The sequence below is a fragment of the Ursus arctos genome, unplaced genomic scaffold (genome assembly GCF_023065955.2).
Source record: "Ursus arctos isolate Adak ecotype North America unplaced genomic scaffold, UrsArc2.0 scaffold_13, whole genome shotgun sequence".
Lineage (NCBI taxonomy): Eukaryota > Metazoa > Chordata > Mammalia > Carnivora > Ursidae > Ursus > Ursus arctos.
In genome coordinates, this window is record NW_026622797.1 from 8,992,781 (window position 1) to 9,103,398 (window position 110,618).

Below are 110,618 nucleotides of genomic sequence, written 5' to 3' on the forward strand. Positions count from 1 at the left end.
TGTTGAACAAGTGGGCAGTTTGGAAGATAAATAGACCAATTTATCCATTTCTGGGGGCAGACGCAATAGTCCATATGCCAAGATCATTTACTGAATGTTCTTTGATAGTTAAAATTGGAGAGCAATGCCCAACGCGTAGAAGCTAAAGTCATGTAAAATTTTTAAAAAATTCACATTCACATGTTTTCTGTTGATTTATACACATGCTGGTGAGTTTCTGTTACAACAAAGTCTACGCATTACTAATGCACTATCCCAGCCCCCATTGGGAACACTCATTTGAATTAGGAAGTTCCTAAAAGGCTGTGGAGCAATTTCTAAAAGATATCTCAAACCTCACAACATTCAAATGCAGATTGTCCCTCAGAACCTGCTCACTATTGCTTTGCACATAATTTTAAGACACTTACCTAGTGGGCTTCCAGGTCCACAGCAGAGTAGCAAGAGAAAACTGGGAGACAGTGAAAAGACCCTTTTGGCTCAGGAGCATGGTACTGCTGGGGTCCAGAACCAGGCAGGCAGGAGAAGGACACCTAAAATGGGATCTCAGGTGAAGCTGGGAATGTCAGAAAGCCAAGACAAAGAAATGTCAGAATTAGAATCACGTGTGAGGCACAAGGCTGAAACGCTGAAACAGGTGAGCTGAAGCCAGATCTAGAACGATAAACAAAACTGAAAAGGAAAATACGGTTCAGAAAGGCTGCTTAGGTGAAGTGCCCAGGGCAGAGCAGCCCTGTGTCTGTCACCGCTGGGCCCCATGCTCACCTGCCCTCTGCTTCCCACAGGGCGACAGGCGATTGTGTCTTTCTCCACTGTCCAGCTTTCTGCAGTTGGGTACGAGGCAGAACTGACCACTGTGGGGAAATCATTCATTCATTCAATCAATTTTAATTATACACCTAGTTTTGGTGCCAGGCATAACTGAAGGGGTAGGTGACACATCAGCAAATAAAATGGTTCTGCCTGCATGAAACTTAGATTCATAGGGTAGAAACAACAAGTGTTTCCAATGGATTGAAAGTGAGCTCTGTAGCTTAATTCTACCACATCTCAAGGGCTTGTGGTCATCTCTTCCTGGGGGGATGGGAAGTAGATTTTTAGCCCCTGGGCTTTGGAGAGGTAAGAAGTGACAGTTTGATTTCAAGGACGTAGTAAAACCAGAAAAAGCAGCCCCCAAAGTCAAAGATCTTAGCCTCAGAGTACCTGCAAACATATGCCCATAGTCTAGCCCTTCTTGGAAAGTGCTGTGCCATTACTAATTTTCAGAATGACCCCTGTATCCGAGTGTCTGTTTAGCTCAGTTTGGTGAAAGCTGCCAGGAAGTGTGTAGCATTTCACAAAATTTTCCACCCAGAATGTGTTTTTTATAATGGTCATTAAAGAAAAAAAAATCTCATTTATATGGAAAGTTTACCTCCCCAAAGGAAGGTTTCGTTCTGAGCTCAGGTTTCCTAACCCTGGATCTCCAGAAAGACTGAAAGCAGTTTCTCGCGCTTCTCATCATATTCAGAAATCCATTTCCAATTTGTTACTAGATGTCCGAACCCGTTTGAATGTTCAAATTAATCCACACAGTACAAGCTGGAGGGAAGGGCCGGACAGGAGAACGGCTTTTGTACATTTGTTTTGTTTTAGTTGCTGCGGTCCAGTGAGCTGCCGGGACAACGCGGGTTCCCACGGAAACCCCCGCCGGGAGGACGGGAGGAGGGGCGAATCCGGAGTCCCCAGCCCCGCTTGCCGGGCGTGGGAGGGGCCCTAGAGCGGGGCGGGTCCGGAGAGGGGACAGGGCGAGGCGCGGGCACGAGGGGCGGAGCCTAAGTGCGCCTGCGCGGTGCGCGCTACTCTGGGAGGCGGAGGCAACGCGCAGGAGGAAAGATGGAAGACTACCAGGCAGCCGAGGAGGTAACCGCCGGGTTGGCTCTCGAAAGGGTGGAGGCCAAGAGTCCCTGGCGCTGGTGGGCGGCGGCAGTCAAGGGCGTGTGTGGGCTCCCTGGTCGCCTCCGGATGTGGGTGGCGGCAGTCCCCGGGGCAGACTGACGGTACCGGCGCCCTGCCCAGCGGGGCGCGGTGACCCCCGGCCGGCCTGGTCGGGGCGTCGGCGCCCTGCCCGCGGGGCGGGGCTCGGGGAGGGGCAGGGGCTCCCCGCGCGGCGGCGTGCGCCCCGTCGTTCTTCGGGGAGGGGCGCCGCAGTCCTGGGACTTATTCCTGGGGCAGGACAGCTCGCGTGCCCGGTGCCCCGCCCCAGCCCCGCCGCGCCTCGTGTCCGCCCGGTGCCCCGACTCTGCCGGTGCCGGCCGCGCCTCTGGCCCTGCCGAGCCCTGAGCCTGGTTCCGCGCCGGCCTGCCACGCCCCCGACCCGCTCCACAGCCGCCGCCCTGCTGCCCCTCCGGGACCCCGCTTCGCGCAGGCGGGGCCGCCGGGAGAGTGCTATCACTCCCTTTATTCGGCGGTGCAGACCCTCACCCTGGACTAGGTGCTTCGCGTCCACGGGTGGGGAAGGCTGAAGGCCGCGTGTGCGTCTGCTGACCGATGTTTTAACGCAAGACTCAAAAGTGACATTCACGCGTGACACGCACATGTAGTCACATCTTTCAGGTCTCAGGCTGTCTGCAAAATGCAGAAGGGCACAGGAGAGCCTGCCTTTGTCTGCCGGTCCACATCTTGTTCTTCAGTGTGGTGCTTACGTCCACCACGGCCACTGTCTTTTAAGCATTTAAGTTTCATTTTCAATTTGAGTTTGAGATGTCAGTATGAGAACTCCTATTTGTGGGGGAAAATAATCTCATTGCTTCAATGAAGAAGCAGGGTAAAGCATACAATTATTTGCCAAGCAGAAGACATTTATTCTAACGGTGTGCTGTTAAAATGGCTTTCCTTCAATTTAACATGCATTCAGGGACTATAGCTGATGGATGCTATTATAGAAAAATAGTTGCCCATTTTCTTCTTGCTGAGTAATAATTCTTGTTGAAATTGGAATAAATTGAGTCCTGCATATTATGCGGCCTGTCAAAAATAAAAACTAGATGAATTTGGTAAGGTTTGATATTTTACCATTTTTGAAACTTAGTTTAAGCAGGAATGGAGAGGAAACAAAAAATCTAAGGCTTAAGGACTGATGCTAGAGTTTGAGTTTTGATCTGATTTCCTAAGTACCACACGAATGTCAGTGCCATTATCAGTGTTTGAATGCTGGGAACAACCGACTGGATGACTAGAAGACGTGGTTCAGGAGCACCTAGCAAGGGAAAAGCTTTTCCCTGTAACAAATGGCTTGTATTATAGCAATATCCGTAAAACTTTAAAAAAAGGAAATGACACTGTAAGAGAATTAATACTGGCATTCTACTTCTGGCTTTCGCCAGCGAGATGGCTAAAGGACTTCATCATTGTGATCTCACTTGCAGATCTGTGAATTGAAAGGGCTGAGCAGAGAGCGTCTGTTTACAGGAGATAAAGCCCTAGGCCCTTACGAGGATGAGACCTTGACTTCTTTCTAATCCACACCAGTCCCTTCTGAACTAACTAAGCCTTTTCTGCATACCCTCTAACTTCATGTAAATACCTGGACCTTTGTAAGACTACTCTCAGCTTATTGTTCATATTTCATGTAGAAGCTGAAACTGCCCAGTGGATTCTGTACAACTCTACTTTTCCACTAAAAGTCCACTGAAATGCCCCTCAACCTTTTTCATAGTTTAGCCACGTGGCAAGTTAGGGACTTTTCCAAATGGTTTAGGATCACAGAAGTCCCCTGGAAGGATCCTTTAAGCCTCAAGAAATCATTTAATCTGTAATATACTGCAAATTTTCATTCATTTGGTGAGTTGGCTTTGTCTCCAAGCATGCCGCCTTCTGACTACAGCAAGTGGAGGGCTTCAGACAGTCTGCTCTTGATCCGCCTAGAAAGAAAGGGGGCATCGCTTAGGCCATGGTAGTCCGCATCCAGCAGGGGGGAAGCTCACTGCCAAAAGCAGGACGCTTCGACTTTATTCCACCAGGATTCACAATGACTGAGGGCCTGGGGCTGCCCTCTAGAAGGAGTGTCCAGAGCCAATTACTGTTCGCAGGATTCAGACAGAACCTTGTACGCATTCAAATGTACCCTATGTAAAAAGAAAACCATGTTAAACTCCCGCCATTAGAGTACTGGTGGCTGCCCACCTCCCTGCTCATTGGGAGGCACTGGTGGAGAAGAGCTGTGCCAGCAGCCGGGTCTGTAGTCCTGAAGCAGGACAGCATTAAGAAGGAAACATCATTCTCGGGAAATAGTATAATCATTGGATACTTTATCACTAATGGTGGATGAAAACAAAAACAGAAACGTCTTAAGTTTCAAACCTCCTCATCAGTTCACATCGGGAGAAGTGTCAGCTAATTTAAGCAAAAGTCACGTGACTCGTTTAACTTCTGTGTTGGTTAATGCTCCTGGTAGCCAGTTCAAACGGATAGAGAGACTGAATCTAAGTCAGCCTTTTGGAGCATGGCACGATTAAAACAAACCAAAAACCTTGAAATCATATACATATTCTGGACTCCTTCCTGCCTCTCACCAGCTCTGTGATCCTAAAAAAGCCACTCAGCATTTCTGAGTCTCTAGTGTTTTCCTTGGTAAAATGAAAAATTTAGTTCGGTTATTTCTAAGTCTTCATTTCTAAATTATGTTCATTACCTAAATTTGCATTAATCAGTGCAGTGGAAGCCAATGTTTTAAAGCCATCACACTTAACTATTTTCTCGCTTACAGACCGCTTTTGTCGTTGACGAAGTGAGCAACATTGTAAAAGAGGTAAGAGGAAGAATGCTTATTTTTAAAATGTTGATTAATGGCTTGATGAGTGAAAATAATGTGTTTTAAATACTGTCTTGGAATTGTTTCAATTGAGCCTGTGTGTTTTGGCATTTCAAATAACAGTTTTCTTCAGTGAATATGTAGATAAGAATTACTTCCATATTATGTAAATTATATATTTTAAATCAGACAAGAAATGTTATATACTAGCATTATTATTGAATATTTCTAAGGCTTGATTCTATAACCTTTTAACATAAAAGACTCAGGGTCATGGTATACAAGTAAATGTTTCTGGTGTTGAATAAAAAGTGAATATAAAAATATTAAATAACTTCCAGTTACTTAAGACCTGATGATCCAGTTGGGGCTTACCTGTATATTTTTCTTATGTTCCTAAACTACCTCTTTTATCACTATTGACCATGGTACCTCCCTTAGATGATGGCAGTGGAAGACAAAATAAGGTATTTGTCCTTCATTCATTGGAAAAATACAGATCAAGGGGGCATTAGGGACTAACCATCAAGGGGTTCACGGTATGGGGCAGGAGCAGGCAGGCACTTACCAAATCATCACACTGGAAGATGTAAACGTGGATCCCCCGTGTGGTGACTGCCACGGGACATGGTGCTGTGAGGGATTTGACTCACCTGGGGAGTTCACAGCTAGAATCTGGAGAATGAGGAGGAGTAGTGTTAACTCAGCAAAAAGAGGGGGCAAACATTCCAGGAAATGCACATGTGCAAAGGCCCTGTGGTGGGACTGTGTATGGTGTGTCTGAGGGACTGAAATGAGGCAGATGGGGCTGGAGTAGTACAGAGTGCTGGGGGAGCCTGGGGCAGGAATGAGGCCAGAAAGATTTTCCCAAGTCCCTTCTCTTCCTGTGTAAGTTGAACACAGACTGTGAAGCCATTGGCCAGAGGAAAGCCATTAGATGCTCTGAGTTTAAAGTACCAGTTGAGATGATGTAATTTGGAATTGCTTCGAATGCCAATTATTGTCTAATGCCAGAGTGTTCAACCATAACCTATTTCTGTGACCAACACCAAAAAGCAAAATGATTTTGTTCTACCGGATACGTTATTCACCATCTCACATGATTTTCTAGTGGTCGTGCAGCATCTGTACCAGTTTGCTTTTGTTTTTACACGTGGCGTTTCTTACGGAACACAGAGGCGGGGGGAGCAGGAAGGTGGTGGAGCCGCAAACAGAAGTGAGGACGGCTTGTCGCGAAGTCCTGTGATCGCACTTGTTTTTAGCATCATCTTTGGCTCAGTTGCCAGGCCACAAGTACAGTCGAAAGTAGACTCTCCCTCGGGGCGCCTGGGTGGCGCACTTGTTAAGCGTCTGCCTTCGGCTCAGGGCGTGATCCCGGCGTTCTGGGATCGAGCCCCACATCAGGCTCCTCCGCTGGGAGCCTGCTTCTTCCTCTCCCACTCCCCCTGCTTGTGTTCCCTCTCTCGCTGGCTGTCTCTCTGTCAAATAAATAAAATCTTTGAGGGAAAAAAAATAAAAGTAGACTCTCCCAGTCTCCGCGAAAGCATGAAGTAATACTGCCGTGGTACTCTCACGTGGTCACTGGCCTCAACAGCTTTTTTGCCCCTGGCAGTGGTTTAATTCTGCCCTCGAGCTCTTTAAGGACTGGGTAGTAATAAATTTGGGTGAGTCCAGAATTGGAGGAGGGGAGTTTTCCTCTTTCCCTGAAAAACAGTGAATTCCAAAGTGTATGTGGAGAGAGTTGCCCAAGTTAGAGGTTTAGCTTGAGAGATGCCCACCCCCCCTTTGACCAATATCCAGATCTAGTATAACCGGGTCCTGTTAAACCAGGAGTGCCTGTGTCCCCACAACCTCATTTTATGCTCTGAGCTGGGGAGGGGGCAGAACATGTCAGAGGATGAGAAGGAGCAATGACAAAGGGGGAAGGGGGTGTGCAGGGGGAAGGCCGGAAGCTACACGAGGTGTGTTCAATGTGACTGCTCAGAGTCCCAGGATAAACAGGTAGGAATCAGGGTGCAATTATAGGTAGCTTTTTGTTCCTCCAAAGCAAGATCCCTGGGCTTATGTCCCAGACAGTAGACCCCAGTCCATCTCCAGTGTGCACAACTCTGATCCTGGGACGGTTTTCTCTGCATGTCTGAGGACAGAACTGGCCTCTCACCAAATTACTGTAGGTCATAACTGTCATCAGAACTCAGGTTTCTGGTTTCCAGCTAGAAAAGGGGTAGAGAAGAAAGCCGCTTAGAGGCAGGCACACTGGCATCAGCATAAAGAGGCCCAGAAAAGCATAAAATGGTAATAGCCTAACTACAGACTTAAGCAAGAGTAGGGGGCAAGCGGCCGTACATATTCCTGAGTAACCTCAGACGTACACAGCACGAACCCTCTCCAGGATGCAGCACAGACAATTTCAGACAGAAAAATCCATCATAACCTTAAACGTTTTGTAATATATAGGGCTTGTTTTTTTGTTATCTGAAAAATGCACTTATGTGTTAACATATTCCCAGAAAATGCTGGATAAAGGAAGTATTTTTGAATACATGATTATTTGGATAGGTTTGTGTACTGTTGGTTGTACAAACAACCAGTAAAGATTCTTCTGTCTGCTATACTTTTAAGAAAGGAATGGGCAAAGGAAAATATTTTCTAGCCTCAGGGAAAAAAATTATTATCTCCAGGTACCAACTCCAACGTCAACAGTAAATTCAGTCAACATGTTGTTAAAATTCGACAGATCCTATATATAAGTGTGGATTTTAAAAAATGAATATTAAACTTACTTAATGAACTAGGACCCTGTTAAAGGTGTATTTGCAAAGGAGCGCTCATGGCTTATGCTCACGTTTTATGCAGATATTTCCGCAGTCTTAGGGTGAGGAACCCCGGTACTAGCTGGAAGGCGCTGGGTGTGTTCTGCTAGCAGTGACCTCTGCTCTGTGTTCCAGGCGATAGAAAGTGCCATCGGCGGCAATGCCTATCAGCACAGCAAAGTGAATCAGTGGACCACAAATGTCGTAGAACAAACTTTAAGCCAACTCACCAAGCTGGGAAAGCCATTTAAATACATCGGTAATGCACCTTTGCTTCTCGTATATACTGCAGGTGGTTCTTGAAATACTGCTGAGAGGCGTGTCTGGTGTTAGAAGAGCGGCGAGTCTGGCGTCCGACCCCAAAGCCAGTGCCCAGTAGGGGCAGGTCACCGTGCTGCGTGCGTTACCACCCAGCTGGCCTGCTGGGCGGCTGGAACGGTTGCAGGGCGCACATCACAGGATTCCCCAGCACTTCACACCAGACGCTTTTCGAACAGCCGTGGGGGGAGGGCAAGGGAAGGTGGTGGCGTGTCACTGTCACAGGGCCAGTCTGCGCCGGTAACTGTTACCATGAACACCTGCCACGGGACCCGCATCCGAATGCTGAAAGTAGGCTGAAAGCAAGGTGTGTTGCCAAGTGGGTTTCTCTAATAAACGTCTGTTTTCGTTGAAGTGACCTGTGTGATTATGCAGAAGAACGGAGCGGGCTTACACACAGCAAGTTCCTGCTTCTGGGACAGCTCTACTGACGGTATGGTTTTCCCTTTGTTCGCTGAGGGCTTGTTGTGGGCCTTTCCTGAAGGCTCTGCGGCGCCTCCTCGACCCTGCCGAGATCTAGATTTTCCCAGGCAGAGTTTTCTGGAACACGAGCTCGGATGTTTCAGGTCTCTGAATGCATGCTTATCAGTCATCCGTTGACACATTTTGTAGAGCAGAGTCGAGCGGCCTTCTCTGTCCGCGTGCCGTAAAGCAGCGTGAGAAGTCAGGATGGCGAGCCCCCGTGTCCCCGAGCTGAGCGCCGTGTCTTCTCCCCGCAGGCAGCTGCACCGTGCGGTGGGAGAACAAGACCATGTACTGCATCGTCAGCGCCTTCGGGCTGTCCATCTGAGCCTCGCCGGCCCGCCGCCTCCATCTCCGCGCTCCTCCTCCCCCAGCGGCCGGCGGGGGGCCAGCGAACACCTTTCTCCTCCTGTTTCCTGTGGCACTCACGACGGCGAGAACAGCCAGGTGACTGCCCTGTTCTGTGAACGGCACACCCACGTCTGAGGACAGTCATCCTAGGGGGTCAGGCCTGTGCTGCCACTCGTCTTAACTCTGAATATTTCTTTTCAAAGGTGCTAAAAACTGAAATCTGCTAGTTTGAAACTTTCTCTACTCTCTGAATGACTCAGATACACTAATTTTCCATACTTTGTACTTTGGTTAGAATAATAAATTATTCCACTTTAAAGTTTTTGTGTTTTTCTTCATAGTATAAACAATATCATAAACGAATTCTTCAGATTTCACTAGAGACTTTACAATCTATACAACTGCAAAAACAAAAAGGAAAAGTTACGATTTGGCGCTGGTCTTCTCCCATGCAGGACGTGCTGCTTTGATCCGCAGGCCTGGGATCCTGCAGCTTCTGGAAGCGGGCCAGCTGGCCCCTGCTGCAGCCAGAGCTCCCAGTCCCACACGCTGCCCAGTGTGCGGTGCAGAGGCTTCTTCCGGTGTCCTCCACTTGTTAGTAGCAGTGGTCCAAAAACAATGTGTTAGGGGCTCCTGGGTGGCGCAGTCGTTAAGCGTCTGCCTGTGGCTCAGGGCGTGATCCCGGCGTTCTGGGATCGAGCCCCACATCAGGCTCTTCCGCTGGGAGCCTGCTTCTCCCTCTCCCACTCCCCCTGCTTGTGTTCCCTCTCTCGCTGGCTGTCTCTGTCAAATAAATAAATAAAATCTTTAAAAACAAACAAAAAAAACAAACGTGTTAGTACTGCAGGGCTTCCAACATGCTTTCATGATCATTCATTTTGTGTCCACAATTAGGCCCTTATTTATAAATCCACAAACACAGTGGGAGGTCATCTGATTGATTTAAAGGTGTATCTAGGGGAAGGTGGGCCCCAAGCCCCAGTCTATGACCTCACCGTCAGCGCTCATCCATGGGCCATGTTCACACATGAATAATAAAGACACGCTTCCGTGTCCATGTGCTGAAATCAAAAAAGCTGTACTTCTGTCCCTAAAGCACTCATGCCTGAATGGCCATCTGGACTCCACACGCAGGAGCAAATAAATCACATAAGGATCGAATATGTAAAATTTATTCACATTTATCAGAAAGGTTTCAGGATGAAGCCATTCCCAAAGTAAGTTTGCCATAAATAAACATTTATTCGCTTTTGATTGGTATCAGTGATCGTTCTATGATCAGGGGTTACTGTGCTCATGGACACAGTTCCAAGATCTACTCCGTAGTTCTTTCCTTTTGAACTTAAAGGTTAAAGTTGTTTTTATTTTACAAATATTTACAGTCTTTTTGTAAAAAGGCAGTTTTCAGTAGCAGAAAATTCTGTTTCACTGTGTGGTATTATAGTTACCAGTATATCTAAAACATATCAACATGAACAGAATAACAATATGTCACAGACTGAAGCGACTTCCCTTGGGCCTGGGGAAAAGATTTGTAGCTTTTTTTCCCCCGAAAGTCTAACCTCTAAGGCAATTGGTTTCTAAAATCCTCAAAATACATAAATATTCTTTAGTGACTTATTGTATTCACAAGATGTCCCTTTTCACCGTCCCGTCTATGAGCTCCCATGGTTTTCCCTGTGAGGAGGATTCCAGGAAACAAGTCACCGACCATAATGTGACCGACTTAACACAACTGTACCTTCAGTAAATAGTTCATGGAATGCTTGAGGCTGGTGACATTTGTCTGGTAACCTGCCCATTTACTGGGCTGGGTTTACGTAATGTATCTAGACTTTTATTGCAATCTGTAATTATGTACAGGAACAATCTCACAAACCTTGAATATATTTTATATATCCCCTTCTCTAGCCTTTCAAATGGGGCTTAAGAGAGAGAAAATGCATCACTTCCTGCTGTAATGATTTAATAATAAATCAAGCAGACCTATTACCCACACGGATAATGATGCTCTCCCTAGGGAAGCTGAAATACGTACGGTCATCTTCCAGGTTCCCCTAGACTGGACCAGTGTAAAAAATTATCCCAAAGATGATGTTATTCAAGCCATTACCATGGAAGAACTAAAGTCAGCCCTTCGAATTTACAACTGAAGTTTGCAAAACTGATACTCTCCAAGAAAAAAAAATTTTCTTGCTACTGTCTAAAGTTTCTGGCAGACTTTAGTGTTTTAACCTAATACCTATGGTATATATACTACATGCTAAATGCTATATAGTTTAATAAGCAAATTTTTACATGGAGTATGTAATATGTTGATATATGTGATACACAGAGACAAGATTGAAAATGCACAATTTAACAAAGAATCATTTTCCCCTTACGTACTTCCTTTTATAATTTCTTTGTTTCCAACTTAGTTACAAAAAGTAAATAAATACTCCCCTATTTTCGTTTCAGTGACTTGATGCCATGAAGAATCAAGTATGAAGATATCAGTCATCAGTTTATAATATAATTACACTACAGGACAAAGACAAGTTTTAAAAAGTTCTAATGTATATGGCTAAATGCCTCAAATAGCTTACATTTACTGATAAATAACAGCATTCCAAATTATGGACATTTAATAATGATTAAAACTTGTAAACAATATCACATATTAGAATACATTAATCAGCACAAGTTTTCATCAATTTACATAAAATTATAGTTAGTAAAAGCTGAAAAATCTGGTAACAGAAAAAATTTTCCAATACCCTGGAGTACACAGAATCAAAAAAAGTAATCACACCATTGAAAATGTAAAAACCATGTAAACTTCAATTACCCTTGCAATAATACAGTTGTTTTAATTCAAACTTTCATATTTACAAGGTTTTAAAAACAAATGGAATCCATATTAAAGGTACGTTATCACTAAAGTTTAAACAGAAAGATGCGAAGTCATAATGAAAAGTCTCTCGTGAACCTCTATAAGGGCCCAGCATAACCTAAAGTGGAATGCAACTGCTAGCAACTTGAGAGTTAATGCATAGATGAAGAGAACGTAGGTGCTGCTTGCAGAGCGGACAGTCCTGTCCAACGCGCTGCACCTGCCCACTCGCCGTCCACCAGGTGTTAACGGTTCAAGAGAGACGTTATTGTCAGAGGAAAAGGAAAGGCGCTATCTATACCAGACTTCCACACTGAGTCTTTGACAAAAAGGAACTGGCAACTCTCCAGGGCCTTCTGTGATGCCACAGATTCAGCAGCTCGAGACAACTTTTCTCTTCCAGAGCAGGCCTTCCTCTTCCCTGGCCACTGGAGGGCAGGGCATGCTTCCCAGCAAGTGACCTTCTACCCAAAGACGTGCTTCCACGAGTCATCGAAAATGTTTTACTTTCTTTCATCTAGGCTTCCAATGTGAAACTGAAAAACTTTTTCACAATAATCTATAATATATCAATCCTCTGTTTAGCTTTTATAAGAAAAATAATAAAGTTCCATGGGGTGTTATCTCTAAAGGAGCTGTAGAAATGACGGCTTATAGGAACCATAGCGGATAACTTCTTCCCCATCCCAACCACAGCGACATCCGTTCACGTCCAGATATGCACCGCTGGCATGCACACACGTGTGTTCACAGGCTCTTGGGAAACTGTGGCAGCAGGACCTCTCCCCTGGAGCCGGCACTTGTCAGTTATCTTACCCTTTCCTTCTGAATCTCAGCCAGTCCTCCTCCGACGCCACAACACGAGTCCTGCCCGGCGGCGGCGAAGGGCTAGAACCTGCTGGCCCACCATTTCCCTAACGAGCCATTATGTAGGCATTTCACGCAAGAGACAGGAGTTACTAGTCACTCGGGATGCTTGGTTATCCAGAACACTCAATGGGGAAGGACTGCCCTCGTGAGACAGGCACAAAAATAGGCTTCCCTTTGAGTTTAAGGGGCTGAAACTGGTACAGGGCAGGGAAGAAAGGAAGAAAGAGAATGCTACCACGCTGACGACCTCATTCATAAGGGCTTTCTATGGACTCAGAATTAGCAGATTACTTAAAAAAAAATGACTAAAAACAGGAGTAATTACCTCCTCGCCACTAAAAAATGAACTCTTTCTCACCTGAAATCTTTGAAAAAGGATTTGGCTGTTCACACTTACCAGCGCCTCTCTTCCCAAATGCAGCCACTCTAACAATATATTTGGCCCAATGTTTAAATTTCTCCTTGGTTTTGGTTTTCCTTTCAGAATACGTAAACAAATAAGGAAATCTCTGCTTAGGAGACAAGCCTGAACACCAGCAGGAGCGGGAAGGCCAGGAAGCGGCGCTGCAGGAAGGCGTTGGCCCGCCGGTGGCCCGGGGCTCAGTCGCTCTCAGAGCCCTCCTTGTACTGTGCCCGGATGGCCTGGCCGTTCTGCAGGGGCATTTCTTCGTAGTCACTCCTGTCACAAAAGAGACCCTTGATGCCATTCGGCTTTTGACAGCTCCTCATCTGTTCTCTTCCACACTGACGTGCCATTCTAGCAAGAAGGCATTTCACAGCTCCGCGTTCCCCATTTCTGTCGCCCACTGCTCCTGCCCACCCCTTACTCCCCACCAAGCACCAGGGCCCATGGCCAGGAAGAACTGTTCCTCCTGAGGTCACCACCTCTGCTAAGTGTTCAAAAAAAAGGGAATACCACTCAATCTAGTCAGAACAACGTGAAATCAGAACCCCATGGGATCACAGGACACTCCCAGGGAAAAGAAATGTCATAATGTCTCGAAAATCATTTTAGAATGATTAACAGCCTGTTCAGTAAATGCACAGAACCAGGCCGAATGCTCACAACAGGACAGCCTTCAGAGAGGCAGTGACTTACCCATAGATCACGTCATCGTCAGAGTCATTCAGCATGGAGAATGCAGGGTTGTCTTTCAGCTGGGACTCTGAAAGCCAACAAAAGCACTTTCACGTGATTAGCCTGGGGAGGCAGGATGCTATAGAAAAAGGACAGAAGCCTGAAAGAGCAGGATTCAAATCCCAGCTTCCACCATTTATTGTCTGCGTGACCAGAACAAATCTTGCCTCCCAAGCCTGTTTCTCACGTACAAGCCAGGGCAGCATCACTACCTGGCAGGCTGCTGGGCAGACCGAGTGTGGAAGCCCCTGGAGGAGAGGCTTCAGGAGGAGCCCTCAAATGGCCACTGCGATCCGGCTACGTTCTCCTACGTCCACGTGGGCAGCGGGGGCGGAAAACGCCCGGGAGACCAGAGGCACCTGCCCTGCTCCCTCCCACCCCTGGGCAGGAAGCGAGCCACTCTGGTTTCTTCATCTCAGAAGGGCCCAACTGCACCTTGACAGCAGGGCTGCTGTGGGGCTCGAGTAAGGCATCTTCACGAAGGTGCTTTGAGAGCCCCCAGAACACGGAAGTCGGGTGGTGGGCCTGAAATGCTACACCCCTGCCCGAGTTCCAGGGCGTTCCCGTCCTTTTCAGCCCGTGTGACAGTCTGGCTCTGCTTTGGTGAGGGGAGCTGTACATTCTGGCTTTCTCTGAATGGCCACGGCACTAGTGTTCAGCAGACCTGGCTTCACTCGGCTGAGGGATGTGCTTGTGCCGGGACCCACTAACAGAACCCCTGTTCCCATCTCGTGCTGTAATGCCATGGCACACGTGTTCTAACGACAACTCAGGGCTACCCTGCAGCTTACCCCGTCTCCCTCTGCTAGAGTTATGGGGCGCAGCACTAACAGGGAACCCGGGACGTGGGTCCGGAACCGCTGTGAAGTGATCTGGCAGCAACCCGGCCCCAGGGTGGCTTACCATACAGGGCGTTCCTCGATGGAGAATACACAAAGGCCAAAGTGTAGAGGTAAAAGTTCAACAAGCCATAGAAGGATAAGAATTCTGCTGGTGATACTGGTCAAGGGAAATCAGCAGCCCCGGAACACTACGTATTTGGACATTTCAGTTGGGGTCTTTGCTTTCAGTCTAGCTGCTCCTTCTAACCACCAACAGTCCTTTCTATTGCTCACCACCAGTGAGGACCTCGGGGTTCCACAGCCCAGACAGCAGGATGCCACAGGCCAAGCCCACAGCCAAAGGTTACAATAACCTTTCAAGGTCACCTGTAAATAACACGTGCACCATGCTCTTTTCTATCCATGGAAACCTCTGGAGGTGGCAGGACCTGGTGTGATCAACTTACTCACAAAGGGCAGGAGGGCCATGCATGCATACAGGTAAATCAAGAATGAAATGAAGAACCGGAAGTCTCTCCAACCAGTCGTTCTCCATCTTTTCTGCACTACAGATCCCTCTGAGAAGCTGATAAGAGGTTAGTGTGAAATTCAGCCACTAAAATTTGAAAAATCCCACATTAATTCTAAGGATGTAAGAAGCCCCAAGGAAAGAAGCGAAGATGTAAGGGATTAACTCTAAAGCGCCCCCTGATGGACGCCATCACCGAAACGGGGAGTGGCAGCTCCATAAGCCGCCAAGCAACTGCAGAGTTGAGCGCGGAGACAAGGAGACTGTCCCACGGACCTCAGGCACACTCAGGACTCGAAGGACGTCCTACTATCTTATGAGCCCTTCCTGGGGACACAGGTTTGAACTGCCCTAATCACCACAACCTGCGGACACTGCAGCTGGATACACCTGCGTGATGGGGTGAGAGGACTCTCAAATCGGGCTCAGCCTCCCCTCAGTGCTCTGTGGGGAGAAGCAGGCACCCCAGACTGATGCGAAGTTCTGCACGGAGCTTGGGTTCCTGAAGAATCCCCAGGGACAGGACAGCAGGGTGGTGGGGAGAGCAGCTGGGGAGTGTGACTCCCTCGGGACCGCTCCACCCTGCCGAGCCTGCGCCGCCGCCCACGGGGGTGAGCCGTGGTGGGGCCCGTGGCACACATGGCACCACAGTGCGGTGACCTGCCTCTTCCTCACGTCTGCAGCCCCGACACGCTAACCACTCCATGCAGAGCATGGTCCTGAAGCGGAAGGCTTCCCATTGAAAGGATATAATTCTGGTAGTGAGTTGACAGTTCAGCTACAAAATTGTCTTGTAATACTTGGGCTCCAAACCTTAAATAAAGGATGACGATGCTGGAAAAAAAGGGGGGAGGGACAATAAGTAAACATAGATGAGGACATGGCACTGGCTTCACAGAACTCATTCCATTCACCCCGTGCACGCGGTCCATTCACTATGATTTCTGCACGGACCCATGTGTGCACACGCGCCTGCGCACGCACACGCACACACTGCCTGTGCCTCACGTGTTTGGCCTCAGACCCACGAGGGCAGCTGCTGGGGCAGAAGTAGCCAACCATGACACAGACCATGTCGCAGCCCTGCATCAGGGGCCTTCAAGCACCCCATCGGCACGTTCTCCTTCCCTTCTCGCACTGCCTTAGACCTCATTTCCCAGACCAACTCCTACCACAAATGACAAGGCCCTGAGGAAAATCTGCTTCTCCCTAGTCACACTTCCCTCCTCAGGCTCAGCCACTCTCGCAGTGAGGAAGCATGGCACCTCTGTTCAGACACCTGCCTGCAGATACACATGACAGAAGGTTCTGAGGACAGGGAGCTCCACAGCTGACGCAGCTCTCCCCTGAACAACTCCACAGCCTCCAAACCGGCACCCTGTGCTCATCTCCCCTCCCTGTGGTCCACTGTCCACAAGGATCAAGACCAATTGCTAACAAAAATGTAAACTGGAGCCCTTCACCTCCTGGCTTTGATCTCTCCCAAGGGTTCCCATCCCCGAAAATAGACTGGGACTCCTGGCGGCGTGCAGGGCCCGACCTCACCTCTCCCCCTCCCTTCACATCCTCACCTCCCGGGACATTGCTGCTCCCCCTACTCACCAAGCCTCCTGCTGTCCCCATGAGTCTCCAGGGCTCCTCCCTCAGGCCCCAGGCCAAGAGTCCCCTCCTCAGAGAGACGTCCCCTCCACTCCCTGTCTAAAGCAGAACGTCTCCTGCCCCCATCACATTTGTTTTCATTATAGGACTTACGCTATTTATCTACTTGTTTATCTCCGTCTTCCTCCATAAATCCCATGATAGGGAGGAAGCTGTTGGCCTGCTGACCAGAGCAGACACTCCATACACGCTTGTTGGACAAATAAATGAGTCCCCTTGAAACTTATATGAAGAAAGACCATAAAGGCAGAATGACTTCTAAGTCAGACTCTATGGAGCTCACTACTGGTATCCTGCTCCCAACCTGTGGACTCAGCATGAGGGTGAGGATATGTGAGGGGACGTGAAGGGTGTGTGTAGGGGGGGTGGGGGGGTGGGTGTGGGTGTGTGTGTGAGGGGGTGTGAGAGAGTATTGTGTAAGGGGGTGTTGAGAGTGTGAGGATGAGGGGGTGTTGGGTGTATGAGAGTGCTGTGAGGTGTGGTATGAGTGTGTGTGTGAGAGGGTGTGTGTGTGAAGGGGTATGTGAGTGTGTGAGAGAATTATGAGGGGGGTGAGTGTGTGAGAGAATTATGAGGGGGGTGAGTGTGTGTCAGGGGGTGTGAAAGTAAGTGTGTATATGAGGGGTGCGGGTGTTGGGAGGCGGGGTGTGTGTGGGGGGGTGTGAGAGTGTGAGGGAGTGTATGTGTGTGTGAGAGAGTGTGAAAGTGTGTGACTGGGTACGAGGGTGTGTGTGTGTGTGAGGCGAGATGTGAGAGGTGTGTGTGAGGGCTGTGTGTGTGTGTGAGGGGGGCTGTGAGAGGGTGTGTGAGGAGTGTATGTGTAAAAGGGCACAAGGGCACATGAGGGAGCACGTGTGAGACGTGAGACCGCCTGTGCACCAAGCGCTGAGGAAGGGCTGCCCACACGACATGGGCACTGCTGTTTGCAGCTGAACGCAGATGCTGAACGAAGCGCAAGCTCACGGAAGTCCACGCTGAGTTCACGTGGTGTGGTGAGCGATGAGCACGACCCGGAGGGGAAGGGACACGGGTGCCCACAGAAGGCCGCAGCTCGGGCAGCCGGGGAACCCAGAGCCACCCTGCAAAGCCGGCCTCTCAGAGTCTCCATGCGGCTCCCGCCAAGGAAAAGGGCTGGCAGCCATGTATTTGCCATCTAAACCGCCAAGAAAGAAAAGCAAGTGACTAGATTTTTCCCCTCTGGACTTGGATTTTAGCAGAAAGAGACAAACCACCACCAACCCAACAACGATCTGGCACGCATTCACAGAAACAACGTCATCCGCTAGGCCTCGGCCTCCACAGACTCCCGCCGAAGCGACCCCTCCCCTCAGGGCCACTCGCTGCAGTTCAAGGACACCCCCGGTACCGAAGTCAAATGCACAGTCCTCTCCTTGGAGCACCAAAAGGATGCCAGGTGCCAAGTACACACGCATGGCATTCTAGCTCTTGACCCCGCGCTGGGCTGTGGCCGCTCCACCTCCTGGCGCCGGCGAGCAAGCGGGAGCTCCCCCAGCGCGGGGCCGGCGGGCTCCTCACCCCCTGGTCATTCCCACAACGTGAGCTCCCCCAGCCACTGTGCACACTCAGTGCCCGCCCTGCGCAAGAGGCCCTCTGCCCTAATGAACAGATCTGGCTAGAAATGCCCTAAAATTAACTCTGTAGAAGGGGAGAAAAGATATTCATGACAGGAAAACACAAACTGTTGTTTTGCTTCTTTCAAGAAATAAAGTCTTCTTACCTAATGACGAGCACTACAAAAGTCAATGCAGTCAAAAATTTTAACCTGAGATCTGAAAGAGAAATAAATACCCCATTACACCACTTTGGAAGTAAATTACATTCTCATCTCAGGGAGCTTAAAAATAAAGACAAAAGTAAACAAAGCTTCTTGAACAAAACCCCTCCTCTGTCTGGACTTTAAGCCTGTGTGCACCTGAAGCCCAGAAGAAATGCTGTCCCACCTCCCCAGAGTCGAGGAGGGTCCCCAGAGAGACCGTGGCCATTATTACTTGGTTGTGACAGACTGAGGGAAAGGATGCTAGGAGATCAGGTGAGTTGCCCTGACTCAGGACTAGGAAAATGGCCCTTGCCACCTCCTCCACAAGATACGATTCTGGAAGGATCCAGGCACCTCCATAAGCCACACTGGCACCCAGGGCCCCAGGTGGCTTCCACCCCACAGGCCTCCCTTCAGTGCTGGCCCGAGGCACTGTCTAAAAGGCCCAGAGCACCCACTCAGCCCTGTTGTGGCTCTCCAGAGACCGAAGGCACCGGTCCCCCCTGCATGAGGGAGTGACAGGTCCCCATCCAGGTCAGGCCTCTTGCTGGGTGGACTCCAGCCACCCCTCCCACTGTGTGAGGTCAACTCCTGGCCCCCTTGCCTTGGGCAGTTGTGACGTGGCACTTACCTACATAAGGCATGTGACGTAGCTCGGAACAGGCCCGCACTATCAAGAACAGAAGGTATAAGATATACACAGCTGCCACCACCATGAAGAAAATCTTCATCCCCTAGAGCGACACAAGACGGGCAACCGAGTGAGAACGGGGCTCGATGCTCCTCCTCCCACCACCACAAGCAGGAAAGCCGCACATTTTTAACAGGAGCCTAGAATCCTGAAGGTCACTCCGTAACACAGACAAGAATGTGTTCACACCGCTGTGACTTCCTTATCTAGACTCGGCCTCTCACCCTGTCTGTGAGCACAGGTGGCGCACCTGGGGACAGCCCCAGCCCTCTCCAGTCAGATGAGCCGGAACCCAAGCTCCTTCCGTGATGCACAGAAAGCTCCTAGCACAGGGCCTGGGACGTGGCAGGTGCTCAATATACCAGTGATGGGTCTTCAGCTTTTTTCAGTTTTCTGGAGGTCTGGTTTCCAGTGTTTCCTCTAGTAACAGACCTAGGCCACTGACTGAGAAGGGGAGAGGTGACCATAACCATGGTGACGGCTGCCTTGCTCAAGTATTTCCAAATGCTGGCCAAGCGCTTTGTGTTCCTGGTCAATTCAACCTGCACAACTCTTCGGGAGAGACTGCAGTGTTACCCCTTTTGCAGAGGGAAAACAGAGGACTAGGGATGGTGGGAGGTGGGCCCCAGGAGCACAGGTGTGACCCACAGGCTGTCCAGGCAGCTGGTGCACTCGCCCAGGTACTGGCCCCATGTGACCTCAGACAAGACCACTGAACACCCCTTAGTTTCCCCACATGAAAAATGAGGACCAGACAAAAGCTCTAGTAACAGATTAGCGTGAACCTATATTATTTTACCTAAATCTGGGGAGTTATACTCAACCAACAGCCCTGTATATGATCTGTCACTGGGGTCTGCAGAATCTTCCCTGACAATGTGTCAAAGTAGCTCTTCCCTGTCCCTTCCTTTAGTGTCACGTTTTCAAGGACAAAAGGCTTCTCTGAGGCCCAGCCCGTCACACACATGGCCTCAAACCTTTCAGGGGTGTCCGGTGCCCCTCTCAGGCGCAGCCCCCATTGAGCCTGCCCTGACTCAGGTCTCCTGCATGGCTTCCTCGGCCCACTGCCCCACACAACTCTGCAGCAGTGCCTCCCTTCCCCCAGAATGCCTCCCCTCCTCTCCAGCTCCAGGTGCAGCCCCTCCCCCCAAAAGAACTTATTAAAGCATAATAAGACTAAGAAAAGAACAGAACACAAATAAAGACACCCCCTCCCCCTAGTAACTCAGGCCCACTGTCCGTAAGGGCACAGCTGGCAGGACACTGCACACTGGTCTGTACTTTCTGCTAAGCTTTTTCGCCCTCAAGAGGTCCTATATGCTTTGAGGACAAAGCTCATGGCACACTGCTCATAAGGCATACACTGAGCAACCTTCAAAACTCCTCAAACTTCTAAAGAATGGAATGGAAAGGCTACCAGTACTCCCCTGCTGAAATCTGGTTAAGAATCAGGTGCTCACACTACTTGCTAGGACATGTGTCGTTTCAACACAAGTTACATCTTTTAAGATATCATCATTCACTAAACCTCCCTCTTTCCCATAAAGAACCGCAGATTTTACCACCTCACGGGAAGCTCTGAAAGCACCCAGAGAAATGCTGGATATCACCCAAGCTCAGGATTCAACTCTGTGCCTCTGGCATTGCCCTGTTGGGAGCATGCCTCCTAGACACCTTGCAGGGCTCCCTCTGGCCCCCGGCCCCTTGCACATCCAAGCCCGGGCCCAGCAGCCAGCCCAGGAGGGGCTGCCCTGTAAGACGCCAAGGGATGCCTATAAACCTGGAGACTCGAGGGAAAGCCACACTCAGGGCTGACAGTCATTTGCGGACCTCTGTGTAAAATAAAAACACTGGACCCCTTGTTTGCAAGTACAAAGTATTCTACGTTGGTGAGAGCAGAGCATCACCCAGAGTGCTGGGCCCTGTGGCTGCCAGGCCTGCAGGCCCACACAAGCCGGCCTGGCCACTCCATTCATTTGCATGGAAACCTTTCTTGACTTTAGACAATTAAATGAACAAACATGTTTTCTTAATTGCTCAACAATACTCGTAAAATCTGACACACCTTCTGTGCCTCAACCATAAACCAAGGAATGGGAGCGACAACTTTTTTTTTTAAGTTTTTTATTTATTCATTTGAGAGAGACCCAGTGAGACCAGGAGCGGGGGGAGGGTCAGAGGGAGAGGGAGAGACAGACTCCCCGCCGAGCAGGGAGCCCTACAGTTGCGGGGCTCAATCCCAGGACCCTGGGATCACGACCCAAGCCGAAACCAAGAGTTGGATGCTTAACTGACTGTGCCACTCAGGCACCCCAAGACCTCCTTCTTTTAAAAAGAATTTTAGTGTTTATAAACAAATATACCTCTAGTCCTGGAAAACTAAGTCTGGACATTCAGCGAAATGACGTATCAGGTGAAGAATGTTCATTTCACACTAAACCACCGTCTTCTAAGCAAGGGCGATTTCTGCTGAATATTCTTTCAAACTTTTTTTTTTTAAGATTTTATTTATTTCAGCACCTAGGTGGCTCAGTCCGTGAAGCGTCTGCCTTCGGCTCAGGTCATGATGACGGAGTCCCAGGATGAAGCCCCACATCAGACTCCCTGCTCTGTGGGGAGCCTGCTTCTCCCTCTCCTTCTGCCCTTCCCCCTGCTCCTTCTCTCATTCTCTCTCTCTCTCTCTCAAATAAATAAATAAAATCTTTTTTGTTTTAGAGACAGAGAGAGCACCAGCAGGGGGGTCTGCAGAGGGAGAGGGAGAAGCAGACCCCCCACCGAGCGGTGAGCCTGATGGGGCCTCCGTCCCAGGACCCCGGGATCGTGACCTGAGCTGAAGACACACTCTTAACTGACTGAGCCACCCCAGCGCCCTGACAACTTCATTTTTAAAAGCTAATTTTCAATACTACTCACACATTTTTCCAAATTTTGCACTCATGAACCTCCTCTAGTCTCCCCTAAATAGCCAGTTACCAAGCTCATATCAGCAGCACAATTAAGTCACAAAATTCAATAAGTTTTAAAAACAGCACTTAAACCCTCAGGCATCATTAATAATCCTTACCTGAAAATTTCCTGTGTCAACTCGATACTGGTACATTGGATCGTGTAATTCATTAACTCTGAAAATACAGTATTATAAAAAAAAATCATAGATCAATAACTAGCTCACTTTTCATTGTATACTTTCATTTGGCTTTTTATAAAAACTTATTAACAGAGATGCCTGGCTGGCTCAGCCGTAGAGCGTGCAACTCTTCACCTCGGGGTCGTGAGTTCAAGCCCCACGTTGGGTGTAGAAATGAAAATAAATAAATAAACTTAAATAAAAAAATAAATAAAACTTACTAACATAAACTACTTGCTAACCAACAGTAAGATTTTTTAAAAGGAATCCTAAATTTCACATTGGAAATGCATCCAGTGCTACTAAACTGTTGGCCCACAGTTGTCTATACTGGGAAGCTGCAGTATTTTTTTGTTCCAAAAAATCCCTACACTACCTCCCCTGCAATGTCAAGAATTGTTTTCAGGCACCTTTTCAATAGCATGAATGGGCACTGCGAATAGACAAGTACACAAAGAAAGCTATGAAAGTAAATGCCAGCTTCCATGCAACTCATTTTCAAGTGAAGCTGAGGGGCTGAGGAGGCAGGGACCGGGCAGGGAGACGAGGCGGGCTGAGTGCTGTCACTGCTGGGCTGTGGAGTCAGACGTGCTGAGGGCCAAAACCACACCCCTAGAATGGAAGTCGTTTCTGCAGAAAATCCTACTCGGGTGCATTGGGCTGTGGCCACATCAAGCTTCTGCTGTGGTCCCATTTTACACAAGGACAAAACCACTAAACACCATAAGCCTTGGGAGCCAGTGCAGGGATGGGGATGCAGAGATGGGGAGTTCACGGATGCTAGCCCAAGGAGAAACTAAAGCTTCCGGTGGGGAGGGGCGAGCCAGGACCCCTGAGCGTCATTCCTACAGACAATGACGTCTTTGCCACTTTGAAAGGGAAACCTAAAACAACGTGGTCTTTTTCATTTGCGGCTGAGACCAGAACTGTGTTACCTACATGCCAGTCAGGCTAAAATAAATCCTCAGTTCAAGTCACGCTATCAAGTCTTGAAACCCTGGTGACAAATTCCTTTCCGGATGGGTTCACAAAATACAGTGACTTTGGTCTGTCCACCTTTGTCAAATGCTTTCCGTGCCTGAGGTTTCACACATAACAAAATTACTCACGTCTGCCATATTCCCAGTGTGACAGAAGCCAACCACAATAGACCCACGATGAAGAATTTAGGCAAATAGAAAGTCAAACACTTCCTTTCTCCCTAAAAATCAAAAAACGTAAGAAATAAGTTAGTAATTCTAGCAAACCATTAACCCTAGTAGATCACAGACACCCCGATCACTTCTACATCGCATGCAATCTTCTGTTGACAGAGGCTGAAGACAGATTCTCAAGGAGAAGGTGATCATAAGGACTGTCGCCAGAGCGTGGGCCGGAAGGACAGGGTCTCTGACACCCTCTACAGGGCCGAGGGTGGGTGCTCACCTGGACGCGTACCCCGTGATACACACACAGCCAGAAGAGCAGCAGGGCACACAGGAACACGGACTGAAAGAGATCGTCCAGCATGCCCGGGAACCAGCTGTTCACCAGAAAGGAGAGCGGGAAGAAGGGATCTGGAAGGCAGCAGACGGAAGGTCCTGATGGGGGCAGGCTCACCCCACCCAGCACAGGGCATCCGTCCTCTCGGGGAGGGCAGAACTCACCCTCGCCTTCTCCTCAGTCAGAGCCAAAGGGAGCTAGTGAACTAAAGGCTGTTTTGTTTTTCAAAAAACCTAAAAGCCAATGAACAGATTGCCCCAGCGATGATTACAGAGCGCCGTCTGCTCCCGCCATCCACTCCTCCCCACAGGCCTGGGAATCCCGGCGCCGCAGCTCCACAAGCAAACGCATTCTGGAGCAGGGGAAGAGGAACAGACGGCAGCGTTGGCCGCCTTCAGCCAAGTTCCAAGGTGGCTGTGTGCGCAGCCCTTCCAGGTTTTAACTACCAAAGCAATTGCTTATTCGTGGGAGCGGCCAGGCACCTGCCGCGTCCCGGCGCAGCGCGGCTCACGTGCTCTGCCGGATGCTGCTACCTGTTCCTCCAGCGGCCACCTGGTGCTTCTGGAGGCTCTGCGGCCAGAGTAGCTCTGGCACACCTTCCAGCTCGAAGCTTTCAAGGGGGAAAGCTCCAAAATGAAAATGGGCACCTACCATTGTAAAGCAGCAGCAGCGGCAAAAGAATGGACATCCACTTCTGCTCCATCCCCCAGTCTCGCATGGAAAACTTCCGGAGGGAATGTGCAAACAGGCACTGCAAGCCAAATCAGGAACTCAAGTTACTGCGTGTGCTTCCCTTGCTTAGTTACCACGTGAAGTCTTCCCAGAAGGATGGTCAGCCAAACCTCTGAGTTAACCCCTTGTGGCACTGACTGAGCCTGAGATTAGATGGTGAATCACTGGCAAGGAGCTGCTGGTAAGAGGGTCACAAGCTGTTCACCCAGAGGCAGGCAGCGGCAGGGAACACACCAGCCATAACCCCTCTGCCCCCACCCCTCCTAGCTCCCCCGGGAAAGGCAACTTCTATCAGGCCGGCCCCACGGAGCCACACAGAGGACCTCCCTGGGGACAGGGCACACGCTCCCAGCCATGTGACATCTGCAGATGGCACCAGCTTCTAAGGAGGGCACCAGGGCTCCCCAAACGAAAGGGAGTGAGGCTGATAACCATGGTCAGAGGATGCGTTTGTTTTCAAACACTCCCTCAAGCAGCTGTGTTGAGCCATGGGAGCTTCTTTAAATACTTTAAAACATTACACAATCTGTATAGAAAGACCTGGAGAGGTTGTTTTTTTTTTTTTTCTGTAATCTAACATAAGCCAATGATTTCCTAGGGAATTTAGATTTCCTAGGCTGATGGGCCATTTCTCCCAGGCTGTGAGGCTCAGGCTCATTTCTCTTAAGAACATCGTGCCCTGGGTGCCTGCCCTTTGGGTCCCAGAATGGGGCAGTAGACCCTCAGACAACAGAGACGCTTCAGGAAATGGCAAGGATTTCTGCGGGGCAACCACAAACTGCAGTTCCCCACTCAGCTTTAGTAAGTTCGTGAGGGGAAGTCCTGGGCATGGCTGGGACCGAGATCCCCAGCTCTCTGCCGATTCCACTGTCTGCCAGCGGCTGTATCCCCCCCTCCACACCCAGATCCCATGTCACCACCAACTGGCACTTTCCTCACATATCTGTCCACGACGAGCCTAGGTCCTTCTGTGTGGGTTACACTGTGAAGCACCAAGTGATCCTTGCTTGGGTGGCAGGTGGAGTGACCCCACTGCAAAGAGGGGACGTATCTTCCGAATGGCGGACCCTCCGCGTCAGCAAGGGGCAAGCAGCTGAGGGGTGGGATACCACCCCAAGGCAGGCCCCGTCTTCCTCCAGTATGTATGTGTGTATGTATTGATTCTCCTCCAGTTTTAAATTCCCATCTTCACTGACTGGGCCTCTGGGGGGTTGCTTGTGCTTCAAGGGTAAGCAAGCATCTCCCCCAAAGTCACAGGGTGCTTGCAGACACTGAACTCAGACCCCAAAGGAGCCAAAAGCTTGCACCGTCAAACCCACTCATTTGAGGCCTTCCTCCTGAAAAAGCCCAAAGACTGAAAGGTCTGGTACGATTTTCCAAATGTAAAAACTCCAGCATGTGCTGTATCTGCCTGCACAGAAAGAAGGTCGCTCAAGCAAGGCACTGTCACTGCACCGTGATGAGCATTTACTTAGAGGTCAGGGGTCTGTCATCACTATGACACCGCACAGAGGGCCTTGCTAACAGACACCACGCACTCTTTGCACTGCAGCACCCTAGCAGACATTCGGAGTATCTGGTAATATCAGGTCGGCCCAGTGGATGGAGCATCTCATCTCCCACGTGGTTCACACTTTTTTTTTTAAATTTAAATTCAGGTTAGTTAACGTGTAGTGTGATACTGGTTTTGGGAGTAGAAGTTGGTGATTCATCACTTACATACAGGACCCGTGCTCATCCCAACACGTGTCCTCCTTAATCCCCATCACCCATTCAGCCCCCCCCCCCCCACTCCTGCCTTCCCTCCAGTAAGCCTGTTTGTTCTCTAGAGTTAAGAGTCTCTTACGGTTTGCCTTCATAGTTCACACTTTGATAATCATAATTCATAAATTAACTCTGCCCTTGTTAGGATTCTGACATGGTCTGTCAGGCAAATGGGACTTACAGTGACAATGAAGGTAAGCACCACAAAGACGAATCGGAACCAAATTTCCAACTGGGAAAATGCAGGGTCATAAGTCTTCCACTAAAATGTAAAATAGGAAAATAATCTGAAAAAAAAATGCATCTAAAAGGAAATACACCAAATTATTAATAATAGTTATCTCTAGATACGATACTACAGGTAATTTTATTTTTTAATAATAATTTTTTATTATGTTATGTTAGTCATCATACAGTACATCCTTAGTTTTTGATGTAGTGTTCCATGATTCATTGTTTGCGTATAACACCCAGTGCTCCATGCAATACGTGCCCTTGTTAATACCCATCACCGGCCTATCCCAATCCTCCACCTCCCCTCCCCTCTGAAACCCTCAGTTTGTTTCCCAGAGTCCATAATCTCTCATGAGAGACTACAGGTAATTTTAAATGTTCTCTTTCCTTATGCCTTCTTACATGTTCCAAAAATTTTAACACTTAGTACATTTTATTTTTATATTAAAGAACACAGACTTTGAAAATCTTAATTACAAAAGTTGGAAATAGTTTTAAATGGTCATACTAATGATAAATGTGACAAATTATTCTGTAATCACAAGAAGAGCATTTGGCTTTTAAATCTCATATCAAAAAATCAATGCTGTCAGGGTGCCTGAGTGGCCCAGTCAGTTAAGTATCTGACTTCTGATTTTGGCTCAGGTCATGATCTCAGGGTTGTGAGACTGTGCTGAACACGGAGCCTGCTTAAGATTCCCTCTCTCCTTTTTCCTCTGCCCACCCCCACCCTCACATGTACTCTCTAAAAAAGAAAAATCAATACTGTCAATCCCTTTATTAGAAAAAGCCATGCTTTCCATTAAAAGAAACAGATTTTTAAAAGATGCAAAAATATGAGTAGGTAGGATGTTCTAAAAAAGATTAAGTGAAACATATAAATATGAATCTGACACCATAAAGTACAACGGAATTACAGGTGTCGGCTCCCATGCTGACTGTGCAGCTTCACTCCTACCAAGTATGCGCCTAACAGAGCCGAGGGTGCATGGACCACACACCGGCGGCAGGCAGAAGGCAGCCCTTCAACCTTGCTCACAAGCCACATTTCTCACCAGACCCCAGAACACTGCACTGCACTGGGCCAATGAGCCCCACTGTTTTAATGCATTCAAATCATTTGAGCAATTTGAAAAATCTACTTCAGAATAGAGTTATGGACATGAAATTTACCTAACTTACCTGAAACATTTAAAATACACACACAGGTACACATTCACACAGTGTAAGACACTACACAGGAGGCAACAAGCGACAGTAATTTCTGGCTGATGAGAGAGGTGAACCCTCTAGCTGCCCCAAGCCATGGTGGGGAGGGAGCCCAAGCAGAGAATGATGGACACACTGCTGGGAGTCCGGGGAGACAATCTACTGGCTGTGATTCAAAGGACAGAGTACTGAGAGGAGAACTGTAAGAGAGCGCTCTGGACACCTGCCAAAGGCGGTCCCCCTCATGTCTCTACCTGAACATTGATCAGGGCATGACTGTGAGTAAACCACCTGTGGCTGGGGAAAAATCCCTGGAAAGGATCACTGGCCCTCACGGAGGGCCAAGAATAGTGTGTCTGCTCCCATGGGCAGAGAGAAAAAAATGCACAAAGGGGCACTGGGTAGCATAACCCAAATGCTTTTGCCCAGTGGTGAGAAAAAAAATAGCTTTAGATTTCATGCTGCTTTGGTCCCACCTAGCAAAGGTTAAAAAGCAAGGCCTAAAAAAATCAAGCCATTTCCAAGTACCTTGAGAACATCCCAGAACGAAGTTCAAAGACATTTATAAGAATACAAAATCTAACAGCAGTAATGCCTGGCATTAAATAAAAAATACCAGACATGTAACACTGTGTGTGTCAACTACACTCAGAAAAGAAAGAAAGAAAAAAGAAAAATACCTAACATGTAAAAAAAAACCAAGAAAATCTGAACCATAACGAGGAAAAAACCGAATCAATCAAAACTGCCCCAGGAATCCCAGATGACATGGAATTAGCAAATAAGGGCAGTGAGAATATAGAAGAAAGTCTGAACACGTGAGATCGGAATCTGGAAGAGGAATGACAGTGGAACAGACATGACAGAGATGAGCAAACATGATGGAGATGTGACTAGAGACATGATTTTAAATGAACCAGAGCTAAACTGAACAGAGCATCAGCAAGCTGTGAGACAACTTCAGGTGGCCTAAGAGATGTGTATTTGACCTCTGGGGGGTGGGGGGTGGGCAAGAGGATAGAAAAAATATGTGAAGACATAATGACAGGAATCTTTCCAAATTTAATGAAAACTACGAACTCACAAATCGAAGAACTCAATGAGCCCTAAGTGAGAGAAATGAAGTAAAGTACATCAAAGAACATCAGAACCAAATTGTTTAAATAAGTGAAAGAGAAAAGTCTAGCAGGTCAGGGTAGAGGGGATGGGGAGGGGAGGAGCATCTATTCAGAGGACAATGATAAGGAAGGACAGCAGATTTCTTGCCAGAAAAACACCAGCCAGAAGACATTTTCGAAGTACTGCAGATGAAAGCATGCAACAAACACCGCTACACACCAACTAGAATGGCCAAAATTAAAACACAACGATACCGGGGCTGACGACGGTGTGAGGCGACTGGAGCCCTCTCATACACTGCCGGGGGAACGTAAAGCAATACTACCACTTTGGAAACAGTTTGTCAGTTTCTCAAACAGTCAAACACACCCCTTCCGCATGAGCCTGCCACTCCAGTCCTAGGTATTTACCCAAGAGACATGAAAGCACCTGTCCACACGAAGATTTATATACAGCTGTTCACAGCAGCCCTACGACAGCCCTGACCTGGAGACCATCTAAATGTCCCTCAACAGGTGAACGGATATAAATAATCTTCGCTGTGTCGGCACACTGGAACAAAAGAGATGAACACTGACACACCCAACAGCATCAGTTAACCTTGAAATAATTACGCTGAGTGAAAGAATTCAAGCATTGTAAGATTGTGTTTATATAAACATTTTTAAAAGATTTATTTATTTAAGAGAGAGAGAGTACGAGCAAAGGGGTAGGGGGACGGGGCAGGGGAGAGAATCTCAAGCAGACTCTGTGCTGAGCATGGAGCTCGAAGTGGGGCTCGATCTCATGACCCTGAGATCACAACCTGAGTCGAAATCAAGAGTCAGACGCTTCACTGACTAAGCCACCCAGGCGTCCTGTGTTTATATAAAATTTTATATAAACACAAATGAATCTATAATGAAAGCAGATCAGTAGTGGCTGGGGGATGAGAAGGTAACAGGAGGAAGGGGCATGAGGGAAATTTTAGGGAGTGAGGGGTATGCATATTGTCTTGATTATGGTGATTGTTTCTCAGGTGTGTACATACGTCAAATGGATCAAATTTTTATTTTAAATGGCGCACTTCATTGTATGTCAATTATACTTCAATAGAGCCATCAAACAAAACCCAACAATTAACAATCAATGTTAATGAGAAAGTAGAGATCATAGTGATTAAGGGCATATGAATTTTGAAATCAGAGACTCAGGTTCAAATCCCAGCTCTTCTATTGTCTAGTTGGGAAACTAGCTTAATCTCACTAACCCTCAGATTTCTCTTCCATAAAGTGAGGATACTATTATCTACTTTGTAGAATTATCAGAACACCTAAGTAGAATACTTATAAAAAGTTTAGCACAGTGCCTGGCAAGCAGCACAAGTTCAATAAATAAGAGCCGCTATTGTAAATCCGACACATAATGTAACTATTATGATCACTGCTATGGTGTTTGCATTTTAAATAGTATCATTTACAAGATGATCAGAGTAGCAGTTATGAGCACCGATGGGGGGTACCAATGTCAACATGATACTCAAATAGAAAAAAGTGTAATATGTATCCTAGTTTGAAAAAACAGATCGTAAGGCACAATCAAGAAAAGAAAGAAAATGTGTTAGCATCAGGAAAAAATTCACAAAATATGTTTAAAGTTACAGTGATGAAAGTATTTGACCCTCAAGAGACTGAGAAGTAAAAGAACTAAGGACCCCCTAAAGGAGGGAGACTGTCAGAACAGTATAACACAACTCGCTCACTTTAAAAATTAACACTAGAAAACAATGCTTTATCCCATAAATGTAGCTAAACGTAAAACATGCTGTTCGTTCTAAACTAAGAGCTCACAGGCGGGAGGAGGAGGAAGGTGAGGTGGAACAAGTGCTCGATTCTGGCCTTCCCTCCTGTGGCCGGAGCCCGGGGCGGGCGGCTGGTGCACAGCGGACCCTCAGAACTGTGCCGCGCCCTAGCCAGTCTTCCTTTGCTCCTGCTGTGCCTTCCCCCACCCCCGATCCAGGGAAACCATATCCACGTAGGGTTTCTCTCAGGGGGCTCCCTTCGCTAGCAGCAGCTGAGAGGAATCACCTCTGTGTTCCTGCGGGACCAGACCAGCCTCCCAGCCCAGTCTGGTTTCCACTTGTGCCAATGGCTTGAAAAGTCTTTTCCCTTGAGGGAGCCCAAGAAGAATGCGGGAAGTTCAGAGAACAGGGCCCTGGCCCCTCACGACAGACATGGATGCAGTGATGCCAGGGATAGGAAGAGAAGGGCCCATGGGGATTCTATCAAACAGCCGGCCAGTGCCTGGCCAGTGCCGTGATTAGGCACCGTGTGGACCTCACTGTATGGAATTAGCAGGGTTTGGTTTTGCGTTTACTTTTAAGCCAGAATGTGTACATTTGAAACTAAAAAGTAAAATAAGTAAAAATAAAGAGAGTAAACTCCCAGAAAACATTCAGGTTTTAGACATTTACTTTGAAATCTTAAGAGCAATCAATCCATTCACCGGCATGTGAAGGTCCTGTGGCCTTCACAAAGCCGCCTTTGCTCTTCCGGAGACTGGGCTCACCCTGCAGTACGGCACACTGACTTTGGAACAAGCATCCATTTTATATGCAAGGCCATTTCTCCCTCATCACAATCTACAGAGTTTCGGTCCGGTTCTCCAATCATCCGTTCATTTGCTGAGCACCTACTTTGCCAATATGCAAGCAAATACGATGTCAAATACTGAGCAGACAAGAAGCCGCGAACTTGTCAGTAACAATGTCCCCAGGAGCTAACGTTATGGCAGAGAACAAATACTTCATGACATCCTGCACCCCTCCCCCCAAGGCTTTTGACTGGGGTAGCCACAGGAACCTCTGGGGCGGGGGGCGCATCGGGGTACTGGCTGCTCAGATCGGTGGTACTCCCAGCAACCTGGTGCAGCACTAAGCAACGCCCTGGAATTGGTTCCAGGCTCAGATTCACAGCCTGGGTTTCCAACACTTGAACACCGATATAAAAGATACTATATAGAAATATTTGGAGGGGGAAAGCCTAACATACGCTTTTGTAATTTGTCCTATGAGAACAACAGGGCAAGTATGACCCAAGAATCCAGTCAGTGCTTCTCGAATGCTGCCGGCTGCCAGTCCTCTCAATTCACATGGAAACCGGAGGGTGTCTACCAGACAGAAAACTGAAGGACTGAAGAGCACAAGCTGTTGTTCTAATCTCATCCCCCAGGGAAAAGTTGTGGTTTAGGAAGAAAAAGGAGGAAATGAAATGTGAACGGCTGATGGCAGTGTCACTCAAGAATTGACCTAAAGGGCACTTAATTAGAGGGGAAAATGCCCACCTCAGCCCTGAAGATGCAGGGAGCTGCGGGGATGTGTGCAGAGAAGGTGTTCACAAGGCTCAGGAGGAAATGACTGGAAAATGAGTAAAAGCGATCTGCAACATGTCTAAAGTCTACACTCCACTGCGTATGCACAGCACGGCCAATGAAACAAACTTTTTTAAGAACAGAGGGGATAAGCAGTATTCTCCTATGTACCTGCGAGACCTGGAGGGTGGTCTTGACTCAACATGGCAACGGGATGTGGGCAAGATGTACCCAGAAGAACAAGAGCCGAGAGAAGAGGCAGATATACAAGGATTGCCGCTCCACTTCAAACAGACATGTACGTAATAGAAATCAATGAACCCGATGTTCACAAAGTATGGGCATGAGAACAAAAGGAGAGAAATCAAGCTTCTCGGTGTAACGGTACACGGCATCAACGACAATGCCAGACAGAAGACAAAGCCCTCAAAGCAGGCAAGACAAGGGCAGATGTATTCTGCCAAAAACAGAGCATCCGAACATTCGGATGGGGCTGCCCTTGTGATGAGTCTCTCTCCCAGTTGGTTGGAGAAGCAACCAGGGTAATTTTCATCCTGGACTCAATTTCCACCAACAAGGAAGAACTGGCAAGTGAAAGCAATGGGGACGCCCAGGGGCAGGTAAGAGCCACAGAGACCAGCACACACGGAGGGAACAGTGAACTCAAGTCCCCGGAAGCCAAAGATTTCCAAGGAAACGCCAAACAGCAGCAATAGAAACCCTCACACGTCAAATTCCATCAAACAGCAAGGCCTGTCTGAAGAAGTGGATGTGGTTGAACAGGCAGCCACATGATGGGCTCTGAGTTTTCAAGTGTGTCACATATTTTGTTTTTACTGAAAGTTAACATACCTACAAAAACTATATGTGTACCCTAAGTGTAGGGCTCACAAATGGAACGCACCAGTGTGAACCGTGTTCTGATCAACAAGCACCACCACCGCACCCCAGAAGCCCCCCGGATGCCCCCTCTGAGTCACTAATTACCGAGGCACACTAGTCCTGATGTAACGGTGCCGGTGCAGATTCATTCTGCCCGTTCTGACCGCTGCCATAAATGGGATCACACGCCGTGTGCTACTTGTATTTGGCTTCTTGCCTTCAACACCACGCCTGTGAAAGTAGCTGTCACCGCGCCTCCTTACTGCCACGCAACACTGCGTGACACTGTGACGACAGCGGTGTGGCACGAGGAGGGACTAGCAGGGCCCGCGTGTGCGCGTCTCTGTGTAGCGCTTACACGGCCGCCAGCGGAGTCAAGAGCTCTGGCTGCCCCGCATCCTCGCCCGCTTCCGCGTCTCCCTGACTTCTTTTTCATCTCAGCCACTCTGGTGGGAGGAGGACGGTATCACTGACATACTTTTTAAGTGTATTTTATTTGTTCTACTTTCTTTACTTCCCAACCGGAAATGAGGTCAGCTTGTAATAAAAAGACAGATTAGATGGGAACAATTTTTAAAGCTTTTTAAAAGGTAAAATTGTAAAGAAAGTGGGCAAATAATTACACCAATACCAGGACGTTAGTAACTGTCACAGTTCGGCATAAAACTTATTTCTGAAATTTCTAGCAGCCAATACCAAGAGGGAAATGTGACCATACAGCTTTCAGTCTATGTCTCATGGAAGGACTTTGTAACAAATGGTTACAAGGAATTCTGTCTGGAGGTTTAGATCAGAGTTCACAACATAGTGGATACAGCAATTTTATAAAAGATACAGACATACTTTGCATAAGGTTATCTGATTTCTTAATGGATCACTGTATAAGTTTTAGACAGAACACTAAACTGTGATTTTCTGAGGTAGCTCTTCCATAACTAAGCTCCTCCGAGGGAACTGCCGGAGGGTATGGAGGACTTCCCCTTTCAAGTATCAGTTGTCTTAGGAGGCTTTAAAAAAAATTTTTCTCTTCTGATTATAAAGGTAATAAAAAGCCTATTATAAAGAAACAGAAGAAAAAAAAGAAATGAACCATTAAACACACCACCCAGAGATAGCCTTCTAGAGTTCTCTATAATAAAAAATGTTACTCAGCACTTTTAATTCATTTACTTTTTCTTTTCCTTTTTTAAAATCAATAGCAGTTTGTGCTATCTATTCTCTGACCAGTTTATTATTTTAACAGCTGCAGAAAAACTAATTTATTTAACCAGAACTCTACTGAAACACAGACTGCTCCCAACTTCCTGCTCTGAAAAATACAAATCTTCATGTACTTTTTTAATTGTTTCATTAGAATAAATTTATTGAAGCAGAATTACTAGGTCAAAAAAAACATGCACATAAAGGCTTTGATACACCGCCAAACTGCCCCCAACACTGAAATTCATTTACACCCACATTAACCTGTATGAAAGAACTTGTGTCCTTGCATTTCACTAACCCTAGGTATGATTTTTGTGCTTTTACCATTTGCTAGGTTAAAAAAAAAAAGCATTCCTTTTTTAATTCTCTGATTCTTTGGTTTATAGCAAGGATAAACATCACTTCACATCTGCTGACCACGTGAGTCTCTTAAGCTGTGAAATGCTACGGTGTTATCCTTCAATTCAACCCATATATAGTTACTACAAGCCTGTTGCCAGGTGCACTGTTGGGTACTGGGGATTTAGAAATGTACAAAAATGGAGAAAAATCTTAGGTGACATCCCCACAGACCCCAGGGGTCTCATGTATCAGCATTCTGGATGCTGAAGAACACTACCCAGAATGAAGTTCTGCCTGATGGCATCGTTCCAGATGAGCGGTTCTGATGGCCACTTCCCTGCTGAGCTCTCCGGTGAGACCACATCATCTGCCTTCTTAGGCAACAGTGCAATGACACGGACCAAGTTCGTCTGAAACGTGTACCAAATTATTTAGGAATAACTCCAAGAGGAAATAAAACAGATAGAAAAGATGGAAGGAGAGAACCCTCATCAAAAATGAACCCATGTACTAGGGTCAGGGTGGACTAAGCCTGGAGGGAAAGCTGTTGAGAACTCAGGGGACGAAGCCCCGGCAAAGATGGAAAGGAGAGGTCCTTTGTCTGAGAAACATGGTGTTCTTTGCTCTCTGCATTCTTTTTTTTTTTTTTTAATAATTTTTTATTATGTTATGTTATTCACCATATAGTACATCTTTAGTTTTTGATGTAATGTTCCATGATTCATTACTTGCGTATAACACCCAGTGCACCATGCAATACATGCCCTCCTTAATACCCATCACCGGCCTATTCCAATCCCTCACCCCCTCCCCTCTGAAGCCCTCAGTTTGTTTCCCGGAGTCATTCGGGGTAATTCTAAAATACCAAAGTCTAAAGCACAGATAGTTAAGCACAGCATGGAATCAGTGTGCCTGAACTTAGGACATCCATCTCAGACCCTATCAGGGTTCAACCTCTGCATCATGAACTCAAGGACACAGGCAAGATGCTGGCCAGATGTTCTGAGGAAAAAGCTCCAGGAAATATTTCATACCACAAAGAACAGAATCCAGATTCGAACTCAAACGATCAGGAGAGGCTGGACCCAGAAGCCAAAACCGCTGCAAAGAAATTCAAGAGTGAAGTGTAATGCCTGAGCGGTGTCGGCGAATTTACAAACCAACCACAAAAGCAGACGATGAGACTCATTATGAGTCAGAATGAGAACAGACCTGAGAGCAGTTATGGAGGAAAAAGTCCAAGGGGTGTTTAGCAGTTGGCAGAACACAAGCCGACAGGTGATGAGGCTGCCGGAGGAGGCAGCTGTCGGGCTCCAGCCACACCTGGAGGACCACCTGCTTCTACTTCATAAACAGGGCATGTGAAGGAAAGGAAGAACCTCCGAGGGGCTGAGACAACATTTTTAAGTATCTGGAGAGCTATGACATAGATAAAGAACAAAACTCATTTTGGGTAGTCTGGAGACAGAACATGAAAGAAAAGTCATATGAATGTTCACAGCAGGTGCCGTTTGCTGAGTGCCTCTGGTGAGCAGGCACCGTGCATGATCCCACGCCCAGCCGACCTCCAGGGACCGCCAGGAAAATGGGGACCACAGGCGCCACCGCGGAGGTGGGCCGGGGGAGGCAGTGCATGTCCAGCACGCAGGAGAGGGCCTACACATCAGAACCGCTCAGTGGAGGGCACCCTGCAATCCAAATAAAGCCCGCAGGTGAATGCTTGCGGCAGCAGTGCTCATAAAAGCCCCAAACGGAAAGAACCCAAACGCCATCAACCACTGAGCAGATACATGAAATGGAATCTCCCACCCAGTGAAACATTCAGCAAAGCACGTGGTGCTGATACCCCCAAATCACAGATGAACTGCAAAAATAGTACACGTAATGAAAGGAGTCCGTCACGAAAGACCACATATGGGATGAATCCATTCACATGAAATGTCCAGAACAGGTGAATCCAGAGACAGAAAGAAGACGAGTGGCTTCTCAGCCCCTCGGGGGCCGGGGGCCGGAGGAACAGGGAACGACTGCCATCAGGCCTAGGGGATGGGAGCTCCAGCTCAGGCAAGCACCATGCTTCAAAAGGAACCCATTACCACCTTCACCCGTCGACATGGCTCTTTGAGGCAGCTATTCTACAGATAAGGACACGGGCTCAACGATGCTGAACGGCAGACGATGGCGCCAGGATCTAAACCAGCTCAAACCCGTACTCCTGGTCACCACGCTGGTTACACTGGGGAACGAGCGAGTGGAAGGAACAAAGAGGCTGACTTCAGTGGGACACAGGATAGCAAAGTTTCACAGTGAGAGCTGTGTTGGGCAGGCCATGTGAGAGCAGAGCCTGCTTCCCGCCAGACGTCCTGGTGGGGCCCGAGGGTGGCTCACAGGCATGGCGAAGGGGGTCCCGCCTTGTTCTTCTTCTACCAGGAGGGTTCACCCGATAACTCTTACTGACCTTCCAACGGGAAGGCTACTCTCTATACTTTCTGTTCAGAACAGCAGAAGGGGTTTCCAATTTCATCCTGTTTCATTAAGCTATACATTGTTTCACATACTTGAGAAATTATGGCTACCCTAAAATAACATGATTTCAATTCTGATATTTATTTCAGTCATTTGACAGAAGAATGGGAGCTAAACAAGCCATGGAAACACTGAGGTCAGCTGGTATGCTTACCGTAAAGTTCATTTCCTTGATGGGTAGCTTCAGGTGTTCAAATCCCACAATCACGGTATACTGCGTGTAATTCAAGTAGCCGAGGTGCGCCACGATAATTTCCGCACACTTCTGCAAAGACACAAGGAAGAGCTGTGTCTTTAAAGCGAGTAAGACTGGCTCCCCCACCAACTGACCCATGAAGTAACACATTTCAACAACAGATGAGCAGAATTAACCAGCTCCAGGGAACTTGCCAGAGCCCAGAAAAATTCAGATGCCAGCCAAAAACAATTCTTAGAAAGAAAAAACCAAATGGATATTTTTGGAAACAAATAATAGATGATTTGCAATCATTAGACTCTTTCTACTTTGGACGATTCAAAATAATGTCACCTGCATAAAAAATTTAACAATGCAACACAAACCTGACATTCATACAAATACACTAGCGGGGGTGGGGGAGCATAAGCTAAGACACAACAAATTAGACCCCCGAGCCTCACTCTCCTCCCTGCTCACTTCCACAGCTGCCGCATGATATACAGAGTGACTGGCTGCCCCCTCACCCCCATGCCTCTCCTTCCCTACACGGGACCTTTGTAGTAGTCTCTGTTAGGAGGTCAGGCCTGCACCCAAGGCAAAGGCTACAGGACAATGGCTAGTGTGATTACACGCGTGTGTGTGCTCGCTGCCTGCCCAGAGGCCCTGTCTCCTGTCTTGTACAGTTAGGAGCTGGGTGCCTCTATTTCAGCATGGCCGGGGTGGTAGATACGGATGTGTACTCAGCGGCCGGGCAGCCAGTGACCTGGGCGCAGCCACGCACCCAGCACACCCCTCGAAGTCCTCTCGGTCTGGGTGGCGCCTGTGAGAGCCACGGCTGTGAACAGGGCAATCACCCCTCCTGTGGATCAAAGGCTCCCCAAGCCGTGAAAGTCTGAGGTCAGGTAGGAAAACAGATCTGGATGTTCACGGGAAGCCTTAAAAAGATAAGCGGACAATCGGCAGGCAGGGAGTGCTGACTTAAGGGCCAGGGAAGAAGTCAGAAGGGGTGAGTGTGCATGTTGCCCCTGGTCTCCGCAAAACCAAATTCATTCCTGACAGGTCACAGGAGGACACGTGGGGACAGGGGCAGCTAAGTACTGGGCAGTACTCAGTACTCAGTGAATAGATCTGTGCTGCACAGATGACCACTTCTCACAAGTCTGGACTTTCAGAGGATGTTTGAATTAATAAAACAGTTATATCTCAGCCTGCATATATCTTCAAGTTTATAAAAGGTACAGTGAGACCACCCAGTGGTTTGGGGGTTCTCCGTTCAAGCCATGGTTTGCGCACCGAACACAACGTGCCCCTGCAAAATCCCTTGTGAGAGCACAGCATTCCCACCCACCTGGCGTGGACCACCTGCTACCCAAGATGGACGGCGTTTTCTCTTTATGTTAAGACAAAGGTAGTATATAAATGGTGGTCAATAGCTCTAGAACATAAAAATCCCATCTTTTTTTAAGTCAGGGCAGTGCTCCTGGGAGGGCTGGGGAAGGACCTGCACAGAGAGACAGCAGAAGAGAGAAGTCCCCAAGGGTGACACAGTAGAAACTGTGGGAGTGGGGAGACACTACGGTGAGGTACCAAGGGCCACTCTCAAGGTGCACAGTGTTGGGGGCACTGCCAAGAAGCAACAGTGCAGACAAGCAGCCTCACGGGCAGCCCGGCGCTGTTCAGAGTACAGGCCTCAGACAAGGTGACCGAGTCATCCTTGTGGGTCTGAGACTTGTCCCCATTTAAATCGGAAAGTCCCCCATCCTGGGAAACTCCTTGGTCCTCGCAAACCAGAAAGATCAGTCACATTAGCCTTACAATAAAGTCACCGACCCCCTGTTCATCATCATCACAGTGCAAGAAGGAGCAAAGCCAGGTGCTGAAGTCCCAGCTAAGGCTGGACTCCACAGTCTTCCTGGGGGTGGAGGCGAAGCCCCGCCCGTGCACGGTCCTTTCAGACCCCGGATCCATCGTCCCTCCCGATTACGCGGCAGAACTAACACAGCACCTACTGCACACAGACGTGGTGTGTGCTCGGCCCCGCACTGGGCACTGCAGGCTCTCACAGCCGGTATCCTACTGGATCCTCGCCACTTTCTGAGGATGGTCGGGGGGGCGTAACACCACTTTGTGGACGAGGACAACACATTTTAGAGGCTGGCCCAGCTCTCCTGCGACAGGTGACAATGGAGGCAGGGCGAGAGTCTGGTCACTTGTGTGGCTTCCCGAGCAACACCTGCCTGGGCCCACGAGGCCAACCCAGTGGGCGGAACCGCTGCTCGGGTCGGGGAGCAGCCGCCTCGGGATCTTCAAACAGACGCCAGCAGAGAGGGACCCCAGACAGGGGCCAGCATCCAACGGGAACCCTTCCCCACCTGAATGCTTTCCTGCCAGGACAAACAGGCCTGCTGCCTCACTGCTGTCAACCAGGCGGTGCGTGGCTGCTAAGCGCACGAGCTCTAGAATACAAAAGCACGGGCTGAAATCCCGGCCCCTGCTCACTATGTGTGTCACCTCTGGCTAGTGCTCTGATCTCTCTGCGCCTCAGTTTCTTCTTGTGTACAGCAGGGCTTTGGTAGCGGGGCCCGCTCTGGGGACTGATGGAGACCTGAATGTACGGGAAGCCTGGCATGACACCTGTCAGCGAAACCACCTTCCTAACCCCCCAATCCACGCGTTCTCTTTCCGATGTTCCATGTCCCCCATGCCCCCCATGACCTGCTTAGTCCCAGGGGATCACCCTGTTATATACAGAGCGGTCCCAGTTCTGACTCTTGGGACTCTGACAGAATATGGCGCCAAAAATATCAAGAGCGAGGGTTCCTTTCTCACTTTGGACCACCAGGTTTCCTATCGCATAACCACACACTGCACGCTGAAGTAGACGCTCAAACAAGTAGGCCACCCTCCCTACGAGGCCTGGGCCTCTGCCCCCGCAGGTGCACCAGGGCTGGAAACCCGAAGCCCCGGCAATTCAGAATGACCACGGCGCAGTGACAGACCTTCACAGGCGACAAGCAGCCCGTGAACAGCCATCTGTAGACACACCAGGCGGTACACAAACAGTGAAAACAGGCATCGTGTGCGTGTGTGTACATGTGTAAGAATTTATAAGGGTATCAGCGCAGAAAGTTAGGTGAGTGTTCCGCACCATCACTGGTATGATTCCATTCTTTTACTCAGGAAAGCACATACGTAACAGGGCAGCACGATGAATAATCGCTGATCATTCGAACACTCACCCCTGCACAGGTGAGGGTCCTTGTCCGGTTGTGAACTTTGTTGTGAATGAACATGGTGGTTCCATCTTGAGCTACACCGTCAACTTTAACAGTCATGAGGAAACTTGTCTGAATAGATGTTTCTACAAAAGAAAGAAATTCAGTGTTAGAGACGACATCAGCCAAGGTGAGCGCCCAGAAGGGTCCTGCGACCACCTCAGCCTCGGCACATGTGAAAACCGCACACCTGTCAGCAAAGTAAGCCTTTCCATCAGGTTCTACATCCAACCCATCACCCAGGGGCCCATGTAAAAGCCTACATTACAGGTCCACCAGTTTCGGTTCACAAAAAGGCAACCATGTTGTGGCTAATGAAATTTTATTTTTTAATTTCCCACATAAATGTTTACCTTAACGTTACACTAAAATAAAATTAGATTTCCTATTTTTGTGATTACACAATTTATTATTTTTCTGTTTTTATGCCCATTGTTAAAAAAAAAATCAGATAATAAAAAATATAAAGATGTCATTAAACACAATCCTACCACCTAGAGGTAATAACCATAATTAACATCTTGTGCCCGTCCTTCCAGACCATTTTCTAGGCATATAAACATACAGTGATACCAAATTATTTATGTTTTTTAAGATGTTACAAAAAAGGGGTTAATGTTTTGGTAATCCATATTTTTTTTAATTTAATTCACTGTGGTTATGGGGTTATCTTTTCAGATTCTTTCTCAACCAAGGTGCCTCATCTGACTCATAGAACACGGGAAATAACGTGGGTGACCATTTTCTCAGTTCGCCCCGGGTGGCACATAACTAGTACCGCTCCAGGAAGCAGCGCTGAGGCATTAGAGACTGGGGCACGCCAGGGCAGGCTTCTCAGCCTCAGCAGCACCGGTGTTCTGAGCCAGATCACCCTCTGCTGTGGGGCTGTACCATGCTCTACAGGACGGTCGGCACCCTCCAGATACTAGGAGCATTCTTCTGCCCCAGTGGTGACAACTGCCAAGTGTCCCTGGGGGACAGAACTGTTGCCTCAGGGCATTAGAACTGAAGCCTCTCCCAGAACCCCACGGAAAAAGGCGCCGTAGCAATGGCTAAACTGTGCAGCCACTGAGCTAAGCGGACTGAGCGCTGCATCGTAACTTTCTCTGGAAGACACTGGCAGAAACATAAGGGCCTTCCAATTTGTTGTTTTATAAAGAATAATGAGCATCCCTGTGATCCATCTTTGAGCGCTTGTTCAAAGATTTTAAAGCTCTCTCAATCTTTAAAATATGGTGCTTTGTACAAAGAAACATCATTTCGAAATGTCAGGCTTCATACCTTTTGACTGAACCAACTCCACAACACATGTCAGCCACAGTTGCTGATTGTATGTAGACAACGGATTTGAAAGGATTTGAATTGGCTTCAGCTAAGGCAGAAGAAAAAAAAGTTAAGTAATCCATATGACCTTCTTATTAAGTCTCCCAAATAGCTCATCTTAACGTACAAAATTTACATTTAGTAAAAGGTTTGTGTAAGCTCCGCAACAGAAACGTGTAGTTTTCCTTTAGACAATATAAGTAAAATTCTGCCTTCCAGAAAAAGAAAAGCTTAACATTCTATCGCATCCCCTCTGTCTCATGAAAACCTCTAAGCAGGCAATGTCCATGACCTGCAGCCTTGGGCCCATATAAACAGCAAGAAAAAGCCATCCTGGAGGAAAAAAATTAAAAGTACATAGGATAAGATGTATCATAAGATAATAAAGGACACCAAGGATAGATCTTCATAGTCACAAGACTCATTTCCTCAGTTCCAATATGCCAGATCAGTCACTGTTTGAGGTCTATTGTTCTCAGCTTTAGGAAAGTCTTAATGCCTTTGGGAGGGAAAAATCAGAGGGGACCCCATGGCCAATGATGCTTCTGCGGTGTGTGTGCTGAAAACCATAATACTGGCTTCCATCAGCCGTGGGAGAGAGAGAACATTGCTTAAGGAGCCCACCCACGGTTCCAAAGAAAGGCGTTATTTGAATGCACAGTCTACATAAATATGTAGTGTCTGTGTTCTAGTACCGATAGAAACGCCCTGCGACTGAAGGCTCGCCCGAAGCCACGAGGCCCTGAAACCCACCAGATGATGGTCTATCATCTTTCAGAGGTGAGCCTGATCTTTCGGGAGCAAAGAGTTTGGTGGGATGGCAGCTATTTTAGTGTCAAAAAAAAAAAGGACTTAGATCCTGAGAGAAAGAAATTTTAAAAGACCGAACTATGTTCAGGAAACCCCGATGACAGCACCTCTTCAAATCAGGTCCTCAGGGAAAGACGTAAAGAAAATCAAGAAACGCAAATGTCAGTGGGCTAACCAGAGGGCCCTTTCCAACTAGCAAGAGTAAGAGGAATTAAAAGGTAAGTTTTAGGACATTTTTCTCCTTTTGCTTTTTGGAAATTGTAAGGGTGAAAACCTACCAGAGAGCTAAGAGAAGGAAGACGGGGATGTTTGGGGTCAATCCAATTTAAACATTACGGTGCCATGAGAATGTGGGACCATTGCATTCAGTTTATAGATAAAGAGATTATGTCTGGTATGCAGAAAAACAAAGGGGTTTAGTTGTTTGGGCTCCCACAATTAGCATTTATTAAAGATTACTGAAATTCTCCAGTTGGAAGGAACTTTGTATTTCTTTAATGATGGTGAAGAATCAATCACATTTAAAAAAGAAAAGAAAAAGGATTTTTTTCATTTAAATGGAGTTCATGCAGGAATACCAAACAATCATTAGAAAGCCAAGTGGAGACCTGCATTAACTTGCATAAATGCAGTAAGGAATGGTCAGATGCCCAAGGGAGCACTGCCAGAACTTACGGTCTAGGAAGACTTGAGGGCATGAGGAATCGGGGTGAGTCGACTGGTATTTGGAAAGCAACTGCTGCTCCCTGAGCTGACAGCACCATCCTCTCCAGGCTGCGCTATTACCGCAGCAGAGAAGGTCCTTCTAGCAAACAAGAGGCCAGAAGCCAGCAGCTGACCGCGGGGTGAGACATGCGTGCTGCCCGGCCAGGGTGGTGTGTGCCCCAAGGATCCCGAATGACCCGGAAGTGACTAGGGCCCCGCCAGCCACCCCTTCGACGCAGTCTTACCTTTTTACTATTATTTAGTGAAAAATTAGCTGCAGACGTCTGGATTACTTTGGGCCCTAAAAGTGTAACAGAGAATGAGAAAAGCAGGTTATATCTATATCAATAATTAATTTACTGATTGTTTTTCAAATGCCAAGAAAGACACACATTATGTAGAGGTGGTCTTACTGTCCTGGTTTGTCCTTAGGGGACATCTAAACACATACAGACACAACACCCACCCTGCTGCGCTTCATGTCCCCAACGCAGGTGAGCACGATATGGCCACCACACACTGTACATGATTCCCACGGGATCCCTCAGGCCAAAACCTCTCCTTTGCTTTCAATGAGTGCTCACTCTGTAGTGCTTGGATCCAAGAAACTATTAATGACACAGACATCGTCCGTATATTTTGTAAAGTATAAAGATTTCTACTAAAAAATTAAGACACACTTATCTGTTCACCCAATTAATCCAGTCTTCCAAAAATATTTATTAAGCTCAGGATATAAAAAAGCATAAAATATATGAATGTATACTCAATGTATATTCCTGAAATAACTGATATATAAGCTTCGTGGAATCTTACATGTAATTTTTCAGAGCTTTGGCCTCAAAGGAAAGCAGTGTGAAGTAGATTTTAATTTAATTCATTCTAAAATCACTCTCAGCGGTGATGCTAGTATTCTGGGCGCCTCAGTGACCAAGGAGGCTCCACGGAGAGGAGGAGATAGACGAGTACGCACAGGAGTATGTACCGAGTTCAGAACCAATGCGCTGACCGGGGTTTAGAACATGTTCGTGAATGCTGAGGAGGCTGTCCCTGCGTGCGAAGGAGGCTGCACCCACAGTGAGGCTTATTTTAAACAGATTCACAATCTGAGCAAACCCCTGTTCCAGGAAATAAGGCAGTCCGCTTTCTCAGAGAGAATTAAGAACTGGGAGTCAGGGACGCCTGGGGGGATCAGCTGGTTAATCTGCCTTCCGCTCAGGTTATGACCCTAGGGTCCTGGGATCGGAGTCCTGCATTGGGCTCCTTGCTCAGCGGGAGCCTGCTTCTCCCTCCCCCTGCTTGTGCATGCTCTCTCTCTCTCTCTCTCTCTCATAAATAAATAAATAAAATCTAAAAAAAAAAAAAAGAACTGTGAGTCAGAAAAGTCTAGACTCTAGTCTTAGCTAACTTGGCTTTCTGAATCTGTTTTCACATTTGCAAAATGAGGGTGACTGACCCAGCGGTCACTAAGGCACTCCTAATTCTGAAATCCTATAACGTTATTACCGGAGGACTTAGGATGGTGATTTTGTGTTAACTTGGCTGGACTGTGGGTGCCCAGATATCCGGCTAAATGTGAGTCTGACTGTGTCTGTGTGGGTGTTTCTGGATGAGAGTCACATTTGAATCAGTTGACGGAGGAGAGCAGACTGCCCTGGCCAAAGCCGGTGGGCCTCATCCGAATGGTTGAAGGCCTGAATAGAGCAAAAGGCTGCCTAAGGGAGACTCTGCTCTCTGCCTGGGCTTGCTCTCGGTCTTCAAGCTGGCCCATCAATATTCAGCTGTTTCCAGACACAGACTGGACCTTATCCGGCTCTCCTGTGCTTCTAGCTTGTCGATTACAGAACTTGGAATTTCTCAGCCTCCATAATCATGTGAGCCAGTTCCTTATAAAAATTCTCTCTCTCACTCCACCCCTGCCCCTCTCCCTCTCTCTCTCTATACATATGTACACACACACATACACACACCTCCTATTGGCTCAGTTTCTTTGGCGAACCCTAATACAGAATTTGGTACTGACAGTTGTTATAGAGGAAGACCTTTTTCATATTGGTTCTGGGGTTTCTGGAATTGGCTCTCTAATGTGATTCAGGTGTAAAGATGGTAATGACTCTATGTCCAGTAGTAAAGACAGCACTGGTGATTCATGAAAATATGCACAATATCTCTACTGGATACTCCTAATCAACCACTTGTAAGAAGGAGCTAAGTGACTCTATTTATGATATTTTAGAATATTTTCGGAAAATTAACAAATAGAATGAGGGTGACTGGTTGTTCCTAATGTTCCCGGACAAAGCGGTAGAAGACAAGGCGAGCTCCGGAGTTTGACTTCCCAGCTCCAGTGCCACGTATATGACCTGTGCATCCTGCCGGACAGCCTTATCTCCTGTAGCCGCAGGGCTGCGTGCTGGACTCAAGCCCGGAATCTCATCCTGCAGCTGGCTGAATTACAACACAAGCTGCACACCAGCTCACAGGCTGCCTCACTGTTCAAGTGAGGGCACTGGCTGGGAAGTGGGGCGATCCTGGTCTGGGGACGTGCAGGAAGATCCTGATGAAGATGGGGGCTCGGAGCTGCTAAATTTAGATGCATCTTCTCTGCCACTGGAAGCATTCTCTGCATTCCCAGAAGCAGCCTTTCCACCTCCGTCTGAAGTGGAAACCCTGCCTTACCTAAGGAGACAGACTCCCCTGACGGCCATGCAGGACAATGCCGATTCTGCTCAGCAACCTCCCTCTCTGATTCTAGAACGGTAACTAGACTCAAGTTCCAGCGGGCTCCTAAAGGTGGGGTACAAAGTATGACCCGTGGGGAGATGCATTACACTCCAAAAGAACTACGTGAGTTTTCTGATTTATACAGAGAGAAATCTGGGTAACTTGCGTGGGAATGAACACTAAGGGTGTGGGAAAATGGTGGAAGGAACATAAAGTTGGGTTGGTCTGAATCTATGGATGCAGGCTCACTAAGCAGAGAGTCTGCATTGCATGCTGGTACTCTGGGAGTTAGGAAAGGCTCTAACAGTTTGGTTGGTTGGTTAAAACATGGACCAAAAGGTGGTCCCCAGTGAGCAAATTAGAAATGCCACACCTACCTTGGTTTAATGGAGAGGAAGGGATGCGAAGGCTTAGGGAGATTGGAACATTGGGGTGGATTTGTCATTTAAGATCTGCTGGGAGATTCCAGGACATAGAGCTTTCACCATGAGTAATAAAGTTGTGAGGGGGGCCCCAGCATCCTTAAAGAGTTCTATGACTGTCCTGCTCTGTAGACCAGATCTTACAGTAGGAGCCATGGTCACTGAACTGGGGAAACCCAGTGCAATGGGAGTAACTGGATCCCGGGAGTGGTGGGACTAAACAGTGGCACTTGCCCCCCCAAAGCAAGGTGGGTATGGCTCCTGTAATGGACAGGACAGTCAAAGCAGCAATCAGAAGAGTCTGAGTCACAAAGACGTATGGGGCTGGCTAGTTGATTATGGCGTTCCTAGAAGTGAAATCCACAGGAAGCCTACTAAAGTCTGACTTGATCTGCGTAAGCAGAAAAGTCTAAGTCAAGTGAACAAAAGTCTAACCTGAATCATAAAAACAGAGAGTCACAACCCGTCAATAGTTTCCGGATTTGAGCCACTTTACAAACCCCTTAATGAAGGGAAGAAGACTGGGTCCCCTTAAGAAAGCACCCCAGTACACTGACAAAAATGTAGACTGCTTATCATTCTCCCAAAGAACCTACAGCCTTTTAACCAAGATAACTGCACCCTGGGGAAAAGGAAATACATGTTGGGGTCCCCTGGACACTGGCTCTGAACTGACCCCAACTGCAGGAAACCCCAAACATCAGTGTGGTCCACCAGTCAGAGTAGGGACTTACGGAGGTCAGGTAACCAATGGGGTTTTAGCTCAGGCACATGTCACAATGGACCCAGCGGGTCCCCGAACCCACCCTATGGCTAAACACCAGTTCCAGAATGCATAACTGCAAGACATATACTCAGCAGCTAGCAGAATCCCCATACAGGTTCCCTAACTTGCGGAGTGAGGGCTATTATGGAGGGAAAGGCCAAATGGAAGTCACCAGAACAGCCTCTACCTACAAAAATACAATCAAAACCAGTGTCACATTCCTAGACTGCAGCCATTAGTGTTCCCATTGAGGACCTGAAAAGAGTCCCACCACATCCCCATTCAACTCGCCTATCTGGCCTAGGCAGAGGGTAGGTAGATCTTGGAGAGGACAGTGGACCACCGTCAGCTGAGCCAGGTGGTGATTCCCACCGCAGCTGCTGTACCAGCTTGAGCAAACGCACACAGCCTCCTGCCCCTGAGCGACGCAGCTACCGCTCTGGCAAATACTGGCCTCGTCCCTGGGAATAAGGCCCACCGGAAGCCAGGCGAGCAACACACCTTCCCTGTCCTACCCCAGAGGTACGTCACTCCCCAGCCATACACCAGAGTTTGCACAGATCTCAGTCTTCTTTCCCTTCCACAAGCTCTCATGCTGGTCCATCACGTCGATGCCATTGTGCTGATTAGACCTAGAGAGTAAGAAGTAGCAGCTACCCTAAACTCATTCGTAAGACACTTGCATGTCAGAGGATGGGGAATAAATCTGGTTAAAATCCAGGGGCCTCCTACCTCAGTGAAATTTCCAGGGGTCCCATGCTGTGCACCACGGAGAGCTATCCCTTCTAAGGCAAAAGATGAACTGTTGTATTTGGCTCCCCCTATAACCAAAACGGAGGCACGGTGCTTGGTGGGCCTTGCCTCTTTGCATTCTGGAGGCAACATCTTCCTTGTTTGGGTGTGATACTTTGGCCTATTTACCTAGTGACCCAAAAAGGTGCAAATTTTGAGTGGGGCCCAGAACAAGAGAAGGCTTCCCAGCAGGTCCGGGCTGCCGTGCAGGCTGCTCTGCTCTCAGGCTGGGGCCCAGGGATCCGGCACAGCCACTGGCACCTGGAAGGTCAGAACAGACAGGGATGCCATCTGGAGGCTTCGGCAGGGCCGTGCAGGTGAGTAATAAAGCAAGCCCTGAGGATTTTGGAGCAAAGCCTTGCTATTCCCCCCAGGTAATGACTCCCTTTGGGAGACACGGCTCTTGGCTTGCTATTGGGCCTCAGCAGAGACTAAATGCTTATCCACGGGCCCCCAAGTTACCGCGAGACCTGAGCTGCCCATCGTGACCTGGCTGCTCTCTGACCCACCGGGCCATGAAGTCGGTCACGCAGGGCAGCACTCCATCACAAACGGAAGGTATGCATGTGATCAGGCCCAAGCAGTCTCTGAAGGCTAAAATCTCGATCAGTATCTACCTATATCCTATTGGTGTGTTTCTCTGGAGAACCCCAGTATCAGTACCCGCTGGGAAGAAGGAAAAGGATGTGGGAATCCTGACACTGTTTTTCTGATCTTGGCCTGGGTGCATCACTTCGTTTTTGCAAGAGTAGAAAAGACTGAATAAAATCACGGACGTTGTGACAGACAGTGGCTGAGGGAAACAAGAGTTGGCTGAAGTCCGGTGAGAGTCCACTCACGAGGCTATCAATGCCTCTCCTACCAATCTTCAAAGGCCGGTTATGAAAACTGAGTAAGATGATGGACACGTCCTGTGCCGGGATTGATGTAACTTATTTCTTGTTGACCTCGCAGGCAGGAAAAGAGGAGGCTGGCTACAGCTGCTGTTAATCACCAGGATGTTCACCATCAGCGGGCAAACAGCATCTAAGCGACCGCCCTCACCCCCAGCTTCCTTGGGCCAGTCACCAGCCCCCCAAGTCCAGCTGAGGTTAAGAAACTAGCCTTTAGAGGCACAACTGCCTCTGGGACAGGCTAAGCCTAATGTCATTCACGCTTTAATATGAAATGCCGTAATTAAACAAACACCTGCCAGAACCACGCTCACTGACCACGGTATTTAAGAGGGAAAGAAGAAACAGCCTAAGCAGGTCCTGGTCTCCTGTTCCCTGGACAGGGCTGAAGAGACCGGGTTGCTGGAAACCTTAGGAAAACGGGCCGACTTCTCTCATCTGTTTTCCATCTGTGTGAAATGGGGTTGGACTGGAAGCTAAAATCATTATGGTGTGGCTCCTCCCCTCCAACTGCATGCCATGGAACCCCAGGGCACTGGGGCCCTGAACACAAGGCCAAAGCCAATCTGCAGACTCCCTCCCGCCAAGAGTTCAGGGCGACACAGAGCAGCCTCCAGGCTCCCCTCGGTCACCCAAGCCCTGTGCTGACAGCCATCTCATGCCCCCGTAGTGGACTATTTACATGGCCTGTGGCCCCCATAAGTCAGCACGTTCTGGACTCCCCAGTGCCCAGGCTGGGTCCTGCGCACAGGAGCCTCTACAGAAACGTTTGATTATCCAATAAAAGGTACACAGTCAAGACTACCCAGGGCTGCCAAGCTAAACTCAAGCCCTGGCTGCAATGAGGGGCGACACCCGGTTACCCCTTGCCCAGTGGGCTCAGAATGAAGTGGCGCTTCACCCTCCACCAAGGGGCCCTTAGCAGGTGACAGAAAGTGGGAATAGCTTGGCCGGGCTGAAAAGCATGCACCAGGGTGACTATAAATGATAAAATGACCAAGAACTGCACCTTACCTCTGATCCCGACGAAGACGGTCAGGCCAAAACAGACGAAGAAGACGACAAACACGAGGACAAAGTGGCGCTTGGAGAGCGTGTAGAGCCGCATGGGCGCCAGCCTGCAGAGAAGCCAGTGGGGGAGGGTCAGGTGGGGGTCGGGGCTGAGTCCACAGGAGGCCCCTCCCCAAACCAGCAACACCCCCAAGCTGCATCAGGCTGCCCCCTCCCCACCTCAGAAACGGACCTACTCTAAACGCAGGTGACCTGCCTGACAAAACTGTCTAAGTTATCAGAGGGACCACCGCAGGATGGGCGACTGTCCGGTATGTCAGGGGTGGAGAGGGCCCCTGCCACCCTGCTCTGGATGGGGCCAGCCAAGCCCCGCTCCTCATGGCACGGGAGTGAGCTGGGGCGTCGGTGCCCACCGAGAGCACATCCCACCACGCCACACACGGCTGGACCCCCGCGACACATGCTCGCCTTCTGCGGCCAGAGCAGAGCCCGAGTGCGCGGAGGACCCTAACCCACTCAAGCGGACACTCGGCCTGTGCTGTGAGCTGGCACCATCAAGCCCAGACTGGGAACAGCACGTGCCACCAGCACACATTTTCCTACCCGGCCCTCCAGGTGGCCCACGACCTGGTTTGTCCAGTCCAGGGCTCCTTATAACACCTGTCCTGCATCAGCCCCCCGGTGAAGCTCAGCCTGACTTCTGCTGCAGGGTCTAGTTCTGAAGGAACTGAACAAGCTGCCCGCACTCCTCTGTGACTTACCCCGGGGGGGACAGCGGCTGAGCGGATTCAGCCCAATGCCCCCCCTCAGGAGGTCCCCGCCTATTCACCCCTACTCTTTCCTCTGCTCAGAAGAAAATGGCAGTGGGGGAGGGATCAGTTCTCTTCTAAAACTCCCTACCTCAGGCATCAGTAAACAAAAGAAAAATCCATGAAGGACCCGACAATAAATGTTTGAGGCTTGGCCAGCCACACAGTCTCCGTCTCCAGTCCTCACTGCTGCCTCTACACGCAGCCCAGACGTCACGTACGCATGCATGCGTGGCTGTGTTCCAATTCAACTCTACCACAAAGAGGCAGCGGGCCAGGTTCGGGCCCCAAGTGGCCGACCCCTGCCTTATAACCCAAAGTGGAGACCCATAAATCCAAAGAGACAAGCTTGCGGGGGGGTTGTTTTGCTTTATTTTTTTTACATTATTTTTATTCCCTTAGCATTTCCTGGTCTGGGGAGCTGAGACAGAAAGAGGAATTTCTCATGCCTCAGGAACAGAACACACACTCCAGGACAGGGAAAACCAGGCTTAGAACTGAAACGGAGGGAAAGGTTATTTGCTTTCATGGTGCTGTGTGCACACACACAACCTCTCCTTTACGTGGCTGAAGATTCCAGTTCCTGAGCAGGAAATCAGCTGGATGGTATCTTGGGGCAAAGGTTGGGGCCCATAAGCCACCTTTGCTCAGACATGGCTTTGCTGATTACTAAGCCGGCTCTCTCCAACAGGACCCGCCAGGCCTCTGGGAGAGTGAACTCTGAGGTCAGTGCCACCGTGTTTCATGGAATGACGGTACCAGTGAAGAAATAAAGGAATGAATGTCTCTGTTTTATTCTTGGGACACAGGTCCAAAGGCCAACCCACAAACAACCCTGCTATGCATGAGAAATGAGAGCCAGTGAATTAAGCAGCCTGATCCCAACATCGATTTTGGACCCTAAAGTTTGTTTTTAAAGATTTATTTATTTATTTTAGAGAGAGTGAGAGAGGAAGTAATTAAGGGGTGTGGGGAGAGTAAGGGGCAGAGGGAGAGAATCTCAAGCAGACTCCTAGCATAGTGTGGAGCCTGACAAGGGGCTCAATCTCACAACCCTGAGATCATGACCTGAGCCAAAGTGAAGAGTCGGACGCTTAAATGACTGAGCCACACAGGCACCCCTGGACCCTAAAGATTTTAAGAGGCCTGAAAGCCTTAAAACAGTAGAGTCATAAAGAACCTCCAGGAGGAAGTCCAACCCCTTTGACTTAGACACGGGGACACTGAGGTCCAAGACTGTGGAACACTTGCCCAAGATGTCACAGCTCTGCCCCTTGGCGGTAACTGCTGGTCCCCAGGAAGGAGGCTCGGGGGAGCAGGAAGAGCTGAGGGGACCCATCTCCACAACTGCACTTCTGGGGAAAGCCCTGTGGAGGCGGGGCCGGCATCAGAACAAGGTCCTCTTTGTCATCGCTCTGCTGTCCCCAGGTGTCAAGGCTAAGAATGCAGTTCCTCTGCACAGTCTGCAGAAAGGAATTCACGGGACATTTTCACTATGAAAAAACCCTACACGAAGCTAAATGGACTAGACGTTGGGAAAGGCAACTGAAGTCTGTAGTTCACAGGACTGCGTCAATGTTGTTCTCTTAGTTTTGATCAAAGTGCCATGGTGCTGAGACGCCAGCATGAGGTGAAGCTGGGGGAGGGGTGTCCAGACACTCTGTACTATCTCTGTCACTTGCCTTGTAAATCTAAAGTTATTTAAAAAATTACCCAGAGTCACGGCACCCCAGTCTACTGCTCTCAGGGCGACTTGCCCACCCCACCCGGTGCGGGGGCTCTGAGGGGCACTGAGGGCTCCCAGCACAGGCGAGAGCCCAGAAGACATTACTGGGAAGCAGAGATAAATACAGTAAGAACAATTATATTTAAATTTTGATTTTTAAAACACACTATCATTAAAACACGTTATCAATGACTTGTTGGGAAAGCAGTTACTGAACAGAAGAGAGGGAACGGGAGGAAAGGGACCAGCGAGGCCCCGAGAGCACAAGGTCGAGTTCCTGCAGCACACACCCAATCCCTCCCCCCCCCCCGGGGGGCTCAATACAAATCTAGCACCTCCCTTCCTTAAAACTGCCACTTAAATCCAATTTATTACAGATTCTCCTGGTTCAGAAATCAGGCCTCACCCAATTCAATGGAAAAAAAGACACAGAGAAAGCTAAAGAAGCCCCCTGCCCGAGGAAACCTCACTGGACACAACCACGTCCAGGATCTAGGCTTGCTGGGGACCAGCTGGGCAAGGAGCTGCATTTCTGCTGTCTTCAGCTTTCTGACGAGCCTTAAACCTTTCCAGGCACCCTCAGCTGGGGCGTCTGGGGTCCAGAGACCCCCTCCAGCCACAGGGAGTCGTGGGCCAGGGCCAGCACCAAGATAGCTCGGTTCTGCACCACGGTGCCTCCTCCCCAGGGCTACTTCTGCTCTCAACTTCACCTCTAAAAACTTTGAGGCAATTCACCAAAACCCTAGAGACTTCCAAAACCTCAGAAACATCTTCCTATTCAAGACAAATCACAGGTCCACACTGTTGTTCGGTCAAAGCAGCGATCCGTGAGATGCTAACGTGAAGACAGCAGCGGCAGCTGACAGTCGAGGCCAACTGGTCTCGCTTCACATCTCCTGGTCCCAACTGCCCCACAACACTTCCTGCCCGAACCAGGCACCCAGTCATTTCTCTGCCTACCTCCTGCGTCACTTCCCACCTGCAACACCAATGTGTTTCTAACAACCAAGCTAACCTAAACTAACTGGCGGCCCAGGCGAGTCTCCGTGAGGAAACAGCCTTTATGCCCCATGATCAGGCCACCAACAGAAGGAATGTTCTGTAAATGCTCAGAGGCAAGACTGATGCAGAAGAGTCATGAAGCCCATCACCAAGGGGCCTCTGATCCAGCAGCCTTAACCCATCCCTCATGTCAACCTCTACTGTAACCCATTCCCTTCTGACACCCACACTGTGTGGACTCTCCGACCCCGGCTGATCTCCTGCTTCCTCCTTCATGCCCCTTCCCACCTCCAGGAACCGTCCCCAAGCCCGTGCCTGCCCCTGACCCCGTTCTGAGTTAGTGTCTCGCAGGACATTTTCACTTAGGACTCCACACTTTATGGTCAATCAGTTTAAAACTGAACCCATTAAAGCACAAAATAACAAATGAAAAAGCTGCTTCCACTGCCCGTTTCCTGCCTCTACCCTTTCTCCAGCCCCACGCCCTGAAACCTTGGGGTCACCTCTGAGGATGCTCGCCTCTCATTCGTCCCACGCCTGCAGCCGGCCAGGAGAAGGGGCCTTGCTTCTTAACTTTTCCTTCCCAGGGCGGAGTCTCACAGCCCCAGCCCGGCCACTGCCAGCACGGACTGCACCAGCCTCCCAGATGCTTCCTCCGCGATGCTGTGACACTGCTGACACGCCGCCCCGCACCGGAAGCCTCTGGCTCCCCATGGCCACTCCGTCGAGTTTCAACTCCTCCTTATGGCTTCCAAGGTCCCCCCAAATCCGTCCCTGGGACTCCTACCATGCTGCACATACCCCATGCGAATCACGACCTCCCCTGGTCATCACAGCTGCCTTCCGAGTTACGTACTACCACTATCTGCATTTCCTAGATGAGAGAGCTCAGGTTGAGGCAGCGTTCAAACCCAAGCATCAGTATCCCGGGCCTAAATTCTGTTTCCCAACATGGTCAAGCCAGATTCCGGACCAGCCGGAATACATTGCATACACTGCTCTCCTGATGGGAAATGCTCTCTCTTCTCACCACCAAACCGTCAAAGCTGGACTCCGCACGGCTCACCTGCATGTCCCACCTCCTCCAGGAAGCTTTCCCTCCCTTCGCTGTCTCACGTCTTCAACCTGTTACAGCACACATGGCCGACTGCCTGAAGACAAAGTACCCATCTATCTGTGTGGATGCCAGACACGTGAAAACACCTACTCAGCTTTCATTCGTTATCTCAAAAGTGTTTATGTACTTCCCTCAAATTGGCATAAGTTACTAGGGAGCAGGGAGAGGACCCCCCATTTCCCCAAACACCCTGGCCAAGTCAAGCACAGCAGTGGGTGGAATCTTCTCCCTGGATAATCAGAGCAGGAAGGCCTCAAGCAAAACCCCACCAGCGGAGGACGGCTGTCTCTCCTTTTTCTCTTCTAAGGGGACCCATACACCGGTCTTCCTCTCCAGGCCCGCGCCTCTTTTCACACGCAGGCATTTAAAACACATACTGGAAAATGCAGGCCTCCTTGGAGCCCCTGGGCCCTTGGAAGACCTTTCAAATGCAATGAAACAAACCGTCCCCTTGGAGTCAGCTGGGACTCTTTAAGTCCTTTCTAAATTAACCTCAATTTTGTGGGGTGATTTAAAATATCACAGACATATTTCCTAGAAAAACTAAACACACCTTCATTGGAAAGCCAGTCCGCTAAACTGCAGCCATAACCCAAATCCCTGTAAGCCATGCCTGCCCGTCTTGTGTGTCCTCATAACCATTTCCCAAGGAACCGCTTCCGAGTACTGTGAAGCCTGTGCAGCCATCAAGACCCACAACAGAAGAGCAGGAGAACCAGCCTCTAGAGCTCTCTGCTGCACCCGGATGTCAGCACTGTCTTGCTGGGACACATGTGCACGGTGCTGCTCTTTGCCCTCTTCCCTTTTCAGCTCTCACTCCCCAGTGACCTCCTCCTGTTTCAGGCTTTAGTGACGATGCAGGTGCGAACAATTCCACACTCATAGCTCGGCCCAGCTGAGCCCCAGACTGACAGGAAACGCCCACTCGACCCCCCCACTTGGATATCCAGTAGGCAGGTCTGAGTGTGATACAACCAAAGCCAGACTCTGGATCTTCCGCTGCCCCCATCCTGCAGTGTTCCCTGCCCCAGGAAGTGGCCACTCCAGCCTTCCAGAGGCTCAGGCTGAGGACTCAGCAGTCCTCTTTGACCCCTGTCTTCTCCTCACTCCCCAAATCTAATGCATCACAAAGCCTTCAAAATATACGGAGTCTCGGCCCTTCTCAGCTCTCCAGTCAGGCCCTGCCATGTTTCACTGGACTGCAGTGGCCCCCCCTGGTCTTCCTGCTTCCGGCCTTGGCACCAATGCGCTGCTTTCCATCCAGCTGCTCTCAAGGCCAGGTGCGTTCGCTCTCGGTCCAGAACTCTCCAGTGGCTTCCCTGTCACTGTGAGTGATAGCCAAACACTTCACAACCAACTGTTGCTGGCACGCCTGTGACATGTTTATGGGTGTTTCTTTGAACACAATTCTCCCTCCATAATCCCCACTTGGTTCTAAAGAAGGAACAGGAGCCCTGGGAGATGAAGGGATTTTCTCTGGGGCAGGGCAGAAGCCCCACGGCTGTATGCCCCCACCTCCCCCGGTCCCCTGCCAGGGAGACCAGCCTCGCTTTCCCAGCCCCCCTCCCCACTAGGACACAGAACCTGAGGGAAACCAGCCAGGCACTTCGAGAAAAGGTTTCCCTGCCTGATGCAGGGATGGGTGAGAGGAAGAGCCTCCTCTGTCTTCAGCGGGCATAACCGTGCAGGTAAGCACTGCCTGGCTGCGGCCACCTCACACGTAAGGGGGGAGACACTGCAATAGGGCAGGACTGAGAACCAAAGATGGAAACCACTCAGGCCACCAGGGACACGGAGCCACTGAATTAACCCTAGACAAGCCTACTTCAACTCCTGGGCACCCCCGTTGTTTAAGCCACTTTTCATGGGTATTCTACTAAAACCAAAAGCTCCCCTTCAATACACATACTGAAAAAAGAAAAACAAACCACAATTAAAAATGAAACTCCAGACACTAGTCACACAGTTATAGAAATCTTCCAGTTCAAGGCACCCGCAACTGTTCTGTCAGAATGTGAGGTGGCAACCAAGCATCCTTGTAGCTAAGACGCTGGCCTTCCTCGCTCCAGCAATGATGGGTCACTGAGTCCTTCCCCTCCCTTCGGCCCCCAGGCACCCATCCTTCCCTGCCCAGCCAAGGTCCTGCCTCCCCTGAGGCCACCCCCAACCACTCTGAGAAGACAACTGTCTCCTCAAATGCAGGGCTGGAGGCACATGACCATTACGGATTTTAATGTGGGTGACAACCATTCATAGACTTCCATGCCTCCTCCAACCTGGAGCTCCCCTCTGGCTTCTCGGTGCCCAGCACTGAGCCTTACAAATGGTAGGCCATTAACTCTAGATTCCTTCGACCAATAATTATTGATTCCTTCCATTTCTATGCATGTTTCCCTGGTTTTACTTTCATTTCCTCCATATTCTACTACTTTCCCTGCTGGGACAGAGTATAGACCACTGAACTGCAAACTTGAACTTTTTCTCCCACTGTTGCCTTTTTGTGTTTCTTATGGCCCTGACCTTTGCACTCTGGGTCTGGGAACTGGCCAGAGCAGCTCCAAGCAAGTGCCTTCCCCTTAGGCCCCTGCTTAGCCAGCTGGAAGGCCAGTGTCCCCATTAGGGCCGCCCAGCACTCCAGCACCGCTGGAACCAACATTACCTTGCCACTAGACACCTCCCCTCCCACGCGGGGCCCTGTAAGAGTTAATAAAGCAGCACTTGAGACAAACCGTGCGGGAGACACACACTCAATGAGCCCCTTCATGGGCCTGGAGCAGAATGACCCTGAAATGGACAGACTTGGCTAAGCAGAGAATGCAAGAAAACACCTCAGGGCGCTTTCAGCGATGCAGATGGAGATGGGACAGAATCTCTGCGTTTTACAACCCTCAGTGACAGCCAGCACCGTAGGGAGGCAGGAGGAAACAGCAGCCCGGAGGCCCAAGCGTTTCTATAAATATGTATTTTATCTGGCCTCATCGAGTCACGATACAGTAGGTAGGTAAGACTGAAAATATTTCTGTTATCACAGATTTTGCTACTTGTTCAACTCAGTCCCAGATTTCCCACTCTAGAACTCAAAAATCAGCATGTGGGCAGTGGGAAGGGACTTTCATCTCTCAGTGCATTCGCATGTTTTAAGCAAAGATTTTGTTTTTCTTTCATAACCTGTATAAAAATAATCTCTTCTCCCGTGGTCCAAAGCGCTGGCCTGGTGCCTATCAGTCTGGCTTCCGATCCTGGCTCCCCCACTTGCGAGGCACACAACTATGGGCAAGCTAGGCAACTCTCTGGCCCAGTGTCTCCTCTGTAAATCAGAGACAAGCAGAATACCCCCAAGGTCGTTGGGGCGCATAAATGAAAGCACGACGGGCCTAGGACAGTGTAGTAAATACGGGAAGAACTCGATCAGGTTTGTTACAGTAGTAATAACTGTGCGTTCCCCCCCCCCTTTTTCTTTAAAAAAAAAATGTGTTTTCATCCTACCAATATCTGAGGATCCACTATGTAATACCTCCCCTCCTCCAGCTCAGAACTGAACCAACTGAAGAAAAGGGCAGTTGCCATTCCCTAAGCACTTAACAGCAGGTATGATCAGGGATGCCTGGGTGGCTCAGTCATTAAGGGTCCTGGGATTGAGCCCCTCACTGGGCTCCCTGCTCCGCTGGGAGCCTGCTTCTTCCTCTCCCACTCCCCCTGCTTGTGTTCCCTCTCTCACTGGCTGTCTCTCTGTCAAATAAATTAAAAAATCTTTAAAAACAAACAAACAAACAAACAGGGGCGCCTGGGTGGCACAGCGGTTAAGCGTCTGCCTTTGGCTCAGGGCGTGATCCCGGAGTTCTGGGATCGAGCCCCACGTCAGGCTCTTCCGCTATGAGCCTGCTTCTTCCTCTCCCACTCCCCCTGCTTGTGTTCCCTCTCTCTCTGGCTGTCTCTCTCTCTGTCAAATAAATAAATAAAAAATCTTTAAAAACAAACAAACAAACAAAACAGCAGGGATTATCAGCCCTTTTACATATGGGAAAATAGAGGCCAGGGGCAGCCTTCCTGCTGAGGTCCCAGTTGGCAGCAGGTGGAGGTGGGGTTTGAGCCCCCAAGGACGGAGGCAGAAAGGAGGCCCACCACTCTCTCACTCTCACTCTTTGGCCCTCTCACCAAAATCTTTCTGTTTTAAACCTACCACTGAGTGGATTTTGAGAAGAAGAAACTCTTAAGGGGAAGAACAGAATAAGAACTCTGAAATTTCAATCTGTGAAATATATTGAATATATCTGAATATATTCAAATTTCAAACTTGAATATATTACAAATCATTTATCATTACCTATTCAAAAAAGCCATTATGCAAACATCCAAGGCCCAACAACCTCAATATGTATTTTAATGAACAATATGCCCCACGGTTCCTTGAGGAGTGAACCGTGAATTCATGCGTACCCCTGCTGGGCTGGAAGCCTGGTGATTCACACCCAGGAGCATGGTAGTTAGGCCACTGAAAACCCTTCCCAGGGCAGAGAACAAGGAAGCAGGCCACACACTGGTCAGCACAGGCAAGGTGCCAGCCAAGGGCAGCACCCTGGCCCAGCTCCACGCAGCGCAACCAGCGGTGAAGACCCTGGGATCTGAGGGCAGACTGCGGGGCTGCAAGGCCCCTCCACCACGACCAGCAGGGTGAGCTGGGGTGAGCCACTCTCCTTCTCAGGACTGCGACTCAACACCGAGGTGGCCCACCGCCCAGGGCTGCTGTGATAACTAAACGAGCTATTACACGAAAGCCCTCGGAAGTGCTCGGTCATTGCCAGCCGCTGGTGAGAGGCGGGAGTGTTCGTGTCACGACCGTGGGCTCTGGAGCCAACTACTCCGGCTTCAGTCTCAGCTCTGCGATGTACTGTGACCTTGAGAAACTCATGTGACTTCTCTGCACCTTGGTGCTGTCATCTGTCATAATGGGAACCCTAAGAGAAACTTCACGGGGAGAGTAACTGTGAGGATCCCCTGAAATGGTGCACATTAGGTGCTCACAGCAGTGCCTGGTACGGAGTAAATACTTTCTATTAGCTCTAGAGATCATTTTGTTTCAGGGAAAAAAAAAAAGATTCTTAAGAGACACAATCCTAAAAAACTCTGTCATTACAAGAATAGGATACTGACCCAGGCCTGGTGTCCCCTCAAGCACTGGGACACTCCGAAGGCCTGGGACACAGAAACCACAACAAGGTTTGTGCTAATTTGTGCCACGCCGTCACTGCTGGCAGAAGAGGAATCTACTGAATACACTTCGACAACTTACACGCACCCAGGATGAAAGAAACACACGTAAAATATACTCTTTCAAAACTGGCTGCAAGTATCAAGCAACACACACCCAAAACACCAATCTTACTCCAGGCAACCTTATTGCAGGGAAACGCAAGAGCAAAGCAGCAAAAGAAATCTCAACGATGTGCAGCACTGCAGCTCAAATAGGAAGTCACGGTAGCGAGTGTCCAAGACCCCCTCTGAGCTGCACCATCCTCTCCTCCGGAACCCCAGCACCTGCCACTCGCCTGGTATTATCAGAAAAGGAGCGGGGTTTGCAAGAAACTTCAGCTTATAGCTGTAAGAACCAGGAACTCTTTATCCTGACTGGTTTTGATAGCAATCTCTCCTGCCCGTTTAAAAAGAGTAGGCTGGGCCACATGTGAGCAGGGAGGTCAGGGAGGTGGAGCAGGGAGGTGGCAGTGCCACTGACCCCCGCGCTTAGCCCCACCCCCTAAGCCTTGCTCCCCCAGGTGGCTCTTTTCTCTTCCACCCTCCCCCAACTCTCCCCAACCACGTTCTTTCTCTGGCTTCACTTCCTGCTCCTATCCCTTCCCAGCTTTCTCACCACGGGGTTCTGTCATCTGGCAACAAGAGCACTGTGACCCCACCGGGCGCGGGGATCCAGGATCTTCGGGCTTGTTTTCTCATAAGATTTTTATGTGTGCCAAAGACTTTCTGACTTCCACATCTTACATCATCTTGAATGCTAGACAACAGCAGCCGGCAGACGTCCAGATCCCAACATCCCACCGCCCCGGCCCCTCGCTCACCAGAGCCCGGCCTGGCTCCGAGGGGAGCATCATGCTGCCTACTGCGTCACCACAGGACACACCTGAATGCTCCACTGAAATCCTTCATTCACACCGTGGTTCTACGAGCCCTCCTTTAGTTAGCAGCTCTAGTTCCCTGTAAGTAACAGACGGCACCCGACTTCCCCACGAGACCCACACCACTTCTCTGCCTCTTGTCCAGGTAAAAGGGATAACACCACCATACACCACCCAGGGCTGCTGTGCTGTGGGGACGCAAGGAGATTCGCTCTGTGAGAGACCCTAAAACATGCCAGTTGTCACTCTGCTACAGGGTCACAACTTGGCACCACTCCAGAAAGCATCTTCACGTGCCTTCCAAGCATGCTACTGACATACACCACGAATGAATGGTGCCCCTGGAGTTGTGCACAGGCAGTGCTGCCAACCCCCCTCTGCCTGGGGTTTAATTAAGAGGAAGACTTTTACAACATCCATCTAGGACTCACATTTTATGTTACCCTGCCTTCCTGTGCTGAAGTGAAAAACCAAACTCAGAAACTTCTGAGGAAGCAGGAGGAAAAAGCTTTCCCTCCATCACATGTGATGGCGTTTTGGCAACACCCTCCAATCTTCTCTATGTCCACAGTCAGAGAAAGCGGCAGCGCTCCAATGCAAACCCTTCCAGCCTCTACAACCCCAAACACACAGAGACACTCACACAGTCCTGTCCGAAGGTTGCCTTCAATTATGGGAACCTGCCCTCCCAACCTCCCGCCGCAGACACGGCTCCACACAGCAAAAGACTCCAGGCATTCCTTCTCTGTGACTTCTGACTTCTTGCGACTCAAGCGCTAAACTTTTTTTTATTTTTTCTTTTCCCCGGATGTCCCCTGGGAGACACCCAGGTGACTCTGCTGCGTCAAAGGCAACCTTTAGGGATGGCGTCTATGAGGCCCTGGACAGGTTTTTCCACTTAAAATCCCTGAACTTCACAGAGGAAATAAGGCCCAAAGTCAGCAAATTAAAACTCCTAAAACTCGGTGTCCCAGAGATCTAAAAGGGCTGTGGCAGGTTTCCAACGTGCCAACATCATCAAAAAGCCACTGGAAAGCACCTCTCTTTACCCTCGGCCTGGCTAGATCACCAAAGAGCTGAGTGGGGGTGCTCTGGGTGCCTTTAAGAGAGAGGTGATGAATAGGGTCCCTGGGCAGGGGGCCACCGCCCTTCCAGCAGGGAGGCTGGACCCCGGCTGCCCCAGGAAAGGCGGTGAGGGGCTCTGAGAGGGACTCTCCTGTAGGACGGGGGTCACCGGTTCTCCGGAGCGAGCAGGGCCAGAGCTGGCCTCGAAGGGCCCTCCTGGGGTGCACTCTGGCCCAGACCGGTCCCGGAACCCCGACCCTGTCTCCATGGCTCGCGCCCAGTCACCCCCGCAGAGCCCCCGCCAGGGCTCCCTCCCCGCGGTCCCGAGCTCCACGTGGGCGGAGGGCCCGGCGTCGGGGTTCCCGGGAGCTGGACGCGGAGCCCCGACTCCGGGCCCGGGCGCCCGGGGCGGGGGAGGGGGGGACCCGGCCCGCCTCGCCCGCCCAGCACTCACGGTTCCATCGCGGCGCCCCGGCCCTTGGCCCCGGCCCGCACCCCGAGCCCGCCCGGCGCCGCACAGTCGCCTCGGCAGCCGCAGCCGGAGACAGCGGCGCGGGAGCAGCCGGCTCCGTGGAACTCGTCAGAGCGCGACGCGTCGCCGGCGTCACGTGCGCGGAAGCGAGCGCGCGGCGGCGGGAGAGGCGGGGAGCGGCGCGGCCGGGGCGGGGGCGGCCTCGGGCCGGGGCGAGGTGGGGGGTGCGGCGGGGGAGCGGGGCAGGGACGGGAGAGGCGGCGGACTGCCCCGCACAAGCCCTGCTCACTGGCCCCACGGGAGAGGATCCCGCGGCGCGTCTACCTCCCTGCGCCCCAAGAGCACAGAGGCGGCCCGAGCGGTGGGTGAGCTCAGTGTAGGGTTCACAAATTGACTGACTGAATGACTTGACTCTTACTCCTTGTCCCTTGCTGAGGAGACAGCACATTAAATCATTCACCCTCTGGCTTCCAGGGCACCTTAATCAGGGCATAAGGATGGATCATGGGAGTCCATGAACTCCCTACAGTTGTGTGAAAGACACTATGGGTGTCTGCATTTTTCTGGAGAGAACATCTATAACTTTCCAAATTATCAAAGAGGTTTGCGACCCAAAGAGCTTAAAAGCCAGAGCAAACCTCTGACACCCCCAGATGATGCCAGGATAGCTTTCCAGGCTCTTGTTGGTAGTTTCTGCAACCTTTTTCTAGATCAGAGCTAGCAGAGCGTGCAGATTTTCCATCTCTGGGGCGAACGCGGTCCCTCAGGAAGCATGCAGGTGTGGATCCCACACCCCGCATCCCACAGAGCTGCAAACAGAACCGATGGTACAAATCCGGGTCCTGCTAAGGTCCTGAATAGGAGCAAGTGCCAGGGACCAATCCTGTTGGAGTTCTTTCTACAGTGTGACCAGATCCGCTGACCAAAAGCACTTCCTTGACCTAAGATCTTGGCTCACAGTCCTAAATCTCGGTGATCAAGAACAGAGGAGAGCCACGGTTTTGGATATTTCCAAGATTCTCTTTGGAGCATTTGTTAAAATGCCCCCCCCCATCCCCTTATTGCTTGGGTTTAAAGTCAATCTGAGTAAGGAAAATAAACGACTCAAGCTTTCTTCCTAACCTTTCCTTGTTCATGCTCTGAGCTGCCAACAAGCTCATTGGTATTGGCAGGAAGATACCAACACGAGGAGCATTCAGTTCTTGCCCTCAGCAAGCTTGCAGGCAAACGCAGTTGCCAAAACTGTGACAAGCCCAGATTGCTACAGTGGCACTGAGGAAAGGCACCTAACTCACCTGGGGTGAGGTTGGGCGGGTGAGGAGAGAGAATGCTCAATGTTTGGGCTGATCTCGAGGTGGGAGGGGCTTGAGAAGTTGGAGGGAAGTGGGGGACCCCAGGCAGAGCAACAGACTGAATACCGAGTAATACGACAAATTCCATTACCACTCGGAATCCTAAACCACAACTCTTAAAGGAATGATAACAAAAGATTATTCCTTTGATTCTTTTCATAGACGCTAGGAGGAAAAGGGGTCTTCAGAGCAACAAGGCCATAAACAGGGCAACAAGGAACATAAACACTGGTCCCCGCGGGACTGGCAGGAAACGGGGCACCGGCCAGGTGGGCGCTGTGCACCAGAGCTCGCATCGTCTCAAGGAGCTGCACGCACCCCTTTGAAAGCCTCTGACTTCAAATACAACTTTTCATGTGACACCTTCCAATTCTAAAGTATTGGAAACTAATTTAAAAAAATATTTTGAGGGACACCTGTGTGGCTCAGTTGGTGAAGCGTGAGCAGAAGCATGCCTTCCACTCAGGTCATGATCCCAGGGTCCTGGGATCAAGTCCCGCATCAGGCTCCCTGCTGCCTCTCCCTCTCCCTCTGTCTGCTGCTCTCCCTGCTTGTGTATACGCGCGCTCTCTCTCTCTGACAAATAAATAAAGAATATATTTTTAAAAAATATTTTGAACTCCAGGAGGACTAAACAAAACACATTTGCTGGCTGCATTTGTCCCGAGGCAGCCAGTTTTTACCTCCGATCTGAGGAAGTCTTGTCTGGTGTAGAAATGCCTGCTCCAGACGCTGTGCCAGCTGCCTGACCCCTGAGACACCCCCACAGACCCCTTGCTGTTTTCGTATGGCTCCAGGTTTTAAAAAGAGTTGACCTCTTTGAGACCCAAACTCCCTCCTGGTAACTTGCCACGTTGGTCCTCCCTTGATGTGCTGGCCAGCATCACTCCGATCCCTCTTCTTCTCATTGATGTGCTCTTCCAACATTAACAGAGCATTCCGTGTGTGCTACACACTTCCCTCAGTTGTGGAAATACAACTCGAATATGTGGGACAATCCCTGTCCTCCTGGCACTTATCTTTTGGTGAAGGACACAGGCAGCAAACAGATAATTACCGAATAATGACACAGTTACAACTGTGATGGCAAAGGGATAGACGGGCACAGTGATAGTGAACATAATGTGGGGAAAGGTGCCCAACATATTCTGGGGCTCCAAGAAAGCTTGTCTAACCCGTCAACCGTCCCTCACGGGAGATTTCCTCCAGGTCACCTCCAGGCCCCCTTCTCTGAGTGTGCTTCTGCTCTGCAAGTTTCTTCCCTAAGCTCAGAAGGGAGCACATGTCAGATGAGGTCTGTATCAGCCCGAGAATGAGCTGGTATTCTGTCAGCTTCCTCCCATTCAGTTGATGATTCAGTTCTCCTGATACCTCCTGGGATCTCCACTCAGGGTCACACTGTCCAGTGAGAAGAACCAGCAATTACTGATCACCTGCAAAGCCTAAGGCCCAAGCCAATGAATTTTCTCAGCAACTTGAGTTATCCATGGTCATTATCCTCATTTTACAGATAGGAAACCAAGGCCTTAAAGAGGCTAAGTAATTTTCTCAGGGACTACTGGTGAGAACCTAGGACGACCTGACCCCAAGCTCACGCTCTTCCAATGGTGGTGTCCCGAGCATTGAAGAATGTGACCGGGTCAGAGTGACCAGCAAAGGCCAGGACCAAACAGGCCATTAGATTAATATAGAGTCTCTGTAACCTCAGAGGCACTCAGCCCACATTTATCAACTTTGTTCTTATTTTAAAAGCCTTCTTAAATCCATATATACAATGTTTCACAGCATTCCCCAGTAATCCCATTTAATTGGGAGATTGGACCAGTGGGTGAGTGTATATGTATTTGAAACCTAGCCTTGTTTTGAAAAGGATCAAAGTATCATAAATTAGATTAGTCTGATGCCACCTATTCTTAGAAAACCCCCTACTCATACCTAATGTTCATTTCATTTTCTTTTTTTTCTAAGATTTTATTTATTTATTTGAGAGAGAGAGAGAGCACAAGCAGGGGGAGCGGGAGAGGAAGAAGCAGACTCCCCAATGAGGAAGGAGCCTGATGCAGGGCTCCATCCCAGGACCTGGGATCATGACCTGAGCTGAAGGCAAACGCTTAACCGACAGCCACCCAGGTGCCTCTCATTTCATTTTCTAAGGGCCAGCAAATCATCCCTTTAAATCATTTTCTCTAGGGGCGCCTGGGTGGCACAGCGGTTGGGCGTCTGCCTTCGGCTCAGGGCGTGATCCCTGCGTTGTGGGATCGAGCCCCACATCAGGCTCCTCCGCTGTGAGCCTGCTTCTTCTCTCCTACTCCCCTTGCTTGTGTTCCCTCTCTCGCTGTCTCTCTCTTTCAAATAAATAAATAAAATCTTTAAAAAAAATAAAATAAAAAAAAATAAATCATTTTCTCTAGAATTGGACCAAAGTCAAGTCCACCGGTCTGTAGTCTTCTGACTCCCACTCACCACTGTTTTTCAAGGCTGATGGCAACATCTCAAGGGGCTTACCTACAAATGCTCTTAATACCCTAGGAAATTAGTTGTCTCTTCCAGGGGACTCAAATTCACTTCCTAATGTAACAACAAACATTTGTCGAGCATTTTGTAGATAGATTGCAGCGATCTCCTTACGTCTTGTTAATAAGAATCCATAATGGCTAACAGCAAGCACTCATGCTCTAGTTGGGCCCGGAGTTAAACAGGAAGGAAACGAATGGCTTACTGCAATTCTCTCTACCCACTGTGTTAGTTGCTCAGGCTGTTGTAACAAAATACCAGAGGCTGAATGGCTTCCACAGTAAGTTTTTTCTCACGTTCTAGAGGCTACAAGTCCAAGATCAAGGTTCTGGTTGATTCTGTTTCTGGTGAGGACTCTCTTCCTAGCTTGCAGAGAGCCACCTTCTAGCCATGTCCTCACGTGGACTTTCCTTGATGCATGTGTGTGAGAAGAGAGAGCGGGAGCTTCCCGGAGTCTCTTCTAATAAGGATGCCAATCCCCTCAGATCAGGGCCCCCCCTTATGACCTCCTTAAACCAGGTACTTCCTTACTCCAAATTCAGCCACAGGGGGAGAGTCAGGGCTTCAAAATATGAGCGGGAGCTGGGGGTAGGGAGGACACATTCAGTCCCTAACACCTCTAAATGGAAGATTTCTTAAAAAGGAAAACTGCCCTACATATTCAGTGCAGAGACTGGGGAATTCAGTACCAGCAGCTCTGCTCGCCTATTCTTTGTTCCAAGGCCGGAAAATCTCAGTCTTGTTTCTTCCTTGAGCCTGATGACAGTTGTTGACATTTGATGTTAGTGACGTGCCTTGGCCTGGGTTTCAGTAGCTCCTGGAACCCATTTCCAGCTGACTCATCCCCTCTGCAGTTAACAGAGCAGAACGAAGGTGTCTCCGTCAGGGCTTAGTCGTCTCGCCACGCCGCCATCCCCACCACCTCCGCCCGTCATTTGCAGGAGGCCCTGTGCCTCTCTGGCCCACTTGCTGCATCAAACACGAGGGCTTACTTTTCATTGTCTTACTTGACTCCTGGGAACCGATCGGTAGAAGCAACGGTCTGCCTCTGGTTCCAAAGCTTTATCTTCTTATCAAGTTTCATAATGCCAGAACACAGACATTCCGCCTGGCGGTTATTGATAATATAAGACCATCGTTTTTGCTTTCTTATCTTTGTCCTTGTTCCCATTATTTACTACTGCGGAAACTACCCCAACATATAGTAGCTGTATTAGTTATCTGTTGCTACATAACAAATTACTCAGAACTTTGTGCCCTGAAACAACAACATGTATTATCCCGTCGTTTCTGTGGCTGTTCCATATGGATAGATGTTTCTGTGCCCTGTCTCGCATAACCCACCGCCTGGACCCACGTGCACACAGGCAGGCTGAGGAACACTGTTCGTGAGACTCGTGCTGTGTGAATGACCTTGGGAGCCTGGTTTTTTTGAAATATACTCTCTGGCCTCCAGGTCAGAACTGACCCTTCTGTTCTGGATGCCAAGAGCTACAAATCTGGTCTCACATGCTCTCCTCCTGCTCCAGGCGGGGTGGCCCCCCAGAATGGAATCCAGGAGGGGAGGCAGACACACACAGCCCAGGCTCCTTGAAAATACAGAAACACGATAACATAGAAACGCAGCTCGCTCCAAACTGCACGCGGGCGAACAAACGTTTAATTTCAAATCCTGTTATTGCCCCTATAAATATGGCCTTTGTGGGGATGGTCCGTGGGAAGTCTCACCTGAGGGGAGGACGCTCCACCCAGGCCTCTCGCCGGGACACCAGCCGGGCTTGTCTCCACAGGGCTTCCCAGCTAGGGAGGCTGTATGTTGTAAGTACCCTATTTGATGTAACTTTGCCTTATTCTCATTCATTACCTACTATTACTGTCATCTATGTGTAGATTTCTTTCCTCTTCTGTTTCTATTAGTTTTCTACAATAATAATAAAGTTTTCTTTCCTTTTCGAAACCGAAACACAGCTGTTGTGAATCTTTTGTTCAGAACAGGGGGTCAGGAATCCAGGTGCAATTAGTGGGCTCCTTTGGCTCAGCTCGCATTCGGGCTGTAGGCAGTGTGTCACGTGGGGTTCAAGTTATCCTCGAGACTAGGCAGGAGAGGGGTCTGCCTCCACGCTCATGCTCACGGTTGTTGGCAGGATCCAGCGCCTCCTGGACTATTGGCTGGAGGCCCCTCAGTCCCTCCCGCTTGGGGCTTTCCACTGGCCAGTTTCTCATGTGACAGCTTTGTGTCATCTGAGTGAGTGATAAGAACCAGAGAGTCCGGGCAAGACAGAAGTCACATAATCTCACAAATGACTTCCCATTGCTTTTACTCTACTCTTTTCTTTAGGAGCAAATCACCGGTCCATGCAACACTCAAGAGGTGGGGATCGTGCAACAATGTAAATATCAGGAGATGGGGATCACTGGGAGCCATTTTAGATGGCACCTACCATGCTGGCTGCAAACAGTAGTTTCTCTCTCATGGTCCTGGGTGTTGACAAGCTCAGATGGGTGGTTCTTGCTGGGGGTCTCCCTTGTGAACGCAATCAGGTGGCATCTGGGGCTGCAGTCATCTGAAGGCTTGATGAAGTGGATACCCCAAATGCTGGATACCTCTCACAGGTCTGGGGCCTGAACTGGGGTGGCTGGAAAGCAGGGGGCCAGCCAGGCAGTCTCTCCCAAGTGGCTTCTCCCATGGCTAGCGTGGGCTTCCTCACGGGTCTCCGGAAAGTCGATGGCCAACATGCGGCTGGTTTCTCCAGGAATGGCGGTTCCGAGACACCAAAGCAGACGCAGCAGGGCTTCCTGTAACCTGCCTGAGGCAACACTCAGCATCACTACCACCACATTCTACTGGTAAAAGGACAGTCAGAGCCAGCCCAGATCCAAAGGCAAGAGACAACAAACGAGCATGAACCCTGGGGGCAGTGTTCTCTGGGATACCATCTTTGGAGACTAGCTTCCACAGTCTTGCTACATGCTTGTTTCCTTCCTGTTCTTCATCGCCGAAGGGAAGATAACCACATGGAACTCTCAGAGTCACCATGAAGTTTACTACGGTAAACGTGATCTCATTCTATCCTCTTGGCACCACTGAAACAAATGCCCTCTTTTTCCTTGGGACCCATGGGTTTCTGGTACTTGCAATAATGAAGCGCAGTGAGCAGAAGCAGGCATACCCTGTCTGTGCCCACCCCTGGCCCTCACACACGCTCGCAGGGCACAGCCCTTGCTCATGGGTCCCACGGCTTCCACTCACCAGGAATTAGTGTCCAGCATACCAATACCCTTCCCCTTCTCTGCCTTTGGTAATTTGGGATTTTTTAAGTATCAGTCTCAATTTACTTGACTGAAACATGTCTTCCATTTTATCCTGAGCATTTGAGCGGTACTGCATGAACCAGACTAACGCCATCTTGAACAAATCTGCCATGATGACTGGTCTGTGACCTGACACCTTGAGCAGAGCCCCCCCACCAATTCTTTCCTTTTGTTTAACCTCAGTCTTAAGTACACCCTGAGGCAAAACGTCCTTGATCTGCCCTGGAGATATAGCCATGACACACACCTGTTGTCAAGCTCTGTCCTCCTGGCTGGTCCCTGACATGTACTCCCAGCCCCGCGGGCTACAAAAGCAGCAGGTCTTAAGGGAGGTGGTGTTGCAGCCATCTACTGTCTCATGACGCCTAAAGTATGCTTCTGTCCAGAAGTCCCCTTAAAAAATCACTTCTCCTCAAGCTGGACTTGTCGGCCTTTTTCTTCAGGCTTTGGAGATCATTGTGCATAGACCTCCCTCTCACAAAACAAGTACCATTCCACTACCCTGTGACTTCCCTGTGCCGCCTTTATTTGTCATCATCTTTCCAGGGCCTGGCGCCAAGCCTGGTGCAGAGAGAGACCCAACACGTGTCCTGAATGAAGGACCGATGACTGGCACCATAGCGGTGTGTTTGCTCATAGTGTAGAGGCTGGGGGGACACCTGCCCACAGGAGAAAAGGGCAGGAGTTGCCAGGGCAGCGAGTGTGTCACTCAGAGGCGGGAAGCTGAGCGTGCACCTCCTTCTGTGAGGTCTCCTCTCCTTGCTGGTCCTGGTTTTCCTGAAGCTTCTAGTTCTAGTCCTGAAAAGCCCCGAGTCCCAGGCTCCTGCAGCCGCAGGCAAACCAGGACAGTTGGTCATGCTGCTTCTAGCCTGCATTTCTTCTCTGAGTTACTGGGCAAAACTGTCTTCACGTTCAGGAATATCTTAGCTTGCTTCCCTCGACCACAGATTCTGAGGCAAGAGTTTGCACGTGAACTTTATGGGAAGCAGGTAGCACCCCTAGGGAAGCTTGGAGAGAGCGTGGAGGCAGGGGCTCGGGAGAGTACGTTCGAGGGAGTGCAAGCTGTCCCTGGCTTCACTACCAACACATCTAGTCGCTCCTCCAGAGAGACTGCACAAAACTTCGGTGCCGGCAGATGATCTGTTGGTTCTGTCCTGTCATCTGTGTCCTGGGGGCCGGAGTCTGACCTACACATCTCGCTTATACTCCGGGCCCCTGCAAGCAGCTACTGGGGAACCAGGGCCTGTGGGCACCAGTCCAGCCTCGCCTGTCAGTCTGCGGTGGGGCAGAGGTGGTGGGGGTGGAGGTGGCAGAAGCCGGGAACTACATGAACGTTTATCAGGATGACTCAGCTGGGGAAGCAAGACACGGGCCGTGGTGGGGTAGGGTGGGAAGACATGGGCAGGGCTCAGTGGCTCTGGGGATTCGCCAATTTGATCCAGTACAAAGAGGCGGAGAAAATTCGTGTTGCAAAGACTGGGGAAGTGAGTGTCCTGGGAAAACCTAGCAGGATTCTGGGGCTTCGTGGAGGCCCCAGCTGAGGTCTTTGAGCTTGTATTAATGATGACTCCTACTAATGCCTGCCTGGTGGTGATTTCCTCCCGCAATCGAGCAGCACAGAGAAGAGAGTATTGATACTGATCAAAAACCTTGGGCTCCCAGGCAGCTAGGACAAAAGGGCAGAGGAACAAATTAGGACAATGGGTCACAAAATTTGTTGAAGTCAGAATCACTTGGAGAGCTTTAAAAAGGTCCGATACCCAGGCTGAACCCCAAACCAATTAAGTCAGAATCTGAAGTAGGGCTTGGGCTGGGTCATTGTTAAAGCTCTCCAAAGGATCCCAGTGTGCAACGGGCTCGATAACCATCGGTTTGGGGCCCTGGCGAGAGATTAGAAACCCATGCTGAATGGGTTCCAGCTCCTTCCTGAGATCCAGGGGCATTTTTGCCCTTTGATTCTATAAATCATCTCTGTATCTTTGTAATAAATTCCTTCTTTTTGGCTGAAATTAATGCTTGCAATCAATAGTATTTTTTAAAAGATTTTATTTATTTACCTAGTTATTTATTACAGAGATAGAGAGAGCATGGGGGGTGAGGGGGGCAGAGGGAGAGGGACAAGCAGACTCCACACTGAGTGCAGAGCCCAACACGGGGCTCGATCCCACGACCCTGAGACCATGATCAGAGCCGAAACCAAGAGTCAGATGCTTAACCGACTGAGTCACCCAGGCGCTCTGCAATGAATAGTCTTAAACACTGTTGTACCATATCTCTATAAAGCGACAGTTAATGTCACTAGGCATCCCTGACATTGCCCTCAAGGATGAGAACTACAGCAAAGTCATCGTTCCTATGGCAACCTGAAGGAAAGGTTGTTTGATTTTGCATTTCACCCTGCAGGACGCTGAGGATGGACCTGCCCTATGGAGTTTCTCGATCATTCTCCACTGAGCAGTAGGTGTGTGCGCCCTTTCCCAATCGACTTTTAAGTAATCTCTGTTGGCCTGGATCAAAATTGAGGGCTCTCTTCACTCAAGAGCATGGTGTTGCAGGTCGGAAATGCTAGACAGCTAACCTGGGGAAACTAGGAATCTCCTTCACAGAGACACACAACCCGGTCTTCAAGTTCTCCCAGGCTTGGGGACTGGAAATCAGCATGACTTTGTTAAAAGCGCTACCTCCGCGAACCACAACACCTAGAGGGCACTTTCCCAGCCCTGTGGGGTGTTAAAAAAGGAACTGAAAGAGCACAGCTATGCCCAGGTTATGGTGTTTTTTTCCATGTTTGGTTTGCTTCCCTCATTCCCTAGGAAACAAGCGGGCAGGACACAGCCCCCCTGCCCATGTCCCCCTCCTTCTGTGTGCAGCACCACCGGGGCCGGGCTCACCATGGGGCCGGCCTCTACCTTCAGAACTCTGCTTCAGGCAGGGAACCGGCCCTGCCCATCGCCACCCCCCCCCCCCCCCACCTGAGCAAGCCGCTTCCCACACAACCAACCGAGCTGCTCAAATTAGAGCCACCACTTGCCACAAATTGCCAAGTTACAGTAAATGCCGAGTTGGCCAGTTCCAGGCACACAAAGGGGCCATCCAGCTGCAGGTCCAGGGGCCGCTGGGCTACAGAAACCCTCTGCTTAGGCCTTGAACATACAGAACAAAGGTCTTTATCCTGATTTCCTGGATGTGGACTAAATCGTGCAAAACTCAAATACCTATGGGATGGGGGAGGAAGGGGGGGTACGGCAGGAGCCCTGGTGTAGAAAAGTCTGAAATGGGGGCGCCTGGGTGGCGCAGTCGTTAAGCATCTGCCTTCGGCTCAGGGCGTGATCCCAGCATTCTGGGATCGGGCCCCACATCAGGCTTCTGCGCTAAGAGTCTGCTTCTTCCTCTCCCACTCCCCCTGCTTGTGTTCCCTCTCTCGCTGGCTGTCTCTCTCTGTGAAATAGACAAATAAAATCTTAAAAAAAAAAAAAAAAAGTCTGAAATGGGCACAGCAATGCCTCACAATCCGGGCTGAACAACCCCAGGGCAGGGGAGGGGCAGCTTGCAGAGAGCCGCCCTTCGTAGGGAGCAGCGCCGGCACCCACCCACCGCGGGAGGGCCTACAGAGGGGCCTAAAGCAGTGGCTTCTGAAAATCCGGCTTCCTGGCACATTTCCTTTCAGTAATTTGCCAGAGCATGTCAGGGTGAAATGCTTACTCTTGGTGTGTTCCTTTCATTGTCTATTCTGATCACATTTACGGTAGGTGGATTTGTTTTGTTTTTTAAAGATTTTCTGTGTTTATTTGAGATAGAGCAAGAGAGAAAGTGTGAGCATGAGTGGAGGGGCAGGGGCAGAGGGAGAGGGAGAAGCAGCTCCCCCCACTGAGCAGGGAGCCCGACTCGGGACTCGATCCCAGGACCCCGGGATCATGACCTGAGCCGAAGGCAGATGCTTAACGACTGCGCCACCCAGGCGCCCCAGTATTTTTGTTTTCTAAGTTATGGAAGCATGTAAGATATTACCCAGGAATTTCATTTCAGGATAGGAAAGGAAAGACCACAAAATAGTGGTTATTTTTAGAAAAGCCTTGAGGTTCTCTTGCCCTGGTGGACAAGGCTGTCTTTATTCAATGAGGAGGGTGGACAGAGGCTGAGGCCAGGAGAACAGGGAAGGAGAAAGCTGGACTAAGGAGGGAAAACCACCATTCCATGAGTGGAGAAGTGCAAGGGCGTGTCTTCCGTGACCTCTGCCCAGGACACTGGCAGTGACACCCAGACCCGGCCTCCTCAGCCAGCTTCAGCTGGAGTCACACCTCTGGGGTCACCAACCACCTTGATATTCCCGGGACTGTGGGGGTTCCCAGGACACAGGACTTTGGTGCTAAAGCCAGGACAGTTTGGTCACCCTGCCTCTGACCCAGCAGCCCCTCGCAAACTGGTTTCCCACAACAGAGGGCTGAGCAGGAACCTTTGCCCACACTCCATGTCCTCCTTCACCCCACTGCACACACGTCCCCACAGCACTGACATCACAGCCCATGCACACCACACACACACACAGAGCACACACACACCATACACAAACCACAAACACACACACAGACCATCCACACACACACCACACACAAACATTTCCCGACCTGAACTTCATAAACCTCAGGCAGCTCAGGTGACACTGAGAAGACTGTAGTCACCTGTGCTGGGAAGGCTACCCCTGGGCCAGCCCCTTCAGACACAGCCCCACTCTCACTCTGTGGTCTTGGTTTTAGAGCCAGAAGGGACCTGCGATCATGCTATGAGATGTGCAGACCTGATTCCCAAGATGGCAGCAACAGAGCCAAGCCAAGACTCAGTCCTCCTGAGTGCTGCTCATCAAACAGTCAGCTGCTAGTTAGGCAATATTCAGAGGGGACTCTAAGTCCACAGCCCCGTATCAACACGCGGACAGTCCTATCCAAGGAGAGCTTGTTATGGGTAGAATTGTGTCCCCAAAGATGTTGGAGTCCTGACCCCGGTGCCTGCGACTGTGGCCTTATTTTGATCAAGTTAAGATGAGGTCAAGGGCGGGCCCTGATCCACTACAACTGGTGTCCTTACGACAAGGGCAAATTTGGATGCAGACACAGACACGCAGCGAGGGAAGACAGAGGGAAGAACGGCCACGCACAAGCCAAGAATAGCTGAGGCCCCCCAAAGCTGCGAGGGAGGCCCTGCCCTCACAGCCTTGGACGGAACCACCCTGCTGACACCCTGATCTCAGAATTCTGGCCTCCAGAACTGGGAGACCCAAAACGCCTGCCGTGTAAGCCGCTCGGTTTGCAGTGCTGTGTCAACGCAGCCCTAGGAGACAAATCCAGATTCCCGGCCTTCCTATTTCAAGCGTCGGGTGTCCTGCCCCAGCTCAGAGGCCTGTTCTCATCTGGCAGATGAGACTCTTCTAGCAAAGCTGAGTCACTGCTGCAGCTGAATGATGACTGGCCCCGGAGAACGATCTGCTCTGCTCCCTAGGAAAAGAGTATCTTCATCTTTCCCTCTTGACTCAGAGCAAGATGTAGCTAGCTTTAAAGAAAAAAGAACAAAACAACTCTGCTTACATGAAGGCACGGGTAAAAATGATTAAGCTTCGGTGAACCACCAGGAAGAGCGCTGACAAGTGTCCCGTGCGTCTGCTGTTTGAACCGCGGGCGCCACACACGAACCGTGGCCAGTTCAAGGACTTCAGGGTGCCCCTTAAGCGCAGAGCTGTACCACCTGGAAACACCAAATGATGGACCACCGTGGGATGGGTCTGCTGGTATTAGGTAGTAACTGATCTCTTCAATGTTAAAACCACCTTGCGTTCATGGCACAAGGCCCACTTGGTAATGGTATATAATCCCTTTTTTATAACCCTGTTGCTGGATTCAGTTTGCTGGTTTTTTGTTTTGTTTGAGAACTGTTCTGTCTCTATCCATGAGAGATACTGGTTTGTGGTTTTCTTATGATGTTTTTGGCTTGTTATGGTAACAGTGTCTCGTAAAATTTATCGGGACCAACACTTATCTAATGGCATTCCCTTGTGGTCCTTTCTTTTCCTGTAAGGTTGATAGCAATGTTTCCTCTTTTATTTTAGTAATTTGCATCTTCTTTTTTTTTTTTTTTTTTTTTTTGGTTGGTCTAGCTAAAGGTTTGTCAAACCAGCTGATCTTTTCATAGAACCAAATGTTCGTTTTATTCATTTTCCCTATTTTTCTTTAATTAATCTTCACCATAATCTTTATTATTGTTTTCCTTCTGCTTGCTCTGGGTTTTCTTTTCTTCCCCAGTCTTTTAAGGTGGAAGGTTAAGTATTGATTTGAGCCTGTCTTCTTGTTTAATGTGGGCATTTACAGCTATAAATTTCCCTCTAAGCACTGCTTTAGATGCATGCCAGGTGATCTGGTATATGGTGTCTTCATTTCATTCATCTCAAAAATCCTAATTTCCTTTGTGATTTGTCTTTTGCCAATTGGTGATTTAGGAGTGTGTTATTTAATTTCCACATATTGGGGGACTTCCAAAATTTCTTCCTGTAATTGATATCTGGTTTCACTCTATGGTTGTTGGAGAACTTCCTTTGTTTGATTTCAGTCCTTTTAAATTTATTATATCTTGTCTCACGGATGAGTATACGATCTATCCTGGAGAATGTTCCATGTGCACATGAGAAGAATTTGTATTCTACTGTTTTGGGGCACAGTGTTCTGTGGATTTCTACTAAGTCTTTTTGGTTTATATTGTTGTTCAAGCCTTCTATTTCTTCATCAATCTCCTGGCTAGTTTTTCCATCCATCACTGAAAGTGGGTATTGAAGACTCCAACTATTATTTTTGAATCTTCTACCTCTTCCTTCAATTCTGTTAGTTTTTGCTTCATGTATTTTGGGCTCTGTTGTTTGCTGCATATAAGTTTACAGTTGTGATATCTTCCTAATGGATTGATCCTTTTATCATTATAGAATATCCCTCTTTATCTCTAGTAACATGTTTTGTTTTAAAAGTTATTTTACCTGATAGTGGTCTAGTCATGCCAGCTTTTTTAAGTTTGCTGTTTGCAAGATATATCTTTTTCTATCCTTTTACTTTCAACTCGTTTGTATCTTAGAATCCAAAGTGTGTTTTCTATAGACAGGATATAATGGGATCATGCTTATTATCCCCTCTGACAACCTCTGCCTCTTGATGGATTGTTTTGTTTCTTCACGTTTAGTATTATTACTGATAGAGCTGGAGTTATGTCTGCCATTTTACTTTTTATCTTCTATATGTCTCATGTCCTTTTGGTTCCTCTAGTCTTCCTATACTGTTTTCTTTTGCATTAACTGAATATTTTCCATTTGTAATATCTTTAATAATTTCCCACTATATATTATTAGTCATTTTCCTGACGGTTGCTCTCCAGCAACCACAGCCCAGCAAGCAATTCCCAATTTTACCGGGAGCTCACCTGGAACTCTTTATTAGTTCATAGCTGCTGCCTATTAAAAACTGGGCAAAATATGCCTTCCTGTAATTTAGTGAAATTTCTTCTGTTCTCTCTTGTTCATTCATGTTTTTAATGGAGCAGATGTTAGTTGAGCACCTGTTGTGTGATGTACTTTGTATCAGGAGCTCACGACATAGAGATGGGTAAGACATGACCTCACCACAAAGAAGAGGGCTCGGGGACCTCCAGGGCAGAAGAGAATCAAAGAGGGGATTTATGGGTACAGGTGATGTCACTCAGCAGCAGGAGGGGGGAGACTCTGGGTCAGAAAACTCTCAAGGGCAGCAATAGTTTGGGGTCTTTTATAGCCACAGGTTTGCATATCTATGGCTAGCAGATGTCAAGCACTGTTTCACAGGTATACAAAGCAGGCAGACTCCAAATGGCTAAAAACATGCACAGTGGGGCTATATGTAGAGCAACGGGGTATGTAAGAATTTGAGTTAGGCACCCATGGGAGTGAGTTAGGCACCTGCTTTGAAATAAGTGAAGAAACAAACAACATGGGAGCCAACATTCAGGGACCATCCTTAACTCATTTATATGACAATATGCTAAGGGAAGAAGGCAGACCAACATCTGTTGAAGAAGACAGTGTGGTTGCACCCGCGAGGACTAGAGAGGGTAATTGATGGAACAAGATCCCAGAGCAAGGAAGAGGAAAGCAGTCAAGAGTCATGGGGGAGGGGCGCTGCCCTGGGAGGACTGCATGAAGGCGCGGGTAGCTGACCTGTCCTGGTGCCCACCACTGGCCCCTCATACATGTGTTTGCTCAGGTCCTTGGTCCAGGGCCCCTCTGGGGCCTGTATCTTGTCCCAAACAGAAAACCAGTCTTTCTCACTGAGCCAGATTTGTACGTAACTCTAAGTTCCCAAGTGTGTACATAACTCTAAGTTCTCAAGTTTAATGAAATTATTTTCTACCTTTGAAGTGATGAAGATAAAGAAGCAGTTCTGAAATTACTGTCTCATCAGAGATACTTACCCTTTACTCCCACCAACAAAGACACAAAAGACAGAGAGAGAGAGGGAGGGGAGAGAGGTCAGTACTCTAATTACAATGAGTTGTCTCCAATAACTTGAAAATGAGGAGAAATGTGAGCCCGCTGAATCATTAACATTAAATCAGTACGGATGGGTCAGGTCAGATGGGTCATTAACATTAAAACCAGTACATACAGACAGGTTTGCCTTAAATGGAAAAAAATGGTTCTCAGACCTTTAAATCTGCCTGTGACCTGAACTGATGCATTAACCTAAAAAGAGAGGTTGGCCAGCCTAAAAGTGGGAGAGAGCCAAGGTGATTGTTGACAGTGGCCACTGAGGAGAGGAGCCTTAACTGACGATTTCTGGTATTCCCGTCCTGATGGCAAGCCCGTCCCATGGAGATGGATGCACCAGGTTCTGTCAGCTTCATGCTTTTGAACATTCCACTCACCGCTCTTGGGTTCTCCATCCTGGCTGAGATCCAGCCCAGGCCAATTAAATCAGAGCTCTCGAGGGTAGGGCCTAGGCATCTGTCTTTTTAAAAGCTCCCCCAAGTGATTCTGATGTGCAGCTAGCATCGAGAATCCTGATCTAGCTAATTCCCCTGGCTGTGATGCCATGCCCACCATTATCTGTGTTCTCCTGGGTCTGCATCAGCCAATTACATAAATTGGCATTCTGAGTCTGTACATTTGTCCAGAGCTTAGTTAATGAGAAGCCTTCCCTGAGAACAGGTCCTTCTCTCTTGATGTGCTGGCCTATTTTAGCCAGGACTGAGGGTTAGACCCTGGGCCCTGACGAATTCACCAAGGTGATGAAATGTTACTTTCAAAAGCCTCTTGGGTGAGGACACCACTGGCATCCCTTCACTGGCCAAGAAAACTCAAGCCCATCTTTGTTCTTCCTATATTTTACAGAGGTAAAGCAATAACATGAGAAACAAAGTATGGGTTGGCAAAACGGCCAACCACAAATTCTCTGAGAGCTGGGCTCTAAAGGACCCTATCTATTGTCCTTCACTTTTTTTTAGCTCCTATTTATTTCATGGACATCGCTGACTGCCTGCTTGGCATCCATTCCCCACAACTTCTTCCCAACAGAACTCCAGCTGGGCTCTGCTCTCCACCTCTCCTCCCTTGAGGACATAGGCCTTAGGGGAAATTGGCTCCACCCTCAGCTCCTGGGGTGCTCTGATTTGCCTCAGTCTGTTTCCAACCCTGGAGCTCAAGAAAAAACAAGGGCCCTGATGTCATCAATGAGACACAGGAGTTGGTTTTCTTTTAAGTTTTCTATTGAAGCATTAGACACATACAGAAAAGTGCACGCATCATGTGTATAGCCTGATAGATGTTCACAAACTGCATGTGCCTGTGTAACCAGCACCCAGATCAAGAAGCAAAATACCACCCATAACCAGAAAGCCCTGTTCTGCCCCCTTCCACTCACCGTTCCCTCAAGGGTAACCACAATCCTGACTTCCAACAGCAGAGGGTCTTTATGCCTATTTTATACTTCTTTTTATGTGAGTAGAATCAAAGAGTATATACTCCATGTCTGGCTTCTTTTGCTCACATTATGTGTGTGAGAGACTCATTTTTATTGTGTGGAGTTGTCAGTTGCTGTATAATATTCCATGATGAAATAAGCCAAATTTATCCATTCTACTGTTGATGAGTATTTGGCTGGTTTCCGGTTTAGGAGTATAGCAGATTGTGCTGCTATGAACATTTTAGTCCTTGTTGTTAAGGACACATATAGGCATTTCTGTAGGGTAACTACCTAACCATTGCTGGACCGAAGGGAATGTATACATTCAACTTCAGGGGATACAGCCAAACGGCCTTCCACAGTCCCAGATGGGACTGGACCGATTTTCCCTCCCATCTGCAGTATATGAAAGTTTCATGTCCTTGTCAACACATGTCTTTCTTCTTCACTGTTACCATTTTGGTGGGGGTATAGATGAGATTCAAGAAGTTTTGCTGCAGGCTTCAAGTTATCCCTTCTCATTTAGAGGAAGCCAGCCTGTTCTCCCCATGAATGTGAAAGAGAAGCAATAACCGAAATGATTACTAGTGGCCAATTGAGGCCAATTGCCACCAAGTTAAAACGACAGGACTTGATGACATCATGAAGCTGCTGGATCAACAAACAATCCGTTACGCGGCTGCTTTGCTTTTTCTGTTGTCTGGATTAGAAAGCATCTTCCGTGTTGTTTTCAAAAGCACTTGAGCTTACCACATCCTTGCTTCCCTTTTCTGATGTGGAAACTGATCACCAGTGAAATACAATGGTGACCCCAAGGCCAGGGAGTTAGCAAAGGGTAGAGTTGAGACGTAGACCCAGGATTTCAGACCCAGCCTACTGCTCTGACACCTACATAGTGCCAGCGGCACCCCCTTCCCAGCAAGCAGTACCACTGTCATCTCTCAATTTGTGCACATGACTGCAAGTCTTTTGATTGCAGAGCTGCCATTTGTCAATGATGCCAAATCACATAGCCAATATGCCAATAGCCATGCCAGCTAATGGAGGGACCAACCACCTTTTGCAAACGGGCATTAGCAGCTGTCTCCTTGCTGCATCCTGTTTCGAGGAAACTATCAGCTACATGGGGCAAGGCCCTCATCCTCCAGGGGAAAAAGGTCTGGTGCCTTTTAGTCATAAATCACTAATGAGGACACGAAGACAGTGAGAAAAGCAGGAACCAAAATTATAGTAGCGAGAGCATCTTCCAGTTAGGCAGATGCAGGAGCTGTAACAATCAGCTTCCCCACTTGGAAACCCAAGAATATTTCGCTTAGTTTTGTAAAGGGACAACCCACTGATATAAAAATTCAATGAAGCAATGAAAGGCAGTTTAATGACCTAAAACATCTCCTTACTATAAAGCAGTCTTTGTGATTCAGCCTAATTGCTCTGCCAGCACACAATATTGTAAAGCTTTCTGCAGCCGACTTGTCCTCATGGCAGCGGGGCAGACAGAATTCATCACTTTCCCCTTCTGACCATGGTAAATCCATGGTCTTCAAAATCTGGATCAACTAGTGGAGTTGCTCCTGGAATATAGATCCAGAGGCTTGCTGCAGGCCAGGCAGCCAAACTGCTCATGTCACTCCCCTGCCACTTAAAACCCTTCAATGCCTTCACGTTGGAATTCTAATGAAATTCATACTTCTTGGTCTAGCATCCAAGGCTCTCTATGACCTGGCCCTGCCTATTTCTCTGACTGTGCTGGTCTTCCTTTTATTCCTTGAACATGCAGTAGTCCCCCCCTTACCCGTGGTTTGACCTTTCTATGGCCGCCTCAGTTACCTGCAGGCCAGAAGCAGATAATCCTCCTTCTGATATATGGTCAGCAGGTCAAGAGTAGCCTAATGCTACATCACGAGGCCTACGTCACTCCTCTCACTTCATCTCACCACAGAGGCATTTCATCGTCTCACATTACCACAAGTAGAAGGGTGAGTACAGGGTCGCATGGGTGGCTCTGTCAGTTAGGTGTCTGACTCTTAGTTTTGGCTCAGGTCATGATCTCAAGGGTCATGAGAGCGAGCCCGACGGTGTCAGGCTCCACGCTCAGTGGGGAGTCTGCTTGAAGATTCTCTCCCTCTGCCCCTCCCCCCACTTGTTCACGCAAGCATGCACATGTACTCTCTCAAATAAATAAATAAATCTTAAAAAAAGGGTGAGTACAGTACAGTAAGATATTTTGAGAGAGACCACATTCACACAACCTTGATTATATTATTATGCTTGTTCTATTTTATTATTAGTTGTTGTTAATCTCTTACGGTGCCTAATTTATAAATTAAACTTTATCACAGACATGTATAGGAAAAACCATAGATATCTAGGATGCAGTATTATCTGTGGCTTCAGGCATCCACTGGAGTCCTTAGAACATAACCCCTGCAGCAAAGGAGGGACTACTGTACCATGTTTTTATGGCCTGGGGAACTTTGTGCTTTGTACTTCCTCTTCTGGAACTTTCCTCCCCAGCTCACTGGCTAGTGAGCTAGTCATTCTTCCTTCTTATTCAAATGTCACCTTCCCCAAGAGCCTCTGAAGTAGCACCCCATCACTCTTTATCATGGCACCTGGTTTATACCTTCCAAGTGCTCATTGGGACATGTAATCACTGTTTATTGCCTATAAGCGCCATGACCCTGCATCTCCAGCCCCTAGAACGGCAGCTGGAACATAGGAGGTCTGCAATGACTACTGGCTGAATAAATGGGTGAACGAATGAAGGATGATCCAGTTGTGAATTAACCAGTGGTGTGGCTTTGTTCTCTTCTCTGCTGCCTGAATTAAGACCATTTAGCTATTCACTACCTCCTTTGCCAAAGAAATATTCCCCAGACAATAAAACACAGAGAAAAAAAAATAGAGTGGGGAGAAATTAGTGAGAAAGGAATATACATTAAACATAAGATTTAAAACGATCTGTGTTTTGTTCGTTTTTACCATACTGTCTGGTGTCCTGGGGGGCTGCAGGAGGCAGATCGTGGGGCCCATCCAGAGCCCCACAATAGGATCTTGGGATTACACATTTTTTAAATGGGCTTTTCCATTTTTTTGTGACCAATTTTGTGACCAATATATTGGTCAGCTTCTGGGAAGCCACTGGACTTTTGAAAAGATCTGATGATAAGTGTGATATATGTTTTTCTGAGCACATCTATGACTATTAGGGTACGCTGTATAAAAACGAGTATCACCACTTCAGAGATAGCTGTGCAATCAACTGCCCATCCTTCAGCACACCGTGAGTAGTACATCATCACGAGAATTTTCACCTCCCACACACCTCTGGTTCAAGCTCCCCAGTTCACAGATGAGGAAGCTTGCAAAGCAGAGTTAGCAGATGACTTTCTCAGAGTCATAGAGTTAGTGAGAAACAAGATCAACCTCGGCCCCAGGCTCCAGATTGGGTCCTTTCACTACCATGACACACTTGCTAAGCTCAGCTATGAGGGAGCCGGTTTGTCATCAGAACAGTGAAGCACAGGAAGGGGCGGGTGCCCTGCTGTGAGAGTCTGTAACCCCCACAGCTCTCACCTTGGCTACACGGAGAGGGTAACAGAGATGAACACAGACAAGCCCAAACCAACAACTCGTCGGGGTGCGTGCGGAACCATGACCTCCCACAGCATCTTCACCCAGGTGCGGCTCAGCCCAGAGGCCACCTGCCTCCAACGCTCAGGAGCACCCCAGCCTCAGAGATTTTCACCAAAGCCCAGGGGCCCGAGTACCTCGAAAGAGAGGCCAGGGCCTCCTTGCCTGACGCTGGAGGGGGAGTGATCCTCTCCCAAACCAGTACTCAGCAAGGCCTAAGCAAGACGTGGGGGCGGGAAGCACGCGGGTGGGGGGTAGGAGGGGATGATAGGGAGGAAGAGAGGGAGGAGCAAAGCAGGGACGAATGCCCGTGGGTCCCCTTTTCCGGATTTGAGGTCTCAGGTTTCTAGGGAATGGAAAACAGCTCTTCCCCCCAGCCTCCAGCCAGCCACAGCCAGAACACGCAGACCTGCCCCTCTCCGCCCCTCCTCGGGCTCGACAGTCGCCGGGGAGAACGGGTGGCCCAGGGGCGGAACCCGGCCAGGCCCGGAGCGTACCTGGGTCTGGGAGTAGGGCGGCGGGGGCGGCCCGAAGCCCGGGGTCTGCGCCCCCTCCCCGCAGCCCGGTCCATGGCGCCCGCCTGCCCCTACCTGTAGTAGCGGTCATCTTTGAAAGGCGTGAGGTCCTCCTTCAGCTCCCGGTACGCCTCCTGGAGCCGCTTGCACAGGTGCTTGAGCTCGCTGCAGAGCGGGGGCTCGAAGGCAGGGTACTCGGTGTCCATGCCCGCGCCGCTCCCGCCCTCCCGGCACCCAGCCCGACGTCCCCTCCTCCCGCCGCTCCGCCCTTTGTATTGCTGCCTTCTCCCCTCTCTCTTCCCAGCTTCAGGGATCGGGGGCTGCCAGCGAACGGGGCGGGACCCAGAAGGAGGAGGAGCAGGTGGCGGGGGAAGTGGGGAGGGGGCACGGAGGAAGGTGGGGCGGGGCGCGCTCAGGGCGCCGCCGCGAGACGCGGGGAGCCGGGCCTGCCGGGGTGCGGATGGGGTCCGCCCCCGAGCAGTGGGGGCCTAAGGAGGGGAGGGTGCCTCGCCCATCGGCCGCCGCCCAGGGAGAAGCAGCGGGGGGGCGGGGGGGAGTGGAAATCCAACACAAGGTCATCTGACGCCCAGGACAAAAGTATGAAGGGCCACCCTCGCTATTGCTCGTATTGGGAAAAGGAAGCAACTGGAGATGACAGAAAAAAAGGAAAATGGGGCTTGGAGGCGGACCGAACAGGTCAAAAACTGGAGCCAGCTCCACGATCAGCACCATGGACAGCCCCAGACTGCTTCCCCTCCCACCCCGCCCCCACCTGGGTTCTACTTGGCCTAATGCAAAAACATTTAAAACCAAGCCCGTTATGGTTATGTCATAAGAAATATTTTTTAACGATAAAGGAATGTGACCAAATGAGATGACTCTTCCCATACGTTCTATAACCACGGGGGAGGGAGGAGGAGGGAGAAGAGGCACGGAGTTTCTCATCCTCTACAAGCTCAACGCTTGAGTATAAAATTAAAACTCACAAATCAAAATGTCTTCCATGGGTCTATCTATCTAAAGATGGTGATGGTGTCATCTCTGGTAAATTTCTACAATAACAGGTGAAGAAACAGCTGTTCCTCGTGAGGTCAGTGTCTTTCCACCTGAATGCAGGACAGGTTTCCATGCACCCTTGATCTTCTATGCATTGGGGAAACATTTTACAAACATACATTTAGGGGGCCCCATTTAACTATTGAATATAAATTGTAGAATACAGGTCCCAGGAATCTGTATTTTTTAAAACTCCCCAGGTGAGTCTAATGGTCACTCACCTTTACATATTCTCAGAATTCCCATGCTCTACTCTAATTTCACCCACTCTTCCTTGCTCTTTTTTATCCCCATTTTTTAAACATTTTTATTTTTAAGCAGTCTCGACTGAGCCAGACAGGCGCCCCTATCCTCATGTTTTATTTCCTCCTACTCCTTACATTTTGGAACAAATTTTTATCTGCTAGCCAAGCTCTCTTGTCAAGTCTTGCAAATATCCCCATAACTTGTGTTCATCCTGCACCCTGAACAGTTCAGTTTTAGCTTTAATTCGTTAACATGAGCGTTTGTATTTAACAATCTCCAATCTCTTTAACAAAGAATGGAGCTCAGAACTGGCTCTACCCAAAATACAGTGCAGAAAGGCATGCTAAAAAGAGGAGCTTCAGAAAGCACACATGCTGATTTGTTTCCTAAAATGAGATAGAGACTGTGAGACCAGCATCTGCCACATTTCAAATATTTTATGATTGGCTACAGAGAGCTTATCATTGGAGAAAACATTAATCAACCTCGAAGATACACAGAATGCTGAAAAAACCCTCTGGGAAGACTTCCTAACTTCTCCAGTCTGAGCCTTTTCTTCCCCTTTGAACCACAATAGCCCCTAGAGGACAATGCAAGTTTTCCCACTCTAAAATTGTGGGGTACTAATCTATTTTGTGACCCCTTTCACCACAAAGAGCTAGAAATGCTAGATAAAATATCACATGTACACACCTGCATATCTATATCTATCTATCTATCTATCTATCTATCTAGTATAATTACTTTTCCTTTTCTATACATTTTATGTCCTTTAGAAATAGCAAGGTCTTTTTTTCTTAGTTTTCTATCTACTAATCATTAATTCAACCTCAGGTCCTCCCAAAATTGCCTTTAAGATATTCAGGCACATGGTGTATTCTATCAATTTCATATTTGTGCAATCTCTTCTTGGCCTTCTGACCAGCTCTGAACTGGTTGCCCTACGCCTGGTGCATGACTGTTATCTAAGCAGTCTCTCCACCATCATCCTGGAGATCTTCTTCCCTTATCTGTTTGGATCCCATATCTTTCTCTTTTTTGATGGAGCATATATTAGAAGTGCTTGGAAGCCCCATTGACATCACTGTCTCTGCATCCTATAGGTCAAAGCAGTAGAGAGGTCCAGCCCAGATTCAGTGGTGTTACTCAACCCCTTGTTAGCAGTGGCGTCATGCCCAAAAGAGAGGAGGGGAATTGTTTGGGGCTATCTTTGAAGATTATCTCTTATCCATTTCAGCACAGTTCCCCTGCCCATGATTGTGACCAGTGTGTCCCAGTCCAGATACCCTGTTTTACAGTTCTAGGGAATCAACCTCTAGTTTATTGACAGTGTTAGAGAGTGAAAATTGCTTAGTTGCAGAGTGGGAAAAGATTGGGAGATTTAGCTGCTTCTCAGACTTTTGATCTATCCTTCTGGTTTTTTTTTTTTAATTGAGGCACAACATACATAAAATGTGCAATTTTAAGTATATAGATTATCCAAATTTTATGTATGTATTCATCCATGTAACCACCACCAACATGAAGATATAGGACACCCCAGAAGGCTCTGTCGTCCTTTACAGCCACCTGATCCCAGTGGAAATCACTACTCTGGCTTCTATCCATATAAATATATTCTGTTTTTCGAGTATTATATGAACAGAATGATACAGTTTGCATTCTTCTGTGTTTGGCTCTGTTTGCTGAATATTATGTCTGTGAAATTTCTTACGTTGTTTCCTATAGCAATAGTTTTTTGTCTTGTTTTTGTTTTTGTTTCCTTGCTCTACAACAGGCCATTGCTTGGATATAGGACAATTTATTGGTTCTACTGCTGCCAGTATTTGGTTATTATAAATAACATTCTTATACATGTTTCTGGGTGGAGTATATGCACTTATTTTACTTGGCTTTATACTTAGTAATGGAATCACTGGGTGATAGATTAGACAGTTGGCTTTAGTAGATAACGGCCACACTGTTTTCCAAAATGGTGGCGCCATTTTACCCTCCTACCAACAATGTTCGAGAGTGCCAGTTGCTCCATGTCCTTGCTAATCTGAATTTCATCTGTCTTTTATTTATGGTCTGTGGGGGTCCATCCTCCTGGTTTTTGCCCCATCCTCTCTCCCACCTCCAAAGAAGATGCTTGTGCTGCTGGTTCCTGAAACATTTGAGACATCTATGGTGTGGATTGGGCTTTCCTTGCTGCCGTCGAAAGATCTAGGTTTTGATATCTCTTCCTTTCTTCCTATGATTTACAAAATGTTGCTATTATTTCCTCTTCCATTTTCCTTGTTTTTGTGGGTTTACGAATTTTTTTTTTAAATCCCTTTATTGTCGTTTGCTGGTCTTTCTGGGGTTTTCACAAGGTTTCAGCAGGAGTAGCGTGTTTTCAGTGCCCCACCTTCATTTGGGTCATGCCTTATTAACAATATTATTCTGGTGCTCACCTCAGATAGGCACTTAATAAATGTTTGTTGAATACCCTCAAGTTATCTCTTCCACTTTTTCACTCATCAGAAGGACCATTATCTTGTCGTGATGCTCTTACGTAACTGAGAGGGAAAAAAGCACGTTCGTTCAGTTGTGGCAAAGAACAGAGGTTCAAATCAGAAAGATGAGCGACACACTCTGGCAATATGAACTTGTGTTGAATACTTAGTATCTCTAATTTTTGGTCCCTTTCATGTGTAAAACAAGGATGATAATACTGGCTGCCTCACGAATTTGTGGGAAGGATTATGTAGAGACTACATATACAATGAGTGATCCGTAGTAAGCGCTCGTTGATGGTTAACCCCCCAGGGGCACTGACATATTTCCTCTCCCAAGACTGCCCATATCCGTGCTTTCTCATTTTATTTTTTTAAGATCTATTTATTTATTTAAGAGAGGGAGAGGGAGAGAGCGTGTGCATGAGGAGGAGGGGCAGAGGGAGAGGGAGAGAATCTCAAATAGACTCCGTGCTGAGTGCAGAGCCCAACAGCTCGCTCTCACGACCGAGATCACCACCTGAGCCAAAACCAAGAGTTGGATGCTTAACCAACTGAGTCACCCAAGCACCCCCACTGTTAACATTTTGAAATATTTTTCTTATAATATATGTAATACATTAAATTACTTCCCAAGGTCCTTTAATGATTGGTTGGGATATTTCCATACCTCATAGAATAATTGGTAAGGCACAAACTCAAATCATACTAACTGGTTTATTAGAGAAACTGCCTTTGCCAACACTAATACCCAGCACCTCACTGCTAATGATAGCAGAAACGATCTTCTCTACAGCTAGGACATGGGCTGGATCAGAATTGTCATTTCCATTCAAATAATCCATTAACCCCACTCTTACCCAGTCTCCTTATAATTTATGCAGATGTCACCAGGCTCGCCAACTCTCCCTTGCCCCTCTGCTTACTCAACTTCTTACCTAAAAATAAGAACAAAAACTCACCTTCAAGCCAAGGCAGTGTGTGTGTAAATGGCCTCACTCATTCTGTTCCCAGTCCTGTGCATCTTTCCTTACAATCTAGCACAGCTACAGTATACATATTACTTTCCGAATGCTATACCCCTGGCTTTCTGTTGTTCCCTGTAACTCTGTTTTCCCCTCAATCTTTAACATTTTGCAAAATTGGAACAATATCATATAAACTTTTTGGAATCCTGCTTATTCACCTATGAATATAGTGACATCATTATACAAATTCTTCTTAAATATCATTTTAAATGTTGCATAGTGTTCTAGCTCAGGGATGTACTTAACCATTCCCCTATTCTTGGCTATTTTGTTCCTTTGGTTTTTTTGCTTTTATAAACAATGCTGCAATGAACATCTTTATGCACACATCGTTTAATTTCAGGTTATATCCTTATAATCAGAAATGAAGTTACTGGGTCAAAAAGAATATAAACATTAATGCCACACAAAATCTCAAACATATAGGCAGAAGAGTTAATAAACCTTATGTACCTATCAACCAGCTCCAAGATGGGAATTGGTGTTTTAAAGAGGATGCTTGCTAAATCAAAATAATAAATGTCTAATGGTGGAATTTAGGGTAACAGCTATTGGTCTAATATGTGTTTGAAAAGAGGCACTTTTCTCTAGCAGAGACCTTCCTATTAATGTCTTTCAGGTCAACAAAGCAGGTAACCACTTGCTCTACCAATACTTGCCTCTTTATCCTTGAAAATAATGTTGGCCACAAATCAGATGTTCAATAAATACTGCTGATTAACTGAATAGCATAATACTTCTTGAACTTTACCTAGAAATGGACATCCAGCCAGGAATAAGAGAGACTAAAAGGAGTTATGCAAACAGCAATGAAAATTAGCTTGTAAGAATGCCTGGGAGGCTCAGTCGGTTAAGTGTCTGCCTTCTGCTCAGGTCCTGATCCCAGGGTCCTGGGATCAAGCTCCACATTGGAAGGAGCCTGCTTCTCCCTCTGCCTGCTGCTCTCCCTACTTGTGCTCTCTCTCTCTCCGACAAATAAATGAACAAAATCTTTAAGAAAGAAGGAAAGGAAAGGAAAGGAAAGGAAAGGAAAGGAAAGGAAAGGAAAGGAAAGGAAAGGAAAGGGAAGGGAAGGGAAGGGAAGGGAAGGGAAGGAGGAAGGAAAGGAAAGGAGAGGAGAGGAAAGGAAAGGAAAGGAGAGGAAGGAAGGAAGGAAGGAAGGAAGGAAGGAAGGAAGGAAGGAAGGAAGGAAGGAAGGGAGAAAGAAAGAAAGAAAGAAAAAGAGAAAATTAGCTTGCAGGCATAAAGAAAGTCAGATGGCTAAGCATTTTATTAATATCTAACTTTGAATAGAATTACAGTGAACTCAAGTCCACCTTCAGAAGATGAGTGAGCATAAAGGCATGTAAGAGCATGTACAAAACCATAAGCTTTCTTTCCACCTAGACAGCACTCAAGCCTCATGTTCAGGATGGGAAATCAAACAGTAGGTCTCACTCAGTGATACAGACTGACAAGTTATTATAATCCCGTCAACCACAAATGTTGCCCTGAAGACTTTTGATAAGTCTTTCTGATTTGGTTAAATCTGATGAAAATATCCTATTACCCTGACTGGGTAGACCTCTAGACTTAATATTCTTGGGGTCTTTTCCATTAGAATATCAACTCCTAGAAAGCAGGAACTGATATTTACTCAATTTAAATTTTTCAATACCTAATATTGCCTAGGACTTAATATTTATTAAGATAAAAATAAAATTAAAGTGCCTCACTTCTGCCCCAATGTTCATTTCTTAAAAATTAAGTATAGTTGACATACAATGTTATATTAGTTTCAGGCGTACAACATACTGATTCAGCAATGCTCACTATGGTAAGTATAGTTACCATCTGTTATTATACAGAGTTACTATAATATTGTTGACTATATTCCTATGCTGTACCTTTCATCCCTGTGACATCTATTTTATAACTGGAATTTCGTACTCCTTTTTTTAAAATTTTTTAAATTTTTTAGATTTTATTTATTTAACAGTGAGATTGACAGCGAGAGAGGGAACACAAGCAGCGGAAGTGGGAGAGAGAGAAGCAGGCTTCCCACTGAGCAGGGAACCCAATGTGGGACTCGATCCTAGGACCCTAGGATCATGACCTGAGCTGAAGGCAGACGCCTAACAACTGAGCCACTCAGGCGCCCCTGGAATTTTGTACTTCTTAATCCTCTTCACATATTTTGCCCATCCCCCTACCCCATCTTACCTCTGACAACCACCAGTTTGTTCTCTGTACTTATGAGTCTGTTTTATTTTTGTTTGTTTATTCTTTTGTTTTGTTTTTTAGATCCACATATAGGTGAAATCCTAAGATATTTGTCTTTCTCTGACTTATTTTACTTAGCACAACACCCTCTAGGTCCATCCATGTTGTCGTGTATGGCAAAATTTCATTTTTTATGGCTGAGTAATATTCCACTCTGTGGTGTGTGTGTGTGTGTGTGTGTGTGTGTGTGTGCACGCACCTGCATGTGCACAAGCATATACTGGAGAAAGATACATAGCTAGATAGATCACATCTTCTTTATCCATTCACCTATCAATGGACAATTGGGTTGCTTCTATGTCTTACCTATTGCAAAGAATGCTGGAATAAACACAGGGGTGCATATATCTTTTCAAGTTAGTGTTTTCATTTTCTTTGGGTAAATACCCAGCTGTGGAATTACTAGACTGTATGGTATTTTTATTTTTAATTTTTGAGGAACCTCCATACTGTTTTCCTGGGGAACCTCCATACTGTTTTCCCTAGTGGTTACAATTTACACTCCCACCAATAGTACGTAAGTGTTCCCGTTTCTCCACATCCTTGCCAACACTTGTTATTTCTTGTTTGTTTGTTTTTTTGTTTCATTTTTTTATTCTAGCCATTCTGACTGGTGTGAGGTTGTATCTCATTATGGTTTTGATTTGCATTTTCTTGATGATTAGTGACGGTAATGAACTTTTCATGTGTCTATTGGAATCTGAATATATTCTTTGGAAAACATCTATTCGGGTCCTCTGCCTATTTTTAAAAAGTTGAATTATTACTACTATTATTTTGGTGTTAAGTTAAGCAAGTTCTTTATATATTTTGTATAATAACCTCTTACCAGATACATCATTTACAAATATCTTCTCCCATTCAGTAGGTTGCTTTTTTGTTTTGTTGATGGTTTCCTTCACTGTGCAAAAGCTTTTTAGTTTGATGTAGTCCCAAAAGTTTATTTTTGTTTTCGTTTCCCTTGCCTGAGAAGACATATTCAGAAAAAAGTTGTTAAGGCTGATGTCCTGGAGATTACTGCATTTTTTAAGGAGCTATATGGTTTCAGGTCTTACGATTAGGTCTTTAATCCATTTGAGTTTATTTTTGTGTGTGGTGGAAGAAAGTGGTCCAACTTTGTTCTTTTGCAAGTAGCTGTCCAGTGTCCCAGCACCATTTTCTGAAGAGACTCTTTTCCCCATTGCATATTCTTGCCTCCTTTATCATAGAGTGATTGAGCATATAAGTGTGGGTTTATTTCTCTTTATTCTGTTCCATTGGCCATTGTGTCTATTTTTGTGCCAGTACCATACTGTTTTTATTACTACAGTTTTGTAGTATATCTTGAAATCTGGGAGTGTGATACCTCCAGCTTTGTTCTTCTTTCTCAAGATAGCTTTGGCTATTAGGGGTCTTTTGTGATTTCATACAAATTTTAGGATTGTTTATTCTAGTTCTGTGATTGTGAATACTACTGGTATTTTGATAGGGATTACATTGAATCTATAGATTGCTTTGAGTAGTATGGACAGATAAACAATATTAATTCTTCCAATCCAAGAGCACAGAGTATCTTTCCATTTGTCTGTGCCATCTTCCATTTCTTTCATCAACATCTTATAGCGTTCAGAGTATAGGTCTTTCACCTGCTTGGTTAAATTTATTCCCAGGTATTTTATTATTTTGATATAATTGTAAGTGGGATTGTTTTCTTAATTTCTCTTTCTGTTGCTTCATTATTAGTCTATAAAAATGCAGATTTCTGTATAATAATTTTGTATCTGCGACTTTACTGACTTCCTTTATTAGTTCTAACATTTTTTGGTGAAGTCTTCAGGGTTTTCTATATGTTGTATCATGTCATCTGCAAAGAGTGACTGTTTTACTTCTACCTTACCAGTTTGGATGCCTATATTTTTTTCTTGTCTGATTGTTGTGGTTAGGACTTCCAGTACTATGTTCAATGTTCAATAAAAGCAGTAAGAGTGGATATCCTTGTCTTGTTCCTGATCTTAGAAAAAAAGCTTTCAGGGGCGCCTGCGTGGCTCAGTTCATTAAGCATCTGCCTTCAGCTCAGGTGATGAACCCAGGATCCTGGGATCCAGTCCAGCGTCAGGCTCCCTTGCTCCCTCTTTCTGCTCCTCCTCCTCCTCACTCACTAACTCTCTCTCTCTCTCTCTTGCTGTCTCTTGTGTGCATGCTCTCTCTCTAATAAATAAATAAAATCTTTTAAAAAAAGTTTTCAGTTCTTCTTTAGTATGATGTTAGCTCTGTGTTCATCATATATGGCCCTTATTATGTTGAGGTATATTCTCTCTAAACCCACTTTGTTGACAGTTTTTATCATAAACATATGCTATATTTTGTCAAATGCTTTTTCCTACATGTATTGAGATGATCATATGCTTTTTATTATTTATTTCATTAACGTGGTGTATCACACTGATTTATTTGCGAATATTGAACCATCCTTGCATCCCTGGAATAAATCCCATTTGATATTTATCATTGAATTAGTTTTGCTAATATTTTGTTGAGTGTTCTATGTTCATCAGGGATATTGGCCTGCAGTTTTCTTTTTCTGTTGTTGTTGTGTCTTTGTCTGATTTTAGTATCAGGGTAATACTGGCCTCATACAATGAGTTTGGAAGCTGTACTTCCTTTACTATTTTTGGAATTGTTTGAGAAGAATAGATATTAACTTTTCTTTAAATATTTGGTACAGGGGCGCCTGAGTGGCTCAGTTGGTTGAGCGTCGACTCTTGATTTCAGCTCAGATGATGATCTTGGGGTCTTGGGATCGAGTCCTGTGGTGGGCTCCATGCTCAGCGGGAAGTCTGCTTGAGATTCTCTCTCTTCCTCTCCCTTTGCCCTTCCTCTCTACCCCACCCTCATGCTCATTCTCTCTCTCTCTCTCAAATAAATAAATAAAATCTTTTTTAAAAAAAGTTTTAAAGTTTGGTAGAATTCACCTGTGAAACCATTTGGTCTGGATTTTTGTTTGGAGTTAATTACCAATTCAATTTTATTAATAGTAACCAGTTTGTTTAGATTTTCTATTTCTTCCTGATTTAGTCTTAGAAGATTGTATGGAATTTATCCATTTCTACTAGATTGTCCAATTTGTGGTATATAACTTTTCACAGTAGTCTCTTATAATCCTTTATATTTCTCTGGTGTCAGTTTTTATTTCTCTTTCATTTCTGATTGAATGCTTTTTTTTTCTTGATAAGTCTGGCTAAAGGTTTACCAAATTTGTTTATCTTTTCAAAGAACCAACTCTTGGTTTCATTGATCTTTCTATCTTTTTTTAAGTCTCTATTCCATTTATCTCTGCTCTGATCTTTATTATTTCCTTCCTTCTACTAAGTTTGGTTTTTATTTATTCTTCATATAGGCCTGTATCACTATAAATGTCCCTCTTAAAGTTGCTTTTGCTGCATTCCAAAGATTTTGAACCATTGAGTTTCCATTTTCATTTGTCTTCAGGTATTTTTTTATTTCTTCTTTTATTTCTTCATTGACTCATTTATTGTTTAGTAGCATGGTGTTTAGCCTCTACGTGTTTGTGTTTTTTCCAGGTTTTTTTCATAATTGATTTCTAGTTTTCTACCATTGTCAGGAAAGATGCTTGACATGATTGATTTCAATCTTCTTAAATTTATTGAGACTTTCTTTTGGCCTAACATGTGATTTATCTGGGAGAATGTTCCATGTATGCTGGAAAAGAATGTGTATTCTGCTGGTTTTAGATAGACTATTCTGTATACATCTGTTAAGTCCATCTCGTCTAATGTGTCATTCAAAGCCACTATTTTCCTATTGATTTTCTATCTGGATGATCTATTCATTGATACAAGAGGGGTGTTAGAATCCCTTACTATTAGCCAATTAAAAATCAAGATCATGTTAATGATGTTTTTGAATAATATTTGAGGCCAGCAACTTAAAACATTGTTTAAGTGAAATACATTGTCCATCTAAATAAAAATTAACTGAATATACAGTTTGTAAATCGTCATGGTTTTGATGCATCTTTAAAATGTGTTGGTAGCAAAAAAGAAGAAATGCCACTTATAATTAATGCTTTGCAACCCTTCCTGTTTGAAATGTGAAATCATAAGAGATCTCAGAGTTATACACACCTATATTCTGTATAGACTTTCCTATGGCTTATTTATTGATTAGGTTTTAAAGGACATTGTTCCTTCTGAGAACATAGGGTACTTTGCAAAGAATAAGTAAATTGAAAATACTCTTCAGATAATTTTCATTCTTTGAGAGGGATAAAATAAAGGAAAGCCATAAGAAAATCTAACTAGAAGATGAGGTGGGGAGGGCAATGACTATGGTGGGTATGATTAATTATTGCTAAATCAAAAACATGCAATTCTTTTCTCTGCTCTTCAAAGAAACCATGTAACGTTTCTTATTTTTCTGGCTCTTAATAGAGATATTCCCTGGATACACTACTAATGGTAGTTTTATTGCCAACAGATATAATAACAGTCCCATTTTATTGCACAGTACTATGTGCTAGACACTGTGATAAGTACTTGATGGCACTGTCATGCACAGTAATCTCAATGGTTTTAAGAGATGGTATTTTAGTCAGATTCTCCAAAGAAACAGAACCAACTGGAACCGATATTTAGATAGATAGATAGATAGATAGATAGAGAATTGGCTTACATGATTATGGAAGCTGAGAAGTCCCACGATTTGCCTTCTGTAAGCTGGAGACCCAGGAACACCAATGGTGTGGTTCCAGTCTGAGTTCAAAGGCCTAAGAATGAAGAAAGCCAATGTTATAAGTCCAAGTCTGAGGGCCAGAGAAGATAAGATGTCCCAGCTCAAGTAGTGAAGCAGAAAAGATGGGGAAAATTCTTCCTTCTCTGATTTCTGTCTGTTCAGGCTCTCAACAGACTGGATGACACCCACCCACACTGGGGAGGGCAATGTGCTTTACTAAGCCCACTGATCCAATGCTAATCTCATCCAGAAATAATGTTTAATTTGGGCACCCCATGGCCAGTCAATGTGACATATAAAATTAGCCATCACAGGTGGCTAGTACTATTATCAGCATTTTGAAATAATTGATGCATAGAGGGGTTGAATATATTGCTAATTTCACAGCAAGCAATAGGAATGGTCTTTGATCCCAGACATGTCTGAATTCAGAAAACTCACTTTTACTCAACATATGGTACAGCCTCTACTGAGGAATCCCATTAAAGACCAATCATGTTTGGAGTTTGAGGTTATTGTAGCTCTATTAAAAAACAGCTCTGTTCCCTGATTTCATGTAGCATCACACAAACCATTGAAGATACTTATCTAAGGACAAATGAGGCTAAAACTTCCAGAGTCTTGTTACCATTGTGACAGATAGTAATATTCATACATATACATTCACGAATAGTAGTATTCATGTCCTCCAGCCTGCCAATCTCATGCCAGTGCCTCCTACTGACCAAATCTGACAGGAAGCCAGAGAGCAGGGCCCAGGTGATACAGTCCATAGATGTCAGCCTTCTGGGACACAGAAGTAGACAGCAGAGATGAGATCATGGGTCCCATGGAACATGGATCTGGGGAGGGAAGCAAAGAGAGAATAGCCAGCACACAGTGCTCGTGGAATTTTCCTCTGGCGTCAATGAATCCATGAAGTTTGCTGCTTGAGGGTAGAGAGTTGATATAAGAGAATAAAAGCCAGCCCCAAGAGTAGCTTCAGCTGAGAGGAAAGGGTGCTAGCTGTCCCAGGGCAGCACTGGAGGCCACGGGGAGAGCTATTGTCCTGTTTCACAGGTTTGTGCTAGAGCATTGAAAGACAAGGCTTACAAGCCCTAGAATATGATACTAAATCAACACTGTGAAGGACAAGGAAGGAAGGAAGGAAGGAAGGAAGGAAGGAAGGAAGGAAGGAAGGAAGTTAGTTAGTTGAGGCCCCACATGATTAAGCAGCTAATACAAGATAGCACAGTCGGTAGCAGAGTGGGAATGAGACCCTGTCCTCCTGATGCAGGGTCATTTACCCACCTTTTTCTAAAAAGGTCTTGAGGCATGTCTAGTCCCGTAAGACTATCGTCATCACCAGACACTTCTGGAAATCTCACATAAAGCCACAAGTTTTCTCAAAGCTTTCTTCACATTTAATTTTAACACAATTTCAGCCACAAGCCACATAAAAATGACTCCATGTCTTATAACAAAATTAACAGTGGTGCTCTGTGGGGAATTAACCACGTCAGGGAAATTTGACCTAATCAAATCTTACAGAAGGACTAGCTCTCTGGTTTGGAGATGGAATCACTGAGAGACACGGGTGGGCAAGGAGGTGATACAGGAATTGCCACCACCCACTCAGCTGTCAGGGGAGCCCCGTGGTTACCTTGTTGTAGGAAAGGGCAGTCTTTTGAGGTAAGTGTGCGGTACCGAGATGAGCTTTCATGGAAAGCATAGAGGACAGAAATAGCATTGGTCTAGCTGTGTTTTGACTGGTCATTTGTAATAACAATTTTGAATATCTAGAGCAGTAAAAATGCCCTTCCACCAAAGTTTAATATAAGTTCCATCGAGCCAGTCTGTCCTTACACAGCCGAGACTCAAACACGGATTCATGGGTGCCATCAGCTGACATGTCCGCCAGCAGGATCACACACTCTGATTTCACCACTTTTGTCAAGTGAGATTCTGGGCTCAGAGATGAGTCACATTAAACACATGAAGTGCCCTGGCTTCGTGGTTTGCTGATCATTCCTCATCAAGCATCACCAACCCTCTAATGCCGTCTCTCACGTGAAAGGCCCAGGCCACTCCTCGGAGGCCACAGGTGGCTGCACCCATAACACTGGACCATAGATAGATCTCGATCTTGCAAATGAGCACGGGGGCAAGATTGGGCACTTCACCTGCATTTTAATCTTAGTGAACATTTTATACCTGTTTGTTCTAGACAATAAGAGATACTAGAAATTCAAAATTGAATAAGTATCAGTTCCTGCTCAGTAGTGATTCACAGTCTAGTGGGGAACACACGTAAAAATAGATCCAAGCAATGTGATTAAGTCTACAGTGGAGGTAAGTCCAGGGTACATGAATTGAGAAGGACGTCACAGAGGAGGAAATGCCTGTGTTTAAAAACTAGGAATGAAGGGCTCACTGACTGGAAAGGGGGAAGAAAAATTCCAAGCAGGGGGAACAGTACATGCCACAGAGCACACATGAGAGTGATGTGTTTAGGAACCAGTAATAATTCAGCATGGGTGGACTACAGGGCTTGCTTCAGAGTGGCAAGAGATGAGTCTGGTCATGTAGGTAGAGGACAGACCATAGGGGACTTATTGATTATGATAAAGAGTTTGAGCTTTGTCCTGAATGGAGTGGGAGCCATTTAAGGACTCTGGGTTTGAGAGTGACTGGATTAAATGAGTTTTACAAAGAAGGTTCCTGGGGAGCAGGAGAGAAGAACAGAGGTAGGGAGATGAGGTAGGAGACTGCTACAGTTGCCCAGGTAAGAACTGACGTTGGCCAGAACCAGGGCGCAGTGGCAGTGGGATGGAACACAGGGGATCATCATTGTTAAGACATTTAGAAGGTGGAATTTACTAGACTGGCATCTGGGTAGGAGAGGAGATCTGTGGGGTGATTCATTTCTTTGACTTGGGTGACTGGTGGTGAAGTGTCAATCGTTGGAATGATGGTGACTTTGGGCACCCCAGGTGAGCAGCACTCATGGGCTGCACCCTAGAGATGGAATTATGCTTCTAGTTCTCTTACTGAGATCAAGGGCAGGAGTGTGGCCTGATGCTCTTGTCCCATTATCTCATCATGGTGAGGCAGTGATGATATATACCTTTAGTTGACTCCATCTAAAGACAACTTGACTATTTTTCTTATGACACATAATTATGACTGAATAGACACTGTATTGAGAGATGTATGTTTGGAGGGAGGTCCATTTTCTCTCAGAGGATTGACAATGTTCTTCTGCTTCTGCTCTTTGCCTTCCCTGGAGGCAGAGTGGAATCAAGGCATCACCAACTAGAGATCTGTCCTCTGCCTGGTCTGGTTCTTCTCAGCCTGATATTAGCCCCCACTTGTTACTGGGGCATTCGTGAAACACATCCTGCTCCAGAGACCACTAAAGGGACAGGCTTAGTTTGTCTATTCATCAAATGTTCCTACAGATCTACGAGCAGTTGAACAATCAATGGGGTATCAAGACCGTCGTGGGCTGTGTCGGCAGCTTGCTCCAGCCCCCAGAGCTGTTGGGAGTCGGCCTCCTGCCCTTGTCAGAGCGAAGGCTTCTCAGCACTGCAGTGGGCCTGCTGCTCTCCCTCCCCAGCTGGCAGGATGCATTGGTCTGCCCTTCTCTCCTCTTTATTAAAAAATAAAGAAATCCTTTTTCTCCTAGATCTTTCCCTTCTTTCCCTTCTAATTACCCTACACCTCTTGGCTTTTGTACCAGTGCGTTTGGTCTTCGTAGCCATTACTAACCAGATCTTTGCGGTCCTCGGGCCACACTGTGCCAAGTGTTGTCTGCTTCTTCAGCTCTTCTCTGCTGATGCCTCCCCAGCCACAGCTCAGTGCTCTGTTGGCTGCGGGGACAGCGAAAGGCCACTTTCGGACAAGCCTCACAATGCCAGGTGGATCACGTGCAGGCCAATAGCTTGGGGATGTGTGATGTTGAACCAGACAGAACTGCCAATAGCCAATCACCTGCCCCTCAAAAAGGACTTTGGTTCACATCAGCCTAGCAGAATTGGTTCATTTCTGATGATTAACTCTATGCCCAGATTATATTGCACACTCATTCACAAATATTTCATCACAGGAATGAAGATTGGGGAGAAAATACTCTTTCCTTTGTCCCAGTCATGCATATCTTAGCTCTGCTGACACTGACACATCAAAACTTAATTCCAGAAATGCATTTTCTTTTAGCTGCTCATTCACACCCACTTTAGACAGTATAGACAGTCAGTTCATCACTAGGAGCCGTGGTATGTAAATGCCAAACCCAGCATCCGTACTTGGGACTTAGCTGCCTCCTTGATGCTTTATTATCTCATCCATAAAGTTCTACCCACACGATTGAACACTGGCCACCATTTAATTTAGACTCATCAATGTACAGCTGTTTAATTTGACATTGTTTGACACTAGTGTTCTGTGTAAGAGAATGCTTATTATCCTGTAGTTTTTGTTTCTGATGTGATAGGAAATGCATTTCTGGATGATTGCTAAAACACAAGAAGAAGCATTAGCACATAACAGCTGTAAATTTCCCTTCTCTCTTTGGCTTTTATTAAGTTATGAATTTATCAACGTATCTTATTATAGGATGTAGCTAAGCACATTTTCCTCCCCAGACATGTGTATTATCTAATTATTTTACAAAAATATAAACTTTACCTCTGAGTCAATTTCTCCCAGAGGAGAGAATACGTAAGAAACAAATCTGCACGTATTACATTTATTCGACAAATATTTATTGAGGCTTATGGGTCTGGCAGTTTCTAATTGCGGGGCACTGTTCTGGGAGTTGGTACTGAGGTTTTAAAGCAGCGATGCCCTTTTTACTTAATTAAGAGGCACCAGACTTGAGTTGAGCCAGGCTCCTCTGAGGCGCTCAGGCTCCTGGCAGAGACCCCCACCCATCCTGATAGCCGCTGGCGGGCCTGATGATGAGGATAATTGACAACCAAATTGGTAATTTGTTTCTAGCTGTAGAAAAACCTAGGTTAATTTACCTTGTTTCTCCTATTACTTGAAGCTAAGTGTGAAGAATTCCAAACCAACAATAATTTGTTTAAGTAGGTGAAATAAATGGGACCCAAAGAGCAATCTTAAGCATTAGGCTGGTCTGCCCATTTTTCTGAGTGAACCCAAAAAAGGAAATTCACACTTCAGTGATTAAATGCTGGTTACATGCGATCTGTCTGCTGAAATACCGATTTCCTAGAGGGAAGAAGAAGGGAGATGAAATGAAATGAGCCAGGCATTTCTTAAGTCAGATGGCCTGGATTTCCCTTTTTGATTTTGTCCTTGTCTTATTTAGATACTAGCTTCATGGGGATGGGAAAGAGTGTTTCCTCTTAAAAAAAAATATTTCTAGGGGCGCCTGGGTGGGTCAGTCGGTTATGCATCCAACTCTTGATTTCGGCTCAAGTCATGATATTGGGGTCATGAGATCAAGCCCCACGTTGGGCTCCACGCTCAGCAGGGAGTCTGCTTGAGATTCTCCCTCTCCCCCTGCCCCTCCCCTTCCTCCAAAGAAAAAATATTTCTAGAAATATTTGTATGAGAGAGGAGAGATAAGTTACTTGAAAGTTGATGGCACTTCTCAGTAGAGCTATTTGGCTTGATATTTTCTTTGTAGGAAGCTTTTCTACTAATGATTACATTTCTAAGTTTTCAAATCTAATGACATACAATTGTTTCAGTATGCTTACTCTCTTAACTGTTTAAAATCTCTATCTGAAGTCACGTCCCATTTCCATTCCTAATATTATCTACTGTGCTCTTTTTTCTTCATACATCGTGCCAGGTATTTGTCAAATTCATCCATCTTTTCTAAAAATTAACTTTTGATATCATGGGCCCTCTTAAATGTATTTTTGGTTTTTATGATCGTTAAATTCTATTATCTTTGCTTCCTTATCACTTTAAAAAAAAAAGTTTTCTGCTGCTTTCCCCCCCAATGTCTGAAGATGTGTATTCGCTCATGAATTTTTAGTTTTTGTTCTTACATAAAAATGAGCATTTAAGGCTATAAACTTACCTCCAAGTTTTTCATGGCACTTCACAAGTTTTGGTTCATTATCATTCACTTGTTCTTTGATGTTTTGAATGCATTCCAGAATTTCAAACATTTAGACTGTTTTGTCTACTTATTGATTTATACCTTAATTACATTGTGTTCTCTCTCTCTCTCTCTTTTTTTTTTTAAGTAGGCTCTATGCCCAGCATGGAGCCCAATGCAGGGCCTGAATTCAGAACCCTGAGACCAAGACCTGAGCTGAGATCAAGAGTTGGACACTCAAATGACTGAGCCCCCCAGGTGCCCCGTGTTGTGTTCTAAGAACACAGCCTACAGGGTAGAAATTGTTTGAACTTTGTTGATACTTGCCTTATGGTCTAATGTATAATCAATTTTTATAAATGTTTCAAGTGTGTTTCAAAAGGTTATATATTCTCTAGTTGTTGAGTGCGAAGTTTTATTTATGTCTATGGAATTTAGCTTTTGGTTGTTTGATCAATCTATAATTGAAAGAAATATGCTGGAAGGTCCCATCACAGTGGTGCATTGTCAGAGAATTCCTAGAAGTCTATCAATTTTTGCTTTATATATTTGAGCCTATCTAAAAACCTTCATTACTAACGAAACTTTCACCCATTTGTACTCACTCCTTGTCCGAGTACCTGCCACTACCCCTCACTCAGCTTCGGTTATCAATACTCTTGACATTCTCACTTCATCTGTTCCCACCATTTTGTTTTCGGGGTATTTTAAAGCAAATCCCAGATAAAACATTTCACTTTGCTACTTTACTTAGTATGTTTCTCTAGATAAGGGCTTAGCACAGAAAAGCAAACTATGCTGAGGCCACTGTGTTAGGCGCCTGTCCGCGAAGAATTGCTCCGTCTTTAGTGAGTTCAACCTCCATGGTTTTCAGGTTCTCCTTTGGGAAGCTGACCCAGTTCACTCTGCTGGTAGGACAGAGTCAAGGTGCATGAGGCATGCATGAGGCAACTACTATCATTTCCTGTATCCAGCGGGTGCTCACTAAGTGTCTGTGCTAGTTATACTTAACCACTGGAATCGTTAGGAATGGCCTTGGGAGGTCAAGCTTGCTCAGTAGCTGGTAACCCTGTAGGGTAAAAACACTTCGGCAAAGCCCCAAAGTCTTGATATTATTCTTGTTCTTCTCCTGCTGCGCTGATCACTTGGCAGAAACGAAGGAGGGCCCTTGGCACTTTTGGGAAAGGGAGTAACAGGGTGAAAGAGTTGATGCCAAATACTACCTTCAGTCAAATCCAGGCATACAGCTATACTTTCTCATTCATCCTGGAATTTTGCTGAATGAGACATTGCTACGACAAGTGGTCTCTCAGATGGGTCTTAGAGAAGCCCTATTTAGTATACTTCATATATATTGAAACCTACCATGTTTTAAGCACTGTCAAGGCACTGGGCACTCTCATGCAGTCCACGGGGTAGGCAGGACATGAACTGTTATACACTCGCCCTCAGGAATGCCTGAGTACAAGGGGAGATGTGGTCCGAAGGAATGTAACACAAAACTTGATACAGACTGGGGCGAGAGAAGGCTTTTCTGCAGGCATGGTCTTGAAGGAGCTCTGAAGGGTGAGTTGAGTTAAAGCTCCACCAGGACAGGCAGCGAGAGGAGCCTGGACAACAGCCAGTGTGGCGAGGACCTTGCAGAGAAGGACAGAATTCCGGAGCCCCGAGCAGCGGGGCAGGTGTTCACAGGCGAGGTTGGAAGAGCAGGCAGGAGCAGGTAAGTGGTTTGGTCTTTATCCTAACGCTAACGGTGAGAAGGGTAATGATGCACTTTCTCAGCACTTCACAGATGCTAACTCATCTCATCCTCAAAACTACCCTATTCGATGGGCACTGTATTGTTCTCATTCTGCAGCTGGGGAAACACACGCACAGCTGCCACATCATCTTGCCCCGAGTCACCCTGCTAGTGAGCAACACAGCCATGCAGACTGGACGTGATGCCTCTCATCACCGCGCTTGGTGGCCATGAAAGGGTGGTAAGCTGAGGAATGATACACAAACAAGTTGTTTTATTTTAAATGAAGAAAAACCACCTTAGGGGTGCCTGGCTGGCTCAGTCAGGAGAGCGTGTGACTCTTGACCTCAGGGTTGTGCGTTCGAGCCCCACGTGGGGTGTGGTGATTACTCTAAAATAATAATATCTTTTTTTTTTTTTTTTTTTTTTTTTTAAAGATTTTTTTTATTTATTTATTCGACAGAGATAGAGACAGCCAGCGAGAAAGGGAACACAAGCAGGGGGAGTGGGAGAGGAAGAAGCAGGCTCCTAGCGGAGGAGCCTGATGTGGGGCTCGATCCCATAACGCCAGGATCACGCCCTGAGCCGAAGGCAGACGCTTAACCGTGGTGCCACCCAGGCGCCCCTAAAATAATAATATCTTTTTAAAAAAAGAAAAGCACCCTGGTAGCTGGGTGGAGAGTGGCCTGGGGTAATGGAGAGCAGGAGGACCCGTTAGAAGGTTCCTGAAGAAGGCCAGGTGAGAGGCGATGGGGACTTGTACTAGGGTCGGCAGCAGCAGGTCTGGAGAGGAGGAGGAGAGATGCATGGGATGTGGGGGTGCACTGCTAGGGAAAAGGAAGGTGAGGGAGCCGTCAAGGCTGGCTTCTCGCTGGCACAGCCATGAGCCCTGCATCGGGCTCCAGTGGGAGGGAAGGGGATTCCACAGAGTCTAGCAGACAGAGAGCTGGCTGGGACCATACACTCTGTGGGGCAGGGCTGTACGCACTTCATTCGGCACTGGCTGGCCTGTCTCAACAAGCATCATGGTGGTTGGTAAGCAGTAGACACCCCTTGACTATTTGCCGAATTAATGGAAGGACAAGAGAAACATCTATGTCCTGAGCCCACCAGCTGCGTGCCTGTGGAGGAAACACCTTACCTGCCCAGGTTGAACAACCCCTGCATCGCCATCCAGGCTGCACCTGGGCTAGCTCTGCGTTCTGAAACACAACACACACAACGGAGGCGCGGGAGTCAGCTCCATGGTTACATTTGCAGGAGTCTTGAGGGTTGATTGTTAAAGTCACTATTAAACATCAAATTGCTACTTACTATGCATGTCTTTCCAACTTCTCATTCAGTGATGTCGGTTGCTTCAAATTGGCTCTGGTGGGAATATTTACACTGTGGAAATCAGTAAAAGCCATAAATCAAGAGTTTAGTTTTGTTTATTGTTTCAAGCTCTAGACTTAAGAAAGCATGGAGACCATGTTAATAACTCAGTTTAAATAGAAAAGTGTGCCAGGTCCCTTGCCATCACATTGTGAAATAGCAAAAAAAAAATCGAGGAAATTTTCTTCAAATATTTTAAAACTACTACTCAATTTAGTGAAGAAATTGCTCATGTCATTAATGTGTAAGTAAAGTTCTGACATTTCACTGGACATACATCTTTGTTGTTTCACTTCTGTCTTGCTCACAAATGTAAACGAAAGTGTCAAGCAACATTTATGTCAGAATTACACGTGTTTGCCAATCGCAACCATAGATTGGCTATAGATACAAGCGTTTGGCAAAAATCAACAAAAGCATTCTGTGAGATCAATTGGCTCCATGGAATCATAATAAAGAGTATTGCTTATTTTATTATTTGTAATTGTGTACTAAGCATCCTTCACACCATTACAGTTTGTAATTTATTACAACTTACAGGCTTATGTATGTATATTCACACATTCCTGGTTTTGTTTGTTTCTGGAGAGCTGGTTGCTAAACATTTTACCAGGATGCCATTGCATTCGACCCTTAGCTGAAAGGACTGTTCTCATAAAGAGGGTAGGGTGAAGGAGACAATAGCCAAACAACAGGATCGCTGCTTAGGCAGTGGTAGAGATAATTATGTTTACCCAGCAGCTAGGACACGGGCAGGCTGAATTACTTAAATAGAGGTACAGAGAAGTCAGAGTTCTGATAAAGCTGCCATTTCCATTTTACACTCAACACGGCTTCTACTGAGACCCGGTGTTGGTGACTGGATCAGTAGAGACTTAGATACTCAATGAATTTCTGGAAACAGGGCGCCTTTAATAGTAATGCACTGCTACGCTCTCTCAAAGTAGCCTGGCCTCCGTCCCTCCCTCCTCCAGTGGGATTCAGAATCCATTTTCCTCCTCAAGATGGTATTACTATATAATATAAAGTGGGAAAATTCTTGTTTAAATATTTCAAAAGCAAGCAGCCTGGTGACAGCGCAGCCCTGTTATGGCGGGGGGGGAGCATGATTTCCCCGGACTAATCTCTATCAGCGAAGGGAATCATTGTTCCAACTCTGCCACAGATATTTTTGAAGCTTTCAAGAACTCACCGTGAGCACTGCAGGTGGTTTTTGTGTTCCTCAGGGGTGAACTCAGGCAGTAAAATTAAAATGGGGTTTGTGATGAAATGTTCATGTAGCTAGAGTGTAATCTACAGAGTATTTCCTCATTATCTTTCTTACATTATCTCCGGTGGCTCCTCACGTGTTTTCCCTTTACTACTGTTTCTGAAAGTGCACATAGTTCACGGTGCCTCTTCCAGTTTTGCAAACTCAAATTAGAAACTGGGGCAAGATGCATGATTTCTGGGCAGCATTTTTTACTCCTTGTGTATCTAAAAGTAGAATTAGGCAATTGTAAGCCACTCTTACTAATGTCGATTAATTCACTATTCATTAGGGATAGGTTCGTTTCATTCTCATGACAATAAAATTCAAGAAAATTAGAAACTTGCCTATTTAAACCGAGAGACTGAATATATAAATGGACTATGGCCAGACCATATATAAAAACTGACTTACAATCTATGGGAATCATCTCAGGAAGCCGGCTTGCTTGAAGTCAGACTGCTCTCTTCAGCAATGATTCAGGAAGCCAAACAATAACGTCTGTAATAATTGGCCCCAAATGGTCAGGACTACATGAACAACTAACAGCACCTCTAACATTTGTCCCTGCGTCCAATTTAGGAACGGCCCAGAAAAGCCAAATATGTACCCCTGAGCCATCACCTGGATGCCCTGCTCTGAGTTGGCTGCCTGCTGCTCCCCGGTGCCCACAGCCTCCCACAGCACACGCCCGAAGCCATTCCCTTCTTCCCTAAGAAGGCTTCCCACCTGGTCCACCTTTGAGTCTTCGCCAAAACGCAAGTGATGGTGACTGACTCCCTTGTGATGGCCAGCGCTGAAGAAATAGCCTTTGCTTGTCCTTGTAGGGTTGGTCTTTATTTCCACAAAAGTGAAAACAGAACTTCCAGATCATCTTGTGACAACCCTGACCCCTGCAACCAACATGCACACTTTGGCATCTCTCCGGTGGCACTTTTTGGGGCCCCCAGCAGCAGGCCTGTCCCAGGAAGGCCCTCCCCAGCGGCTTGGGAGCCTCCAGGAAAATGCAGTGAAGCTGGGTCCCTCTTGCATGTAGGCTGTCCCCTAGGTGGCTGCCAGCTTTTAGGGGCTCCCAAGGGACATTATTTGCTATCTGACTTTTAGGTCAGATGAATATTCTCAGCCCTTGGATCTCTATTTTTGGCAACTAGAATAACGAGAAGTCTTTTTTTTTTTTTTTTTTTTGGCAGGACCTTAGAAGAGACAGTTACTTTTGTAAATCACCTACCCAGCCAGTTGGGAGTTTTATTTATGACCACATTTCTATATATGAACGCCTAACCCCTGGAGGGCACAGACCTCAGCAATCCACTGTCTTCAACCCAGATGAAAGCCTGGTTGGCCGTAACTGGTTATCTACTCTAAATTGAGTGAAAGATGTTTAGGACCACCAATTAAATGGGAGGCAGAACCTCAAAGTATTAATTGGGAACAGAAGAGAATCTAGGTTAGAATGAGTCTGGCATTGCCAGTCTGTTGTTTTTAAAAGACTGTGTTTACATAAGTTAGAATTGCAAACTGAACAAGGTAAATGTTTGCATTTTGGTTGTTGGTGGTGGACAAGAGTCCATTTGTGTTGCAATCAGCTTGGCTTTGCAAGAAAGTACACCATAAAAACAAAACACAACTCTACACCTTTGCAGTTCAGCAAACATACTTCAGACTCAAGCAAGGGTCTGGTCTCTCTTACCTACTTGACCAGCAGCAGCAAAGTAGATCTTTTATTCTAGCAGAAGACGGATGCCTTAAATTTTCCATAAAATTCATAGACACACAGAAGAATTTGGAGAGCATCAGTCCAATTTCACAAAGCCTATTTCCTCCTTGGGCCATTGGTCCTATAAGACGCTCCCTTAACACAGGATTCCAAGGGCAGAAAAGTTTGGGAAACACTGCACACTATTTCTTCTCCTTGGTGGTCACTCTGCACAGAACATTAGCATATGGAAGTAAAGGAAGCCTGTTGTACTTAATCAGTGTGTGCAATTACTGCGGAAATATGGAATATGTCTTGGGAAGTAATTTAGTCCAATCTCATTTTTTAGTTAAGCAAAATGAAGCCGAGTTGAGTGGCCTGCCAAGGTTGCACACTCTTGGTGACAGACTCAGGACAGGCTGCCTGATCTCCTGGCTTTCATAGTACCCCATCCTGCCTCTCCATGCTCCCCGAGCCCTTGACTCACTCATCCATCCTGGTATTCTCACTGATCTAACACCCTTTACACACGATTTGTGGAGTATTAGCACTACTCGACGAAAGTGAGTCCCCGTGACCCAGCCTTTCCCAAGGGCTTTCCAGTCAAGCCCGGTATCAGAACTGTCTCCTCCAAAAGCACACACACATAAGCGGACTGTGTGTACAGCACTGTTTGGCAAGGAGATAAATACTTCAGAAGTTTTTAATAAAATCGAAGCCATTTCCAAGAAAAATGCCTAAATCCTGCCGGTTTGCCCCTACTCCCTTACTGGTAACTGGGTCACAGCTGAACAGTGGAGATGGCCAGGAGTGCACCGCGAACCAGGGCTGCTTTGGGAGACCAGGCCCCTGGCAGAGCACTGCCACTCCTGTGGGGAGGAGGAGGAGGAAGTCTGGAGCACTTCACCGCATAGAGCGGCCTCCAGGAGACCCCTGTGGAGGACAGTTTGGGTCCGGCCCCTCTCTCCTGCAGCTGTCTGCTGTGCCCCTGTGGGAGGTTCGGAGATCAACTCTCTCCTTCCCTTAGCAGGTGGCTGGTGTGAAAAATACTGAGGATACTGTTCTTTCTAGTTCTTCTCTTTGACCAGATCCCTTTTCAACCACTCTGTTGGTGACCTTCGTCTCCCCTAAGTCATTTTCCCCCAAGTCCAGGCAGGTCTTTCTTGCTAGCACTTCAGGTCCCCTGATGAAAAGTCAGCTCAACTGGAGAGTTTCCCTCTCTTCTTTTAACTTTGACTAAGTTTCTTTTTACTTCCTCTCAGAGGACATGATATGCAGTTCAGGGGTCTGGACAAGATGAACACGTGGTTTGAAGCATCATATCCCTCCCAGAAGACTGACCGCAAAGGATGAAGGGAGCTGAAGGCAGCCGTCCAGGACAGCGTCCAGCCCTGCCCCGGGTGCGGGTATGGCATCTGTTTTCCTGGAAGGGCAGGTTTCCACGCCAGGCACTGGCTTGCACTCACCAGGACTCAGTACTGGTTCTGTCATTTACAAAGCTCACAGGAGGCCTTTCCAAGAGGAGCTGTGGTTTGGCTGCTCTGAGATTTGCTCCTGGCTCTCTTTCAACCCTGCCTGGCTTTGAGCAAAATCACTTAGGATTTTCTACCTGGAATTTCCCCACCTCTTAACTGGGACCAAACCTTCCCACAAAGGGTTGAAGAAGAGGGAATGATGACATCACAAGGGGTACTGTATTGCTGTGGCTTGCAGACCTTGCTGTTACAATGGAGTTGGGTTGCTGGTGTCATTTTTACCTTTGCTTTACTTTGAGTTCTAGCCTTATAGCCATGCGTTCTTGTGTTGTGCCATGCAGCTAGAAGACTTTAGCTAATTAAAGTATTTTTAGCTGTATCTCCACAGTGTACTGCAAACATAAAAAAAGTACCAGACTCCATACAAAAGTCTCTTGGTATAGATCTGGCTGGTTTTTAAAAGTTATGTTTTTGAATACAAGCTTACTAGTTCTTTATTCCAGAATGATAAATCACCTTTTCCGAGTACAATCTCGAGAGGTCCACAGCATGAAAAATACAACACTAAGAACAGAGGTCACTGGGTTAGCAGAGCCAGAGCCCTGCGCTGCCGCCTCAACCCACGAGGGAGGCCAGGAGGCCGTGGAGTTTTGCCTTCACCGCTTCCAGCCACTGGCAGGCAGAATTTGCCCGGTGAGCCACAGTCCAGGAACCAAGCGGGTCGTTGGAGTGTGGTCTGGTCCAATGGTTTCCTGGGGACACGGACGTCTGGGAATAGTTTGTGGAGAAATCCGGCTGATCCCCTCAAAAAGTCTGTCGCACCCACGCTCCCTCAGTCTCCCAGGAGTTCAGCACCTGCCTGGAAGTGTGGGTGTTGGAAAAGAGAGGTTTCTGAGCTCATGCCATGGGCAGGAAGCCCTGGAAGCCGCGGGGAGACCCACTGCGGTGTCGCTGATGGAACAGAAGGCAGGCTAACCCCACACGGCCTAAGAGGTGACAGAGATCCCGAGAGCTCAATAAATTGAATGCTATGCAGCTTTTAGAGCAAATTCCCTTCCCAACTGGTTTGGGATCCAGGGTCGGCACATGAACCAAGTGGTGCTAGAAAGATTTCCACGCGGCTGGTGCAAGACTTGGTTGGGGTTGGTCATTCCAGTGTTATGAGTGCAGACGCTCTCTTCCTGTCAGAGGAATGTTTTCTCTCAAGATTTAAAGAAGTTAAACATCAGACCAGTAGGAAACCACACGCCTAGGACTTCAGGGCCTATTGCAGTCCACGCAGGTACTTGAGGGAAGCAGGACCCGGAGGACCCCGTAGGGCTCAAGCACAGAAAGAAATGAGTTCTCAGAGACAGCCCTCCCCACAGGAGTCCAGCACATGTTTGCGTCTCAAGTACCGTGATGTCTGGCCTGCTCGCCTTCTAGCTGGGGAAGGAAAACGTAACAGTGCTAGAGTCCTGGTTCCAGGAGACCGGACGTGAAAAGAACAGAGATGAATGGATTTCCCCTTTTAATGACAGGGACTGCACCCCCTACCGGGTGAAGTACAGGATTTTGATAGGCGGTTCAGAGAAGACCCTCAAGATGACACGTGGCGAGGCAGGAAACGCTGAGTTAATTTGGGAGAAGGGAGAGAACTGGAGGCCAAACGTGAA

The 110,618-nt window shown here is 47.5% G+C and overlaps 2 protein-coding genes and 1 long non-coding RNA gene across 3 annotated transcripts; 1 reads left to right on the forward strand and 2 right to left on the reverse strand.

Annotated features, from left to right (window-relative positions):
* Positions 1-1,824: 1,824 nt before the first annotated feature.
* On the forward strand, positions 1,825-9,055 carry DYNLT1 (dynein light chain Tctex-type 1). Its single transcript, XM_026505145.4, has 5 exons — positions 1,825-1,902; positions 4,748-4,789; positions 7,741-7,864; positions 8,279-8,356; positions 8,643-9,055. Exons 1-5 carry the CDS (start codon positions 1,876-1,878, stop codon positions 8,711-8,713), a joined length of 342 nt encoding a protein of 113 aa, XP_026360930.1. The 5' UTR covers positions 1,825-1,875; the 3' UTR covers positions 8,714-9,055.
* Positions 9,056-9,892: 837 nt separating this feature from the next.
* TMEM181 (transmembrane protein 181) lies at positions 9,893-62,413 on the reverse strand. Its single transcript, XM_026504662.4, has 17 exons — positions 62,265-62,413; positions 49,967-50,070; positions 43,601-43,656; positions 41,799-41,889; positions 40,482-40,603; positions 37,219-37,329; positions 26,383-26,463; positions 24,357-24,456; positions 23,649-23,779; positions 23,333-23,424; positions 22,161-22,218; positions 19,037-19,139; positions 18,367-18,418; positions 15,721-15,803; positions 14,523-14,612; positions 13,581-13,647; positions 9,893-13,160 (listed from the first exon to the last, which is right to left on the reverse strand). The coding sequence occupies exons 1-17, from the start codon at positions 62,270-62,272 to the stop codon at positions 13,082-13,084; spliced, it is 1,428 nt and encodes a 475-aa protein (XP_026360447.2). The 5' UTR covers positions 62,273-62,413; the 3' UTR covers positions 9,893-13,081.
* A 41,920-nt stretch (positions 62,414-104,333) lies between these two features.
* On the reverse strand, positions 104,334-106,912 carry LOC130543501 (uncharacterized). Its single transcript, XR_008958880.1, has 3 exons — positions 106,522-106,912; positions 106,207-106,293; positions 104,334-104,555 (listed from the first exon to the last, which is right to left on the reverse strand). It is a non-coding gene; the product is annotated as an uncharacterized LOC130543501 (long non-coding RNA).
* Positions 106,913-110,618: the final 3,706 nt, after the last annotated feature.

Coding starts and splice junctions, on each gene's coding strand:
- DYNLT1 (XM_026505145.4), top strand. CDS start 1,876: ATGGAAGACTACCAGGCAGCCGAGGAG. Junction 1,903..4,747: donor ACTACCAGGCAGCCGAGGAG/GTAACCGCCGGG, acceptor TCTCGCTTACAG/ACCGCTTTTGTCGTTGACGA. Junction 7,865..8,278: donor AAAGCCATTTAAATACATCG/GTAATGCACCTT, acceptor TTTTCGTTGAAG/TGACCTGTGTGATTATGCAG.
- TMEM181 (XM_026504662.4), bottom strand. Junction 22,219..23,332: donor ACACTGGGAATATGGCAGAC/GTGAGTAATTTT, acceptor CTGTATTTTCAG/AGTTAATGAATTACACGATC. Junction 18,419..19,036: donor ACGTCACATGCCTTATGTAG/GTAAGTGCCACG, acceptor TTTCTCTTTCAG/ATCTCAGGTTAAAATTTTTG.